General features: G+C 55.6%; 2 protein-coding genes across 2 annotated transcripts; both read right to left on the bottom strand.

The window, feature by feature from the left end:
• Nucleotides 1–12,711: 12,711 nt before the first annotated feature.
• On the bottom strand, nt 12,712–27,462 carry LOC128828320 (E3 ubiquitin-protein ligase TRIM39-like). The gene is made up of 6 exons (XM_054012877.1): nt 26,982–27,462; nt 25,575–25,670; nt 22,591–22,821; nt 17,610–17,632; nt 17,407–17,507; nt 12,712–13,691 (listed from the first exon to the last, which is right to left on the bottom strand). The coding sequence occupies exons 1-6, from the start codon at nt 27,408–27,410 to the stop codon at nt 13,147–13,149; spliced, it is 1,425 nt and encodes a 474-aa protein (XP_053868852.1). The 5' UTR covers nt 27,411–27,462; the 3' UTR covers nt 12,712–13,146.
• Nucleotides 27,463–55,674: 28,212 nt separating this feature from the next.
• Nucleotides 55,675–131,977, bottom strand: RAPGEF3 (Rap guanine nucleotide exchange factor 3). The gene is given in 29 exon segments (XM_054012953.1): nt 55,675–56,186; nt 57,577–57,648; nt 60,314–60,368; nt 61,029–61,093; nt 61,877–61,964; nt 62,613–62,663; nt 63,222–63,312; nt 63,477–63,658; nt 63,787–63,912; nt 64,390–64,487; nt 71,523–71,669; nt 76,339–76,420; nt 76,691–76,730; nt 77,331–77,413; nt 77,912–78,062; nt 78,993–79,071; nt 79,809–79,897; nt 80,350–80,455; nt 80,458–80,464; nt 80,959–81,105; nt 82,204–82,280; nt 82,946–83,006; nt 84,466–84,550; nt 85,365–85,533; nt 86,437–86,558; nt 87,296–87,402; nt 87,764–87,817; nt 131,308–131,514; nt 131,668–131,977. Coding segments are annotated over 29 exon segments (2,766 nt in total). The 5' UTR covers nt 131,674–131,977; the 3' UTR covers nt 55,675–56,067.
• Between the last annotated feature and the right edge of the window lie 9,094 nt (nt 131,978–141,071).

Here is a 141,071-nt window from a genome sequence, read left to right as displayed (position 1 = left end):
TACACACATACACACGCACACTCCCGTGCACACACTCATGTGCACATACACGTACACACATACATACACACATGTACACATACATATATATACAGATGTAAGCAGAGTCAGGATGAGCTCTACCCTGACATCTGGTGGTGAATTATGGCAAGTGTGGAAAAGAACTCCAGGGGCTGATCTTGTTTGCATAGGCACACCCACTCGCCTGGCAGGAAACAACAGCAACTCAAAGTGGTTACTTTGGCTGGTGTGGGATCCCCAGTTTCTCTGTTATTGGGGCAGGAAGAATAAAGTTTTGTTACCCTGATTCTGTGAATCAAGGCCAGTGGAACTGTGTATGACAGAAGGACTGAGTGAGTCATTCACCATTACCTAAGTAGCATGTGCTTGACAAGGGGCATGGGTTACAAAACCCAGTGACTGTAGAGAGGATGGGGACAGGTATTTGTACCTGATGGGATGGGCCCCTCTCTGAGGGGTTGAAACACCAATTGCATTACCTCCTCTCTCCACTGTTGAATATCAGAGTTAACTTTTGATTCCATTAGAAGTCTAGTTACAGACTGCTGAACTGAATTCACTTTGGGCCAGTGGTGCACTAGCACTGGGGCTCCCCTACTATGAGCTGAAATCACAAAAGAGCTGAGATCACTGAGGCGGTGTTAACTAGTGGGGGAGCCTGAAGCTATAATGCTAAGCGGCTGGTAGAGCAGCTAGCAGAGTGGAGCCTTGTGGGACGGTTGGAGTGGCGCTGAGCGACTCACAGGTCGGTGAGTGGAGCGACTGGAGGAGCAGCTAGCAGAGCAGAGCCTTGTGGGAGCGGCCCAAGGGACGGCTGGAGCAGAGCGGAGCGGCTCACAGGTCGGTGAGCGGAGCGGAGCGGCGCGGAGCGGCACGGCTCACAGGTCGGTGAGCGGAGCAGGGCGGAGCGGAGCGGCGCGGCTCACAGGTTGGTGAGCGGAGCGGAGCGGCTGCCAGAGCAGTTCGTGGGACGGCAGGAGTGGGACTGCGGGTGGAGTGGAGCAGTTCGTGGTGAAGGCTGGGTGGAACCCCACGGAGAAGCAGCTGGTTGGCCTCGGATCACATAAGGTGCCCCTTAACACCCTGCTCACACCCCCCCCCTTGTGAACTCTGGGGCTGCACTGATCAGGGACAGAGACTTTGGGGGGTTGTCGGACTTTTGGGACTTTGGTGATTCTTGGGTCGCTGGTTTCAAGAACCAACGGGAGAGGACACGGCCCAATTTGCTGGGGTGGGTCTTCGCTCATGGTTTGGTCTATGAACTCTAGTTGTGGTGTTTTTCCAATTTAATGCTGATGTCGTTTACCTCATGTTATTAAACATTTTCTGTTACTCTCAGACTCCGTGCTTGCGAGAGGGGAAGTATTGCCTCTTAGAGGCACCCAGGGGGTGGTATGTAATTGTCCCAGGTCACTGGGTGGGGGCTCGAGCCGGTTTTGCACTGTGTTATTGAAGCGGAACCCCTAGATACAGAACCCGGCCCTGGTTGCTGCCAACTTAGATGGGCAGAAGGGTTACATTTTTGGGGGCTCGTCCGGGATACCCTGGGTCAGTACCCCTCGCAAGCACCTGTTGAGTGTTCCACTGCATTGGGAAACAATTGTGTTTATATTTTGAGGAAATTACTGTTTGTATAATGGCTAATATGTCAGGTTTGTTGGGCCCCGGCCCTGCAGCCTCTAGCTCAGGGGCCGCAGCCTCAGCTAATGATTGGGCAAAAGCACTGGGGCAAATATTGGAAAAGGTTGTGTTGTCCCATGCTAGGTCAAACTCTTGTCGTGAGTTAAGGTTATTTGCTGGGGCAGAGGAGTTCGAACCCTGGTTGGAGCATACCACTGAAATGCTGCAGGAGTGGGCCGTACCTGATGCAGAAAAGCGAAGATGTCTAATAGAGAGCCTTAGTGGCCCAGCATTAGATGTGATTCGCACCCTGAAGCTCATTGACCCTGGGGTCAGTGTGAAGGACTGCCTGGAGGCCCTTGATCATACCTTTGGGAGTGTAGAGGGCCCGGAAGACAGTTACTGTAAGTTCCTTAATTCCCGACAGCAAAGGGGCGAGAAGATTTCAGCCTATATACAGAGGCTGGAGAGACTGCTTCAGAGAGCTGTCATGAGGGGAGCAGTGACTGCTGAACAGATGGATCGGACCAGACTGGTTCAAATTGTAAGAGGAGCTCAGTATCAGAACCCGATTCTACTCCATCTCCGGCTAAGAGAACGACGGGAACATCCCCCAAGTTATTCCCAGCTGATAAAGGAGGTCAGAGAAGAGGAAGAAAGGCAGGCTGCCAGCGAGTTTTGGGAAGCCCAAACATTGGAGCCAGCCGGCACAACACCACTGCAAACGGCCAGTGTACTGATGGTGAGCACCACAGAGGAACTTGCCCAACAAGTGCAGGTCCTGACAGAACGGATAGCTGAACTGCAAAGCACCATTGACCGAGCTAAGACTTCCGGGAATAAGGAGCCTCTGACTGTGGCGATGGAGAAGTCAGCAGTTAGAGCCACCATCCCATCTGGGCGAAGGGGGAAAGGACAATTCTTCTGCTACCGATGTGGTCAGGATGGACACAGTGCTGCCAAGTGCCATAATGAAGAAAACCCCTCCTTAGTGTATGGAAAGCTGAGGATCAGTTGGGAGAGATCCGGTAGTTGCCAGAGGGGACGGGGACCACCCAGGCCTGCAGGATTTGAAGATTCCCCCAGAAAAGACCGTCCAGCTGAGATCCCCGCAGGACTGATAGGGCCTCGAGCAGAGGTCATGGTGAAGATTGAAGGGGAGGAGTGTAAAGCCGTGCTTGACACTGGATCTCAAGTGACTATTATATTTCAGTCATTCTACCAGCAAATGCTTAGGCACCTGCCTATACAGCCACTGACTGGCGTTGGTCTGTGTGGCCTCAGCATGGATGAATACCCCTACCAAGGGTATGTCATAGTGCACCTGGAATTCCCAGAGGAGGTTGGTGGGGTAAGAGAAGAGGTGGACACAGCTGCATTAATATGCCCTGACCCTAAAGGGACCTCTGATGTGTCTGTGCTGATAGGGACCAACTCCAGTCTCTTCAAGGTGCTCGCGGATTACTGCAGACGACGGGCTGGGGACCAGTACCTGAATACCCTGATGATCCATACGCTTTGTGCTGAAGCCTATAGGAAGATTGAGGGTGCTAAAAAGGAGACATCTGAGCTACCGATTGGGGCACTGAAGTACATGGGCACAACCCCCTTAGTAGTGCCTGCAAGGACGGAGCAAGAAGTGTTCGTCATGAGTACTCGGCTGAAAGGCAGTAAAGGGGCATTAGCAATGGTAGAGCAGCCAGTTGAAGGAGAGCTCCCGGAAGGAGTGCTGGTCCCCAGTGGAGTCATAACCCTACCTTCTGGAGCCCAAGAAAAGGTGACTATACTGATTGCTAATGAAACAAGTCGAGATGTTGTTGTGAAGCAAGGACAAAAGATAGCAGATCTCTTCGAGCCTGAATCAATTGTAAAACCCCAGTGTGAGACTCAAGTTCCGACAATAGACCCTGCAAAGTTTGACTTTGGAGATTCACCATTGTCCGAGGAGTGGAAAGATCGCCTGAGGAGGAAACTTTGTGAAAGATCCAAAGTGTTCTCATTGCATGAGTGGGATGTGGGATGTGCAAAAGGAGTAGAGCACAACATCAGACTACATGACTCTCGACCTTTCAGGGAGAGATCTAGGAGGATTGCCCTCTCCGAGATGGAAGATGTGCGACAACATCTTCAGGAGCTGGCTGCGAATGGCATCATTACAGAGTCCCGCAGTCCATACGCCTCACCCATTGTGGTGGTCCGTAAAAAGAATGGGAAAATCCGGATGTGTATTGACTACCGCACCCTAAACCGCCGTACTGTGGTTGACCAGTACACAATGCCCCGAGTCCAAGATGCCTTAGACTGTTTACTGGGAAGCCAGTGGTTCTCTGTGTTGGATCTTCGGAGTGGATACTACCAGATCCCTCTGGGTGAAGAAGATAAGGAGAAGACAGCCTTCATCTGCCCATTAGGGTTTTATCAGTTTGAACGCATGCCCCAAGGGATTTCTGGAGCACCTGCCACATTTCAACGTCTTATGGAGAAAGTTGTGGGAGACATGAATTTACTGCAAGTGTTAGTTTATTTGGATGACCTGATTGTGTTTGGAAGAACCTTGGAGGAGCATGAAGAAAGACTTCTTAAAGTGCTTGATAGGTTAGAGGATTATGGTTTGAAGCTTTCAATTGACAAATGCCAGTTCTGCAGGACCTCAGTGAAGTATGTGGGTCACATCGTGTCCCAAGAGGGTGTGAGTACTGATCCCGATAAAATAGAAGCCCTCACTACATGGCCATGTCCAAGTAACTACAGAGAACTCAAGACCTTTCTTGGGTTTAGTGGCTACTACCGCAGATTTGTGAAGAACTATGCTACGATTGTAAAACCTCTGAATGATCTTACCAGGGGATACCAGTCCAGCAGGAACAAACCTAAGACCAAGAATAAGGGGAGGTCCCCAAAGCCTCCTGTGCAGAGACACTATGGCCCCTTTGAACCATTTGGGCCACGGTGGGATGAGAGATGTGAAAGGGCTTTTAGAGAAATCATTACATGCCTAACTCATGCTCCGGTCCTAGTCTTTGCTGACCCAAGCAAGCCATTTATCCTGCATACTGATGCCAGTTTGGAGGGTCTGGGAGCAGTACTGTACCAGGAAGTGGAAGGAAGACGTAAACCTGTAGCCTTTGCCAGCCGAGGACTGTCTGACAGTGAAACTCGCTATCCCATCCACAAGCTGGAGTTCTTGGCCTTGAAATGGGCCATCACTGAGAAATTTCGAGACTACTTGTATGGTGCTCAGTTCCAGGTGTGGACAGACAACAACCCATTGACTTATGTGTTAACAAGTGCTAAGTTGGATGCTACAGGGCAGAGATGGGTGGCCGCCTTGGCTAGCTATGAGTTCAGCATTCAGTACCGATCAGGGAGAAGCAATGTAGATGCAGATGCCTTGTCCCGGCGTCCGCAGGCACCTGAAGTGGCTATGATACCCGTGGATGGAGTGAGGGCTATTTGCAGTGTGAGTCGCCGAGAGCCAGAGGCCCATGAGAGTCTTCATGGATGTGTTGCTGAAGCTTTGGGCCTGCCCCCTGACTGCGTGCCTTCTGCTTCTGTGAACTATATTGCATTGGACCAATCTCCCTTGCCCGTGCTCAATGCGGCTGACTGGCAGGAAGCCCAGCTGCAAGATATTGACATTCGTGATACACTACTTGCCAAAAGGGAGGGGCGAAGCCCAGCTGCGGTTGTCCCTCCTAACCCGGAGGGTAAACTACTATTGAGAGAATGGACCAAACTAAAACTGATCCAGGGAGTGTTACATCGAATGACCACCGACCCTTTACAAAAGCAACGAGCACAACTAGTGCTGCCAAAAGAGTACAGAGCCCTGGCCATGAGGGCCCTGCATGATGACTTTGGACATTTAGGGATGGAGAGGACCCTGGAACTTCTTCGTAGTAGATTCTATTGGCCCCGGATGGCTGAAGATGTTCGTAGGAAATGTGAGACTTGCGCTCGATGTGTTCAAAGGAAAACTCTGCCCACGAGGGCTGCATATCTCAAGAACATCACCAGCACCAAACCTTTGGAACTGGTATGCATCGATTTCTTGTCTTTAGAAGTAGACAAGAGGAATATTGGGAACATTCTAGTAGTGACTGACCATTATACACGATATGCGCAGGCATATCCCACGCGTGATCAGAGGGCCACCACTGTTGCTCGAGTACTGTGGGAGAAATATTTCTCAGTTTATGGATTTCCAGCCCGGATACACTCGGATCAGGGGCGGGACTTTGAGAGTCATCTTCTGAAGGAGGTGCTGAGGATAGCGGGAATTAAGAAGTCTAGAACAACGCCTTATCACCCGCAAGGTGACCCTCAGCCAGAGAGGTTCAACCGAACCCTATTAGATATGTTGGGGACTTTGCGACCAGAGCAGAAAGCAACCTGGAGCCAACATGTTGCATATCTGGTGCACGCCTACAATGCCACAAAGAATGATGCTACAGGAGTCACCCCATATCTCTTAATGTTTGGACGAGAACCAAGATTACCCATAGACCTGTGCTTTGGTGTATCAGAGGATGGAGATAGCTATGAAACTCATCAGCAATATGTATCCCGACTGAGAGAAAAGCTGCGGGATGCTTATCACTTAGCTACATCTGCGGCTCGGAAGAATGCAGACCGCAACAAACATCGATATGATGCTAGGGTACGTCTGCAAGAACTCCAGCCGGGGGACAGAGTTCTGCTGCGAAATTTGGGTATTGCTGGCAAACACAAGATAGCCGACAGATGGAAGGCAATACCTTACTTGGTGATGGAAAAGCTAGGAGACCTGCCGGTCTACAAGATCAAACCTGAAGAGGGTCCAGGGCAGACAAAGACAGTGCATAGAAACCTTTTGCTCCCTGTGGGGGAATTGGTAGGCACCCCGTATGAGATGGGCCACAACAGGGCAACTGGGCAGAACGAGGGTGCTGGACCAAAGCCGCCCTCCAATGTGGACAGCCAGCCCCCTGCAGCTAACCTACCCCCATGCAGCACATCTGAGAGTGAGTCTGAGGAGGAAGACACAACCATGGTGTATCCTGGGATGGAGACAAGATCTCAGTCTCGATCGGCTGAATCAAAAGAGAGCTCCTCTTCTTCCACCCTAAACCCCATGGCAGAAGTATTTAGGCCCATTCCTGACACCCCTGAGCCACTGGTGGGACCCCCATGTGATGACACACCCAGGTTATTGGACAGTGGAGACATACAGGTGGAGGATGTCCTGGGCACCTTGGACCCTCCACTGTTAGAACTAGAAATGCAGGGGCCTATGACAGTAGCCGAGGGACCCTCAAAGGAAACCTCTCCATCCATCGTTCAAGAGGCTGTCCCGCCCACTACGGCAACAGAGATTCTCAATAGACGAGACAGGGTAATAAGACCAGTAAAACGGTTGACTTATGATGCACCTGGGGTAACTAGTGAGGAACCAATATGTTTAGCACACAGGCTTGTGGAAGCTAAAGTGGGCTATCTGAGGCCCTTTGGAGGGAACCAGTGAGTTGTTATAATAGGGAGTGTGATTTGTCGGGACGACAAATTTTCGGCTGGGGGGAGGATGTAAGCAGAGTCAGGATGAGCTCTACCCTGACATCTGGTGGTGAATTATGGCGAGTGTGGAAAAGAACTCCAGGGGCTGATCTTGTTTGCATAGGCACACCCACTCGCCTGGCAGGAAACAACAGCAACTCAAAGTGGTTACTTTGGCTGGTGTGGGATCCCCAGTTTCTCTGTTATTGGGGCAGGAAGAATAAAGTTTTGTTACCCTGATTCTGTGAATCAAGGCCAGTGGAACTGTGTATGACAGAAGGACTGAGTGAGTCATTCACCATTACCTAAGTAGCATGTGCTTGTCAAGGGGCATGGGTTACAAAACCCAGTGAATGGAGAGAGGATGGGGACAGGTATTTGTACCTGATGGGATGGGCCCCTCTCTGAGGGGTTGAAACACCAATTGCACTACCTCCTCTCTCCACTGTTGAATATCAGAGCTAACTTTTGATTCCATTAGAAGTCTAGTTACAGACTGCTAAACTGAATTCACTTTGGGCCAGTGGTGCACTAGCACTGGGGCTCCCCTACTATGAGCTGAAATCACAAAAGAGCTGAGATCACTGAGGTGGTGTTAACTAGTGGGGGAGCCTGAAGCTATAATGCTAAGCGGCTGGCAGAGCAGCTAGCAGAGTGGAGCCTTGTGGGACGGTTGGAGTGGCGCTGAGCGACTCACAGGTCGGTGAGTGGAGCGGCTGGAGGAGCAGCTAGCAGAGCAGAGCCTTGTGGGAGCGGCCCAAGGGACGGCTGGAGCGGAGCGGAGCGGCTCACAGGTCGGTGAGCGGAGTGGAGCGGCGTGGAGCGGCACGGCTCACAGGTCGGTGAGCGGAGCGGGGCGGAGCGGAGCGGCGCGGCTCACAGGTCGGTGAGCGGAGCGGAGCGGCTGCCAGAGCAGTTCGTGGGACGGCAGGAGTGGGACTGCGGGTGGAGTGGAGCAGTTCGTGGTGAAGGCTGGGTGGAACCCCACGGAGAAGCAGCCGGTTGGCCTCGGATCACGTAAGGTGCCCCTTAACACCCTGCTCACACCCCCCCCCCCTTGTGAACTCTGGGGCTGCACTGATCAGGGACAGAGACTTTGGGGGGTTGTCGGACTTTTGGGACTTTGGTGATTCTTGGGTCGCTGGTTTCAAGAACCAACGGGAGAGGACACGGCCCAATTTGCTGGGGTGGGTCTTCGCTCATGGTTTGGTCTATGAACTCTAGTTGTGGTGTTTTTCCAATTTAATGCTGATGTCGTTTACCTCATGTTATTAAACATTTTCTGTTACACTCAGACTCCGTGCTTGCGAGAGGGGAAGTATTGCCTCTTAGAGGCACCCAGGGGGTGGTATGTAATTGTCCCAGGTCACTGGGTGGGGGCTCGAGCCGGTTTTGCACTGTGTTATTGAAGCGGAACCCCTAGATACAGAACCCGGCCCTGGTTGCTGCCAACTTAGATGGGCAGAAGGGTTACACAGACGTACACATACACGCATACACGCTGTCCCTGGAGCGCCCCAGGATGCGACTGACGGGGTGCCGGGTGTGAGGTCTGGGAGGGAATTTGAGTGTGGGAGGGGGTTCCGACCTGGGGCAGGGTTTCTGGATGCGATCTCTGGCCAGGCGGCGCTCAGCCGGCTCCTGGTTAATGGCACACCGGTGCTAAGGCAGGCTCCCTGCCTGCCCTAGCTCCGCAGGGCTCCCAGAAGCGGCCAGCACGTCCCTGCAGCCCCTAGGAGGAGGCATGGCTGTATGTCTTCTAAGTCTCCTGAGTTCTGTCTTCAGTTCTCCTCTCTTCACCCCCTCTCCATATGCGCCGACTCCCTGGGTGCTCCAGGTCACGGGGAAAAATTAGTTGGTGCTCTGCACCCACCAGCAGCTCCCTGCTCCAGCTCACCTCCGCCTCCGCTCCGCCTCCTCCCCTGAGCACGCCGCCGTGTCCTGCTTCTCCCCCTCCCTCCTAGTGCTTGCACCCCAAAACAGCTGTTTCCTGCAGCAAGCCTGGGAGGGAGGGGGGAGGGGGAACACGGCACGCTTGGGGGAGGAGGTGGGGCCAGGGCAGGGATTTGGAGAGGGGTCCAATAGGGGCAGGGAGGGGCGGAGTTAGGCGGTGACTTTGGGACAGGGGTGGAGTCAGGGCAGAGCCGGAGGGGGGGGCACCCGCCGGAGGAAAAAAAAGTTGGCGCCTGTGCCACCCCCCCTACCCCCACAAGAGATTCCTGTTTTACAGGTTCAGCTAAGGACTTCCAGATCCTTAATTTAATTACCAGCCCTTTTAGATCTTAATCACCCTGCCTCTGTTTATAACCAAAATAAAGACTCCCTACCCCAGGGGCACAAGCTGGGAGCAGCACCTCTCCTCTGGAATGAGAACACACATTCCACACTCCGCTAAGAGCTCGGCCTGGGGGCCAGGACCTGTGCCGAAACTCGGGGGGGGGGTGGGGGGAGAACAGAAGCCTCTCCCCCTGCCTCTCCCCCCAAATGGCGCCCCTGCAGCTGAGGCCTAAAGTCTTGGCAAGAACTACCCCCTGGTTTGCCAGCGTCATAGATGTGTTAACTACGGATCTAATAACGACTGTTGTTAAGTTACTAACAGTGAATTGTTACTAAGGCTCGGGGATTATTTGACCACAAAACACCACGTGAGTGACGGATAACAGAACTGGAAGACGTTAAATGGTCCCTTCCGGCCTTGGAATCTACGAATCTATAACACTGGGGGAAATCCCAGCCAAGAAATGGCAGTTTATCATTTCTTAGCTTAGTAGGTCGGGATGAACACTTGAGGGCAGCCTAGTCTTTAATTAACCTGCTAACACACGTTAATTCTTCGAGGGCCCTAGCTTCACTAGTGCTCCCTGGTGCTAGGTAACGGCTGACTAACAGGAGGTTAAAACACTCACGGTTTTGCCTAGTGGAGACAAGGCCTTAGCTTCTGTGCAATGTCCTTGTAGTCATCACTCCCTTCGCCCCAGGTCACCCAGCCATCCCTCGATTCTCCCACAGGCTTCCTGCCCCAGACAGCCTCCAGAATCCCTGCTTGTCTCTGCAGTTTTTTGCTCTGCATGGTCCAGTTCCCTGCTCCTAGCCCCGTGGCAGTTTTCACTCCTGTGTATTGGCCTCACTGGGGCAGCATTTCCATTTCCGGAAGGATCTCTGTTTGGCTCAAATCACCCCTGGACGTGCCATTAGCCAGACTGATTTACTACCCCTTGCCCTCCTGCTTCCCTCTTTGCTCAGGGGGTTCTGTGCCCCCCAGATGCAGGAGCATCCCAGCCAAAATCCTGGAGTTCACTTTCCAAAACCCCGGCGTCCAGTTACTTTACTTTTGACTTCCAGCCTTTCCTGTGAACCTGCACCTGCGTCTGAAGTCATCTTAGTGGCCCCTGCCAGTTGGGGGCTGAGGGAAGGGGAGAATGGAGGGGAGGGAGCAAGGGGGTTGGTCAAGGGGAGGAGTAGGGTTAGGGAGGGTGGATACAGAAACGTTATCTCCCACTGAAAGGTGGGACATGACAGTGATTAACAATAGTTCAGGACAGGAAATGTCTCCAGGTGAGTGGCCTGGGTTGGAGTTTGGCCATGCTCCTGGGGTTAACACAGCCCACTCTTGTGAAAAGTGCACAAGAATTCAGGACCACGGCTTTACATTTCATTTGAGAAATGGCATCCCCAAAATCACAGTGCCCCCTAGTTCCATTGCTTGGTCACTGACTCAGTGGTAGCACCATTCACTGAATTGTCCATTAGGAATCACTATCACCTCTTCAAGCTGCAAAACGCCCTTGAAGGCCAGGCTGGGACAAAGCCGCAGGGAACCCCTGACCAGCAGCCTGGAGAAAACCCGAATTGTGGGAAGGAGGTTGGACCAGCGGCATTGGTCCCAGGGGCCCTTCCTGGATCATTAGTGCAGGAGAGAATTCATCACCTGAATTGCAAATGCAAAGAGATGGGGCAGACAATTCATGCTGGATAGACCCAGGAGATTCTGCAACCATCCGCCTGCTGGAGAAAGACATCAAGGTGAACTTGGCCCAGCCTGGAACTCCCTGTAGCCAATGGGATACATTTGGGCCAGGGTGAATATATGTCAAGAAGGCAAAACCGCTCCTTGAGAGGGGCATGGCAGTGAGCTAGGCCCAGCCTGAGGGCCTCAGAGGCCCCCTCGCCCCACCCTTTCTGCCTAGCTTCAGAAGAGTCTCGCGGGTTCTCTGTGTATGAAATTCCTCTCGCTGTGCCTTCATTACCGGGGCTGGAGGGGTGTTGGAATATTTAGCTGCATGCAGCACGTGGGGGTGAGCAGCTCTCAGGACACAATCAATGCTTTGCCAACTTATACAAGGCTATTGTAGTGCATTGTTTATTGGTGGGAGAAAATTACCTAGAGAGGTGAGGCTTATGGGCGAACAGGTCCCCCCTGGGTTTGAGTGCTGATGCATAGTCAGTGAGACCAGGGACAGCACACGCACAGGGCTGTGGACAGCTCTGGCCCCCAGGCTGGGCTGGGATAGGCTCAGAAGCACAAGCGGAAGGGAAGGCTTCGGTATTTCACTCGAAGGGGGGATAGGTCAGAGGCAAATTGCTGATTGGAGCTGGCTCACTCGTACTGGCAGGCCCCACCCTTTACAGACACACGACTCCATCCTCGTGTCCACGCTCCACGCGCCCTTTAAAACAAGGGCAGTCAAAGGAAATGTATCCCATGGCCGCCCCAAGGAGCTTGGCTGCTGGAGGTTACAGGACTCAGGCAGCAACGCTCTTCCTTGAACCAAGCGGCTAGGCCAGGAGCATGACATGCCAGAGACCCAAGGTCTCCACCAGCCACGCCGCCTACTAAATACGGTGCAGCTGCATTCTTTGCAAACTGGGCAAGGCCCTCAGGGCCTCTCACCCATCCCCTCCTGCTCCCTGGGCGTCCCCGCAGATGCTGCTGTCTCTGCATTCCAGTGCTGGGGAATGGCAATGCTGGGTGGAGACTCCCCTACTGGGCTGTGCAGGAAGGCCTAACAGTATGGGGGCGTTTATCGTGGGTCAGTGTTCCTGCTCTGTGGCTGAATGTCAGCTTCAGTGACCAACTTCTTGTTCTAGCAGCACCCAGAGAGCACAGGATTTGCCGTGCTAGGTCACCGCAGTGCCCAAAAGCCAGGTATCCTGTCTTCATAACCAGAGGCTTCGAGGAAGGTACCAGAGACCCTGTAGTGTGTAATTATGGAATAACCTACTCTTTGGGGGAATGTGCCCCCGTATAGTCAGTGGCAGGCTCCTGCCCCATGGAGGTGGTTTTATAGTCCTGGTGTCCATAGGTGCCAACTTCTGCTGGCGCCGGTGGGTGCTTGAGCCCCCCTCCGCCCCCAGCCCCGCCCTGACTCCACCCCTGCCCCACCCCCTCCCGCCCCGGCCCACCCTCATTCCAACCCCTTCCCCAAAGTCCTGCCCCAGCTCTGCCCCCTCCCTGCCCCTATTCTGACTCCTTCCCCAAATCCCGGCCCCGGCCCCGCCTCTTCTCCACCTCCTCCCCTGAGCGCGCCATGTTCACGCTCCTCCCTCTCCCTCCCAGAGCTTGTTACGCCGTGAAACAGCTGTTTTGCGGCAGCAAGCGCTGGGAGGTAGGCGGAGAAGTGGGGACACAGCACGCTCAGGAGAGGAGGCGGAGCGGAGGTGAGCTAGTGCGGGGGGGCGAGGAGGGGAGCTTGACTGCCGGTGGGTGCAGAGCACCCACTCATTTTTCCCCGTGGGTGCTCCAACCCCGGAGCACCCATGGAGTCGGCACCTATGCTGGTGTCTCCTGCCCTCTCTAGCTGGTGATGTTCGGATTATCCATATATAGGTCTCATCCATTTTTGAATCCCACTAGACATTTGTCCCCCTCAATATCCTGTGACAGTAAGTTCCACCAGTGAATTATGTGTTGTTAAGAACGCCTTTCATTGGTAAGTCCTGAAAGCCAAAGGCGCCAAGGCCGCAGTGACTGGCTCATGGCTGCTGTGTGCCCGGTTGGAGGGTCAGCGGTGCATCATTCAGGCCGCCTGCCCGCACCCCCGGGTAGAAGTATGGCCGCAGGGGCTCCGAGAAGGTGTCACTGAAGGTGTAGATGTGAGAGCTACCAGTCACGTTGTAGAAGGACACCTCTCCGGCCTCATAGTCCAGGAGGATGCCAATCTGCCAGGGCTTCACTTTCAGCGTGAGCTCGGTCAGGGGGGAGGTGAGCGCTGCATACTCATCCCCATTGCGCAGCCACACCGTCCAGAAGCCGGTCGCTGGTGAGGGCGTGAATATTCCCTGCCTGCTCACACGCTCCTCACAGACCCCCAGTGTCCAGCACGTCTTGTCCCCCACCTCCACCTCCCAGTAGTGCCTCCCGGTTGTGAACCGCTGCCAGCCCAGGATGCAGGTGCACGTGTCAAACCGCTCGGGGTTACTGGGGACGTCCTGCCTCTTGTCGCCCACCCTCACGCTCCGCCGATCCTGGGACAGGAGCAGGTAGGCATTGGCTGTGTTGGGGTCCAGAGTCACGTCCACTAGGGACAGAAAGAGAATCACATGGTGCATCCCATTAGTGTCTGTTGGTTAGTTATGTCCTGCCCTTTCCTAGCACCTCCCTCAGAGGTGCTGTATAGACTGGAATGAATCCAGCCCCAACCCCCGGGAGCTGGGTCAGTGTCATTCTCCCCGTATGACTGAGGCACAGAGAGGGGGAGAATTGCCCTCAGTCACACAGGGAGTAAGCAGCAAAGCCAGGAGGAGTCCTGACTTTCCATCTCCTGATCTAAGCAGTAGACAGCCCTCCCTCACAGATCCAGGAATAGAACTCAGGAGTGCTGACTCCCACCCCCCGCCCCCGCTCATACCCACTAGACCTCACTCCCCGCCCAGAGCCGGGGATAGAACCCAGGAATACAGACTCACAGCCCTCCCCCCCCACGCTCATACCCACTAGACCTCACTCCCCGCCCAGAGCCGGGGATAGAACCCAGGAGTGCAGACTCACAGCCCCCACCCCCACTCATACCCACTAGACCTCACTCCCCGCCCAGAGCCGGGGATAGAACCCAGGAGTGCAGACTCACAGCCCCCCCCCGCTCATACCCACTAGACCTCACTCCCCGCCCAGAGCCGGGGATAGAACCCAGGAGTCCTAATTTCCAAGGTTGTTTCCTAACCACTGTCCTCTTTAATATTCCTCCTAGAAAGCACACATTGGCAGGCACTCAGTTCCATGTGTGTAGAAATCACCCCCTTTCCTCCCAACAGCTGGGCTTCTTCCTTTGCGGAAGGTAAAGGATGTCATTGGATGGTTATAAACATAGCTCTCCACTATCCATGTGCGGAAAGGTCCATGCCGCTCCCTTTGGCACAACTGAAATCTTCTGGGGCCAGGAAACACAATCTGTCCCCACCCTAGTGAACAGACCTGTCCTCTGTTCTAACTCAAAGCCTTAGCTACCCTCAATGGCTGACAGAGAGAGTTAAAATGAAACCACCATGATTTGATATCTTTGATGAAACGTTACATTGGGTTGACAAAGGTAAATGACTTGGACTTCTGTAAAGCGTTTGACTTGGTAACACACGACATTTTGATTAAAAACTAGACCAATGTAAACTTAACTTGGCCCACATTAAAGGATTAAAAACTGGTCAACTGATAGATCTCAAAATGTAATTGTAAATGGGGATTCATCAAGCAGCTGTGTTTCTAGTGGGTTTCTGCAGGGATTGGTTCTTGGCCCCTGTCATAAACATACAGCTAAGGGTAGCATAAAATCCCTCCTTTACCTGTAAGGGGTTAAGAAACTCAAATAACCTGGTTGGCACCTGACCAAAAGGACCAATAAAGGACAAAAAGATACTTTCAAATCTGTGGGGGAAGCTTTTGTTTGTGCTTCTTTGTTGTCCTCTCTCTCGGACAGAGAGGGACCAGGGCAGGAAAAAAACATCTCCTAAAACCCTCCCTGAAATAAGCATCTAAGATTACAAAAATTGTAAGTAAAAGCAAGGAAATGCGTCAGATTATCTTTTGTTTTAACTTGTGAATTTTCCCTATGCTAAGAGGTAATTTTATCCCTGTTTTGTACTGGGAAGCAGAATCAGAGGGGAATCCTCTGGGTTATAAATCTTTTTATTTACCCTGTAAAGTTATCTTCCATCCTGATTTTGCAGGTGTGATTCTTTTATTATTTTTTTTTTAATAAAATTTTTCTTTTAAGAACCTAATTGATTTTCAGTGTCCTAAAAACCAGGGATTTGGTCTGTGCTCACTTTGTTAACCTAACAGTCGGTATATGATTCTGAGACAAAGCCGGAGCCAATAGCCCTGGGGATGATGGAGAAAGGAAGGGAGAGTTGAGGCTGTGCAGCTCAAGCCAACAACCCTTAATCCAATGACTGCTTCATCTTGAGCAGATACTTCTGAATAACAAATTCCCTTCCAAACTGAGGTGGCACCTCCTCTCCTCCTGCTACCCCCAGATGATACACAGGAAAGGGCCCAGGCTGTCTGGCTGCGACAGGCCCAAGGCTCGCAGCCCTTCAGCCTCTGTGCCAGGCCCGGGGCTCGCAGCCCTTCAGCGTCTGTGCCAGGCCCGGGGCTCGCAGCCCTTCAGTGTCTGCGCCAGGCCTGGGGCTCGCAGCCCTTCAGTGTCTGTGCCAGGCCTGGGGCTCGCAGCCCTTCAGTGTCTGTGCCAGGCCTGGGGCTCGCAGCCCTTCAGCATCTCCACCAGCCTGCAACTCACAGCCCTTCAGCCCAACTCAGCCCCAGCCACTGAAAAGTTGGAATTCTTTTTTAAGCAGAAAGTGGATTTGGACTCAAAAGCAGACAAGCTGTGCTCGCGGAGCAGGGCTCTTCTCTGCGCAGGTTCAGACCCCGCCTCACAGTGTCCTTACCTTTCCTGAGTTGGCGTTTATATCCCGTAGCCTTGGGCATGTTTCACTGGCCCTCATTTTCCCTAATAAGGGAGGGGTTTGCTCCTTCCTCTCTTCCCGAAGCCCTGAGGATTGTCCAGCCCTGCTGAGCTCTCGATGGCTCCCTGTGACTGCCTTGACCTCACAGCCTGTCACGTTTCCCACTTCTGGTTTGGAAGGAACATGCCTGCTAACGTACAGCTGGGCTGGGCTTGGCGAGTTGTGCAGGGTCTCAGGCAGGGCCAGTTTGTAGTTTCATAATTTTATAGACTTTAACGGGACATTGGACTATCTAGTCTGACCTCCTGTATAACACAGGCTAGACAGTCCTTCCACCCTGACACCCCTTCCACCTGGACACCCCAACACCCCGTTGAGCCCAATGACTTCAATCAGACCAAAGCACTCCAGTCCCCAGGAGACTCCATTGTTGTGGGCCACAGGCAGAGAAGAGGAGAGACCGAGGTGCTGCCAATGCCCAAGGCCCCTGCTAGGGCAGGGAATTGATTAGGTAGGATCTGCCCAGATGATCCCAGCAGGTGATCCCTGCTGCAGAGGAAGGTGAACACTCCCTCCCCACCCACACATTAGGTCCCTGCCAGTCTGATCTGATTCCTCTTCAATCCCAAATCGCCAAATTGTGACTCTGAGCATGTGAGCACAACCCGCCAGCCAGGTACCTACGCAGAGGCTTTCACACAGCACAGCTGGATTGGTTTGTGGGCAGGAGGCTGCATTGGGCAGTGAGGGGTCTGCACCTGGGACCTCAGCTACTGTACAAAGGACACTGTCACAGCTCCTGAACACCGCTGTGTGGCTCTGGTAGCGGCTAATCAGCCCTACGTGTCCTGGGCTTACGAGCTTCTCCTCTAAGAATCCCTGGCTGAGGTAGGTTGGGGAACTCAGATTGGCCCTGGATCCAAGCAAATCATGAAGATTTTGCTCTGAATTTGGGGCTTTGTTCAAGCATAAAACTGCAGGCAGATCTAGGAGATACACACAGGCCCTGCGACCAGAGCTGATGAGCTCCACGTTTGTCTAATACACACTCATGTATTGTCACCCCCACAAGCACCCATGCTCGCTCTCACACACACACATACTTATGTGCTTGGGTCTTGGTGGTTCTTCTCTGGCCCTGTATTTCCGCCCCTTTCATCAACACGCTAAATAAACCCGCACCTCAGCATTTTGTTTTGGGGACTCATGCCTTTGACCCAGAGATCCATAAGCCCCAAATCACACAGCCCCATGAGCTCCCCTGCATTCCCTTCCCATAGACTGTGCCATGCCCAGTTCCTGGTTGCCCCCTTTGTATCTGCCCTCCTTTACCTCTGTATTTCTGCAGTGTTTCCCTCACCCTGGGGACCTCATAGGAATCCTGTAGCTCCGTGTGAATGGCCTCTGGCTTCTGAAGCTTCACACTGTGGCTCCTAAGGAGAAGACGTTAGCTGTTTAGCATACAACAGCCAGCCATAGGGACCATCTATGGTGCCTCTACCAGGAACAATGGGGAACTGAAATGTGCCTCGTACCTGATCAAGGTGCTTTTCACGTCCTAAAGGGAGAGAAAACACAAAAGCAATTAAAGGTCTGCCTCTTAGTGAGGATTTTCCATGCCAACCCAGTCCAGCATCCTGCCTCCTCCAGATTCATCTCTCTCTCTCTCTCTTCCAGCCTTGGCAGCCCCAGGAAGCCCATGGCTAAGGACTTCCCTAACATACAGGGCCTGGGACTCAGATCCTCCATGGTATTTAGGTGCCTAACTCAATACCTTAAATACCTCAGAGGATTTGGGCCTGGGAACATAAAGAAAAAGCTCGACTTTCATTTTCTAAAACGTTCAGTTTCTTCTTCTCTTGCAAAGCGGCTTGGAAATGCACCTGGTAGAAAACAGCCACCAGGAGATGGATGGTGAGTGGTCGGGGTACCAGCCTTGGGCTCAGAAAATTGAGGTTCATTTTCTGGCTCAGCCATGCACGCCTTGGGTGAATCACTGAGTCTCTCTGGCCCTCAGTCTCTGTACAATGGGGATAACAGCACTGCCTAGTTCACAGGGTGTGTGAGGATAAATGCATTAAAGACTGTGAGGCTCTGACACCGTGGCAGCCAGAGAAGTGCCACAGAGGGAGAGGGCTCTTAACTGCAGCGTGAAGCACAGACTTCAGCAATGCAGCTCCTAGCCTTGTCTTGCACAGCACTGTGCCTTGCCGTGGCTTCAGCAGATCACGCCTTTCTGAAGCCAGACTTGATCAGGAGGTGGGGGGGGTCTCCAGCCAGTGCAGAAAGACTCAGGATTTCCAATGGTATCGCTGGAACACAAAGTGTTCCTCACCCTCCCAGCCAATGGCCTCAGAGTCACTCCGATGCCAAGCAAGCAAGAAGGTCCCTTGGGATTGGCAGGTGCCTGCCTTGAAGTAGCTGAAAACGGCCCATGAGACAGAGGGTGTTACTGAAAATAAAAAGTTCATAGACCCACAGAGGTCATGGCCAGGAGGGACCATTCTGACCATCTAGGCTGAGCTCCAGCATCACCCAGGTCAGAGGCTCCCCACAGTGACCCTAAAGGGCCTTGGGAGGCTGCTCCCCTTCCCTGTTACAAACCTCCTCCCAGTGAGTGGGCCGCAGGGCATTGGGAAGCAGGGCATTGGTGTGGGGGCAGGAGGACCCTAGCGGAGGGTAGGGCAGTTTGGCAGCTGCTTGCTGGAGGGCAAGTTGCCCACTCCTCCCTCAGTATCAGCCACGGTTTTCTCTTCTCTGTCTCTTTTTACTCACTCATTCTCCCCTCTCACCCACTCACTGCAGAGTCCAGTCAAGAGTGGGTGGCGGGTGTGACAAAGTGGGAATTTTTGATACTATTTTTTGGGGCTGTCAAGCAATTAAAAAAATGAATCACGATTAATCGCACTGTTAAACAGTAAGAGAATACCATTTATTTAAATATTTTTGGGTGTTTCCTACATTTTCAAATATATTGATTTCAGTTACAACACAGAATGCAAAGTATACAGCACTCACTTTATATTTATTTTTGATTACAAATATTTGCACTGTAAAAACCAAAAGAAATAGTATTTTTCAATTCACCTAATACAAGTACTGTAGTGTAATCTCTTTATCGTGAAAGTTGAACTTACAAATAAAGAACGATGTACAAAAAAATCTGCATTCAAAAATAAAACAATGTAAATCTTTAGCGCCTACAAGCCCACTCAGTTCTACTTCTTGTTCAGCCAATCTCTCAGAGAAACAAGTTTGTTTACATTTGCAGGAGATAATGCTGCCTGCTTCTTGTTTACAATGTCACCTGAAAGTGAGAACAGGCATTCGCATGGCACTGTTGTAGCCGGCGTCGCAAGATACTTACGTGCCGGGTGCGCTAAAGATTCATATGTCCCTTCGTGCTTCGACCACCATTCCAGAGGACATGCGTCCATGCTGATGACAGGTTCTGCTCGATCATGGTCCAAAGCAGCGCAGACTGATGCATGTTCATTTTCATCATCTGAGTCAGATGCCACCAGCGGAAGATTGATTTTCTTTTTTGATGGTTTGGGTTTTGTAGTTTCTGCATCGGAGTGTTGCTCTTTTAAGACTTCTGAAAGCATGCTCCACACCTCATTGCTCATAGATTTTGGAAGGCACTTCAGATTTTTAAACCCTGGGTCAAGTGCTATAGCTATCTTTAGAAATCTCACATTTGGTACTTTCTTTGCATTTTGTCAAATCTGCAGTGAAAGTGTTCTTAAAACGAATAACATGTGCTGGGTCATCATCCGAGACTGCTATAACATGAAGTATATGGCCGAATGCAGGTAAAACAGCAGGGGACATACAATTCTCCCCCCTCCCCCCGAGGAGTTCAGTCACAAATTTAATTAATGCATTATTATTTTAATGAGCATAGATTGTTTTTAATCAGCCTGGAAGCATGTCCTCTGGAATGGTGGCTGAGGCATGAAGGGGCATATGAATGTTAAGTATATCTGGCATGTAAATACCTTGCAATGCCGGCTACAAAAGTGCAATGCAAATACCTGTTCTCACTGTCAGGTGACATTGTAATTAAGAAGCGGGCAGCATTATCTCCTGTAAACTTGTTTGTCTTAGCAATTGGCTGAACATGAAGTAGGACTGAGTGGACTTGTCGTCTCTAACGTTTTACATTGTTTTGTTTTTGAGTGCCGTCATGTAACCAAAACACAATCTACATTTGTAAATTGCACTTTCACGATAGAGATTGCACTGCAGTACTTGTATGAGCTGAACTGAAAAATACTATTTCTTTTATCATTTTACAGTGCAAATATTTGTAATAAAAATGATAATATAAAAGGAGCACTGTACACTTTGTATTCTGTGTTGTAATTGAAATCAATATAGTTGAAAATGTAGAAAAACATCCACAAATATTTAATACATTTGAATTGGTAAAACTGCGATTAATCGTAATTAATTTTTTGAGTTAATCGCGTGAGTTAACTGCAATTCATCGACAGCCCTACTGTTTTTATGAAGCCTGTGTGTGCCTCAGTTTCCCCATGTGCTGATTTGTTACCTAGTGGGTGGGAAAGGACTGCTTGTTCTCAGGACAGGCTAGGAGACAGAAGTGTGGGCGCCTGGGCCTTAATCCCCATATCAGTGGAGCATCTGAGAAGACAATGGCAAATCCAGACACCAGAACATTGACACTTAGCAACCAACGACCCAGAGGGATATGGACTTCCCCAGGGTCGCCCGCTGAACAACAACCCCCCAGCATGAGATCAAAGCACTGGCAGGGTATGGGGGGATAAGAGCTGGCTGCTGGAAGGAGTCAGGGCTCCCAGCTGGAGTCGGATGAAGGAGGTCAGAGGGTGGGACAGACAGAGCTTGAACCAAGGAGTTCACTACAGCTTGGCTGGGCTCTGGGTTAACCAGAATGGACCATGCTTTACCTTCACTTCTCTAGGCTACCCTAAGGACTTCCTGTGCTGTGTTCCAGTTAATGAATAAACCTTCCCACTTTGACAATGCTGTCTGAGTGTCACTGCTAATGGTGTGAGGTGCATTAGGCCCTAATGAGCGCACAAGTCTCCATCAGGGTCTGTCTCAGTTGGACTCACTGAACGGAGCTCACGGTGTGAAGCAGGAGTGTTGCAGGCCCAGAGGTCCATTCTAAGGAAGCGGTGAAGCCACGTGGCTTGTGCTGGAGGAAGAGCAAGACCCCTAGGGAGTCTGGCATTGAAGGGGTTCCTCCTAGAGACCGTTCCAAAGCTGGGGCCATAGCACCGATCCTGCAGATCTGTGTGTGACACTGCTTCCCATAGTTTTCATAGTAATATTATGATATGATTGTGTCATAATCATAATGTATTTTATGCAAGATAGGTCATGTGAGGTATCACTGGAAAGGTTATGATGTACTGAATATGATTATCCTATTTGTATGCATGTATCGTTTTTGTATCTAAAGTTGGGAATATTGACTATATATCTGTACTACAAAAGAGTTTGCACCTGGTGAACGCCAGCCAGACAGAATGCAATCAATCTGGCTGACTAGCTGGAACAAGTCAATGGACAATTAGGGAGAACAATTGGTCTTTGAAGATGCTAATATCCCACCTTCCAGAGAAGCTTTCCTGGGCTGCTACAAACCGCCTCTGACTCATGGCTGCTTGACGCTGCAGGATCATGTATTCAAGTCACCTGGTACCGGATTCCATGATAGAATACCAGTATTTTTCCACTGAGGGGAGTGGGAATCGCACTGAAAGACAAAGGATTCTCACCATATGTAAAACCTATTTAAGGCAGGGGAGTGAGATAATCGAGGTTCATCTCCCCGCCCAAGATGATTGCTGTAAACACCTAAAACTGAACTGGAGAAGAAAGGACTGAACCCAGGCTCCAGGGTGTCTGGCCTGTGAAAGAAATACCTGGAGTTTTAAGCTGCAAGCAAGAGCAGTTTGCCTTCAAGAACCTCTACAATCTGCCCAAAACAACCTTTAGGATGAGAATTTGCTAGTTAAAACCCAGTGTCTTTAGTACATTAAGCTTAGCTTGTGTGTTTGTTTCATTTGCTAGGTAATCTGCTCTGATCTGTTTGCTATCCCTTATAATCACTTGTTTTCTCTAAAACCAGTTGGTGGAATTCATAACTGGGGCGGGGGGCAAAAAGGTGTGCATCTCTTCCTCCACAATGAGGGAGGGAGCAGATTTCAACGAGCTGACGCTGTACCGTTCTCTGTGCAGCACAAGACGACACAATTTTGGGTCTACACTCCAGTGTACACTTGAGTGCTGGGCAATTCCTTAGCAGAGCCTTCCCATGCAGAGCTGATCTCAGCATCTGGGTGAATATGGCTGTAGGGTGTGTCCCTACCTGTGTGTGTGCTGGAAGGGGGCTTGAGAGCCTGTCACAGCAGCACAGAGTAAGGGGAACCCAAGTTGGTGGGACAGGCGGTCTCAGTGGTATCCCAGTTCCATGTGACACCTGGGGAAAACCTGTCACATCGTGAGAGGGGCTCTCACCTTGAGCAGGTCAGCGGCTGACTGCTGGCACTTCTGCTCGATCTCCGTTATCAGCTGGGCCAGGCTGGAGCTCTGCTCTACCAGGAACGCCGCATTCTTCTGAAGCTTCTGCAGGGTCTCCTCCTCCTCCTCCTCCAGCCTGGACACGAGGAGCAGCTCTTCCTCTTCTAGAGCCTGACGGCGCTTGGCAAACGCGGCTACAATGACCTCTCTCTGCGCCCTCACCTTGTCCTGCAGGGGCAGAAACCACGGGGGAGGAGCCTCAGTGGGATAAGGCCAAATTTGACACAGGGCAGTTTGCTGAGGGTTATGGGATAGTAGGTAGTAGGCTGGTGGGCTGTTTACTGGGGGGATCTAGAGGAGGAGGGTTGGGCCTCACAGAATGTTTCCTGGGGATCTAGAGGTGGTGGGTTGGACACAGGCCATTTGCTGGGGGTCTAAAGGTTGTGGGTTGGGAACCATGGCCCATTTTCCGGGGATTTAAAGGAGAAGGGTTGGGCCCTGGGGGATCTTTTATGCCAGAGGTGGCCAAACTGTGGTTCACGAGCCACATGCAGCTCTTTTAGCGTTAAACTGTGGCTCACAGAGCCCCCCATATCCCCCCCCATTCTCTGCCTACCAGACTTCGGCGGGGAGCTTGGGACCTGTGCCTTGTAGCACGGTAGTGAGGTAGAGGTTTCTGCCCAGCACGGGGGGGGGGGGGGGGGAGGGGGGAGGGAAGGGGGGTGTTTCAGGGCTTCAGCAGGAATGGGGCTGAAGCCCCAAGCCCTGGCAGGCACCTCCTGTGGGGCTGAAACCCCGGGCCCCAGCTCTTGAACTTCCGAAGATTGTCGTATGTGGCTCGGAGGGCCCTAAATTTGGTCACCCGTTTCATGCTATAATATTATGCTCCTAACACATTGTAACAAACTGCCCCTTTGTCCCTGCCATTGTCCTCCCTTGCCCCTAGGGTGCCCCCCCATTCATTCTGACATCCCCACTTGTCCCTGCCATCATGCCCCAACCCTCCCCACCCCCTATTCTTGAGCTATTAGTGGGGCTGGTGGAAATTCTTTGTGCTAGAGGTTTTCCCACAGAAAATGGCTGTTTGGTCGGCTCCAGTGGGTGAGGCTACACGGGCAGGGGGCAGGAATGGTTCCTGCTTGGCACATAGTTCCTGCAGTTCCAGCTCTGGGCACACAGACTCCTCTGGGCTCATCTGCACTGGCGTGCCATCTCAGCCCCACAGCAGGGCAGGAGGGAATGCCAGCCAAAGGATAACGGAGCACACTAATTACACAGCCACGAGCTCCCCAGACTGACGAACCAGCCAGAGTCAAGGTCCACTCTGCATGGGCAGGGGCAATGCACGTCCCCCCGCCTCCGTCACACACACACACCACACACACACACACACATTAAGCAACCTGTGGACGGGACTGAAGGGCTGAGATCTACCCTCCCTTCTGTGTTTGCCAACAAGATGCCGATTGATGTCCATTGCAGGAGTGGGTATTTTTGTGTTGTGGACACTTGTCTGCTGGCAAGTGGACTGAGAACCCCCCAAACTCAGTCCACGAGTCCCTAAATAGATCATCAGCCAGCAACAACTTTCAGTCACTGCTGGATTGGACCTGGAAAGGGGTGAAAGACTCCACATCCCATCAGCAGCCCCTGAGCCATGCAGTCCCCACTGCACTCTGCCATGTGCTCTACAAAGCCCCTCCCAGCAAGGGTGGCTCTGGTTAAGCCTGTCCGGCTGGCCTGGTGCAGCAGTACTTTGGTTCCATGCCATGCCAACAGGGCCAGGAACGCCTCAGGGGCTCCCCTCTCCCCAGGAGCCCAGTCCCTTTCTCCCCCCACGCAGTCAGGGCCATGGGCTGCATTAACCCTCATGGGGCGGAGGCTGGGAGTGAGGGGCAGGGCTGTGTCACCAAAATGCTTTTTACTGTTGGCAGGGGAGGTGTGGACTCCAGGGGGCTCAGTCACCACTCTCCCCTGCTGCCTGACAGGGGTGGGGAGAGAGCCTCACCCCACAAGCCCTGTCCCTCTTCCATTGATATACAGGAGCTGGGATTGCTGCTCCTTGAGGATCTCTGTGCCTGCCTGTCACTCCCAATGGGCCCTGGCAGAGTCAAGAGGCACTGTGGGTGCCCATTTCCTCCCTGCCACCATTCCCCCACCCCTGAGCCCAGAGATGTGGGCTCATGGAGTGAGGATGGGGCATGGCAGCTGCATAGCTGGGATGGGAGCATTGCCGTCCCCAGCACCAAGCCATGGCAGGGAGTCAGGCCGAGCCATGCACCATGAAGCGGGGCCCTGCCCCCGCTCGGACGGAGCAGAGCTGGGAGCGAGCCCCGTACAAGAGCGAATCAGACTCTGCGGTTACACACCACTTCCTGGTCCCTCGGATTGTGCAATGAGCGGAGTTTGCACAACTGCCCGGGCAGGATAGTTTGAAAGTGACTCAATCAGTTTCCAGGATACTGGGGAAATAAGATTCATTTGCGAAATGTGGGGGGCTCCAGCTAAAAACAGAGCGGGGGAGGAGGGGAGACACACGGTCCAAGCAGGCCTGGCACCTTGCCACAGGGGCGCATTATGATAAACTGTTGAAACTGAGCTAAGCTGGCCTCAGGCTGGCAGCGGGGGCTGAGGAGTGTGACTAGGATGCCATGCTGCTGTATGTTCCTCTCCTGGGAACAGTGCAGCAACGGGGCCCTCCCCCGCTCTGCCAGACTTACGTCTTAGTCCCCTCTGGAGGGAATTTTCCATTGGTGCCCCACCGGGATGCTCCATCTTAGTCTCAGGGCCTGATGCTGATCTCAGTTACACTGGGAAAAATCAGGAGCCACTGGAGTTCAATTGATATAAAACCAATGTGAGGTCCTCGGTGTGAATGTCCCCCCTTAGCGAATGTGCCAGACCCCCCCGTGCTATTGCTTGGGGCCCACAGTCCCATGGCCCAGGGGAGGATGTGGTGGGATCACACTCACGACACCTGCCTTCCACTGGGCGGTTTTCTTCCCCTCTTGTGCCTGGAGCTTTGCAACCTCCCCCGTCACTTGTCTCAAAAAATCCAGCGCTTCCTGCAGTTTCATCTGTGGGGAGAAAACGGGGCTGAATCCTCCCAGTGCCCACTTAGAATGATAGAATCATAGAATATCAGGGTTGGAAGAGACCTCAGGAGGTTCTAGTCCAACCTCCTGCTCTAAGCAGGACCAATCCCCAACTAAATCATCCCAGCCAGGGCTTTGTCAAGCCGGGCCTTGGAGATTGCACCACCTCCCTAGGTAACCCATTCCACTGGGGGGGGGGGGGGGGGGGGGGGGCTCAAGGAAGGATTCCGAAATGGGGCTCCAATGGCTGCAGAGAACCGCTCACCCTGGGGTCCTCGAGCTGTGGCGCATTGGGCAAGGGCATGGGTCCCTGAAAGGATCCTTCATTCCCATAGCCACCATTGAACTCGTCAGGGGGCGAAGCAGAGAGGCCGGCACCTCAGGGCTGTCAGAGGTGACTGGGCAGGGGTCCCGCTCCCCTCTTCTCGGCAGTTGTCCATTCCAATACAAGGGCTCAGCTCCAGGGGGCAGCAGTGAGGGGGAGGCCAGATGGGACTCACCTCTAGGTAGCAGTGGTGAGGGGGAGACCAGATGAGGCCCGTCTCCAGGGAGGGGGTCATAGGTGCTGGAACTGCGGGTGCTGGTTGCGGCAGCACCCCCTGGCTTAAAGTGGTTTCCATCATATACAGGGTTTACAGTTTGGCTCAACTATACAAATTGTTCCAGCACCACTGGGGGGGGGGGCAGCAGTGAGGGGGAAGATAAACTAGGCTTGTCTCCGGTGATCAGTGGTGAGAGGGAGACCAGATGGGGCTCTCCTCCAGGGGTCAGCAGTGATAAGGAGGCCAGAGCTTGGCTTCACAAGGCAGTGGTAAGGGGGCAGACAGCCAGTGCCCAGCTCTGTGGCAGCAGAGGTGAGGGCCCCAGCTCCGGGGCCAGTAGCAGCGTAAAACCATGTCCTCCATCAGTTTGTTCACATGCTCTTGGTCTGGGGGCCCAACCTGCCCAAGCAGGTGGTGGGGTCGCAGCCTGGTAAGCTGTGTTGGGGAGAGAGCCCCTCACAGCCGCTCCTTGGATGCCCTTTCTAGCTGAGAGAGCTCTGTTCATGGGTTCTGGAGGATGGAGAACTTCTCCATGGCTACAGGTGGGACCACCCAACCAGGGCCCAGGGCATGGGTCGGCGACAGGCACCTTCCCTGTCTAAAACCCCAGGCAGGAACCACAGCCCAGCCTCCTAAGAGCCCAGAACTCAGAGGGCTGGGAATGGGGCTGGAGCACATCCCTGGGGCTTTGCCCGGCAGCCCCGACCCCTCTCATGGCTCTGTCTAGTTGGATGCTTGTCACTGCTCCTACCTTGTAGTCCTGGGCAGCCTCCTCGATGGGGATCACAGTGTGGGAGCGGTGCACCCGGGACTTATCGCACACCAGGCAAATGGCCTCCCCATCATCCTCGCAGAAGAGACGCAGCTTCTTGCCGTGCTTCTCGCACAGCTTCTCCTTGGGCTCCTTGTCTGGCTGCAGTGCCAGCTGCTCGATGCCCTCCACAATGTTCGCCAGCTGCTTGTTGGGCCTGAACGTGGTCTGCAGGAACCCTGCTCTGCACTGAGGGCAGAAGAACACCCCAGTTGTGGAGCCCTCCCACCGCTCACAATAGTCGGTGATGCACACGCAGCAGAAGTTGTGCCCGCAGTCGATGGTCACAGGGTCCCTCAGATACTCCAGGCAGATGGAGCAGGACACTTCATCTTGGAGCTTCTCCATCAGGTTATTCCCTGAGGCCATGGCTGTTGCACTCAGAATATTTCCACTTGCAGGGCTGCCAGCCTGTCAGCAACAGCAGTTACTCCTTCCTGGCTTTCTCTAGCAGGGTTGCAGCAGGAGGGGCTGGAACAGGGAGGGACGGACACTGGAGAGTGGGGGAGGGACTAGAGCTGCTGTGCACTGCGGATTTGTTTTTGATTGCAATTTCCCCCTCGGAAGCCCTCAGTGGGTTTTATTGCTGGGAATTTCCTCTCCAGGTTCGCAAAGGCATCGGAAGGGAAACAGCTGTGGCAATGCACGGAGTTTAGGCTTCGATACTTGTCCAGCCCAGTCAAGAGCAGCTCACCATCCAGACAGCCACAAACCAGATTAATGGGTTTCTGCCTCACCCCATCGCCGATGCCCAGCTCTGTTTGGAGTGCCCTGACACTCCTGCTGCTGGTGCGAGGGTAACCCAATGTTAACCTTGCACTAGGAAACTGATCCAGCTGGAACCGACCCAAGTCAGTGCTCCCCCCCCGCCACATTGGATCAGTTCAAGAACCATTGCAGTTTTGTGTTACATCTGCACTAGTTGTTGCATTATCAACACTCTCTGGATACCTATCCCACAATTACTATCCCAGCTCTCAGACGCAGTGCTTTATGGGAGATTTTGAAAGGCCACTGGTGTGTTGTGGGACAGTAGCAGAATGGCTAGTTGAACCCTTTTAGTTTGTCCCTGTTCACACTGGTACTAAAATAGTCCAGACCAAAGCTGATTACCCTGAATCTGTCCTTTAGCCCTGTTAAAAGTCTCATCTACTTCAGCCAGTTCTTAGGGTGCTTGGAGCACTCTCGGTCAGGAAACTAGTTCACTAAAAGTAGGTCATGCTGCCTTAAACAGCCTGGAAGCTGGTCTGTACTACAGCACTCACAGGGTCAAAAATCAGTTTAGCAGCGCTGTTTTTAAAACCAGTTAAACATTTCTTCAGTATACACAGACCCTTAAACTCCAGGTCCTGACATAGAATCATAGAACCATAGAGTTAGAAGGGACCACAAGGGTCATCTTGTCTAACCCCCTGCCAAGATGCAGAATTTAGGTCCATCTGGAAATGGCAGGGTTGGGTAGGCTTCATCTTAGACTACAAATAACTAAAATATTCACTCTTAAGTAGAACTGGTAAAAAAAATTGATGGGACAGTTTTCCTTTGGAATATGGTGCTTTGACAAAAGCAAACTGTTTCACGGGAACATGTCAATTTCAGCATATTTTCCAACAGAAGAGTTTTGAAACTATGCAAAATGAAAATAGGACATTTTGTTTTGTTCTGATTTTTTCATTTAATCTTGTCTTTTATAATATATTAATTTTCATATTACATTTATTATGTATATATTTAATATATTCAACATTTTATATCAGTGTGCTGACATTCTCAAATAAAAATGTGTAGATAGGGATGCGTTGGTGTTTCAAAATAAAAATATTTCAGAATTTCCATTCTGCTAGATATTTCAAGATTTCAACGTTTTGTCCCAATGCAGGACAAAAAAGTAAATTTCAAGATGTCAGAATTTCCCACAGGATGGAAATTCTGTGTTCTGACCGACTCTAATTACAAATACCCTGGTACCTAATGCTGATGCTACCAGATGAATGGCAGTGTAGTTGTCATAACCAGGCAACTACATATTTGGTTCATTTTCAATTGGTGCTGTCAACACATTATCTGAGTGTCATTTTTCCTGTTGGGAGGCAATCTCTCTTCCCTGTTAGCAAGAACCAGACTTTTTTTAAAATTTAATATAAAGGTGCATGGGTGTTGGTGTGGTGCATGGGTGTTGGTGTTTACACTAGAAAGTTGTACTGCTTGAACTTTACTAGTATAGTTAAAGCAGTACAAAGCAGACACAGATCAATATAAAGGTGCTTTTTACCACTAGTATAGCTATTCCAGTACAGGGAGGATAATAAGCTATATTGGTGTAAGGCACTTTTATAAAGAATAACTGTGTCTGCACTAGAAGTTGTGCCATGACAACTATTTCAATAAAAATAAATAAATAAACACTCGTAACCAAAACAGTTATACAAAAAACTGGGTGTAGACCAGGCCTTTAAATGTAGAAAACATCAGAATGAAGGTTGCTCGTACTGTTACCCCAAAAACGGAATTTAGGTACCCCCAGAATAACTCACCTATTGCCCCCTCCTGGGTTTACCAAGGGTTCCCTCCAAACAGCTCACCTGTTTACCAATCAGGGCCGGCTCCAGGCCCCAGCGCAGGAAGCAAGTGCTCGGGGCGGCCGATGGAAAGGGGCGGCACGTCCGGGTCTTTGGCGGCAATTCAGCGGCGGGTCCCTCAGTCCCTCTCAGAGCGAAGGACCTGCCGCCGAATTGCCGCCGAAGAATGAAGCGGCACAGTAGAGTTGCCGCCGAACTGCCGCCGATCGCGGCTTTATCTTTTTTTTTTTTTTTCCTTTCGCTTCGCCGCTTGGGACGGCAAAAAAGCTGGAGCCGGCTCTGTTACCAATCTGTTCTCATTAGGTCTGGGTCTCCAGGGTGGCCAAGGAATATCTTGGGCTGGCCAGGGGGGGTCTCTCTTTCAGAAACTCCCCAGACTTGTTACCCCCAGAGGCCATGGATCCAGCCTTCCAATTAATGATTGACACAAGCAGTGTTCTTTCCAAAACAAAGCACCTTTTATTGGTGCAAACAACCACCCCTGACACATTAACAATCTGAAACACAAATCCCGCACAAGTTAAAGAGCGCCCTAAACCATATGGCCTTACAGTTTGAAAAAATGCTACGTGATGAGCCCAGCTTCAGATCGTCAGTCTTCCACAGGTCACTGACAGCGGTTCTGAGGTGTTCTTTAGGTCTTATATATATATAAATTCCTCTTGCAGTCAACACAGCACATACATTCACCTTTATTAACCCCCCCACACATATATATACACTAACACTATACCATACTATATCTCTGACTGTAGCTAGAACTAGAACTTTCTCTGACAGTGACTCTCCTGCGTGCTCTCTCTTCGTTCGTCTCAGCTGCCCCTCTCCGAACTGCCTTCTCAACTGTCAGCTGTCAAGTGACACACAGACTTTTATACCTTTTTCAATTTGATTTTTAGACCCAGGACATCATCCTACTTGTTTACCTTCTTTTGCTAACTGTCAATTCTGTTTTTCAACTTGCAACCATTATTTACCTCATGGTGTTATGATCTGCTGAGTCATTGTTGTTTACCACCTTTCCCCCGCCAATTCTATATTTAGCGCTACGTGACCTGCAGCTTCCATCTAATGGTAGAGTGACTCTGGCTTATTCAAAATGGAAGCCAGGGATATAAAATGAAGTCTGGGGACTTCAAAATGGACTTTCTCTGGTGTCAGTACAACCTTAGTGCAGTTCCATTGTGCATATGTATTATGATACAGACTGACATGTGAGGCCTTGGGGTCAATCCCCTTCCCCTCACGGCATCAGTTTCCTCCTCCAGAAAATCTACCCTGCGGAAAGGGAACATAACGGCCCACAACCCCCTGTGGGTGTTTGGCTCTGAGAGCATAAACCAGTTGGGTCATTGCCCCATCACCAAAAACATTCTGTCCTTTCCTCACAGGGCCTCTTCCTGTGAGCTCATTGTGGTTCTTTCCTGGCCCTTAACAGATTGGACCAAGTCTCATCTCCCTGGGATCTCAGTCCATCCCCAGCACAGGCTGTCCTTATATCTCCCAGAAGGCCTGGTTCCTAGTCACATGCCGCCCCTTGTCACTCATTCCCTTTTCTTTGAGAGGTGGCTAAACCTGGCACAGGTGCAGCTGATCCCACCTCCGTAAAGGGCCACCTCACTCTGTGACAATCTGAAATTGGGACCTGTTGGTTTAACATACATTGTTTGCAATCGAAATTGCTCAGGACATAATGAAAGAGGAAATCCTTTTACTGTATTTAAATTATTCCAACTGCAAGTGAATGACAGAAAATAAGAATTTTTTCAATAGGAGCAGAAAAATGCCTAGATGCACAGATTTTAAGGCCAGAAAGATTGTATGCCTAGATGCATAGATTTTATGACCATCTAGTCTGACCTCCTGTATAACACAGGCCGTAGAAGGCCACCAAGTGGTTCCTCCATCAAGCCCACAACTTCTGATTGAGGCAGAGCACATCTTTTGGACAGACATCCACAGGCATTAGAGCCAATTTGGATCACAGAAAATCTTTCCATATGGAATTAAGGGAAATGGAGATAAAGAAAAACCTCTAGAGAGGCTGTGACTGACGTTCAAAAAAAGAAGCCAAGATAACAAGAGCAAGGGCCCAGGACTGACTATCAGGAAGACCTGCCATTTTCTAGTTCTGGCTTTGCTATGGAGTCACTGTGACCACAAATAAGTCACTTCACCGCTGTCTGCCTCAGTTTCCCCAATGATAAAATGGAGTTCAACGAGATGGGATTTATTATGTCAATTTTACAGGGTGGGAAAATGAGACAGAGATGTGGGCCCTGTCTACACTACAGACCTGTAGTGTGTTTGTAAGCAGGTGGCCCCTCCCTCACATTTGGTTCATACCCCAGCTGACATAGTTCCTTAGCATGTGTGTGTGTCCCTTGCTTCACCCCATGTGAGAGCAGGGCTAGACACCCTTTTCCGGCTGTGCAGGGGGGAACAGGTACTTGGTGCCTCGGGTCTGAACAAACTCTCAAAAACTAATTGTGTTGTTATCTGATTAAAATATAACCATATAGATCATTGTTGCAACCGCTGTTATATCTTTGCAGCAAATATTGTACAAAGGTTGTCGAGTGAGGTGTCTATGAAAAGGTTATGATTTGCTGGTTATGATTATGCTATCTGTAGGCATGTATCATTTTTGTATGTGAAGTTATAAGTATTGGCTCTATACTTGGATTTCAAATGTTTGCTCCTGGGATAACGCCCACAAGGTAACGCCCAGAAGCTCTTGGAGGGACTATTCAAATTAAGTGGCTCATCAAGAAACACTTGGTTGACAATGGATCATGGGAGACACCCATCTACACTGAGTGGACTGTCATGTAAACGTGCTGTCTGGAGTGTTGGTAATGGCTTCCTGCAATGACTGAGGGAAATTGGGCATGAGCATGTGACTTGCCCATGTGACTCCAAACTCCATCTTGTTGCTGTAATTTTCCACAGTAAGAACAACGTGATGCCCGCCACATGGCAAAAGCTATAAAAGGCCCTGGAAACACCTCCATTTGGTCTTCAATCCTGTTTCTTATCTCTGGAGGAACTTTGCTACAAACTAAAGGTCTAAACAAAGGACTGAATGACCCATCCAAGCTGTGGATGTACTCCAGAGACTTGACTTAAACCAGCAGTTTATTCCATCACTGCTACAAGCCTGAACCAAGAGCTTTGCCATTACTGTATGTAACTGATTCCTTTAACCAATTTTAACTCTCACCTTTCTTTCTTTCTTTTTATGAATAAACCTTTAGATTTTAGATACTAAAGGATTGGCAACAGCGTGATTTTTGGGTCAGATCTAAGTTATATTTTGACCTGGGTGTGTAGATGGTACTTTGGGATCAGAAGAACCCACTATTTGATCAGACTGGTTGTAAAGAACCACTCATCTCTGAATCCAGTGTTTTTGGTGGTGATATAAGAACTGGAATGCCTGAGGAAACTGCTTTTATGTTTTCTTGTTAGCCAGTGTGATGAAACAGTTTACTTTTGTGGCTGGTTTGGTATATCTTATAAAAGAATAACCACCACTTTTGGGATGTGTTTGCCCTATTTCTCAGTAGTTCATCCTGAATTTGGCATCCTCAGTTGTGACCCACTAAGGCATGATTACACTAACATTTTATTCAGTGAACTGGAAGTAAATATAAACCACTGCTGATAACATTTGTGGATGGAACAGAATCTGGCAGAGTGATAAATAATGATGAGGACAGGGCAGTGATGCAGAGTGATCTTAGATAGGATTACCATAGTTCAACAATCAAAAGAGAGGACAGGGGGAGCCCCGCCCTAGCCCCATCCCCATCCCACTTCCTCCCACTTCCCGCCCCCTGACTGTCCCCCTCAGAACCCCCAAACCTCCACCCTGCTCCTTGTCCCCTGACTGCCCCCTCCTGAGACCCCCCCACCCTAACTGCCCCCACCATGTTCTCTGTCCAGACAGCGGAGGGGCAGAGGGTTGGTCCCACACTGCACAAGATGTGGCAGAATCCAGTTTTAAATTTACCCCCTGCCCCTGCTTCACTGAAGGGGGAGGGGAGAGTTGCTCTTGACTTGTGTGGGGTACCAGGGAGTGGAAGCCCCAACCCCGCCTGAAGTCACTGGTGCAACCCCTCCCGCTCCAGCTGGGGAGCTGCACCTGGCCCTAGGGGCTGCAGGGTCCGCCTGTCACGGAGTATTGGGGGACTCAGGGCCCTGCACCTCCGGCTTCCTGCGATTCACCATGACTCTCAGCCAGCCAGTAAAGCAGAAGGTTTATTTGGATGACAGGAATACAGTCCAAGACAGGTCTTGCAGGCACAGACAACAGGGCCCCCCTCAGTTAGGTCCAGCTTGGGGTCCCAGGGCATGCCAGCCCACCCCCCTTTGGGGGGTCAGAGCCATCTCTGCCTTCCAGCCATCTCTCCAGCCTGCTTCCAGCACTCTGCTTTCAGCGACCCCTCCCACAGCCTTTGTTCAGTTTCCCGGGCCCCCGGAGTCACCTGGCCTTCAACCCCTTCCTGGGTTCTCATGTTACAAGCTCAGGTATGTTCCCTGGGGCAGACTCCCATCCCCCGATGCAGACCATCCTAGTCACACTTCCCTGTCAGCATTCACACACCCCAGCAAGAACAGGCCCAGTTCGTCACATCTCTCCCCCCTTCGAGACCGAACTGAGCGGGGTCACTTTAGCCAGTGACCCGGGGAAGTTCGAACCTACCCCCGTTCCCATGGATGCCCCCGCATCCGTCCCATTCCTTGGTGAGAATTACACCAGGCCCCTCCAGTTTCACGCCCCCCCTTAGGTCGGGGGTGCTTGATGGCACTCGCAGTTCGCATGTGGGAAGGTTTATGCGGCCTGTGCCCTTTTCCCACCCCCATACCTCTGGGGCTCCAACTGGGCTGTGGTCTTCTCCCAGCGCTCCAGTCTGGAGGTCTGTGCTTTGGGCTCTCTTGGTTCAGAGCCGCCCTTTTAACCTTGGCCACCCTCCGGAAAGGCTCCTCTATGCTGGGCAAGGGTCCTAAAGCTGTTTTCCCCTTGTCCCAGGCCTTCCTCCCCCTCTGACAGGGGTCACAGGATCCGCAGTACTGTCGGACAGTAACAAAGACCCCAGGCCAGTAAAAGCTCCGTAGCAGCCTCTGCTGGGTACGCCAGGTTCCCTGGTGCCCTGAGAGGGGAATGTCATGGGCCCGGCACAGCAGCTGGCGGCGATACTTCTGGGGTACCACCAGCTGCCTCCTGATCCCCCCTGACTCCATTTTCCCTGGGGGAGCCCATTCTCGGTACAGGAACCCCTTCTCCCACAGGAACCTTTTCCGGCCACCTCGTCCCATGGTCTGTACCGCATTGAGGTCGGCTAGGTCCCTTATCTTCCGCAAGGAGGGGTCTCTCTGTAACTCGGCCTGGAACTCAGCAGCTGGGACAGGGATGGCCACCTGCTCTTCCTTGCCCGCTGGGCCTGAAGCTGCAGCCTCCCTGAGCCGTGTCCCTGGGCGTTCCCTCCCCACCAGGTTAGGGTCCTGCGCCTCAGGCAAGGCACCCCCACCAAGGCCAGGGCGCAGTGCCCCTCGCCGGCTCTGACTGCGGGTCACAACCAGTGCCTTTTGGGGGTTGCTTGGCCAGTTCTCCAGGTCCCCCCCCATCAATACCTCAGTGGGCAAATACGGGTGTACCCCCACATCCTTGGGGTCCTCCTTGGCCCCCCACTTCAGGTGTACCCTTGCCACGGGCACTTTGACTGGTGTTCCGCCCACCCCCGTCAGGGTCAGGTAGGTGTTGGGCACCACCTGTTCTGGGGCCACCACCTCGGGCCGGGCCAGCGTCACCTCTGCGCCCGTATCCCAATATCCATTGACCTTCCTCCCATCCACCTCCAGGGGAACAAGGTACTCTCTCCGGAGGGACAGCCCCGCGCCTACCATATAAACCAAAAACCCTGAGTCTGGAGCATCCAGCCCCCTAGAGGAGCTGGCCTGGAGCTCTCCTCCCTCCTTAGCAGGTGGTACTCTGCCAGCCCCCCTTCCCTGGGAATGCTGCCTTTCGCCGGGCTGGGTCTTTACCCAGTCAACCCTCTGTGGGTTCGGTCTGCTCAGTCTGTCCCTGAGCCTAGGGCACTGGTCCCGTATGTGGCCCTTTTGGCCACAGTGGTAGCAGCCCATGTCCCATGGGTCCCCTTGAGTAGGTCGGATGGTCCTGATGCCGGATGCTCCCCTCTGATGGGTTTTTTCTGTATTTTCCCATGGGGAGGTCCCATGGTGACTCTCTCTCTGCGTTGTGGTGGGACTGTTCCTTTGGGACTCCTCCCTTTTATCTCCTGACCGGCTCTTTACAAACTCATCAGCCAGCCGGCCTGCCTGTCGCGGGGTCTCTGGCTTTCTGTCCACCAACCACAGCCTCAGGTCGGATGGGCACCGTTCATACAGTTGCTCCAGTACCAGCAGTTTAATCAGGTCCTCCTTCGTCTGGGCCCCACCAGCCCACTTGCTGGCGTATCTTTCCATGCGGGCGGCTAGTTGCAGATATGAGATCTCAGGGGTTTTATCCTGACTCCGGAACCTTTCCCGGTACATCTCAGGAGTCAGCCCAAACTCTCGTAGCAGGGCCTTTTTGAATAGTTCGTAGTCCCCTTTCTCTGCCTCTCCCAGTTGGCGGTACAATGCCACGGATTTGGGGTCCAGTAAGGGGGTAAGGACCCGGAGTCTGTCCGCGGGATCAACCCGGTGCAGCTCGCAGGCCGTCTCAAAGGCCTCCAGGAAGTCATCCATGTCCTCCCCCTCCTTGTATGGGGCCATGATGCATTTATCAAAGCTCCGTGCAGTCCTGGGTCCCCCCTCACTCACCGCAGCCGGGGGTTCGCTGCCCTTCAATCTCGCCAGTTCCAGGTCATGCTGACGCTGTCTCTTATTCTCCTCCCGTTCATGCTGTCTCTGTCTCTCTTCACGCTGATGCTGTCTCTCTTTCTCCTCCCGTTCATGCTGACGCTGTCTCTCTTCACGCTGTCTCTGTCTCTCTTCATGCTGTCTCTGTCGTTCACGATCCTCCAGCTCTCTCAGTTTTAGCTCTTTCTCCCATTCCAGCCAATTCCGCTCCACGGATGCCGAACATCGCCGGGAGGATCCTCTGCTGGCCGGCGAGCTTCGCCGGGAGGGTCCCCTGCTGGCCGGGGGGGTCACGGCACCCTCGGTATTTGCTGGGCTCCTCCCCACCCTTCCCCTAGGCATAGGAAGGAGGGGTCTCGGGAAGCCCTCAGCAGCCGGCTGACCACTCCCAGCTGGGACAGACACTGGTGCCTGCGCTGCATTTGCCAGGCTGCTTCCCTGAGACACAGGGATCAGTTCATTCGCGTGATCTTCCGCCTCCAGCTGGGCAATGAGCTGTTCTTTGGTGAGCCTCCCAATGCGCAGCCGCCTCTGCTTGCACAGCTCCACCAGGTCGCTCTTAAGCCGCTTGGCATACATCTTCCTGCTGGCCACTCACCAGCCTGTGTGCTCACAGCTCCCCACAGTTCCCAGGGGGACCCCTAGTGTGCCAGCCTTTCTCGAGGTCACCGCCTCTCTGCCAGGGTCGAGCTGCAGACTCCTCCGCCCCTGGGACCACTCGCTGCGATCCCCCCGGGGGACCCTGTTACTGCAAAAGTCCTTCTCGCTGGTCACACACTCCCAGGGGTAATAACCGTCTCTCTCCCACTCTTCAGCACGCCTGGTCCCCGTCAATCCCCCTTCGTTTTACTGCTCCCCAGTCACTTACTGCAGGAAGCGCCGTCCCCGGGGTGCAGTAGATCCCGCCGCTGCCACCAGTTGTCACGGAGTATTGGGGAACTCAGGGCCCTGCACCTCCGGCTTCCTGCGATTCACCATTACTCTCAGCCAGCCAGTAAAGCAGAAGGTTTATTTGGATGACAGGAATACAGTCCAAGACAGGTCTTGCAGGCACAGACAACAGGGCCCCCCTCAGTTAGGTCCAGCTTGGGGTCCCAGGGCATGCCAGCCCACCCCCCTTTGGGGGGTCAGAGCCATCTCTGCCTTCCAGCCATCTCTCCAACCTGCTTCCAGCACTCTGCTTTCAGCGACCCCTCCCACAGCCTTTGTTCAGTTTCCCGGGCCCCCGGAGTCACCTGGCCTTCAACCCCTTCCTGGGTTCTCATGTTACAAGCTCAGGTATGTTCCCTGGGGCAGACTCCCATCCCCCGATGCAGACCATCCTAGTCACACTCGCCTGTCAGCATTCACACACCCCAGCAAGAACAGGCCCAGTTCGTCACACCGCCACTCCCGGAATCTCCCTCCCTCCTGCCGTGGCTGCGGGAGGCTCCCTTGTCCCGCTCGCAGCCTTGGCGGGCGTGATGCAGCAGCCGGAGGGGAGGGGAAGAAACCCCCCGTTTCCCTCCCCTCGCCAGGCAGCCTCCTTTGTGAGGGCTCGAGCTGCAGCCGCGCCGGAGAGCATCCGAGGGCTGCAGGCAGCGCTGGAGCTACTGGAGCTGCCGGAGGATGAGTCGGCGATGGCCCCGCACCAGCGGGCTGAGCGGAGAGTTGTCCCGGGAGAAGTTTCCCTTCAGGCTCTGCTCTGGCCGGCAGAAAGCCGGGAGCCCGAGGGCTGGTGCGGGGCCGGCTCCGACTCATCCTCCGGCAGCCCCGTCGGCTCCAGCGCTGCCTGCAGCCCTCAGACGCTCCCCGGCGCGGCTGCAGCTCGGGCAGGGCAGTGTGTCAGGGCCTTGGCACTCGCCACCCGGGGCTGGGTTGGGGGCCCTGGATGGGTCCGGGCAGGGCCGGCTCCAGGCACCAGCTTACCAAGCAGGTGCTTGGGGCGGCCGCTCCGGAGAGGGGCGGCACGTCCAGCTGTTCGGCGGCAATTCGGCGGACGGTCCCTCACTCCTGCTCGGAGCGAAGGACCTCCCGCTGAATTGCCACCGCAGATCACGATCACGGCTTTTTTTGTTGTTGTTTGGCTGCTTGGAGCGGCCAAAACCCTGGAGCCGGCCCGGGATCCAGGCTCAAGGAGCACCCAGTTGTGAACGTGGCGCCGAGCTCAACAGAACCCCTAGCGGCTCCTCGGCGAAGAACCTCTCCGAGCCCTGCAGTCCCTGGGATGGGCGCTCAGAGACTTGCTCCGGCAGGGTTACCATACGTCCATATGCCGGCCGGCCGGGAGGGATTTTTAAATATCGAAAAACCCGGACGTTTTTTAGATATTTAAAAATTCCTCCCGGACGGCCATTTAACAACCAAAAAGCCGGACATGTCTGGGGAAATCCAGACGTATGGTAACCCTATCTTAGATCACTTGATAATAGGGTGACCAGATCACCCAGGTCAAATATCGGGACGCGGGAGCGGGGGAGGGGGGAGGTGTGTTGGGGGGGCGGCGCAAAAAAAAAGGCAACAGAGAAAAAAAAAAAAAAAAAAAACACCTCCTCCACAAGTGCTGGAGGGAGGCCTGGAGACGCAGGGGGAGCGGGGTGCCGTGAGTAAGAGTCCGGCCTGACCCTGAGCGCAGGCAGGACTCAGTCGGGCGGTAGGGAGAGGAGGGGGGCGGCCCGCAGGGCCATGCGGTGGCTGTTCTCCCCATGGCCAGCGGGACTCGGGAGCAGCCGCTGCTGCAGCTCCCACTGCCACGGGGGGAGGAAGCGGCCAATGGCCAAGCTCGGCGGCTGCGGCTCTGGTGCCCCCGAACCCCCCGAGCCTGGACCTGTTGCAGGGACCCAGCAGCGCGCACGCTGCGCCCAGCCCCTGGCCAGTCGTGTCTGGGCTACTGCCCAGCTGGTGCTATTCCATGGCGGCCCCGGAGTGGGGGCAGCAGGCCCCAGCCCCCCCGTCCCACTCAGGTCCCGCAGGGGAACGAACGGGGCTGGGCTGCCAATGCCTCCGCCCCGGGCCGCCGCGGGATTGCACCAGCTGGACAGCAGACCTTATTGTCTTTTGAATAACAGTTTAAGTCCCAGGTCATCGCTGGCAAAACAAGGGGTAAGGCATCAGGCCACCGTAGGGAAGCCTCCTGGCAGACCTTTGAGAGGTGTCGCTTGAGTGTCTGATTTGTACGCTCCACTACCCCACTGGCCTGTGGTCGCCATGGAGTGTGGAGCTTCCGGGGGATTTGCAGGGCATCCGATATCTTCTGAACGACTTGAGATGTGAAGTGTGTTCCGTTGTCAGATTCCATCCACTGGGGGAGTCCGAAGCGGGGAATGATCTCCTTGACAAATTTAAGAGCCACCGTTTTGGCAGTGTTGTTTCGTCATGGGAAGGCTTCAGGCCATCCACTGAATCGATCCACCAAGACGAGGAGGTATCTGAACCCTTGGGTTCGGGGGAACTCAGTAAAGTCTATTTGCCAAACCAGTCCCGGGCCTGGGGTAGGTTCCAGAGTGGCTGGTGGCACTGACACTCCCGGTCGAGGGTTATTCTTTTGGCAGATCAGGCATTCAGCCTGCACCTGGGAGGCCAGGGGTCTAAGTCCAGAGGTTAGAAAATATTTATTCATAAGCTGGGTAAGAGCCTCTCTGCCGGCGTGTGTGGTCTGATGTAGTTTCTGTAGCACTGGCCGTATTAGATTCTTTGGTAGGAGGATTTTTCCTTCCGTGGAGTGGAGCCATCCCTCCTTTTCCTGGAGCCCAAGTGTGTCGGCCAGGTTCCTCTCTTCGTGAGAGTACTGAGGGGCCGGGAGCTCCCCCGCTGATGGGATGAGGGCATGCATATGGGCATTCTCAGCTTCCCGTGGTTCCAGGGTAGCAGCTCGCTTGGCCTCCCTATCCGTCCTGGAATTACCCCTAGCCACATCTTGATCTTCCCTTTGATGAGCCTTGCAGTGCACCACTGCTACCGCTGTGGGGAGCTGTACCGCTTCTAAAAGCCGGAGAATTTGAAGCCCATGCTTGACCGGAGAGCCTTGGGCTGTTAGCATTCCTTTCTGCTTCCACAGACCGGCATGGGCGTGTATACTCCAAAAGCATATCTGGACTCAGTAAAAATGTTAACTCTTTTTCCTTTTGACAGTTCAAGTGCACGGGTTAAGGCTACCAATTCAGCCAGCTGGGCTGATGTCCCAGCAGGTAAACCCTCTGCTTCCACGGTTTTGTGGAGAGATACAATAGCATAGCCCGCCCTCCTTTGTCCGTTTGTAACAGTACCACTGCCATCGGTGCACCACTCACAGTCTGCATTAGGGAGTGGTTGATCTTTTAAGTCCGGGCAGCTGGAGTATTGGACATCTATGACCTCCAAACAGTCGTGTTCCTGCTCCGCTGTCTCCGGTAACAGGGTAGCTGGGTTAAGGGAGGGGCAAGTCTGTAGGGTAACTTCAGGATTTTCTACAAGCTTTGCCTGATACCGAGCTACTCGAGCCTGTGTAAGCCAGAGACCATCTTTAGTATCCAGCAGGGCTTGGACCATATGGGGAGTAAACACTTGCACAATTCCCCCCAGTGTCAGTTTCTCAGCTTCCCCAAGCACTAGGGCAGTTGCTGCGACCGCTCGCAAACATGCCAGTCACCCCTTGGCAACTTGATCCAGTTGTTTAGAGAAATATGCCACGGGACGTTTCCAGGTGCCTAATGACTGAGTAAGCACTCCCAGGGCCACCCCTTTCCTTTCATGCACATACAGTTGGAACGGCTTAGTGCAGTCCGGCAGACCCAGGGCTGGAGCTTCCATCAGTGTCCTTTTTAAAACCCTAAATGCCTTGTCGGCTTCTGAGGACCAGTGAAAGGGGTCGTGATCCGCTCCCTTAACACATTCGTACAAGGGTTTAGCCCATAGTCCAAACTCTGGGATCCATATTCTGCAGAAGCCTGCCATGCCCAGAAACGCCCTGAGCCGTTTACGATTGCTTGGAATAGGAATTTGGCAGATAGCTTCCTTCCTTTCCTTTGAAAGCTGACGCTCCCCCTGCCTTATGTGAAATCCCAAGTACTGTACTTCTGGGAGGGCGATCTGAGCCTTACTCTGTGCTACGCGATATCCTCGGAGTCCAACAAAGTTCAGGAGGCTCACAGTGGCTTTAAGGCAAGGGGTTAAACCCACAACGGCAATTAACAAGTTGTCACGGAGTATTGGGGGACTCAGGGCCCTGCACCCCCGGCTTCCTGCGATTCACCATGACTCTCAGCCAGCCAGTAAAGCAGAAGGTTTATTTGGATGACAGGAATACAGTCCAAGACAGGTCTTGCAGGCACAGACAACAGGGACCCCCTCAGTTAGGTCCATCTTGGGGTCCCCGGGCATCCCAGCCCAGCCCCCCTTGGGAGGTCAGAGCCATCTCTGCCCCCCAGCCCTCTCTCCCTGCCTGCTTCCAGCACTCTCCCTTCAGCGACCCCTCCCACAGCCTTTGTTCAGTTTCCCGGGCTAAGGAGTCGCCTCCCCTTCAACCCCTGCCTGGGTTCTCATGTTACACACTCAGGTATGCGCCCTCGGGCAGATCCCATCCTGCAATGCAGACCATCCTAGTCACACTCCCCTGTCAGCATTCACAGACCACAGTGAGAACAGGCCCAGTTCGTCACATCTCTCCCCCCTTCGAGACCGAACTGAGCAGGGTCACTTTAGCCAGTGACCCGGGGAAGTTCGAACCTACCCCCGTTCCCATGGATGCCCCCGCATCCCTCCCATTCCTTGGTGAGAATTACACCAGGCCCCTCCAGTTTCACGCCCCCCCTTAGGTCGGGGGTGCTTGATGGCACTCGCAGTTCGCATGTGGGAAGGTTTATGCGGCCTGCGCCCTTTTCCCACCCCCATACCTCTGGGGTTCCAACTGGGCTGTGGTCTTCTCCCAGCGCTCCAGTCTGGAGGTCTGTGCTTTGGGCTCTCTTGGTTCAGAGCCGCCCTTTTAACCTTGGCCACCCTCTGGAAAGGATCCTTTATGCTGGGCAAGGGTCCTAAAGCTGTTTTCCCCTTGTCCCAGGCCTTCCTCCCCCTCTGACAGGGGTCACAGGATCCGCAGTACTGTCGGACAGTAACAAAGACCCCAGGCCAGTAAAAGCTCCGTAGCAGCCTCTGCTGGGTACGCCAGGTTCCCTGGTGCCCTGCGAGGGGAATGTCATGGGCCCGGCACAGCAGCTGGCGGCGATACTTCTGGGGTACCACCAGCTGCCTCCTGATCCCCCCTGACTCCATTTTCCCTGGGGGAGCCCATTCTCGGTACAGGAACCCCTTCTCCCACAGGAACCTTTTCCGGCCACCTCGTCCCATGGTCTGTACCGCATTGAGGTCGGCCAGGTCCCTTATCTTCCGCAAGGAGGGATCTCTCTGCAACTCGGCCTGGAACTCAGCAGCTGGGACAGGGATGGCCACCTGCTCTTTCTCGCCCGCTGGGTCCGAAGCTGCAGCCTCCCTGAGCCGCGTCCCTGGGCGTTCCCTCCCCACCAGCTTAGGGTCCCGCGCCTCAGGCAAAGCACCCCCCCCAAGGCCAGGGGGCAGTGCCCCTTGCCGGCTCTGACCGCGGGTCACAACTAAGGCGGTCTGGGGGCTGCTTGGCCAGTCCTCTAGGTCCCCCCCCATCAACACCTCGGTGGGCAAATGGTGGTGCACTCCCACGTCCTTGGGGCCCTCCTTGGCCCCCCATTTCAGGTGTACCCTCGCTACGGGAACCTTGAATGGGGTCCCGCCCACCCCGGTCAGGGTCAAGAAGGTGTTGGGCACCACCCGATCTGGGGCCACCACCTCGGGCCGGGCCAGTGTCACCTCTGCGCCCGTGTCCCAGTAACCATAAACTTTCTTCCCCTCCACCTCCAGGGGAACAAGGCACTCGCTCCGCAGGGACAGCCCCGCGCCAACCCTGTAAACGGAGAACTTTGAATCCGGAGCATCTGGCCCCCCAGAGAAGCTAGCCTGGGGCTCTCCTCCCTCCTTAGCAGGTGGTACTCTGCCAGCCCCCCTTCCCTGGGAATGCTGCCTCTCGCCGGGCTGGGTCTCTACCCAGTCAACCCTCTGTGGGTTCGGCCTGCTCAGTCTGTCCCTGAGCCTGGGGCACTGGGCCCGTATGTGACCCTTTTGGCCACAGTGGTAGCAGCCCATGTCCCATGGGTCCCCTTGAGTGGGTCGGATGGTCCTGATGCCGGATGTTCCCCTCTGATGGGGTTTTTCTGTATTTTCCCACGGGGAGGTCCCATGGGGACTCTCTCTCTGCGTTGTGGTGGGATTGCTCCTTTGGGACTCCTCCCTTTTATCTCCTGACCGGCTCTTTACGAACTCATCGGCCAGCCGGCCTGCCTGTCGCGGGTTCTCTGGCTTTCTGTCCACCAACCACAGCCTCAGGTCAGATGGGCACCGCTCATACAGTTGCTCCAGTACCAGCAGTTTGACCAGGTCCTCCTTTGTCTGGGCCCCATCAGCCCACTTGCTGGCGTATCCTTCCATGCGGGCGGCTAGTTGCAGATATGAGATCTCAGGGGTTTTATCCTGATTCCGGAACCTTTCCCGGTACATCTCAGGAGTCAGCCCAAACTCCCGTAGCAGGGCCTTTTTGAATAGCTCGTAGTCCCCTTTCTCTGCCTCTTCCAGTTGGCGGTACAATGCCACGGCTTTGGGGTCCAGTAAGGGGGTAAGGACCCGGAGTCTGTCCGCGGGATCAACCTGGTGCAGCTTGCAGGCCGTCTCAAAGGCCTCCAGGAAGTCATCCATGTCCTCCCCCTCCTTGTATGGGGCCATGATGCACTTATCAAAGCTCCGTGCAGTCCTGGGTCCCCCCTCACTCACCGCAGCCGGGGGTTCGCTGCCCCTCAGTCTCGCCAGTTCCAGTTCACGCTGATGCTGTCTCTCATTCTCCTGTCTCTGTCTCTCTTTCTCCTCCCGTTCATGCTGTCTCTGTCTCTCTTCACGCTGATGCTGTCTCTCTTTCTCCTCCCGTTCATGCTGACGCTGTCTCTCTTCATGCTGTCTCTGTTGTTCACGATCCTCCAGCTCCCTCAGTTTTAGCTCTTTCTCCCATTCCAGCCAATTCCGCTCCCCGGATGCCGAACGCCGCCGGGAGGATCCTCTGCTGGCCGGCGAGCTTCGCCGGGGGGACCCCCTGCTGGCCGGGGGGGTCACGGCGCCCTCGGTATTTGCTGGGCTCCTCCCCACCCTTCCCCTAGGCATAGGAAGGAGGGGTCTCGGGAAGCCCTCAGCAGCCGGCTGACCACTCCCAGCTGGGACAGACACTGGTGCCTGCGCTGCATTTGCCAGGCTGCTTCCCTGAGACACAGGGATCAGTTCATTCGCGCGATCTTCCGCCTCCAGCTGGGCAATGAGCTGTTCTTTGGTGAGCCTCCCAATGCGCAGCCGCCTCTGCTTGCACAGCTCCACCAGGTCGCTCTTAAGCCGCTTGGCATACATCTTCCTGCTGGCCACTCACCGGCCTGTGTGCTCACTGCTCCCCACAGTTCCCAGGGGGCCCCCTAGTGTGCCAGCCCTTCTCGAGGTCACCGCCTCTCTGCCAGGGTCGAGCTGCAGACTCCTCCGCCCCTGGGACCACTCGCTGCGATCCCCCCGGGGGACCCTGTTACTGCAAAAGTCCTTCTCGCTGGTCACACACTCCCAGGGGTAATAACCGTCTCTCTCTCACTCTTCAGCACGCCTGGTCCCCGTCAATCCCCCTTCGTTTTACTGCTCCCCAGTCACTTACTGCAGGAAGCGCCGTCCACGGGGTGCAGTAGATCCCACCGCTGCCACCAGTTGTCACGGAGTATTGGGGGACTCAGGGCCCTGCACCCCCGGCTTCCTGCGATTCACCATGACTCTCAGCCAGCCAGTAAAGCAGAAGGTTTATTTGGATGACAGGAATACAGTCCAAGACAGGTCTTGCAGGCACAGACAACAGGGACCCCCTCAGTTAGGTCCATCTTGGGGTCCCCGGGCATCCCAGCCCAGCCCCCCTTGGGAGGTCAGAGCCATCTCTGCCCCCCAGCCCTCTCTCCCTGCCTGCTTCCAGCACTCTCCCTTCAGCGACCCCTCCCACAGCCTTTGTTCAGTTTCCCGGGCTAAGGAGTCGCCTCCCCTTCAACCCCTGCCTGGGTTCTCATGTTACACACTCAGGTATGCGCCCTCGGGCAGATCCCATCCTGCAATGCAGACCATCCTAGTCACACTCCCCTGTCAGCATTCACAGACCACAGTGAGAACAGGCCCAGTTCGTCACACAAGTCATCTACATATTACAGGAGGAGGACTTTGTCCTCGTTGTCCCAAGTCTCTGGCCAGGGCCTGGCCGAAAAGGGTGGGGGAATTTTTAAATCCCTGTCCAGCAAAGCTGCTTTCTAACCCTTCTCTTGTCCTCCCACTCGAAGGAGAAAATCTCCTGAGATTGGGTGTCGACCGGAATCGTGAAGAAAGCATACTTCAAATCTAGGACTGAAAAATGGGTGTACTGCCCCCCATAGAGGCCAACAGTGTATACGGATTTGGAACAAGGGGGTGCAGAGTCTTAACCCGCTCATTAACCGCCCTCAGGTCCTGGACCAGCCGGTATGTGCCATTGGGCTTTTGTACAGGCAAGATGGGAGTGTTCCAAGCTGACTGACATTCTCGAAGTACCCCGCACTTTAGGAACTGGTCTGTAGTCTCCTGCAGTCCCTCTCTGGCGTCCCTTTTGATCAGGTACTGCTTAATTCGCACCGGACCTTTTCCTGGCAAGAGCTGAACATTAACGGGGGTTTGATGGGTTGCTTTTCCTGGGACCCCGGACGCCCATACCAGAGGATATACCCGCTCCTCCCACTGGCTCCATTCTGGGGCTTGCATGGCTGAGGGCTCAGTTGCAAGGGTCATTATCCACACATTCTCGGGGGGTAAGGTGAGGGTTATTTCATCTTGGGTGAAAGTATTAGATCCCCATTTAACAGCTGGGGACTGAGCCATTCAGAGGGGGAGCAACTTGCCCAAAGTCGCACAGGTCAGTAGGAAACCCAGCAATGGAACCCAGGAGTCCTGACTTCCAATCCCCTGGTCCAGTCACTACAGCAGAACACACTCCCTCTCAAAGGCATGGGGACTGGACATGAGGGCCTGGTTGTAATTGCCAGCTCTGGGAGGGAGTGTGCAGCAGTGGTTAGTGCTGGGTCCCATTCATGGCACTAACACTTTGTGTGACTCTGGTAGCTTCCCCTCCCCAGACCCATTTCCCACCAGTAGGGTCCCAGTCCCTACAGCCCAGGGGGCAGAGAGGCTTCATGAATGTGTCTAAAGTTCTAGGCTGTCAGGGGAGGTGTTGTCACCCCTGCACCAGGGCAGTGTTCTGAACCCCCTGCTGCTGGCTGAGTTTCTCTGTCCCTTGGCAATAAGACAGACTCTAGTTTTCACAGCCAGTCGATCGCCCAGTGTTAGAGCCCCGCGTGGGACTATTTTTTTAATCCTCCTCCTACCCGCTCCTGCATTGTTTCTTGCATTTTTATAGATCCAACCACAAAAACCTTAGATCCCGCAAATCCCACAAGAGGGACAGATTCCCCCCAAACGCTTTAAAAAAAAGGGTCAGTTAATATAGTATGTATATAAATGGAATCCAGACACAATTTTTCCTTGGTAAACGGATGAGAGCGTTAGTGTTTTCCCGCAGATTACCACACACTGTTTTTTGCCCACCCAATCCCGCCCACAACAAAGTACATTTTACCTAGTCCCACTATTATGTCAGCAGGTCCTGAAGGACCCACGGGATCCCAGTCCCACTGCAGGGCTCTGCCCATTGTCAACACCCTGTCTGCTGGCTGGGCAGGATAACGCCCCAGGGCACCACCCCCTCCAGCCTGCCTTGGGCTTGGAAAGTGAGGAGGAGGGCGAGGGACAGTTGACGAAAATGAACATCCGCCATCCATTGCTCCATCATCTAGATGAGCAGGGGAGTGGCATTTAGGGTTTCCTCTGTGGCTTCCCCTTTCTGTCTGCAGGGCTCTGGGCTGCTGGCACAGAACTGCCATCTTTCCTGGGGACCTTTACACCTGTCTGTGACATACCAGGCTACAATCTGGACTAATGAGCAGTGGGATCACCTTTGCCCTGCAACCTTGGGTGCCTTACAATGCCTATCTGAAGGAGTTCCCACCTGAACTGCTCCCAGCCTCCCAGCATGCAGGTCACTCCCAGAGTGTCTGTGTGTAACTGCAGCCTGCCAGCCAAACTGGGTTACCTGGCTCTCACCAGCCTCAGTTATACTGCAGGGTGACCCAACACACCCCCAGGATCAGATATTTGGCCCCAGAAGTGTGTGACCTGTACTGCCCAGCCCTCTCCTGGACAATACAAGTTTATATAGAGTCTTATTTCTTGACTAGAAACAATATGCACATAACTTGCCGCCACAAATGGAGTTTCCCAAACACTGCAATTCAAACACATGGGATGAGATAAAACCAGTTTATTAACTACAAAGAGATTTTAAGTGAATACAGGTAATGAGACATAAAAGTCAGAAACGGTTACAAGAAAAACAAAGATAAAATGATACTTGTGCTTCACTTAATAATCTGTTAAATTCAAAGCAAAGTTTTCTCACGACATGCTTTTAGCAGCTTTACTGACCAAACTCAGGACCCCTTCTCCCAGAATCCAGTACCTACTTCCTTTGTTGCTATGAATGTGATGGATAGAAAGGGTTGTTGTCAGGTGTTTGTCCCTCCTTTTTATAGTTTCAGTCTCCTTCCTGAAAAACATTTCCAGTTGAATACCAGGAGAAAAAAATCTATGGGGAAGGATGTTCCCTGCTGCTTTTTCCTCACCTGTTTGAGATTCCTTTGTTTCCCTTCCTACTTGACTTTATCTACTGTTTAAATGCAAATTAAGCAGAACACATAGTCCTTTGTTTAGGACAGATCTGTTTGCCAATCTCTATTTGGAACATGTGTTCATAACACCATGCAGTGAAATCTTATAACTTCCCATACAATGTTGCCACTCATATTTTATCAGGAAGCTACTGATCAGCAAGATACCTCACACGGCATACTTTGCACAAAGCTTATTACAGTAGTGTGCAGGGTGTGACTACAGAGGTACAACCTGTCATACTGTCCTACAATGCGTTTGGCCCACAGTCTCAATTAAACTGCTGTGTTCAGGGCCTTAGAATTCCTGTAACTGGAAAAGCCCTGCAGAGGGAAGGGCAATACCCTGTTTAAAACTTGTCACTAATGATGCTGTCTCTGGCTAGTCTTCTCCATACAAACGTCCAGTCCCTCTCTGACTTTCACCAAGCTTTTGGCCTCAGCGATGTCTGGGGCAGGGAGTTCCACGGTCCCATTATTGCACGTTGGAACAGCATTTCCTCTTCTCGGTTTTGAATTCCCCACCTTTTAGTGTAATCAAACAGCCCCTTGTTGTGCTGAGGGACAGAGAGGACAGAAACCCCAGTTCTGTGAGGCAGGAGGAGCAGAAGCTCCACTCTCCCAGCTGTAGACCAGTCATGACTTTACAGACGTTTATCCTGTCCCCTCTTAGTGGCCTCCTTTCTCAGGTAACGACTTCGATTCCAGCTCGCTGCAGGGGAGAGCTGGAGTGCACGTGCCCTTTCACGGGGCACGTCTCGCTCCCTCACTGCTCTCGCCACGTGCTGCCTGGCGCGCTTCATCCAGAGACCTCTAAGAGCGGCACTGAGCTTGGTGAAGATTACAACCCCCTTCCTAGTTAGGTGAAAACTGAGGCATGGGGGGCAGTGACAGGTCCAAGGTGACAGTGTCAGAGGGAGGGGGGCCATTATCCGTGGCAAGGGCTGCTGGGGGGCTGGACCCAGCACCATCCACCATGCTGGTTGGGGGGATGTAGAAAGGTGCAGCTGGTCCCAGGGTTTAAGGGAGATCCTGCTCCCTAGTGGCCCAGCTGCCAGCTCTGAGGCTGCACCTGGGGGCTCTCCCACTCTGCTGTGGTCTAAAACCTCTGTCTTTCCCTTGGCAGACGGTACCATGGAGCCCACCTTCCAATCCTCTCTCCTCCTTGCTATCCTCGTTGGGATCCGGTTGCCGCTGCTGTATGTTCTCCACAGGTACTGGATGAACCCGGCCGAGACAGGCCCTCATGCCCACAGTGCCTGGCGACCAGGAGTTCAGAACTTATAGGACTAGAAGCTGTGCCCCTAGCTGTGCTCAATGGGGCCTGAGGCTTGCTCTGAAGCCTCTGTAAAGGGACACTTGCTGCCAGGGCTGGCTTAGGGAAAATGGTGCCTTGAGCAAACTTGTGTTTTGGTGCCGCTGGCCCCCATGGACTCCCCAGGCTCCCCACCCCCTAACTCCTGCACTGTGCCCCCTTCGCCCCTAACTCCTACACCCCACTCCTGTGCCCACATGGGGAAATTGACCTGTATGCATGGAGCAGCTGGCATTGCTGCTCGCTCCTCCCTCGAACACTGCTCCCTCATGCCCACCCGAGGGGGCTGTGAGAGGGGGAGCAAGGATTGACGTCAGGGCTCCGCACATCCAGGTCACTTTCCCCACCTGGGCTGCGTAAGGGGTGGGCAGGGCAGGAGAGCAGCAGCTGCTGATGCTCACCTCACAGCACAGCCCAGGTGGGGAAAGTGACCTGGAGAGATGGAGCGCTTGGTGCTGCTCCTTCCTCCCACCCTCATAGCTCCCTGGGGTGGGTGGGTGTGGAGGAACATGGTGGGGGGCAAGCAGTGTCTGTGCAACACCATTCCCTCCCCCCCGTGTTCCTCCACCAGGGCATCTGGGCACTCCCCCACACACGGTGCTCCCCTGCCAGCTAGGAGCAGCTTCTCACTCTACACTGGCAGCATGCACCTCTGCACTGCCACACGGGACCCCCTTGACCATGGCACCCCTGGGCAGTTGTCTGGGTAGCCCACCCCTGCTTGCTGCTCTTGTATGTGGACGGGACTGCGCCAAAGCCCTGCTCCAGGACTCCCTGAACATTGGGGATGTCTATGGGGGTGGCATGTTTCCAGCTTCTGCCTGGCCTAGCAGAACATGCAACACCTCACTGATCCCAGGTTGTAGGTGCTGGCCTGGCCTCTCCTGCTGCTTGACCCCAACGGGAGGGAAAAGAGGGGACGGATGTTGAAGGAAGCGGCTGAGTTTGCTTGTATCCTGAAAGTGGCCGCGGGGGAGGAACTGGTGCCCGGCCTGAGCCTGTGAACGTGGCATGAGTGTGTGGGGGGGGGGGGCTTCTCCTGGCCTAAGAATGGGCAAAGCTATTCCTGTGGTACCCTAAGTGCAACTTCTTAAAAAGGTGCCTTTGTATTTACCCCTCAGGCTGAAAATGCCCCCGTGCAGGGAGCCTGCTGGGTGGCCTCTCTGCACTCCTTCCTGCCTATAAAGATACTGATCGGGACTGAACGTGTGATGACCCCCAGTCCCTATGGGCTGCCAGCAGGGTTAGCACCTGAGATCTTCCGTGCCAAAGCACAGGCTGCTTCCCTTGAACTAGAAGGGGAACTCTGTTTGGTGGTAGCAGTAGTAGGCTGTTATCCCCTGTGGATCAGCCACTAGAGGGTGACATCGGACACACGTCACATCTTGTGAAAACTTTGTCAGGCAGGCTTGTCACTGTGAAGAGCAATGAGGGAAGGGCCCTGAGGGGACATGATAACAGTTTTCAAGTACGTAAAAGGTTGCTACAAGGAAGAGGGAGAAGAATTGTTCTTCTTAACCGCTGAGGATAGGACAAGAAGCAATGGGCTTAAATTGCAGCAAGGGAGGTTTAGGTTGGACATTAGGAAAAATTTCCTGTCAGAGTGGTTAAGCACTGGAATAAATTGCCTAGGGAGGCTGTAGAATCTCCATAGTTGGAGATTTTTAAGAGGAGGTTAGACAAACAACAGGGATGGTCTAGATAATGCTCAGTCCTGCCATGAGTGCAGGGGTCTGGACTAGATGATCTCTCGAGGTCCCTTCCAGGCCTGTGATTCTATGAGGTGTGGTGCAGGATGTCTCTAGTCAAGGCCCTGCCCCTCCCTAACAAGACTCTGAGACATCTGTTCTGTAGAGGGGCCTTCCCACTCTCAAAGGGAGGGGCAGGGTTGTAGCCTTCTCTGACCCATTTGTGAATGACTCTCGGGGTGCACTAGGTCTCTGCATTGGTATGTCCAGCAGCCCTGCTCTTTGGAGAAACCTGCTCTGGACTCCCAGGAGTGAGGGAGCCGCTCCCTGCCCTGAGCCGTAAGGCTGAGCCTGCCAGAGCCGAGCAGGGGGATGGGCCCCCCAAGCCGGCTCCTGGGTTGTCTGCTGGCTGCTCGGAGACAGCGCATGGGCATGTGTCCCTGGCGTTTCATCCCAATGGGGTGGAATCACGTGCTGTCCATGCCGCATGTGGCTCCTTGGGACTCCGCCCTCTGGGCAAGAGCACGCAAGGCAATCTGGGGCCCTAGGTGTACCTTGGCCCTGTCCCCACACAGTGGCCCCACCCCCATGCAGGAGTGATGGTAATGGGCCCCCCTCCCCGCAGCAGCCTCCCAGAATTCACCACCAGCTGGCAGGGGTGTCTTTCGAGGGGAGGGGGAAGGGGTCCCCAAGCCTCAGTCTGACCCTTCCGGGGCTACATTTCTGCTGGGCCTTGGATAGGCACCACGGCTCACTAGCAGGCGCCGTGGTGTGTTGTCAGCCCCCGGTGATGGCCCCTCTAGCCCCCAGCTGCCTGGAGAGTTTTGCTGCACGTCGCCATAGGGACCCAGCCCTACACCTTCAAACAGGGCTTCTGCCCCAGTGGCTGGGTGCTTGGTGCCTCTGAAAACTGGCCAGCTTTTCTCTAGGTGCCTACGTATGGCTTCTGGAGGCACCTGTGCTCCATGTTTGAAGAATGGCCAGGCCCAGCATTGGGCCAGCTGCCCAGGAGGGAGCACCGTCTGGGGGTGCCCTGGCTAAGGAACTCCTCGGTGGGCTCCTCTGTCACTGAATCCTGGATGTGCCCAGCCAGGTACATGGCATTCACGGCATCCCCCGTGCTCTACATGGTGCATACTCCCAGCGCAATCACAGCAGAGCTGCTGGAGGAGTTATTACAACACTAGAGGGTCTAGCTCCCATTCTCACCATGTGTCTGACACATCCAGGATGTCTGGAGATGGTGCCTGCCGGGCTGGGAGGCTCCAGCTGCAGGCAGCTCCTGTTTCCAGTGGCTGTGTTAACAGGGTGGGTCCAGGGATTACTTCGCTGCTGCTAAACTGGAGTCTGTCTCTGTACCAGACAGAAGTGCTTCAGGAGCCACCAGGGAAAGTCCCTTCAGTTCGAGGCACTGACCAGAGACCAGACCACGTCTGTGCACAGCCTCAGCCTTGCCCTCTCCGGCCCAGCCAGCATGCGACAGAACCCACCAGCCTACGGCTTCAGTCAGATACCTTGCGAGCTGTCCCACCAGTCTGCGCTGGCGAGCTGGCTCTCCCCCGAGCAGGGAGCTGGGGCACTGAGTCAAGGACTGAGCGCAGGGCCTGAGCCAATGGCGGGGCAGTGAGAGGAGTGGGACGAGAGCGCCACGCTGCGCTGCGAGGGCAGCTCTGCACTGGGCAGTGCCCTGGGGCCAGTGATGGAACCTGACCGCGCTCAGTTCCTTCCGCATGGCAAGCTCTGCTCCTCCTGGAGGAGCAGTGTGGACGTGGATGGTTGCCTGGTTCCTGCGGACTCGCCCGTTTTGGGATCTCCCATCCTGCCAAGCCACTCAAGGGGCCCTGTGCTGGCCATGCAGCCAAGGCGCTGTACTGGGCTGGGGGTTGGGAGCATGCTGCCGTCCTGGAGCTCATCCCCCATGACCCACATCTTGAGACCACCTTCTAGGCAGCTCCCAGTGGCAGAGCTGCCCAGTCCCCGTGCACAGGGTGGGTCGGTCCCTGTGCTGGGTGCTTGCCCTGGGCTGAGCGCAGACACCAGCTATCCCAGTGCCCAGTCCCCGATGCCTCTCTCTGATGCGGCCAGCCTGCTCTGGTTTATCTCCCTGAGAAGTGAGTCCATCCGTGGGGGATCCTGGCCGGAAGAGGAGCAGGAGACCATGTGCCATGAGCCACCTAGGACAGATTCTGGGCTTGAGGGAATCACACTGCCCCTGGGGGAGAGTCCCAAGTGCGCTGGCTCCCCAAAGGTGACTGTGCCCACCCCCAGCATCTCCCAGGAGATCCCAGAGGCTTAGATGGAGCAGGCTGTGAGTGTGCTCGGGGACAGCTGGCAAGGCCAGCGCTGCCTGAGGATGGTCTGGGGAGACAGGGTGCAGCTGGGGCCAACGAGCCGGTCTCCTGTGCCGCGGCAGCGCTGGGGCTGCCCCTAGGACACCGTGCAAACATGAGGAGCAGAAGTTGGAAGAGAGGCCACTCATTGGGATCAGTTAAGGGAGGTTCACACCTCTGCCTGGAGGAGACTGAGCTCAGGTGTCACTTGCTCTGGGGGGGGGGAAGGGGGCTGGTTCTCAGAGTCTGTACTGGGGGGGAGGGGGGCTGGCTTTCACCAGGCTGGAGGGTGGCAGTGTCCATGAAACACGTCATGGTCACAGCTCACCCAGCCTGGTGCCCTTCCCACACTCTCCCCTGCAGCCCAGTGCTGTCTCCGTAGCTGTTTGTGGGGTCCCTGAAGCTTGGGGCAGTGGCTGGCTCGCACAGGCCCACCAGGTGGTGCAGCCTGGCTGGTTTTTAATAAATATTTTTAAATGGCCAGCCCCTTGCGTCCCCCTCAAACTGTCGCCGGGGGACTGGGGGTCAGGTGCCACCAGCACTGCCTTTAGCGTGTTCCCAGGGCAGAGTGACTCCTCAGCTGCTCCCAGCCTGCTGCTGCCCTGAGCCCAGCTCTGTTCACCAGTCAGAACCTCACGGCGGCAGCTGCCCCAGTCTTGCTCTATTGCTGAGCTCAGGTCCTGCTTGCTGCAGGATGCCTGGGCCTTAACCCCACCCTGCTCCCATCACCAGCAGAGCTGAAGGACAAACCTCCCCTCGGGCAATGCCAAAGTCCCAGCCAACTGGCCTGGAACCAGGGGAGGACTAGGTCATGCAGAGACAGGCTCTCCCCAAACCTTCAGGCTGATGAGTTAGGCAGCCCAGGGCCTTGCTGCCAGCTGGGAGCCTTGACCTCACCCAGCCAGCGAGGACCATGTTATCGGTAGGCAGCCTGCTGTCTATGTACCAGGAGCTGCAGAGCAACAGAGCTGAGGCAGGAGTTATAAGCCAAGGACCGTTCCCCCTACAGCAGGTGCACGGGACACCTCCTGGTGTCTCTGCCCCAGAGCGTGCTTGGCTGCAGAGTCCAGCTACCCAGCAGGATGCGTTGGGAGGGAGTGGTGTGAGCACATGCCCAGTGACCCCTGGGGGAGAGGGAGGCATTCAACTTGTGTCATGGTGATGCTGGTTCCATGGCTGGTACCGCTGGGTTTCTTTCCCCTCCTGCTCTCTGGGGCATTGGCTGCTCTGTCCAGACCCCCCAGAGCCTTGGGCTGAGCCGCCTGTCAAGTACTAACTTAAGGAGGTGACTGAACATTTGGCTGAGGCCTTGACCCCCAGGCAGCTCACATGGGTGCCCTTGGCCAGCCCCCTCAGCACTGGGCCCCCAGAACCTCCCCTGTGCCCCACTGCTGGGCTGGAGCACCATGCCTGGGGCCCGCCCTGGCCAGCAGTGAGCCCCAAAATCCTGCCTCTTCTCTCTGCAGCAGCTGGGGAGGGGGATTTTTATTCCCCGCTCTTGGAACTCGAATGAAGTTTCAATCCATCTTGGCAGCGGAGCACCAGCCACCCCGTGTGGAGCAGTCAGCACAGGCGCTCCGGCTCCTGCTTCCAATGGGACCTCTTCTGAAGCCACCACTTGCTAGTCACTAGTGGGCAGGGCCTGGTAACCATGGTGCCAGCACACACCATTTACCCCCACGTCTACACTAGCATTTAGAGCTCCAGCATGGGCTAAGCTAGGCCAGGGAAGCCTGGGCCTGGAGGTATTCTACCTCCTCCAGTTTAGCCGGGGCTGGAGCGCCCGCGGCCTTGTCTGCAGGAGGGCTCTGGTACTCTGGCTGGCACAATTTAACCTGCCCCAGCTTCGCCCAGACTGGTCCAGCAGCCCAGGGGCTGTTCCCTTCCACAATGATGCTGGGGGCGTGGGAGGCTCTTGAGAAGAGAAGCCGCATTCCCTCCTCCCCCCTTGCTGGAAGCTCCATGCTGGAGATGCTGCTGCAGGACCAGGAAGGAAAACATCCCTGTGTACAAAAAATACTTCTATTGACAGCGGTGGGTAAAGCCAGAGTGTCCAGCCCTTCTTCCCCCGGCCTTGCCCCTCCCTGTCTCTCTTCAGAGCAGACGCCATCATTGGGGCTGGCCCGTTACTGCTCCAGGCTCTAGCCAGCTGGCTCCAAGTCTGACAGGAATGGTGCAGCCCGAGTGGTCCCCGATCCTGGCTGGGCAGGTAGTCTGGCAGATGGGCTGCGGCGGGGTCCCTCTGCAGTGGGGACAGTCGGAATGCATGGCCAGCCCTCTCCCAGGAGGTGGAGGGCATTCACAACTGCCCCGGTGCAGCCAGGCAGGGGCAATGGGCTGAGGAGTGCTCCCCTTGGAGGTTCTAGTCTGGCCCCTCCTGCTCCGCCCCTGGTCCCAAGCATCAGGACTCGAGGTCCCGGGAAAGCCGTGACAGCTCCTTCTGGTTGTCGATCACTTTCAGGTGCTGGAGGTAGGCCCGGGTGGAGGCAGGACTCCGCCCGCACAGGGACTGCTCAGAGCCTGCAAGGAAACAGCCCCAGATCAGAGTGGGGGATGGGACACTTGGCTAAAGCCCACCGCTCAGCACAGGCAGCTGTTCCCTCACTGCCCCACACCTTGACACTAGCCCTAGGGCTGCAGCGTTAGCCCAGTGCAGGGTACGGGCAGCGCAGTTCATGCCTGGCTCTGTTGGGCTGTGCAAAGAGGGAATTCAAAGCCAGGTCTGCAGGCGCATTCCAACAAGTGACCAGTGGGAAAGGCAGGGGCGGTGCAGCCTCTGTACCCTCTAGGCAGGAACGCGCACAGGACTGGGAGCCGGGAGATCCTGTGTTTGATTCTCACCTGACAGACTGGTGCCAGGACAGTCCCAAGGTCCCAGGGCGAGTCAGTGGCAGAAGCAGGCCCTGACTACCTGGCCCAGCGTCCGAACCCAGCAAGGAGAGGAACGAGTACAAGAGGGGACTGAGAGGCCTCGGGCACTACGTGCACAGGGGCTGGGCCCTCAGAACAGGACGGGAGGCAGCCTCGGGCTATGCCCCCCGAGCTGCCCTGGAGGCATCTGGCTCATGCCCACCAGGCAGGACTGGCATCCTCCTTTACTCCAACCCTTTCACCCTGGGATCTGCGAGTGAGCCGGTGTGGAGTGGGGCTGCTCCTGGGCGAGCAGAGAGGGGTCATTCCCTGAGCAGGAGGGCAGGTGCCCTGTGAGCCGGTGCTGAAGGGTGAGCTGCCAGCTGCGATTGGGGGCACTGCTCTCCCCCTGCCCAAGGGAGCGCCGAGCATGAGTGCGATGTGCCACGACTCAGCACAAGGGTGCCGTGCCACGGCACAGTGGCAGACACAGCTCCCGCTGGCACAGGGAAGCCGGCCTTTGACTGATGCTGCAGGAAAATCCCAGGGTCATTAGTGCAGGGACAATGGGTGGGGGTGGGGGACTAACGTGAATGGAGAATGGGGGGAGGGGCCCTGGCTGGAGGAGACATGGGTGGGCTGGAGAGAACGCAACCAGCCCAGCTCAGGGGCTGGCCAGGTTCCCCAGCTATGGCCAGAGGCAGGAGCACCCCGGAATCTCCCCCCAACTGCTGTGGGTGGGCTGCGGGAGGGCCTCTGCTTACGCTCACTCCCTGGGCCTGACGTGCTCTCGCTAGCACAGGTGTGAGGTGGGAGCCCCACTGGGGGACAGCCAGGGGGCACGGCCTGCCCACACGAGGCCCCTGGCTTGGCTGGTGCTGGCAGAGATGCCATGGTGGGTACAGCTGGACCGGGTAGTGGAGGTGTATGACAGGCCATGAATGGGGAAGGGGCTGCACTGGCCTCGCATCTCCCCCCCCCCCCCCCCCAGCCTCGTGCTCCTACTCGTCCCTCCCAGCAGGCTGCCCTTGCGAGGGGTAAGGAAGGTGGGGCTCCGTACAGGTGGAGATCCGCAGGGCCTGGGGGTCCTCCAGCAGCTGGGGGGCACGACTCCGTAGTGGGGACATGGGAGCTAGGAGGAGAGAACAGACCAGGACGTTAGGCACTCACAGCACATGCTTCCTGCCCCCATGGGCCCCCTGCCCCCCTGCACCACCCCTCCCCCAACCTCTGCCCCCTGCCCGCATGGGCCCCCTGCTCCCCTACACACCCCCTCCCCCACATGCTCCTCCCCCAACCTCTGCCCTCCTGCCCCCATGAGCCCCCTGCTCCCCTACACACACCCTCCCCCACATGCCCTTCCCCCAACCTCTGCCCTCCTGTCCGCATAGGCCCCTGCTCCCCTACACACTCCTCTCCCCCAACCTCTGCCCTTCTTTTCCGAGGGGCCCTCTGTTGCCCTGCACACCCCTCCCCCAACCTCTGCCCTCCTGCCCCAATGCATTTCCTACATGTCTGTGACCCAACTGGCAGAGGGCACAGTGCTGCAGAGGGTTACAGAGCTCCCCGGTCTGATCTCTGCCTAGGGTGTCATGGGAGGCCCTACTGAAATAGGGTTACCATATTTCAGCAAGCAATAAAGAGGACGGGAGGAGCCCCGCCCTAGCCCCGCCCCTGCCCCTCCCACTTCCCGCCCCCCCAGAACCCCCAACCCTCCCCCCGTTCCTTGTCCCCTGACTGCCCCCTCCTGGGACCCCTGCCCCTAACTGCCCCCCAGGACTCCACTCCCTATCTAAGCCTCCCTGCCTCTTGTCCCCTGACTGCCCCAACCCTTATCCACACCCCCACCCCCAGACAGACCCCTGGGACTCCCACGCCCCATCCAACCACTCCCCACCCCCTGACAGCCCCCCCCCGAACTCCCAACCCATCTAAACCCCTCTGCTCCCTGTCCCCTGACTGCTCCGATCCATCTCCCCACCCCTGCCACCTGACAGCCCCCCCCAGAACTCCCAAACACTCCCCCCCTGCTCCTTGTCCCCTGACTGCCCCCTCCTGGGACCCCTGCTCCTAACTGCCCCCCAGGACTCCACTCCCTATCTAAGCCTCCCTGCCTCTTGTCCCCTGACTGCCCCAACCCTTATCCACACCCCCACCCCCAGACAGACCCCTGGGACTCCCACGCCCCATCCAACCACTCCCCACCCCCTCCCCAGAACTCCCATCCCATCTAAACCCCTCTGCTCCCTGTCCCCTGACTGCTCCGATCCATCTCCCCACCCCTGCCACCTGACACCCCCCCCTGTTCCTTGTCCCCTAACTGCCCCCTCCTAAGACCCCCCCCAACTGCCCCCCAGGACCCTACCCCCTACCTGTACCCTGACTGCCCAAAACTTTCTCCACTCCCCCCAAAAAGCCCCCCCCCCGTTTCTTGACTGCCCCCTCCAGAACCTTCCTGCCCCCGGTCCTCCTTACCCTGCTGCTCAGAACAGGGTGTTGGGCTCTGTGCAGCCGAGCCGGACACGTGGCTGAGCTCCCCAGCACAACAAAACCCGGTCCCTGGCCCTGCACAACAAAACCCGGTCTGGCCCTGCACAGTGCTGCTGGACTGGGCTGCAAGGGAGCTGCCGGCTCAGAATGCAGGGCGGCTCCGGCTCCTCTACAGCTGCTCCTGAGTCCAGCCCGGGACTTCCCTGCAGCCCTCCCAGCCGCTCGCTCTGCTAATCCCGGACATTGTGAGTGCTTTACAAATTCCCCCAGGACGCTATTTTTAGCACACAAAAGGAGGACATGTCCGGGTAAATCCGGACGAATGGTAACCCTATACTGAAAGCCTGTGTCACATTGACCATTGCAATCAGCGCAGAATGTATGTACAGGTCCTGTCCTAGGAGCTATGCGTCTGTACGGCATATTATGCTCTTCAGGTCTGTGAGCCGGGGCTGGGCACCAGCAGATGGTACGTTTCTGCCAGGCAGGAGATGCCCGTCTGGCTGTATGTAAAGTGAGTACTGTACACTTCACAATGGACACCTACTTACAGTCCAAGCAAAATGCTAATCAAAGTCTCCAGGGGAGATTCTAGCCCAGAAACACAAGCAGCAGGGAGGGGGGTACCCTGTTTACAAGTGAAGAAAATGGATGGTTGGAACAATATCTGGGGGTGCCCAGGGGCAAGCTACCAGCACGCATGTCCTATGAATGGAGGATCCCTGTTAAACTTTGGGTGAGCTAACCTTCAGGAGGCAGGAGAATGCCGTTTTAGTTATTTTATATGTAATCCTTTGTTTCCATTAAGTTCACAGCCTTCTCTGATCTTCGTTAAATGAACTCTGATTTGTTTGTACTACAAGCAATCTCAGTGCTGTGAGCTGAGTCGAGCGACGCCCCCGGGGTGAAATGGGTGAGCTGGGGGGCAGTTCTGGGAGTGTCCCATGGGCCCCAGGTAGGCCCGGGGACACTCGGAGGGCCGAGGGGTTGGAGCATGTCTGTCACTAACCTGCAGGGGGGCAGCAGGGCCTGTGTGGACGGAGGGGATCGTGCTTGTGCTGCCCGTGGCTGGTGGAACCAGGGAGCTGAGCCCGGCAGGCACCAGACATGGCTTCCAACATTAGGGCAGGTGGTGGCAAGGTACCTAACAGCTCTGGGGACTCCCCTCCTTTTCCCCCCAACACCCTCTGCCCTCCTACTCCAATGCCCCCCATCTTCCCTGCCATGGCCCGTGTGATGCTGGGTGGAGGGTGACCTTCCCCAGGGCTGGGTGCTGGCCCTGCCCACAGGCCCTGGCGCGCACTCACCGTACGTGTGGCTCTGACAGTGGTGGATGATACGTACGGCCTTGGCCATCATTCGCTGCAGGCAAGGCACAGGGTTACTCATGGGCCAGGGCGCATGGCCCGGCGCACACATGGTCAGGTAAAGCTCTTCCCCCTCCCACTCCTTTGGAAGCCAAGTGCCTGTGAGGGGCGTGGGGCACAGTTGCCCCGTCCAGCACATGCCCTCTACCAAGGGCCTGTCCCTCAGCCAGGCAACCCCAGCAAAGGGCCATGGGGAACAGGGGCAAAATGTGCAGAGCAACCACAATCCCATGGGCCCAGGGATGGGGCACCATGGCGGGGCATCGCCTCTGCTAGGCTGGGGCAGCCCTGCAGGACAGGCAGGTGGGGCCAGCCACACCCTGCTGGGGAGCTGCCGTGGGGCGGAGGAGCCCATGGGCTGGGAGTGGGTGAAGGAGGTGGCCCCTGCCAGCCCCTGCGCACAGACACTCTCAGCCCTGTTATCAGCCGAAGCCCCTCCTCCAGACAGGCCTGTCAGAGCACGAGGCCAGGAGCCAGAACACCTGGGTTCTCACTGCACCTCAGCTTCCTCCCTGGAAAAACGGGGCGCATGAGCTGCCTGCTGAGGGACCCCCAAACGCATTAGTGTCTGTGCAGCGCTTCACTTCGCCAGGCCCCGCAGCCGCCGGGGGGAGCGGGGCCGGCCTGGAGGGGTGACAGGTTCTGCCTGGCTCACCATCTTCTCAAAGTTGATGAGGTTCTCTGCCAGCGTGCGGTTGCCCTCGTGGATGAAGGTCATGTCTACAAGGGGAAGTCCCAAAGTCAGTGCCCAGCCCCCGCGACGCAGCCTCCTTCCACAGGCACCAGCTAACGCCTCAGACCATCAACAGAGATGGGGGTTCTCTGCGGCGGGGAGGCTGCTGGGATTGAACCTGTGCTTGGCCCATCCCACCAATGCTCCTCCGTCCGGCAAGGCAGGGCAGGGCTCCCGCAGGGCCTCCCCCACCGCCCACACCCCAGGGATGGTAATGGAGGTGTGGACTCAGAGCACCCCCAAGGAGCAGCCAAATCCAGTGTCCGCTGGAGGCTTGGCCCCATGGCCAACGAGATCACGAGCTTGTGGGGCTGGAGCCAACTGCATACGATTGAATTCCTCAGTCCCCCCACCCTGTGGCATGGAGCCCCAGTCCCCCTGACCTGTGAGATGGAGCCCTGGTCCCCCAGCCCCACAGGATGGAGCCCCGGTCCCCCTGACCTGTGAGATGGAGCCCTGGTCCCCCAGCCCCACAGGATGGAGCCCCGGTCCCGCGGGACGGGCTCTGTGTCACTGTGAGGCAGTGCAAAGCTGTCCCCTTCAGTAGCCATATTGCCCTGAGGAGTCTCTTGAGCTTCTCCAGGGCATGTGCCTGGACCCAGCAGCGCCCCACTGGGCTGCTAGTGCCCAGAGGAACTGGCCTCCCTGGGAAGAAGGGGACCTGGCGCTGGGGTGGGGTCCCTGCAAACCCACGGTGCGAGGGGGTCACTTCTGGAAACAGAGTTACTGCCCAGCCCCCGCAGGCTGAAATTCCCGAGCTGTTCCTGTACCTTTGAGAAGGAGGGGCACGAAGGGGATGATGGGCGGGGTCAGTTTGGCGATGGCCAGTCTGTAGACTCTGTGATTCCAGGACGGGTCCTGGAAGGAGAAAAGCATTTCAGAGCAGGACCCATTTCCGGGCCTCAGAGCGGTGCCTTCGCGAGGCCATGGCTGCAGGCTAGGCCCCCAGCAGGCCAGAGCTCAGCTCCCCCAGGCCAGTGCAGCCCCTCGCAGCCTGAGGGAGCGCCCCCACTGGAGGGTCACCTCACCACCGCTGGGGTGGAGCACAGCAGCTAGTTAGCTGTAGCTCTGGGCTGGAAGGGCAGGGAACCGCTGCAGCCAGTTGATGCTGCAGGGGACCTAGGGAGGCAGAAAGTCCTCACCCAGATGACGCTGGGGCCAGCACCCTGGCTCACACCCAGAGTACCTGGGATCACCCGTGACCAGGGGGCTTAGCACAGCTCCTCCTGCAGTGCTCCGACACCATGGAGCAAGGGCCTGAGATGGAGCCCTCTAGCACTGCACAGGGGCTGCATGCAGCACAGAAGGGGGGGTTCCCCTTCCTGCATCGCCTGCACCACTTCCTGCCCCCAAAGGACCCCTCCCCCCCAGGCACTGCCCCAGCCCAGCATGGCTTAGCTCCCACAGCTAGGTGGGCTGGGCTATGGGAACCTGCCTTGGGGGTCTCCGCCATCTACAAGAAACATGTGGGGAGGTGAAGGTGCTGGCAAAGGGAGCCAAACTTACCAGCATACGCTCCAGCGCTGAGTGCAGCTTCCTGGTTTTGTGCGGCAGCCTCTGTGGGTGAGACGGAGCAGGTGAGAGCTTCCCCCGAACCCCAGGTGGATCCTCCAGCCCCCTGCACCGGGACCCTCTCCTGCTCCTCACACAGAGCGCATTCTCAGCGCCTCTGCCGCGCTGGGGGCTGCATGGAGGCTGATCCCCCGACAGCCAGGCCCTGGGCACCCAGAACTGCCTGCATTCCCGTGGGAGTTCTGGGTGTGAAGAAGGCAGGCCCCAGCCCAGAAACTAGACACAAGGATTGTTTCAGCCAGTACAGAGCTGCAGCCACCTCTGGGGTGGAACACAGGGTATAGGGAAGGGAGTAAAGAAGGCGCCTGTATCTCAATGGGAGGGAGTTGCGCGGGGTGAGCAGCAATTGGATTTTGGCCAGGACCCTCACATTAACTGAGCCCGGGGCTCTGGTTCGGGCCCATCGCCCAGCAGGAGGTGACCTCTGCCTAGGCTGTTAGGAGCTGAGGGTCCCAGGGCCTGGGGGAAGTTTCCCAGGGCCTGGGGGAAGTTTCCCAGGCTGGATCTGACCTGGAGCATCAGGGTCTGTGCCTTGGTCTGTACCTCCCAGGTCTTGGCGAGGCGACTCACAGCCGTGTTGCTCAGACCAAACATCACCGCGAAGAAGGAATTCAGGTTCTTCTGCTCCTTGAGGCTGAAATGGAAGATACAGTAACTCGGGGGCTGAGGGCCAGCCCTCGGCCTGGATGACACAGCTAGCACAGCAAGGCCCAGCGCCAGGCTGAGTCCATGGAGAGGGCTGGCTTGGGTGCAGCGGGGACTCCTGGAGGACGAGTTCCCTGCCCACAAGTCACTCACTGTGCCGCCAGCTTAATGAACTTCCTGAGCAGCTGGGCGCGCCTGCCCGGCTCCGCACAGAGGCAGAGCTCGGTGGCGATCCAGTACTGCAGCTCGTTGAAGCGCCGCATGACGCGCTCCAGGTTCGCCGTGGTCGCGCTGGGAAACGTCTGCTGCCCAAAGATGTAGTAGATCAGCTCCACCTTCAAGACACAAGGGCCAGAGCTCAGGGCTGGGACTGGACCCGCATCTCCTGAGAGCCAGCCCAGCGCCTGGCCCACACCCTCTCTGCTCTGACCCCAGGCTTATTGCTCCAGACGCTGCCCATTACCTGGTGGACGCTGCTGAAGAGGTTCCAGTCATAATCCGTCAGCTGACTGGCCAAGTCCTTGGAGCTGATGAGGTCCAGGGTCTCTGAGGAGCCAACGGTGGGCCCCAGCTGCTCGGGATGAGGGGTCTGGATAGAGGAGGAGCGAGAATGTCACACGCCCCCGTCTCCTTAGCCCTGTGTGCTCTGCACGGCCTGCGGGTGAGCCAGGCAGCCCTGGGCCAGAGCCCTGCCCAGCTCAGCGGGGAGCTGGTAGATCTTAGGTGGCTGTGAACGCCCAGGCAGCCAGGCAGACCAGCCACAGAGGCCAGACCCCAAGCCATCTACACCACAGGTCAAGGTGCGGCTCCTGCCGCTGGGAGCAGACTGTGGCAGTCGGCCCTGCTGCCCAGGGCCTGTGTGCTGCAGTGCTGGACCTGGGCTCTCCACGCCCCGACACAACCAGTTCCCAGCTCTGAGTGTCTCTGATAATGGGCAGCAGCCCTCGGGTGGTGTGTGTGCTGGACCAGGGCTCGTGGGATGGAGTCTCCAGCCCTTGGCAAAGAGAGGGGCACAAGGCTTGCCTGGCCCCAGCCTAGAACCCTGCTCCCCCCGCCCAGCCCTCACCAGGGTGTGCAGCTCCTGGACATTCACAACAAAGAGTCTCTCGTTCAGGCCCAGGGATGTGTACACACCGATGGTGTCCATCTGCAGCCCCGCTTTATCTGTCAGAGAGAGAGAGCCTGTTGGAGAGCTACTCCCACAGTGGCCACCAGGCGGCGGTGTTTGCACGCACACCAGCCAGCAGGGACGGGCATGTTCCCGGAGGGAGCACAGCCAGCCTCGCTGCCCTGGGGCACAGGGGAGACATGGGGCAATCCAAGCGTGAGCAAGGGCTGCTAGCCCGGGACTTGGCGGAGCTCAAGGCTGGTCCCCAAGTGAATTCACAGGCCTGTGAGGAGGGCATGCCAACCCCCCACACCCGTAGAGCCGGCGGAGGGCCGCAGCAGGCTGTGCCATACGACAGTGCCCCAGGGACCGCACTGGCTGCAGCCTGGGGCACCCCACTCCCTCCAGCTCGAGAGGGGACCGGCTCAGGGTGTAGGATTGGGAGCTCTCGGCAGGACATGGATCAGCCATGCCCCCTGAGGCGCAGTGTGGGGCCTGGGCCAGGCTGCCACTAGAACACCGTCGCCCCCTCTGGGTCAGTATGGGCAGGGCGAGCCCCGAGGAAATCCTCGCAGCCTGGGGGGTAGCGGAGAGGGGCAGCTGCAGCATGGGGAGAGGGGCCAGGTGTCGCTGCTGCAGAAAAGGGGTTGGGCAGGTGAACAGGCCTCCAGATGCTTGGCAGACCCAGACACTGCCTAAAGTGAATGCATCCCACTCTCCCAGCCCCATTACTGCCCCCTCTTCACTCTACCTGCTTCAGGGACACCCTGGCGGGGCAAGGACATGCTGCCCTAGAGCAGCTGGCAGGGGGGGAGGCAACGGGAGGTGGGAGGACACACTGCCCCAGTGCAGCTGGTGGGGAGGAAGGGGGAGGAGGACATGCTGCCCCAGTGCAGCGGGTGGGGGAGGTTGGGGGAAGGACGTGCTTCCCCAGTGCAGCTGGAGGGGGGAGGGGAGGGGAGGACATGCTGCCCCAGTGCAGCTGGAAGTGGGACGTGAGGGGAGGACATGCTGCCCCAGTGCAGCTGGATGGGGGAGGGGAGGGGAGGACATGCTGCCCCAGTGCAGCTGGATGGGGGAGGGGAGGATGTGCTGCCCCAGTACAGCTGGAAGTGGGAGGGGAGGGGAGGGGAGGACATGCTGCCCCAGTGCAGCTGGAAGGGGGAGGGGAGGACATGCTGCCCCAGTGCAGCTGGCCAGGGAGGTGAGGGGAGGATGTGTTGACCCAGTGCAGCTGGAGGGGAAGTGGGGGGAGGACATGCTGCCCAAGTCAGTGGCATAGCCAGGTTGAGGGAACAGGGGGAGCAATAATAAAAAAAAAAGTGCCCACCCGCTGCAGGGCTTTTACTCACCCGGCGGTGCTCCGGGTGTCTTCGGGGCACTGAAGGACCCGCCGCCGAAATGCCGCCGAAGACCCGCGGAGCGACTGAAGGTCCCGCCGCCGAAGTGCCACTGAAGACCCAGAGTGCCGCTGGGTGAGTAAAATGAAAGCGCCGCAGCGGGTGGCGCCTTTTATTTTAATCGCTCCCCCGGGTGAGTAAAAAGGCGCCAAGAAATTGACAAGGTGCCACTTGTGCTCATTGGGGAAGCGCCGCTGCCCCGCTCCCCCCCTAGCTACGCTACTGGCCCCAGTACAGCTGGATGGGGGAGGACGTGCTGCCCCAGTGCAGCTGACGGGGAGAGGAGGGGGAGGACGTGCTGCCCCAGTGCAGTTGGTGCTAGGAGACGGGTGGAGGATGTATTGCCTGAATGCAGCTGGTGCGGGGGAGGGGGAAGGACATGCCGCCCCAGTGCAGCTGGAGGGGGGAGATAGGGGGAAGACGTGCAGCTGGCGGAGGAAGGGGGACAATGTGCTGCCCGAGTGCAGCTGGAGGGGAGGGGAGAGGACATGATGCCTGAATCATTCCCCTCTATTCGGCATTGGTGAGGCCTCATCTGGAGTACTGTGTCCAGTTTTGGGCCACACACTACAAGAAGGAGGTGGAAAAACTGGAAAGAGTCCAGCGGAGGGCAACAAAAATAACTAGGGGGCTGGAGCACATGATTTATGAGGCGAGGCTGAGGGAACTGGGATTGTTTAATCTGCAGAAGAGAAGAATGAGGGAGGATTTGATAGCTGCTTTCAACTACCTGAAAGGGGGTTCCAAAGAGGATCTAGACTGTTCTCAGTGGTACCTGATGACAGAACAAGGAGTAATGGTCTCAAGTTGCAGTGGGGGAGGTCTAGGTTGGATATTAGGAAAATCTTTTTCACTAGGAGGGTGGTGAAGCACTGGAATGGGTTACCTAGGGAAGTGGTAGAATCTGTGACGAACTGGGCCTGTTCTCACGGTGGTCTGTGAATGCTGACAGGGGAGTGTTCTGGGATAGTCTGCATTGCAGGATGGGATGTGCCCGAGGGCGCCCGAGGGCGCATACCTGAGTGTGTAACATGAGAACCCAGGAAGGGGTTGAAGGCGAGGCGACTCCTTAGCCCAGGAAACTGGACAAAGGCTGTGGGAGGGGTCGCTGAAAGCAGAGTGCTGGAAGCAGGCAGGGAGAGAGGGCTGGGGGGCATAGATGGCTCTGACCTCCCAAAGGGGGCTGGGCTTGAATGCCCGGGGACCCCAAGATGGACCTAACTGAGGGGGTCCCTGTTGTCTGTGCCTGCAAGACCTGTCTTGGACTGTATTCCTGTCATCCAAATAAACCTTCTGCTTTACTGGCTGGCTGAGAGTCATGGTGAATCGCAGGAAGCCGGGGGTGCAGGGCCCTGAGTCCCCCAATACTCCGTGACAACTGGTGGCAGCGGTGGGATCTACTGCACCCCGTGGACGGCGCTTCCTGCAGTAAGTGACTGGGGAGCAGTAAAACGAAGGGGGATTGACGGGGACCAGGCGTGCTGAAGAGTGAGAGAGAGACGGTTATTACCCCTGGGAGTGTGTGACCAGCGAGAAGGACTTTTGCAGTAACAGGGTCCCCCGGGGGGATCGCAGCGAGTGGTCCCAGGGGCGGAGGAGTCTGCAGCTCGACCCTGGCAGAGAGGCGGTGACCTCGAGAAGGGCTGGCACACTAGGGGGGCCCCCTGGGAACTGTGGGGAGCTGTGAGCACACAGGCCGGTGAGTGGCCAGCAGGAAAATGTATGCCAAGCGGCTTAAGAGCGACCTGGTGGAGCTGTGCAAGCAGAGGCGGCTGCGCATTGGGAGGCTCACCAAAGAACAGCTCATTGCCCAGCTGGAGGCGGAAGATCGCGCGAATGAACTGATCCCTGTGTCTCAGGAAAGCAGCCTGGCAAATGCAGCGCAGGCACCAGTGTCTGTCCCAGCTGGGAGTGGTCAGCCGGCTGCTGAGGGCTTCCCGAGACCCCTCCTTCCTATGCCTAGGGGAAGGGTGGGGAGGAGCCCAGCAAATACCAAAGGCGCCGTGAACCCCCTGGCCAGCAGAGGATCCTCCCGGCGACGTTCGGCATCCGGGGAGCGGAATTGGCTGGAATGGGAGAAAGAGCTAAAACTGAGAGAGCTGGAGGATCGTGAACAACAGAGACAGCATGAAGAGAGACAGCGTCAGCATGAACGGGAGGAGAAAGAGAGACAGCATCAGCGTGAACGGGAGGAGAAAGAGAGACAGCATCAGCGTGAAGAGAGACAGCGTCAGCATGAACGGGAGGAGAAAGAGAGACAGCATCAACGTGAACGGGAGGAGAATGAGAGACAGCGTCAGCATGAAGAGAGACAGAGACAGGAGAATGAGAGACAGCGTCAGCATGACCTGGAACTGGCGAGATTGAAGGGCAGCGAACCCCCGGCTGCGGTGAGTGAGGGTGGACCCAGGACTGCACGGAGCTTTGATAAGTGCATCATGGCCCCATACAAGGAGGGGGAGGACATGGATGACTTCCTGGAGGCCTTTGAGACGGCCTGCGAGCTGCACCGTGTGGACCCCGCGGACAGACTCCGGGTCCTTACCCCCTTACTGGACCCCAAATCCGTGGCATTGTACCGCCAACTGGGAGAGGCAGAGAAAGGGGACTACGAACTATTCAAAAGGGCCCTGCTACAAGAGTTTGGGCTGACTCCTGAGATGTACCGGGAAAGGTTCCGGAGTCAAGATAAAACCCCTGAGATCTCATATCTGCAACTAGCCGTCCGCATGGAAAGATACGCCAGCAAGTGGGCTGGTGGGGCCCAGACGAAGGAGGACCTGATTAAACTGCTGGTACTGGAGCAACTGTATGAGCGGTGCCCATCCGACCTGAGGCTGTGGTTGGTGGACAGAAAGCCAGAGAACCCGCGACAGGCAGGCCGGCTGGCCAATGAGTTCGTAAAGAGCCGGTCAGGAGATAAAAGGGAGGAGTCCCAAAGGAGCAATCCCACCACAACGCAGAGAGAGAGTCACCATGGGACCTCCCCGTGGGAAAATACAGAAAAACCCCATCAGAGGGGAACATCCGGCATCAGGACCATCCGACCCACTCAAGGGGACCCACGGGACATGGGCTGCTACCACTGTGGCCAAAAGGGCCACATACGGGCCCAGTGCCCCAGGCTCAGGGACAGACTGAGCAGGCCGAACCCACAGAGGGTTGACTGGGTAGAGACCCAGCCCGGCGAGAGGCAGCATTCCCAGGGAAGGGGGGCTGGCAGAGTACCACCTGCTAAGGAGGGAGGAGAGCCCCAGGCTAGCTTCTCTGGGGGGCCAGATGCTCCGGATTCAAAGTTCTCCGTTTACAGGGTTGGCGCGGGGCTGTCCCTGCGGAGCGAGTGCCTTGTTCCCCTGGAGGTGGAGGGGAAGAAAGTTTATGGTTACTGGGACACGGGCGCAGAGGTGACACTGGCCCGGCCCGAGGTGGTGGCCCCAGATCGGGTGGTGCCCAACACCTTCCTGACCCTGACCGGGGTGGGCGGGACCCCATTCAAGGTTCCCGTAGCGAGGGTACACCTGAAATGGGGGGCCAAGGAGGGCCCCAAGGACGTGGGAGTGCACCACCATTTGCCCACCGAGGTGTTGATGGGGGGGGACCTAGAGGACTGGCCAAGCAGCCCCCAGACCGCCTTAGTTGTGACCCGCGGTCAGAGCCGGCAAGGGGCACTGCCCCCTGGCCTTGGGGGGGGTGCTTTGCCTGAGGCGCGGGACCCTAAGCTGGTGGGGAGGGAACGCCCAGGGACGCGGCTCAGGAAGGCTGCAGCTTCGGACCCAGCGGACGAGAAAGAGCAGGTGGCCATCCCTGTCCCAGCTGCTGAGTTCCAGGCCGAGTTACAGAGAGATCCCTCCTTGCGGAAGATAAGGAACCTAGCCGACCTCAATGCGGTACAGACCATGGGACGAGGTGGCCGGAAAAGGTTCCTGTGGGAGAAGGGGTTCCTGTACCGAGAATGGGCTCCCCCAGGGAAAATGGAGTCAGGGGGGATCAGGAGGCAGCTGGTGGTACCCCAAAAGTATCGCCGCCAGCTGCTGTGCCGGGCCCATGACATTCCCCTCGCAGGGCACCAGGGAACCTGGCGTACCCAGCAGAGGCTGCTACGGAGCTTTTACTGGCCTGGGGTCTTTGTTACTGTCCGACAGTACTGCGGATCCTGTGACCCCTGTCAGAGGGGGAGGAAGGCCTGGGACAAGGGGAAAACAGCTTTAGGACCCTTGCCCAGCATAGAGGAGCCTTTTCGGAGGGTGGCCAAGGTAAAAAGGGCGGCTCTAAACCAAGAGAGCCCAAAGCACAGACCTCCAGACTGGAGCGCTGGGAGAAGATCACAGCCCAGTTGGAACCCCAGAGGTATGGGGGTGGGAAAAGGGCGCAGGCCGCATAAACCTTCCCACATGCGAACTGCGAGTGCCATCAAGCACCCCCGACCTAAGGGGGGGCGTGAAACTGGAGGGGCCTGGTGTAATTCTCACCAAGGAAAGGGAGGGATGCGGGGGCATCCATGGGAACGGGGGTAGGTTCGAACTTCCCCGGGTCACTGGCTAAAGTGACCCTGCTCAGTTCGGTCTCGAAGGGGGGAGAGATGTGACGAACTGGGCCTGTTCTCACGGTGGTCTGTGAATGCTGACAGGGGAGTGTTCTGGGATAGTCTGCATTGCAGGATGGGATGTGCCCGAGGGCGCATACCTGAGTGTGTAACATGAGAACCCAGGAAGGGGTTGAAGGCGAGGCGACTCCTTAGCCCAGGAAACTGGACAAAGGCTGTGGGAGGGGTCGCTGAAAGCAGAGTGCTGGAAGCAGGCAGGGAGAGAGGGCTGGGGGGCATAGATGGCTCTGACCTCCCAAAGGGGGCTGGGCTTGAATGCCCGGGGACCCCAAGATGGACCTAACTGAGGGGGTCCCTGTTGTCTGTGCCTGCAAGACCTGTCTTGGACTGTATTCCTGTCATCCAAATAAACCTTCTGCTTTACTGGCTGGCTGAGAGTCATGGTGAATCGCAGGAAGCCGGGGGTGCAGGGCCCTGAGTCCCCCAATACTCCGTGACAGGGAGGTCTAGGTTGGATATTAGGAAAATCTTTTTCACTAGGAGGGTGGTGAAGCACTGGAATGGGTTACCTAGGGAAGTGGTAGAATCTCCTTCCTTAGAGGGTTTTAAGATCAGACTTGACAAAGCCCTGGCTGGGATGATTTAGTTGGGGATTGGTCCTTCTTTGAGCAGGGGGCTGGACTAGATGACCTCCTGAGGTCCCTTCCAACCCTGAGATTCTATGATTCTATGATGTGCTGCCCCAGTGCAGTTGGTGGGAGGAGGCGGGGGGAGGACGTGCTGCCCCAATGCAGCTGGCAGGGGGACGTGGGGAGAGGATGTGCTGCCCGAATGCAGCTGGTGGGGGAGAGGTGAAGGGAGGACGTGCTGCCCCACTGCAGCTGGTGGGGGAGGGGGACGATGTGCTACCCCAGTGCAGCTGATGGGGGAGGTGAGACGGGGACATGCTGCCCCAGTGCAGCTGACAGGGGGAGGGGGGAGAACGTGCTGCCCCAGTGCAGCTGGCAGGGGAGGTCAGGGGAGGACGTGCTGCCCCAGTGCAGCTGGCAGGGGAGGTCGGGGGAGGACGTGCTGCCCCAGTGCAGCTGGTGGAGGGAGGGGGGAGAACGCACTTCCCAGCTCCCGCCAGCACCACGCCACTCACTCACCCCCTGCTGAGTTGACCTTGACCAGCATGCGCTCGCCGTGCCCGCCCTCTTGGCGGGTGAGGGACTGGAGCACGTCACGCACGGAGGCGTTCACTGGCAGCACCACGGTGAGGCAGGAGTGGTCAGCTCTGTAGACTTCGTAGGGCACTGGGGAAGGCAGGGGACACGTTAGTGAGACCCCCCTGGCCAGGACCCAGCCAGCCGAGGGCAGAGGTGACCTAGGATCCCCGGGCAGGGAGCCCCATTTGGGGGCAGGTTTGAGCTGTGAACTCCGTGGGAGGCAGACTGGGGCCCCAGGGCACAAGCCCTGACTGCAAGTCCCTATGGGCTCTGAGCAGGGCCCTGCCTCTCGGGTATGGGGACCACCATGTCGGGGAGTCTGCACCCCACACGCCTCCCAGGGTGACTGTGTCTAAGGGGAGGTGTGACACTCTTTACCCCAAAGCAACACCCTGGCACCCCCATATCTACCATGGTGATATAATTATGATGCGTTTTGTAAAAAGTCTGCCTTGCGAGGTACTATTTTAAAAGTCTTGATCGGTTAAGCATTACTCTCCTGTTGGATTGTATGTGGTATCATTGTATGCGAAGTTATGATGTTTTGCTATGTGTGTGTTACTGAAATATGTAGTGAGTTTGGGAACACCCACAAGCAGCCTTTCAGGTACAACAATGGAGAAGCCAGACAGTGTTGATGGCTCAGCAAGGGGAATCCACTAGGGTTGCCTGGCGTCCGGTTTTCGGGTGTGTGTGTCACTTGCGGGGAATTCTCTTCCCTCCCCCCCCATTCCAGAGAACAGGAAAAACTTTTGTCCTCCCCGAGCCACGTGTCCAGGATTCGTGGCAGACAGAGCAGCCTCTGAGGCCTGGGAAATGCCAGGGCACCGCTGGTGCAGCTGCTATTTAAGGGGCCACCTGACATCAGCACCTCCTGGAGCCCCCACAAACCGCCCCAGCGAGAGCCACCCAGAGCCTGCACCCTGACCCCCCCTTCCACGCCCCAGCCCCCTGCCCCAGCTCAGAGCCCCCTCACACACCCAAACTCCCTCCCAGAGCCTGCACCCCGCATCCCCTCCCGCACCTGAACTCCTTCCCAGAGTCCGCACCTCCCTCCCACACTCCGAACCGCTTGGCCCCAACCTGGAGCATCTTCCTGCACCCTGAACCCCTCATCCCCGGCCCCATCCCAGAGCCTGTACCCCCACCCAGAACGCCCAGACCCCACATCCCAACCTTCTGCCCCAGGCTGGTGAAAGTAGGTGAGGGTGGGGGAGACCGAGCGACGGAGATGGGGGGGCGGGGCCGGGGGAAAGGGGACACTAGGGAAGGGTGTTCAGTTTTCTGAAATTAGAAAGTTGGCAACCCTAGAATCCACATTACCATTATCAGTATACAATGAAGCCTTCTCAAAGGGGGCAGGTAAACAATGGACACTTTTTGACTCACATCATAGCAAAAGATCTTTCCAGCAAGCTGGAGGAACCTATAAATGGGGGAAGTGACGTCACATCACTTGTCCTCACTCCCCCCACAACTCAACACCTGGAAACAGGTCTGAAGAAAAAGACTGAACTGAGGAGATAGTTCCAGGCTGAAGGGATTTCTTGCCCGTGTATGGAAGACCTGTGACCTGCTTGTATTGTCTGTCAGGGTGAAACACTGCTTGATTCAACTCCTGTCTAGTTAATAGAACTCAGATTGCAAATTTGTTTTATTTCTTAGGTAACTAGCTTTGGTCTGTACGCTTACTACTTATAATCACTTAAAATCCATCTGTAGTTAATAAATTGTTTTATATTTTTTACCTAAAACAGTGTGTTGTTTGAAGTGTAAAGGGAAATCTGTTCAGGACCAAGGACTGGTGCACATCCTCTCCACATTGAGGGAGGGACAGACTGGGTAATACACTTACGCTGGTCGGGCTTCTGAGCAGGCAAGACGGTACAGTTCTGGGGTTCTAGGCTGGGGAGCTGGGGGGAATTTGCCAGAGCCTCTCTATTGTTGGTTCATGGGTGGCCTATGAAAGCATTCATGTAACTGCAGCTGGGTGTGTCCCTGCCTGTGAATGTTTGTGTGAGTGCAGGACCTGGAGGGGTTTGCAGCTTGTCACATAATCACAGTGTGAGACGGAGCCCAGGTTGGCAAGACAGAGGGCTCAGCAGTACCCTAGTTCTGGTTTCACCCTTGAGAATGCATCACAGAAGCGCTACACCCCACATACCTACAAGGTGACTGTGTCTAAGGGGAGGGGCTACACCTCACACACCTACAGGGGAGATGTTGCCTCTGCGGATGCCTAAGAAATCACAGGAGTTTGCCTGTAGCTCTAGGACCCTAGGTGTGTGTGTGCATCTGTGACAGGGCAGAAGCAGTGTGTGTGTGTGTGTGTGTGTGTATGCGTGCGTGCGTGGGGCGGGCAGAAGCAGTCTACATGTGTGTGTGTGTGAGGGGGTGAAAGCACTGTGTGTGTGTGTGTGTGTGTGTGAGAGCATGAGAGAGGGAAGGAGTGAAAGCAGTGTGTGTGGGTGTGTGCATGTGTGTGAAGGGCGGAAGCAGTCTGTGTGTGGTGTGTGTGTGTGTGTGTGAGGCAGCGGAAGCAATATTGTGTGACAGAGTCTTGTGTGGTGAGGGGGCGGAAGCAGTCTGCGTGTGAGAGAGAGAGATGGGGGTAGAAGCTGTGTGTGTGTGTGTGAAGGAGAAGAAGCAGTCTCTGGGGTGTGTGTGTGTGTGTGTGTGTGTGTGTGTGCGTGTGTGTGTGTGAAGGGTGGAAGCAGTCAGTGTGTGTGAGGTGGCGGAAGCAATGTGTGGTGTGTGTGAGAGAGAGAGAGGGTGCAGAAGCAGTCTTGTGTGTGTGGTATGTGTGTGAGGGGGCAGAAACAGTGTGTGTCTGTGTGTCTGTGTGTCTGTGTGTGCGCGAGAGAGAGAAGGAGTCTGTGTGTGATGTGTGTGTGTGAGGGGTGAAAGCAGTGTGTGTGGGGGGGGGAAGATGCAGTCTTGTGTGTGAGGGGGCAGAAGCAGTGTGTGTTGTGTGTGTGAGAAGCGGTGGAAGCAATGTGTGTGTGTGTGTGTGAGAAAGAGAGGGGGGGCAGAAGCAGTCTGTGTGCATGGGTTGTGTGTGAGGGGGCAGAAGCAGTCTTGTGTATGGTGTGGTGAGGAGGCGGAAGAAGTCTGTGTGTGTTTTGTGTGTGTGTGAGAGGGGGCAGAAGCAGTCTCTGTGTGTTGTGTGTGTGAGAGAGAGAGGGTGCAGAAGCAGGTTGTGTGTGTGGGTGTGAGGGGGCGGAATCAGTGTGTGTGTGTGTGTGTGTGTGTGTGTGTGTGTGTGTGTGAGAGAGAGAGAGAGTGTGAAGGGTGGAAGCAATGTGTGTGTGTGTGTGTGTGTGTGAAGCAATGGAAGCAGCCTTTGTGTGTGTGTGTGTGTGTGTGAGTGTGTGTGTGAAGCGGTGGAAGCAGTCTGCGCGCATGAGTCTGGTGTGTATGTGTGGGGGTGAGGGGGCGGAAGCAGTCTGTGCGTGTATGTGTGGGGGTGAGGGGGCGGAAGCAGTCTGTGTGTGTATGTGTGTGTGTGTGTGTGTGTGTGTGTGCGTGTGAAGCGGTGGAGGCAGTCTGTGTGTGTATGTATCTGTGTGGGTGGGTGAGGGGGAGGGGGAGGAAGCAGTCTGCGAGCGTATGAGTCTGTGTGTGGGGGGGGGTAAGGGGGCGGAAGCAGTCTGTGTGTGTATGTGTGTGTGTGTGTGTGTGTGGGTGAGGGGGCAGAAGTAATCTGTGTGTGTATGTGTGTGGGTGAGGGGGCAGAAGCAGTCTGTGTGTGTATGTGTGTGTGTGTGTGTGTGTGTGTGGGTGAGGGGGCAGAAGTAGTCTGTGTGTGTGTGCGTGTGAAGCGGTGGAAGCAGTCTGTGTGTGTATGTATGTGGGTGGGTGGGTGGGTGAGGGGGCGGAAGCAGTCTGTGTGTGTGGGGGGGGGTGAGGGGGCGGAAGCAGTCTGCGCGCGTGTGAGTCTAGTGTGTATGTGTGTGGGTGAGGGGGCGGAAGCAGTCTGTGTGTGTGTGTGTGTGTGTGTGTGTGAAGCGGTGGAAGCAGTCTGTGTGTGTGTGTGTGTGTGTGTGTGTGTGTGTGTGTGTGTGAAGCGGTGGAAGCAGTCTGTGTGTGTGTGTGTGTGTGGGTGGGTGGGTGAGGGGGCGGAAGCAGTCTGCGCGCGTGTGAGTCTGTGTGTGTGTGTGTGTGTGTGTGGCTGGGTGAGGGGGCGGAAGCAGTCTGTGTGTGTGTGTGTGTGTGTGAAGCGGTGGAAGCAGTCTGTGTGTGTGTGTGTGTGTGTGTGTGTGTGTGTGTGTGTGTGTGTGTGAAGCGGTGGAAGCAGTCTGTGTGTGTGTGTGTGTGTGTGTGTGTGGGTGAGGGGGCGGAAGCAGTCTGCGCGCGTGTGAGTCTGTGTGTGTGTGTGTGTGTGTGTGGGTGGGTGGGTGGGTGAGGGGGCGGAAGCAGTCTGTGTGTGTGTGTGTGTGTGTGTGTGTGTGTGTGTGTGTGTGAAGCGGTGGAAGCAGTCTGTGTGTGTGTGTGTGTGTGTGTGGGTGGGTGAGGGGGCGGAAGCAGTCTGCGCGCATGTGAGTCTGTGTGTGTGTGGGGGGGTGAGGGGGCGGAAGCAGTCTGTGCGTGTGTGCGTGTGAAGCGGTGGAAGCAGTCTGTGTGTGTATGTATGTGGGTGGGTGGGTGGGTGAGGGGGCGGAAGCAGTCTGTGTGTGGGGGGGTGGAAGCAGTCTGTGGGGGGGGGTGAGGGGGCGGAAGCAGTCTGTGTGTGTGACGGGCGGACGCAGAGCTGTACCTTTGTCCTGGGCTCCGATGGCACAGCTGTTATTCAGTGTGGCATCCTCCAGGCTGGCGATCCAGTTCACCGTGCTCCGAACCTGGGATGGGGGAATGAAGAAGCTGGGATGGAACTAGGGGGCTGAAGGGCACACACTGCCATCTGCCATGCTCACAGCCCAAGGGCACAGCACTTCCACGGAGACCCACAGGGCAGCTCAGGTGAGCCAAGCCCTCAAAGTCCCACACAATCGCCCTCAGCCTGTGTCAGGGCCACTCCCCTTCGGGGCGTTTCCTTGGCTCCCTGCCCACCCATCATGCCCCTCGGAAGGCGCAGCAGGTGCCCCGCGGTGGTGCTGGGCTGTCAGTACCTTGGACTGTGGAGATGCGCTTCCGCCACCGTTCTCCAGTCTGCAAAGAGGAGAAACACACACGGGTGAGAGCCCTAGAGCCGGCCCCTCCCGGGTGTGAATCAGCTCCCTGCAGTCACAGCACCCGGGGAGGCACCACGTCGCCCAGAGCAGAGCCGGCGGCCGCGAGTTCACTTGGGGAGTTCAGCTCGGGGCTCCTCCACCAGAGCACTGAGCCCCAGAGCTTCCTGTGTGTTTAAACCCCTCCTTCTCAGTGGGGAGCCCAGACACTTGGATGGGGAGAGGGTCCGAATGATACTGACTAGTTCCCTCCTCCACAGAGCATGTCCTCGCAGCATGTCCAAGAGCCCTTAGCCTCCCAAGTCCATTCCCTGAGGCACAGAGAGGCCTGGCCCAGCCACGCGAGTTAGCAGCAGGGCTGGGGTAGAAGGCAGACCTCTTGACTCTCTAACCCCACACACCTGCGCATCCATCCTGGGACTAGGACCCAGGAGTCCGGCGCTCCAGTCACTGCCGCACGGGTTACACCGCAGCCTCTCCAGGACTCAGGCCCGCGTGAGGCACAGGCATGGCTCCGTCTAGGCACGGACGGGGCCTCAGGGGTTCGGATGTAAGGAGGTGGGGCGGGGTGGGGACTCACGTTCTGTTCCTTCGACGATCCTGTGTCTGGTCCCGGAGCAGGTTGCACAGGTGAGGATCCCGGCTCACGAAGTCCGAGAGGTTCTGCAGGACAAAGGCTCTGGCTGGTCAGTACCAAGGCAGCACCGTGATTCTAGAGCATGTGCTGGGACACCTGAGGTCACCCTACGCAGGGGCCTGGAAATCTCTCCCGGGGGGGTGGGCTCCATGGGAAGCAATGCCCCCACATGACACCCCTGGCAATGCCAGTATGACCTGTGGCAGATTGAGTGTCTGGGTCCCTGGGGCTATAATGATGGACTCCTGCTATGCAGGGGGCAGTAGCCGGGGGCAGTTTGTCTTTCCTAGGGTAGCGCTCCTGGTGCTGGATTATGGAATCACGTCCTTATGGGCTGCATCCCCACTGGCAAGGGGCGTGCAAGGAACGGTGGCCAGGGGTGGCAGGGGACAGAGCTCAGCGGCTCTGAGGCCAGGACCAGCCTCGTTATTCCCTTGGATGTCAGCCCCCTTGAGCCTGCTGCTCGCCACACTCCCCTACCCATGTGCTGCTTAGCGCCTCCCCTGCCCTCTTCCCCGCAGTACCTGCAGCAGGGTTATGGCACAGTGCTCGGCCTGCAGGAGAGGCCCGTAGAGCAGCACCCACTGGCTGACCAGCCTCACGATCTTCTGCCGCTTGCTGAGGGAGTAGACAGCCTTCTCCTGCTCCGTGCCCTCAGAGGGCTCCGCATGGAAAGTGGGGGCCAGTCAAGGAAGCCTCTAGGTCAGTGTGTGCTGGGAGCAGTAATGGGGTCAGGCAGCAAGTCTGCAGGGCATGCCCAGGGGCAGTCGACCCCACTGCAGAGAGGGGCGAGCCTTGCAGTGTGCACCCGGAGAACAGCAGAACCAATCAGCCCCACAGCACCGGCATGTGGGGAGCGTGCACAGCAGGAGGCGATCGGACCCACGGCATGGGCAGTGAGGGGGACCAGGACGCCCACATTGCTGGCTTTAACAGCACTGCCCTTTTGCTGACAGTCACCCCATTCCACATCCCAGACCCCGCCACGTGCAAGCAGCTCTGTCTAGTCCGAAGCTCAGCGGCTGGGAGGCCTTTGCTCTCTGCATACAGCCCCTGTGCAGACTGGCCCCAGGCAGCAGGTGCTTTGAGCCAGAGGGACGCGGACTATGGCCACACTAGAGAGCTCAGAGCCGCTGTAAGCGGCTCTATGCAGATGGGAGAGATTTCTCCCGTCGACTTCATTACTCCACCCCGAGTGGCGGCAGCGACGCCCCACCGACGCAGCCTGTCCACACCAGCGCCTAGGTCGGTGTAACTTACGTCGCTCAAGGGGGTGGTTTATTCACAGCCCTTGGCAGTGCAGACATAGCCTTAGACTGAGACCAGCAAAATGAGCCAGGATCTGGGTCTCCCTGAGTGAGTGTGGAGGGGGTGGCACCCCCAGGCCAGTGGGCCCTGAGAATGGGCCTGTCTCTTCAGACAACGGAGCCCAAGCACAGAACACACAGGCTACAGAGCTACAGACCCCCCCCAGTGGTTCTCTGGCGGGCTCCTCACAGATTCTCTCTGTTTCTCTGTCTTTTGTGGTCAGAAGGAAACCCCCATGACCCACCCCCTCCCCGGCTGCCCCACGAGGGGTGGGTCCTTGCAGCCCTAAAAGGATATTGGTGCAGCAGGGCTCTGCAGAACTGGGTGGTTGGCATGAACACATTGTAGGTCAGCAGGAAATCCCCAACCAAGGTATCTGAAAAACACCAGCCCAGCACGCGTTAAAGGGTCCTCACCCCAGGCAGGACCCACTGGTTCTGGGCCCAGCAGCGATCCCCAGGCAGGGGGCTCTGAGCCCAGCAGACTCCCACCATCCCCTCAACCATCCCAGTCCCCTGCCCCCAAACCACCTCAGCCCCCTGTACTCCCAGTCCCCCAACCATCCCAGCTCCCTCAAACCATCCCAGCCCCCAGGTCCTACAAGCCCACAACCATCCCAGCCCCCTGAGCTCCCACCATCCCCCCAACCATCCCACCCCCCTGCATTGTCTTCAGAGCTGGATGGCTAGAGAGCATCTCCGGCTGCCCAGCTCTGAAGGCAGCGCCATCGCCAGCAGAAGCACAGAAGTGAGGGTGCCTGGTATGGTATCGCCACCTTACTTCTGTGCTGCTGTTGATGGTGGGCTCCCTGGAGAAACCATGGACCCATCCTTACTTCTGCGCTATCTTCAGAGCTGTGTGCCTAGCCAGCAGCTGCCCAGATCTGAAGGCAGCGCAGAAGTAAGGATGGGTCGGGATCCCCCGTTTGAGAAATGGTACGTGTGTATCCATGCACCTGTCCGTGCACGCATGTATCTCTGCGCACAGGCATGTCTGTGCCTGTGTATCTGGGAACGCGTGTATCTGTGTGTGTCCGTGCACCCGTATCCGTGGGAGCGTGAATCCGGGGGCGCATGTCTGGGCATGTGGCGAGCCCAGCCAACCCGCACATACCCAGGGGGTCTGAGAACGTCGCGTCCAGCCTCATGGCTTCCAACAAATGCTCCAGAATCTTGTCAGGGGTCCCAGCCATCACCGAGTACCTGGAGGACAGAGCACACCCAGGCATGTCAGACTCTCACAGGGGCATAAGCCTCATCCCCTAGACACGTGGCCGAGCCACAGCCCACACAGGCTCAGCAGAGCCACCAGGTGGCCAACTACAGAGATGTCGCTACCTGCCCCACACACGCTCCCAATCTGGCAGCTGGGGCCCACAGCTCAGACGTGTCCCAGCATCCTTTGCAACAAGCACCACCGCTCCTTTGAAATGTTGCAGTGGATTCTGGGAGGCCAAGGGAAGCAGAAGCAACAGCTCCCCACCCTGCTGCCTCAGACAGGGGGACCCCGTCAGAGAGAGGCGATGGGATGAGGGTGGGAGCTGCATGGGGCAGCCTGGGAACAACCCAATCTGTCTCAGTGCCGCCTGGGCCCTGGGGTGCTGCTGGTCCCAGGCCTGGCAAGGTTTTGGCCGCAGGGGTAGAAGCCGCTGTACCTACTGCTCCCCGCAGACGGTGACTGGTTGCTGGAGCCGCTCCCCTGCAGGTTCTTCTCCAGCACTAGCACCACCTTCCCGTGCTCCTTCAGGCGCATGGTATTGCCTCAACATCCTAGAGAATCCAACGTCAGTGCTGCTCCCGAACTGTCCCAGTGAGATGGGTCAGCAGGGGTGGGGTGGGGCAGTGCAAGAACTGGGGCAGGGGTAGGGCAGAGTACGGCCAGAGGCGGGGCAGGGGGCACTGCAAGGACTGGGGCAGGGCAAGGGGCAGGACAATGACTGGAGCCAAAAGAGGGCACTTCAAGGACTGGGGCGGGGGTAGGGCTGGGGGCAAAGCAAGGACTGGGACAAGGCAAGGGGCAGGACATGTGTCAGCCACACACCCCCCAACACACCCTCCTGCTGCACAGTGTCCACAGCCCTATCCCCAGCCTGGTGTGCCATGGACACAGGGCCATGCAGCTCTGTGATGTGAGATGATCCACAGACCAAAGAGGCAACAGTGCCGGTGCCCACAGCCTGCTTGGCAGGGGCAGCAGGGAGGGGAACACAGGAGAACTGCCCTCTGGGGATGGCTGGGCCCCGTGGCTCAGGGTCTGGGCCCACCTTGAGGATGCGGTTGAAGTCTCGCTTGTCCACGCGCAGGAAGTGGCAGTTGTCCGCCCGCAGGATGATGGTGGCGGCTCGGGGGGCATCGTTCACCAGCGCCAGCTGTCCAAAGTCATCCCCCTCGTGCAAGGTGGTCACCAGGCCCTGGGGGCGGCAGCTGGGTGAGAAACCAGAGACCCCCACACCATCACCCGCCGGCTGGGGAGCAGGGGATCCGGGAGGCACTGGGATGTAGGGGGAGTACCATGCTGGCCCAGGGGACACAGGCCCTTCAGCTCCCACCTCCACTGGTTGCTCTCAAGGGGCGGAGCCGAGAGGTCCCGGTTCCGTCCCAGCAGTGGGGCCCAGGTAAAGTGACCAGATATCCCGATATTAGGGGCTTTGTCTTACATAGGCAACTGTACTCTCCCTAGGGTTACCATATTTTGTGCCTCCTAATGGAGGACACTCCCGGGGCCCCGGCCCCGCCCCCAGCCCCGCCCACACCCCCGCCCCAACTCCGCCCCCTCCCAAAGTCTCCGCCCCCTCCCCTGCTTAAAGCCTGAAGCAGGTAAGGGGGGGGGAGGCGCGGCACAGGCTGGCCCCCGGCGGCTCCAGCCTGGGTCGGCTCGGGCCCTGGCCGACCACCCCCGGCGCACCCCCCGGCTCCCAGCCCCGCGGGCCGGCTCCCGGCTCCCAGCCCCGCGGGCCCGGCCCGGCTCCCAGCCCCGCAGGCCCGGCCCGGCTCCCAGCCCCGCGGCTCGGCTCCCAGCCCCGCGGGCCCGGTTCGGCTCCCGGCTCCCCGACCCGGGCCCGGCTCCCCGACCCCGCGGGCCCGGACCGGCCCGGCACTACGACCCTGGCCCGGCCTGGCCCCCGGCCCGGCTCCCGGCCGGGCACCATGCCCCCGGCCCCGCACAAAGAGGCCCCGGCCGAGCCTCCCGATTTTCCCGGACATGCCCGGCTTTGGGGGATTTCCCCCCGGACGGGGATTTGAGCCCCCAAAAGCCGGACATGTCCGGGAAAATCCGGACGTATGGTAACCCTAACTCTCCCCCATCCCGATTTTTCATGCTCACTATCTGGTCACCCTAGGCCCAGTGGGCCTGCGGGGGGAAGAGCTTGGAGGTCCTGGTTCTGTCCCAGCAGTGGGGCCCAGTGGGCCTGCAGGGGGAGGAGCCTGGAGGTCCTGGTTCCGTCCCAGCAGTAAGGCCCAGTGGGATTGTAGGGGCAGGGCAGCATGGAGGGCAGGGAAGCACATACCTTGCCATGGGTGACCACGTTCACTGAGCCCTTCCAGATGATGTACCACGAGGTGCCTTTGTCTCCTTGGCTGAACACTGCAAAGAAGCCGTGGTTTGTCCAGGGAGCCCAAGCGACTGCAGATGGGGCAGCCCTTGTCAGGGGTCTAGACCGCACATCCCAGCCTCGCAGAGGCTATGCGTTCCAGGGGAGCTGCCCTGCCCAGCCCAGCCCTGCCCTGGGGAGCACGGGACGAGCACTCTCAGGGCTGGTGCTTTGGCCGGCTCCGTCCCCTAAGCCGTGAGGACCTGTGGGGCAGCACAGCGGGGTTGGGATGTGCCAAGTGCTGAATGTCACCGTTTCCAGCCATTCCCACGCTGACCGCCCAGGAACTCAGAGAGCACAGGGCTCAGGTCCTGCACCCCAGCAAACAGCCCCGGGGCTCCTCCCTTCCCTTCCTGCAGGGTCTGGTGGGCACAAGGGTCCCTGGGATCGGAGCCCTGCAGTGGGTGCCAGGGGGGTCACTGCCCTCTCTGGTGCTGGTCAGTCTGCTGTGCGGTGCCAGGCAATGGCACACCATGGGGCAGTGCCTGGTGCTGCATCTCCAAGGTGTAACTTCCTGGTCAGAGGATGCCAGGCCCCAGGCTGGGTAGAGTGGTGCCCCAGGAACCAGATTGGCAGAGCACAGGACACCCCCCTCTGGGCCCAGGCTGGGAGGAGCACGCTCACAGAGTCACTGGCTGGGGCAGGCTGTGATACTCACACACGGTGCCCGCTTTGGGGTGTGACTCAAACAGTAGCACAGAGGCCAGCTCCCGCTTCACCTGCAGTGAGAGACACCCCTTAGCGCTGCCCCGGCACAGGGCGAGGGTCGTGGGATGGGGGGGGGGGCGGCATGGCATGAGGCCTGGGCTGAACGATATGAGCATATTGGGGCAGGGGGTCAGTGGGAGGGAGGGTGCGCTGCTGAGCCGGGCTTGCCTGGCAGAACCTGGCAGGAGCAACAGCGGGGGCCCAGTGGGGCTCAGTGAGATGCCTGGGGAGTTGGGTAGGGGAACTCCATGGGGCCAAGGGGGCAGAGAGTGCCGGGGAGTCGGGATGGACAATCTAGGATACACAGAGGGCAAGAGGTGCTCGGCAGAGGGTGCCCCAGGGCTGGAAGGAGGCTGGAGCTGGGGTAGAGGCAGCCAGGGTAGAGGTGGAGCAGGACTGTAGGTGGGGTGGAAGGCAGCAGGGGTGGTAGAGCAGGGGTTGACCTTAGGGTGACCAAATGTCCCGATTTTATAGGGACAGTCCCGATTTTTGAGTCTTTTTCTTATATAGCCTCTTATTACCCCCCACCCCCTGTCCCGATTTTTCACATTTGCTATCTGGTCACCCTAGTTGACTGTGGGGAGGGGAGTGGGGGCTGGTGGGGGAAAGAGAATGGGGGCTGGCAGGCGGAGGGGAGCAGGGACTGACGGGGGGAAGGAGGGCAGAGCGGGGGTTGACCATGGGGAGGGGAGTGGGGGCTGGTGGGGAGAGGGGCTGGTGGGGGGGGGAGCAGGGGTTGGCCGAGGTGAGGGGAGTGGGGGCTGGCAGGCGGAGGGAAGCAGGGCTGGTGGGGAGAGGGGCTGGTGAGGGGGGGAGCAGGGCTGGTGGTGGGGAGAGGGGGAGCAGGGCTGGTGGGGGCGGGGAGCAGGGCGTGGCCGAGGTGAGGGGAGCAGGGCTGGTGGGGGGGGGAGCAGGGCTGGTGGTGGGGAGAGGGGGAGCAGGGCTGGTGAGGGGGGGAGCAGGGCTGGTGGTGGGGAGAGGGGGAGCAGGGCTGGTGGGGGCAGGGAGCAGGGCGTGGCCGAGGTGAGGGGAGCAGGGCTGGTGGGGGGGGGAGCAGGGCTGGTGGTGGGGAGAGGGGGAGCAGGGCTGGTGGGGGGGGGCTGGTGGGCGGGGGGAGCAGGGACTGACGGGGGAAGGGCAGAGCAGAGCAGGGGTTGGCCGAGGAGAGGGGAGTAGGGGCTGGTGGGGACAGGGGAATGGGGGCTGGCAGGCGGAGGGGAGCGGGGATGGTGAGGAGGGGAGCAGGGCGTGGCCGAGGTGAGGGGAGTAGGGGCTGGTGGGGGGGGAGGGGGAGCAGGGCTGGTGGGGGCAGGGAGCAGGGACTGATGGGGGGGAGCAGGGCGTGGCCGAGGGGAGGGGAGTAGGGGCTGGGGGGGGAGGGGGAGCAGGGCTGGTGAAGGGGGGGGAGCAGGGCTGGTGGGGGAGGGGGGGAGCAGGGCGTGGCCGAGGGGAGGGAGAACCAGCACTCACTGAGTGGGAAAGATGAGCCACAGCTTTGATGTGCAGCAGCTCCTCAAAAATGAGCTCCAGCTCATCGTCCGTGCGCTGGGCAGGGCTGGGGAGAGAGCGGAGTTACCCTGGCCCGGCCCGGCCCTGCGGGGGGCACCGATCCCCAGGCCAGGCCTGGCCCCACACAGACGGCAGTTCCCTGAGCTGGGCAACCCGCCCCCCCCCAAACCAGGCCTGGCCTCATGCGGGGCAGCTCCCCCAGCCCTGGCATGACCTCACATGAGGGCCGCCCCCCGAGCTGGGCCTGGTCCCATGCAGAGGGCAGCCCCTGGCCAGGCAGGGTGGGTCTCACAGCTCCCTCCTGAGGTGCTGTCGGGGGGGGGGGGTCTGTGTGTCCAGGGTCTGGAGCTGAGGGCACTGACCACGCACACGTACTCCGGCCTGGCAGGACAATCCCAGGATCCAGGCAGACCACAGAGCCCTTGTTGTAATGCGGGGAGATGGCCCACTCAACGCCCTCTACACCCCACCTGGGGTCTCAGGCCCACTGAGCCCAGCTGCTCTTGGTGGGCAGCCCAGCCGTGGGGAGGACATGCCACAGGGGCAGGACTCTTGGTGGGCAGCCCAGCCGTGGGGAGGGCGGGTCTCTCGGTGGGCAGCCCAGCCGTGGGGAGGGCGGGTCTCTCGGTGGGCAGCCCAGCCGTGGGGAGGGCGGGTCTCTCGGTGGGCAGCCCAGCCGTGGGGAGGGCGGGTCTCTCGGTGGGCAGCTCGGCCGTGGGGAGGGCGGGTCTCTCGGTGGGCAGCCCAGCCGTGGGGGAGGGCGGGTCTCCTGGTGGGCAGCTCAGCTGTGGGGGAGGGCGGGTCTCTCGGTGGGCAGCCCAGCTCTCCCCCAGCCATGGGGGCACATGTGGCACACTCACGGCTTGCGCAGGGCCATGGTGAGCAGCGCATCAGGGCCCAGCTGGGCCAGAAAGACCAATGCCTCCAGTAGCTCCTCAGTGTCCCAGGTGCCAGGCTCCAGAGTCAGCTCCCCCTCGGCAAAGCGGTAAAACTGGGCATCCTTGTCCTGGAAATGCCACTCCTGCTTCACTGGGGAAAGAGCCACATGGCAGCATCAGCCTGTGTGCGACACCGTGCGTGGCACGAGCCGGGACCAGCTCACGAGCTGCTGTGAGCCCGTGAGAGAGCAGGGCCAGCGTGAGATGGGGTAGGAACAGACACCAGGGTCACAGTGGGCACTGTCAGCGTGTGCCGTGGGGGAGGGAGGAGGGTGCGCACAGGCAATGCCCCCTGCGCTCTCCTTGTCATGGGCAGTCACTTGACAGGAGCCTGAATTGGGCCCTGGCCCCACAGCACGGAGCCCAGTCATGGAGCTAGAGCTTGGCGAGGGTCTGACACATCCATGCAGCCCCTGGCCCATCCCATGGGCTCCTCACACTCCTGGCAACCCCACCCCAGCGGGTCCTGGCCCAGCAACTCCACGTGGTTTCCAGCCCCACTCCTGCCAGACCCCATGTGACCTCAGCCTGCCCCACCAGGCTCCTGGCAGTCCCTGGCACATCTCACCCTCAATACCTGGCCAAACCCACAGCCCTTGGCCTACCCTTCACCTCCAGGTACACCCCTCCCTATTGCATCCTGGCCCACCACACCCAGACAAACTCCACATGGTTCCCAGTCCTACCCCGTGCCTGCAGGCCCCATGCATTCCCCAGCCTACCTCACCACATGGCCCCCAGCCTGCCCCACCAGACCCAACACAGCCCCTGGCCTATCCTGCCCTGCTGGGTCCTGGCCCACCACAACCTGACAAACTCCACATGGCTCCCAGCCCTACCCTGTTCCCTTGGGCCCCACACAGGCCTGGCACGCCCAGTCCCCAGCCCAGTCCACCCTGCCACACTCCATATGCTCTCCAGCCTGCTCCTCCCAGCTTGGCACTGCAGAGGTGGCTGGAGTCCTGGAAGCACCCAGACCCTTTGTGATTCTCACCATGAGTCAGGACTCCTCCATCCACCAGCACTTGGCAAACCCCAATGGCCTGGCCCCGCGTTTGGATGGACAGCCCTGCACTGAGCAGCCAGTCTACCAGCTCCTTCCCGGAGCAACAATGCCTGCAGGGGAAAAAGGGCGATGGATGGGTGAGACGAGACTAGTGACCTGGGGAATCCAGGGCTGGCATAGCGAGGCAGGAGAAAAGGTGCAAGAAAGGTTTGTGTGGACTATCAGGCTGTGGGTTGGGATTGAGGGGCACTAGCAGAGCTTGGGGGCAGGGAGAATGCTGGAGTGGAATAGCAGGGGGGCTGTGAGTGGGGATTGAGGGGCACCACCAGAGCTGCAGACAGCGGGACTCAGGGCAGGGATTGCAGGGGCTGAGGGTCAGACCGAGCGGCTCCGGCAGAACTGCAAAGGGGGGAACCCAGGGCAGGTACTGCACATCCATGCAGTATTGAGGGGCACCAGCAGAGCTGAGAAGGGCGGGGGGAACCCAGGGTGGGGATTGAGAGGCTCCGGCAGAGCTGTGAAGGGGAGGACCCAGGGCAGGTACTGCAGGGGCTGTGGTTCGAAGGGCAGGGAAGTGGGTCAGAGGGCAGGGCTGTGTGGAGGAGGACACTTTCCCTGCTTTGTGACTGACATTTAGTAACATTAAATTCTCTTGGGTAGGAAGCACCAGGCCTGCAGGGGTCCATGATTGTCTCTCCCTTTCTGGCTTTGGGGATGGGGCCGTGACGTCCCACCCGTCTGTCCAGGCCTGGCTCCAGGAGGGTCCATACCCAGGCACACAGGAGCTGCCCTGCGAGGCTCCCTCATTGGTAGGTACTGCCATGGCCACAGAGCGGGGCCGTCCCACCTGTGGTGCCTGAGGTGGTACTTGTGATCGCGGATGAGGCCAGGACAGGAGCTCACGAGATGGCTGTACAGGAGTCTCCCCGCTCTCCAAACCTTCTCTGCATGTGCCTGGGGGACAAACAAGCATCAGTAGTCAAGAAGCTGGGCATTCGATTGGGCACTTCCTCCATCAGCCTTTGGCACGGCTCGCTCCATGTTGGCTCTCCCACGCTAAGCAGGGTCACTCCTGCTCACCATTTGGACGGGAAACCAGCAAGATAAAACTACTCCCCAGCTCCCTCTCCTCTTCCTGCCCACTGAGCTACCCAGCCAGTGTCCAGGGATGCCATGGGATGCCCTGCAGGTTGGAGGGGCATTCCCAGACCAACAGGCAGCAAGGGCCTTTTGAGTTGCTTTCTTTGCCCAGGGCAGCAAACTGCCCCCCGGTGATGGGGGGTTGGCTTCCCAAAGCAGGGACTACCCCACTCACCTGCGTAAGGCTCTGCCCGCAGTCTGGGGCTGATTCGCTGTCAGGGAGCGGCGTCTGGAAAGCAACAGGACAGAGACGTTAGTGTTAGACATTAGTGCCACTCTGTCAGCGGCAAACAGGGGCCCCTCCACACCCATGCCCTCTGTTTGAGGCATGCAGTGGCACGGGGATCCCTGTTGCTAAAGAGGCCACTGTGAAGGGCAGGGATCACGTGGTGACAGCAGAGCTCTCCCAGTCCTACCCGGCGGGGGAGAGGGGCCTTTCCGGGATGACTCCTGGATTACCTGGGGAGAGGCAGACGCTAAGCAAGGTTGCCCCCTAGCAGTTGTTCACTGTTTAACAGCTGCCATTTCCCACCTCAACAGCAGTTGCATGTGTGGTGGGTGCAGTGGGCAGTTTCTTCAGTGTAAAATTCTGACTGGCGAGGAATGGACTGGAACGAGAGCGAAGCGTGGGCAGCCGGATATGGGGCCCTTTAGAACCAGCCCGTCGTTACTGGTTAGTCGGCCAACCATCATTGCGTCTTTACTTAATGCGCTGCTACTGGTAACAGTTTTTGTGGGGGTTTCCCCCACTTAAATACAAGTAATTGGTGGTAACAAGCCCGTCTTCATCACCCTGCCCAGCCAGCCCCTACTTCCTGGGGTAGGGTTATGCCGGGGCTGGAGCACTGGTGCACAGGATAGTTAGGTGAGGAAAATCAGGACTAGAACTCATGACCTCCTGACCCCAAACACATAGGAGCTGGCCCTGCGCATGATCACAGCTGGGACAGAGCCTCGCTCAGCGTGGGAGTCTGTCTGTAGTCCAAGCCAGGTCCCGGCTCTGCTCTCAGCTCAGGGAGCTGCTTGGGGACCTGTGAGCAGGGCTTAGCCAGACCCTGTATGTGAGGCCTGGCCGCAGCGGGGCTGGAACAACGTGTATCGTGGGGGGGCTGAGAGCCAGTGAACCAAACTGCAAACCCTGTATAGGATGGAAACCACTTCAAGCCAGGGGGTGCTGCTGCAACCAGCACCCGCAGTTCCAGCACCTATGGGCCTGGCAAGATAAAGAAAGTTCCTCTGGCCATGGTTACGGTTGGGTGGGTTTGGCACTGCTGCTGGCCAGTCTAGGAGCTCAAGGGACCTCTGGGTCCAAGCCTAGCTTTCAGCTGGCTTACAAATGTCCCAGCTGTGCAGGGATCTGGCCAGGTTTATCGCCCTCCCGTACATCTCTAGGAAGAAAAAGAAACAGCAGGAAGATCAGTGCTCAGAGCTCAGAACAACAGTTGGGGCAGTACATTGCCCCCTGGCAGCCAGGGTGCTGCAAACTGGCACCAAGTCACGGCTTCGATCAGATAGGGCAGAACCAATCTCTCTTGTGGGCCAGTCCCCCTAGTGTTGGCAGCCTCCAAACCTGTAAACCGGGGTCGCAATACACAGTACAGCCGAGGCCAAGGAATCCCAGCTGAGCCTGGCCTACCCGTCGCGAGCACTGCGGATCAGAGAGCTTCCTCCCATGGCTAAGAATGGAAAGGGCAGGCAATTCTCTGGAGACGAGGCCTTGAGGGAACCCTCAGCATCTCTGTTTTCCAACCCCCTGGCCCTGCCCTGGCTCGTTCAGCTCTGGAAGGATCCCAGCCGCATAAAAAGCGCCAGCCCTCTGATCCTGAACAAGAGGCACGCGTACCTCGATCCAAGTCCTGCTTTGCTCTCCGCTGCCCTGCTGTTCCTCTCCCTGACCCGTTCTCCTCCGGTCCCCCACCTCCCACATATATTTATATTTGCTGGGGTTCAAACTTGAGTGGTGCCTCACCAACATTCGTGGCCTTTCACACACGCTTTCCATGCGCATTTGAGCATGCAGGCTTCTCTCACGCTAATACGCGCTGAATGCTGATGTCTCATAGACAGAAGGGACCATCATGATCGTCTAATCTGACCTCCTGCACATCGCAGACCTCAGAACCTCACCCATTCACTCCTGGAATAGACCCCTAAACTCTGGCTGAGTTACCAAAGTCCTCAAATCACAATTTAAAGACAAAGTTAGAGAATCCACCATTTACTCTTGTTTAAACCTGCAAGTGACCTGTGACCCATGCTGCAGAGGAAGGGGGGGGGGGAAACAGGGTCTCTGCCAATCTCATTCACAGAAAGTACATGGCAAATTGCACACTTGATTTTAAAATTTGCAATTTGTAGAAGGTCGGCAAGTTACACGAGACATCCAATCAGACAGCAGAAACGACAGCATGTGACTTGTGTCCCTAGCCAATGGAGCGCCCATTTTCAATTATCAGGGGGTAGCCGTGTTAGTCTGTATCTACAAAAACAACAAGGAGTCTGGTGGCACCTTAAAGACTAACAGATTTATTTGGGCATAAGGTTTCGTGAGTAAAAACCTCACTTCTTCGGATGCATAGAGTGAAAGTGGATGCATAGAGTGAAACTTTCACTCTATGCATCCGAAGAAGTGAGGTTTTTACTCACGAAAGCTTATGCCCAAATAAATCTGTTAGTCTTTAAGGTGCCACCAGACTCCTTGTCATTTTCAATTGTCTATTTGGTTATGGTATTCCCAGTATCTGCCCTATGTCACGTGGTATAGTTTCTGTTCCCTGACTGGCTGATTATGTAACTACAGTAACCAAGACATTGGGTGTTGCAGACTGTGTATTTGTGCAATGTTTATCTGCAGACCTGGAAATCGCTGAATAACGTTGAAGGATGAAATCTGTCAGCCCTGGCCCCTCTGCCTTGCCTACAGCCCCTGGCCTTGGGTTCAACTGTTCAGCTTTCCCACAGCAGATCCTTTCCTCACAAATTCTTGTTCAGTGAAAAAAAACAATTTTCCACTGAAAAACGTTTCGATGGCAAATGTCCAAGCAGCCCTGCCTGGAGTCGCATTTGGTTGGGGTGGGGCCAATGGAATTTAGCATCTGGAGACCAGGAGAGGAGTCAGAACCCATGGTCAACCAGCTCCCTGCCGACTCCCAAGGCTCGACTCACCTCCACTAGCCACGGCATGAGACTCATTGTCCGGCCCCATCTCCTGTGCAGGGCTGCATCGTCACCGTGCAGGCGCGCCTGAGCGCCATCAGAGCCGCAGAGGGAGGGAAACCCCCAGCTATACAATAACTTTCCCACAGAGGCAATTCTCCTAATCCCAGGCATTCAGTGGGCTCTGCACCCGCCCCAACTCTCTGCCCTGCAGCGTCCCTGCCCGCCGGTCCTCAGCGAATTCCCTGGCTCTTTAATTGTCTCGGCCCAAGAGTCAGGAGACATGTGCTGAGTTATGGTCTATTTGTCACTGGAATGGACTAGAAAGTGTTGTTCCCCGTTGGTCAAAGCAAGCCAGCCGGAGACAGAGCAGGACTGGGTTGTAGGGAACAACCCTGCACGAGCAGGGGCACTCTTCTCTGGTATATTGGTCTTGTGGTGGTGCCCAGGGGGCCCAATGAAATCTATGCTCTGCTGTGCTAGGCGCTGTACAGACCCCGAGAGACATTGCCCCGTCATCATCCTGTGGTTCGGAGCACTGCTTGGGCTGGAAAGTGTCAGCATTTGAAGGGTTAATGCTTCACTGAAGTGCTGTGGACGTGCCGCCCTCCAGGCCTGTGTTTGCTCACAAGCGTTTGCTGAGGGACTTAGGACATCAATCAGATAAACAGTACCAGGGGAGCTGGACCCTACAGGAACCAACGGGGCAAGCCGGACTGGGCCCCTTGGGGGGCGTAGGATGACCCAGAGGGGCAGCGCCCAGCCAGACCGAGTCAGAAGGGCAGCGCCCAGCCAGACCCAGGATGGCTCAGAGGGGCAGCGCCCAGCCAGACCCAGGATGGCTCAGAGGGGCAGTGGCCAGCCAGACCCAGGATGGTCCAGAGGGGCTGCGCCCAGCCAGACCCAGGATGGCTCAGAGGGGCAGTGGCCAGCCAGACCCAGGATGGCTCAGAGGGGCTGTGCCCAGCCAGACCCAGGATGGCTCAGAGGGGCAGCGCCCAGCCAGACCCAGGATGGCTCAGAGGGGCAGTGGCCAGCCAGACCCAGGATGGCTCAGAGGGGCAGTGGCCAGCCAGACCCAGGATGGCTCAGAGGGGCTGCACCCAGCCAGACCCAGGATGGCTCAGAGGGGCAGTGGCCAGCCAGACCCAGGATGGCTCAGAGGGGCAGTGGCCAGCCAGACCCAGGATGGCTCAGAGGGGCAGCGCCCAGCCAGACCCAGGATGGCTCAGAGGGGCTGTGCCCAGCCAGACCCAGGATGGCCCAGAGGGGCTGTGGCCAGCCAGACCCAGGATGGCCCAGAGGGGCTGTGCCCAGCCAGACCCAGGATGGCTCAGAGGGGCAGTGGCCAGCCAGACCCAGGATGGCTCAGAGGGGCAGTGGCCAGCCAGACCCAGGATGGCCCAGAGGGGCTGCGCCCAGCCAGACCCAGGATGGCTCAGAGGGGCAGTGGCCAGCCAGACCCAGGATGGCTCAGAGGGGCTGCACCCAGCCAGACCCAGGATGGCTCAGAGGGGCAGTGGCCAGCCAGACCCAGGATGGCTCAGAGGGGCTGCACCCAGCCAGACCCAGGATGGCCCAGAGGGGCAGTGGCCAGCCAGACCCAGGAGGGCCCAGAGGGGCTGCGCCCAGCCAGACCCAGGATGGCCCAGAGGGGCTGTGGCCAGCCAGACCCAGGATGGCCCAGAGCGGTAGCGCCCAGTCACACCTAGGCATAGAAGCCCCAAGCTGCTCAAGGATAGTGTTCTCCGTCTGTTTCCATGTGACTACATGGAGAGGAGGGTCCCTTGCTGGACAGTTTGTCCCCGCTCGAGGGGATGGGTAGGAAGCAATTGGCTCAGCATTCCTCTGCTGTGGGCAGGTCTCACAAATCCCCCCAGCCTTGCACAAGGTCACTCGCCAGGGCGCCCGTTTCCTCCAGCCACCGGTGTGTTTACACAGCAAACATCACAAGTGCACTGGCTGCCGGGGCAGCAAGGAGCGCTGAGGGCACGGCGTGCTCAGCTCCCGGCAATGGCGACCCAATGCAGGGTGTTGCAGTCTGAGCTGGCCTCCTAGCGCCTACAGGGAGACAGGCCAGACGGGTACTGGGGATGAAGTGGGACCCAGATCTGCAGAGCCAACCCTGCAGTGAATGTTATCAAAGAGCAAATCTAGCTGTGCTGACATGGTGCTGGGTGGGTGCCAGTGCCCCGGGCAGAAGGCCAAGGTGCCACAGGGGCTTGGATGCTCCTCTGCACCCTGGAGCAAGCACATCACACCCTGTGTGGACTTGGAGAGGGCCCGTGGCAGCCTCCCCCTCCAGAATAGCAGGGCCGAAGAAGGGACGACAGCACCCGGACCCCAGTCCTGCAAGGCAGACACCACAGTGATGGGCACAACAGCGCAGTAGTCTCTCCCCAGGCCTCCCCTCAGCCCTGGTCCTGTCCAGCCATTCTGAGCAGCACGGGTGAAGGTCCCCAGTTCGTGGAGTAAAGTCCAGAGTTTCACCCTATTGCAGACAAGGCCCAGATCCCAGCATGCTGCTCTGACCCAGGGAGGTCTCAGGGCCACAAGGGCATCTCTAGACCCTGGCCTAGCAGGGAGGAACAAACACGTCCCTCTGAGGGCTGCGTCTGTCAGTGCCAGCTGGGGATGGCAGGGCTCGAACCTATGGGACTAGCTCACTCCTTAGTGGCAGGAGACTCTCTGGGACAAATTCTATTTGTGCCAACGTACACCAGCAAAGACTTTGTCCCTTGTACTCTTAGCCCTAGAGTGACTGCGGCTCCTCCCTGGCAGAGCCTGCATTAACAGCACATGGTGCCGGCAGCTAGGGTGACCAGACATCCCGATTTTATCGGGACTGTCCCGATATTTCCTTGTTTGTCCAGCGTCCCGACCGACATGCGGTCGGGACACTGGACAAACAAGGAAATGCCCCGGAGCCTGGAGCCCGGAAGTGCTCGCACCCCCCCCCCCCCCGCCCCGACTCCGCCCCCTCCTCCCCCGATTGGCTCCTTCCCCGAATCCCCGCCTCTTCCCCGGGCTCACCATTCCTCCCCCCTCCGCAAGCGCTGGAGGGAGGCCCGGGAGACTCAGGGGGAGCGCGGGGCCGGGGTAGTAACAGTCCGGCCTGGCCCCGAGCAGGCAGGACTCAGTCGGGCGGTAGGGAGAGGAGGGGGGCGGCCTGTGGGGCCAGGCGGCGGCTGTTCTCCCCCCTGGGCAGCGGGACTCGGGAGCAGCCGCTGCTGCAGCTCCCACTGCCGCGGGGGAGGAAGTCCTGCCTGCTCGGGGCCAGGCCGGGCTCTCACTCACCCCGGCCCCGCGCTCCCCCTGCGTCTCCGGGGCCTCCCTCCAGCGCTTGCGGAGGAAGGTTTTGTTTTTTTTTTTTTTGGCCCCGCCCCCTGCCACGGCCCCCCCCCACGTCACACCCCCCCCCACGTCCCGATATTTGTCTTTGGTGATCTGGTCACCCTACCGGCAGCAACTGGGCAAAGCGAAGGCAACTGGATTAGCCAACCCCACTGCAGGGCGAGTCTGTGGGAGCAAGTATGCCTGGCCCCTGCACTGGGATTCCAGAGCCCAGGTGACAACGGTCAGGGCCTGACTCTCGCCTGTTGGAGACCACGTAGTGTCTTCTCCAGCCGGGCAGAACAGGTGCAAACCACGGTAGGGCCTGAGCTGACACCTCCCTGCACAGGAAAAAGACGCACAAGTGCTGCAGGGCAGGGGAATGGACACAGTTCTTTGCAGCCACAGATCTCTGCAAACACTAACTCAGCATCCTCCGATTAATGCCACGGGGTTAGTGCCTGGGGCTGCCTGCTCAGATCCCTACATGGTTAGTACACATTTACTATAAGGTTCAACCCAAACCTGGGACTTCCAGCAGATCCATCCTTACAGCACAGCAAATTCTGGGAGTCCCCCGCTCCCCCAGCTAGTCCACTCTGAGCTGTCTGGTCCAGCTGTGACCCCACTGCCCAGTGTTATGGCTGTACGGTGTCTATGACTTCCTTCACTCTCAGGAGCATCAGTTGTGGTGTACATGCCAGCTCCTTCTCTCTGCTTACCACAGGGCCTGTCTGTCCAAGGGACCTATCCAACCCCCACTGTTGTGATATCTGAGCACCTCGCAAGCTTTTACGCATTTGGAGGCCAAGTTTAGGCTGCAAGGTAAGAGACCAAAATCCAGGACCTTCATGATAGCATTCCACGCGCAGGGCTAGGAACACAGGTAGAACTGCAGGGTCTCAATGCATGGATGAGATGATGGCATTCAGAGGAGGGATTTAGGTTTAGTAGGAACCTTTTGGGAGTGGAGGAGCCTATCAGGGCCGGCGCAACCCATTAGGTGACCTAGGCGGTCGCCTAGGGCGCTATAATTTGGGGGGCGGCGACCGCGGCGGTATTTCAGCGGCGGGACCTTCCGCTGCCTCTGTGGGGGGCAGCATTTTGGGGCGGGAACTTCCACCGCCTAGGGCGGCAGAAAAGTTGGCGGCACTCCTGGAGCCTATACAGAACCAGATTGCTGGCATGGAAAATTAAGAAGGTCATAGAGGAGTTTTTAAACTAAGGGCTGGGGAAAAGCTGACAGGTGGGCAGGAGCATGTCCTCAGGGGAGGATTTATTAAAGGGGATACACTATATCCTAGTAAAGAAGAGAGGAGAGATATAGTACAGGTAGAAACTGAAGAGAAACAGTCAAACGAGTCCCATCCGATTACATCACATGAGGGCAGACAATTAAATATAGACACATTTTATAAGTACAAATGCTGGAAGTCTAAATATAGTAGAACCTCAGAGTTACGAACACCTCGGAAATGGAGTTTGTCCGTAACTCTGAAATGTTCATAACTCTGAACAAAACATTATGGTTGTTCTTTCCAAAGTTTACAAATGAACACTGACTTAATACGGCTTTGAAACTTTACTATGCAGAAGAAAAATGCTGCTTTTAACCATCTTAATTTAAATGAAACAAGCATAGAAACCGTTTCCTTACCTTGTCAAAACTTTTTTTTAAAACCTTCCCTTTATTTTTAGTAGTTTACGTTTAACACAGTACTGTATTTCAATTTTAAGTAATTTTTCTCGCTTCTTTTTAGTGTTTGTTAGCCATGAAAAGAAAACACAAAAGCCCATCGATTTAAATGTCCATTCAAATAGAACTAAAAAAAAATTTTAAAATGCTACAGCAAAATGTACCGGTACTAGTCTTTATAATGACAACAACAAAAAACCCTATCCAAACTTAACTTTCCTGCATAAGTACTACAGGATAAACTATGTAGACTTGAAACAATTGTTAATGGTACTCTGCTCGAGGTTGCTAACACGCTTTTTTGCTGCCAAGGTATGTAGCTCTTGAAGCATTATTAGGTTCATTGCTGCGGTGTCAGGCTGTTGTTCAAGCCATTGCAGACAAGTAGCGAAACACTCTTCTGCTTGCATGTATGGGAACTTCTTGGCGTTCTCCCCCTCCTTCTTGTCACTGTCTGGTTGTGCTGTTTCTTGTACCAATTCAATTATCTCATGGTCGCTGAGAATAGGGTGTTTGTTCTCATGGTAATCTGCGTTTAGCCATTCTTCCTGTTCTTCCAGGGTGATATCCAAAAGCTGTCACTCTTTAGAAAAATTTAATTGATTTATTTCCATCTCATCCTTGTTTTCCAAATTCTCTCTCAGTGTTGTCAATACACTGCCAACCTGTATTCCATGAGCGTGTCAAAGACTCCGAGCCAATCTCACTCCAGGACTCAGCACACATGTAGACAGCATTTGTCAGCTGTTTACAAAAATCGGTAAGATTCAAATTGCATTGATCCCAGTCATACTCACTGCAAAAGGTTTTGCCTGTATCAACATTTCATGTTTTCCAGAATGCCTCAGTTCATTGGCTGAATGAGGCATATGACATTTGGTGGTAAAAATAAATACCAAATGCTTGCATCTTCCGTCAATAGATTTTCAATGGCAGGGTGAGACGGAGCATTACCCATCAGTAGTACAGTTTGGACAGGTACAGATTTTGACATAAGGTATTTTTGATATAAGGTTGCATTCATCTGATGAAGTGGGTATTCACCCACAAAAGCTTATGCTCCAATACGTCTGTTAGTCTATAAGGTGCCACCGGACTCTGTCGCTTTTGACATAAGGTAGTCTTCCACAAGTGGAACAAAGTGTTTAAAAAACCAGTCAGAGAAAATACCTTTTTCCATCTGTCACAGGGTCTGCACAGGTTACTGCCCTCTAGTCCCTGTGCTCTGTGCTTGGGGTGGTCCAAGAAAGGGGTACCAATGCCTCCTTCAGGTGGTTTGCCCATGTCTATTTATTTACAGTGCTTAATACAAAGTCCTGATTCACACAACACCAATCCCCACTCTGACCCTTCCCTGGGCCTACTGGCCCCTGAGGTTTTCTGCTGCCGGTAGAGACAGAGCTGCAGTCCCTCTGTCTTCCCCCTGGCTCACCTTTCCCGCTCCAGTGAGCCTTTCCCTGGGCTTATATCTCCTCCCAGCCCCCAGCACAGCCGGCTCCACTCAACTTACTGATTCCTCTGAGCCTGCCCTCCTTAGAGCCTACAGATGAGCTCCTTGCTGAGTGCCCGGGCCCCTGCACTGGGCCATTCTACTGGGAAGCCGGAGAGGAGCTACCCCTTTGGCAGGGCATCTAAGGGGTTTAGACCCCAGCCCTGCCACACCATCCAAGCAGTGCACTCACTCTTCTCTTCTGCAAACTAAATAACCCCCGTTCCCTCAGCCTCTCCTCGTAAGTCATGTGCCCCAGCCCCCTAATCATTTTCGTTGTCCTCCGCTGGACTCTCTCCAATTTGTCCAATTCCCTTCTGTAGTGGGGGGGATCAAAACTGGACGCAATACTCCAGGTGTGGCCTCACCAGTGCCGAATAGAGGGGAATAATCACTTCCCTCGATCTGCTGGCAATGCTCCTACTAATACAGAGCACACCGCTGACTCATATCCAGGTTCTCGTCCACTGTAATCCCCAGGTCCTTTTCTGCAGAAGTGCTGCTTAGCTTAGCCAGCCAGGTTTCACACTGTTGAGAATGAATGCCAATGGGAGATGGAAATCCCCGCTTGCGTTAGCAGTAGCCATCAGCCCGACCACATCTTTACTGGATTTGAAATTTTTCGCCTGTTTTTCTAAACTGTCTGCCAGAGTCTTGTTTGGAAGCAGGCGCCAATACAGGCCTGTCTCATTGCAGTTAAACACGTGGTCCCGGGTAAGTTCGTGCTGTTCAATAAATGATTTGAAAGTGGTTTTAAATTCACCAGTGGCATTCGAGTCAGCTGTCAGGGACTCTCCTTGCATCCCGTATTCCATGCCGATTTCTGAACCAACAGAGTCACCTCATGCTTGCTTTAAAATGGTCCTCACCTTTGTCTGGATCCATTTCTCGGTAGAGTAACCCTGCCTTTTCTGTAACCATAACACTGCTTATAGAATTGCCTTCTGATCTCTCTTGTGCAAGCCACAGATGCATGGCCTTATCAAAATCATCAGCAGTAGCTTCGTGTACAATACACTTGCTTCTTACGGCTCCGTTGTCTTTGGCTTCTTCTGCAAATGGTTGTATTTTTCCTGGCTTTTCCAAATCTCAGTGACGGTTGATTTCCCAATATCGTATTCTCCTGCTATGTTGCTGAGGCTAACACCATTGTTGAATTATTTTAATATTTCTAGCTTTGTGTCCATTGAAAGTGTGAGACGTTTGTGCTTCCTACTGCTTGCCAGGATAGGTCTCTGTCCTCCACTCTTTTTTGGAATGAGGAAATATGGCGAGTAGAATCCCCTCCCCTGGTATTGCAGCGGGATGCCCTTTACCACACCCTTGAGGAGCAGTGAGTTGGCTTCCTGCTGAAGAATCAACTGGTGAGAGGGATCCTCCAAAGTGGGTCCCTCCCCCAGGCATTTGCTCTCACCATCAGCATTAAGAAAACGGTTGTATTAGGACTGAGGGTTCCACAAGATCCTCTAATCACCTTAAATGCAAACCAGATAGAAGTAGTCCAAAAGTTCAGTTATTTAAATTCTACAGGGACCACCAACCTCCCCCTGGATGAAGGACTAAATGTTCACATTGGAAAGCTGCCGCTACCTTTAGCAGACTAACTAAATGAGCATGGAACAACTCAAAGCTTACCACAAAGAACAAGATGCTAGTGTGCCAAGCTTGCATCCTCGGCACTCTCATGTATAGTGGGGAAACATGGACAACTTATGCTCACCAGGAGAAAAGGTTAAACAGTTTCCACCTAGGCTGTTTACGCCACATACTCCATACCAAATGGCAAGATAAAGTCACCAATGCAAAGGTTCTTCAAAGAGCAAATTGACCAAGTGTGACAGCCCTGCTCAAGCAAAGACGACTGTGCTGGTTGGGCCATCTGAGTAGGTTGGAAGACGGACGCATACCCAAAGACATGCTATATGGAAAGCTATCAGAGGGAACAAGAACAACAGGATGTCCCAAGCTTTGCTCTAATCACACATGCAAGCAAGATATGATCAATTTGGAATTGATCCTGACCAATGGGAAATCTTGACAAGTGAGCATAACAAGTGGTGCCTTTGTCTCCACCAGGGTATCAAAATCCCTGGCAGAAGCTGGCTCCTACAACTTGAAGAGAAAAGAGCCCTTAGGAAGCAAGCAGCTCCCAACCAAGAGACAGACATTTGTAATAACTGCCAAAGATCGTGCAAATCTCAGATTGGACTATTCAGTCACATCATGAGACATTCCCGCTGTCTCTCGTAGTCGAAAGGAAGCCAACAAAATCTGTTGGGGGGGGACATGGAAAATTACTATAGGGTCACAAGTATCAGAGGGGTAGCTGTGTTAGTCTGTAGCCACAAAAACAACGAGGAGTTCAGTGGCACCTTAAAGACTAACTGACAGTCTGTTCGTTTTTATAGGATCATAGGAGCAACAAGAGGGAAATGTGCTGGAAGGCCAAAGCACAATTGGAGTTGCAGCTAGCAAGGGATGTGAAGGGTAACAAGAAGAGTTTCTACAGGTATGTTAGCAACAAGATGAAGGTCAGGGAAAGTGTGGGACCCTTACTGAATGGGAGAGGCAACCAAGTGACAGATGACGTGAAAAAAGCTGAAGTACTCAATGCTTTTTTTGCCTTGGTCTTCACAGACAAGGTCAGCTCCCAGACTGTTGCACTGGGAAGCACAGTATGAGGAGGAGGTGAGCAGCCCTCAGTGGTGAAAGAACAGGATAAGGGCTATTTATAAAAACTGGACATGCACAAGTCCATGGGGCCGGATCTAATGCATCCAAGGGTGCTGAGGGAGTTGGCTGATGTGATTGCAGAGCCATTAGACATTATCTTTGAAAACTTGTGGTGATCGGGGGAGGTCCCGGACAATTGGAAAAAGGCTAATGTAGTGCCCATCTTTAAAAAAGGGAAGAAGGAGAATCCGGGGAACTACAGACCGGTCAGCCTCACCTCAGTCCCTGGAAAAATCATGGAAAAGGTCCTCAAGGAATCCATTTTGAAGCACTTGGAAGAGAGGAAGGTGATCAGGAATAGTCAACATGGATTCACCAAGGGCATGCCATGCCTGACCAACCTGATTGCCTTCTATGATGCGATAACTGGCTCTGTGGATATGGGGAAAGGGGTGGATGTGATATATCTTGACTTTAGCAAAGCTTTTGATACAGTCTCCCACAGTATTCTTGCCCGCAAGTTCAAGAAGTATGGGCTGGATGAATGGACTATAAGGTGGATAGAAAGCTGGCTAGATCATCAGGCTCAACGGGTAGTGATCAACAGCTCGATGTCTAGTTGGCAGCCGGTATCAAGCAGAGTGACCCAAGGGTCGGTCCTGGGGCTGGTTTTGTTCAACATCTTTATTAATGATCTGGATGATAGGATGGATTGCACCCTCAGCAAGTTCACGGATGACACTAACCTGGGAGGAGAGGTAGATATGCTGGAGGGTAGGGATAAGGTCCAGAGTGACCTAGACAAATTGGAGAATTGGGATAAATGAAATCTGATGAGGTTCAACAAGGACAAGTGCAGTGTCCTGCACTTAGAATGGAAGAATTCCATGCACTGTTACAGGCTGGGGACCGACCGGCTAAACAGCAGTTCTAAAGAAAAGGACCTGGGGGTTACAGTGGACGAGAAGCTCGATATGAGGCAACAGTGTTTCCTTGTTGCCCAGAAGGCTAACGGCATATTGGGCTGCATTAGTAGGAGCATTGCCAGCAGATCGAGGGAAGTGATTATTCCCCTCTATTTGGCACTGGTGAGGCCACATCTGGAGTATTGCGTTCAGTTTTGGGCCCCCCACTACAGAAAGGATATGGACAAATTGGAGCAAGTCCAGCGGACGGCAATGATTAGGGGGCTGGGGCACATGACTTATGAGGAGAGGCTGAGGGAACTGAGGTTATTTAGTCTGCAGAAGAGAAGAGTGAGGGGGGATGTGATAGCTGCTTTCAACTACCTGAAGGGGGGTTCCAAAGTGAATGGAGCTCGGCTGTTCTCAGTGGTGGCAGATGACAGAACAAGGAGTAATGGTCTCAAGTTGCAGTGGGGGAGGTCTAGGTTGGATATTAGGAAAAACTATTTCACTAGTAGGATAGTGAAGCACTGGAATGGGTTACCTAGGAAGGTGGTGGAATCTCCATCCTTAGAGGTTTTTAAGGCCTGGCTTGACAAAGCCCGGGCTGGGATGATTCAGTTGGTGTTGGTCCTGCTTTGAGCAGGGGATTGGACTAGATGACCTCCTGAGGTCCCTTCCAACCCTAATGTTCTATGATTCTATGAAATGGGGGAGGAGGGTTACTAAACATCTCAGCTGTCTATACACAAATGTAAAAAGTATGGGGAATAAACAGGAAGAATTGGAAGTTTAGTACATAAGCTAAATTATGCCTGAATTGGCATCACAGAGACGTGGTGGGATAAATCTCATGACTGGAATATTGATACAGAGGGGTATAGCTTGTTCAGGAAGGACAGGCAGGGCAAAAAGGAAGGAGGTGTTGCACTATACATCAAGAGTACATACATTTGCTCTGAAGTCCAGAAGGAGATGAGAGGCAGACCACTTGCAAGTCTCAGTGTAGAGATAAAAAGGGGGAAAATAGGGGTCTGTCATGGTAGGGTCTACTATGGACCACCAATCAGGAAGAGGAAGTGGGCGAGACATTTCTAGGACAAATAACAGAAATATCCAAAACACAAGACCTGGTAGGTAATGGGGGACTTCAACGATGACAGACATCTGGGAAAAATAATGTGGCAAAACACACAATTTCCAGGAAGCTCTTGGAATGTACTGGGGACAACTTTTTGTTTCAGAAAATGGAGGAAGTAATTCTCACCAACGGGGAGGAATTGGTTGTGAACGTGAAGGTGGAAGCCTACCTGAAAGATTTCATGATTGTAAGGAAAGGAAGGAGTCAGAGCAGCAGAATAAGGACGATGGACTTCAAAAAAGCAGATTGTAACAAACTTAGAGAACTGGTAGGTGAGGTCCCACGGGATAAAGGAGTTCAGGAGATCTGGCAATGTCTCAAGGAGACAATATTAAACACACAACAGCCAACTATTCCAATGCAAAGGAAAGATTGGAAAAATAGTAAGAAGCCAATATGGCTCCATCCAAGAGCAACAAAAGCCTGCCTCCCGCTCTGCTCCCCTCACTGCGCTGCCCTGCCATCACTCCACCCCTCCCCCTGAGGACCCTCCCATACTCCACCTCTTCCCCCCAAGACCGTACCCCCATGCTGCCTCTTTCCTCCGCGACTCTGTCCCCCACTCCCTCCTCTCTGCTTCCTCCTCTGCATCGCTCACCCTTAAGGCAGGTAAAAAGCAATTGGCCATTGCCCCTAGCCCCCCCTTTTCCTGGCTACATCATGGCTCTTTAAACACCAGAAAAGGAATCCTACAAAAAGTGCAAACATAGTTGAATTGCTAAGGAGGGGTACAAAAGAATAGCACAGGGACCAAATCTGAATGCCTAAGGTGCAAAATGTGTTACATCTAGCAAGGGACATAAAATGCAATACGAAGAGGTTATTGAAATACATTAGGAGCAGGAGAAAAATGAAGGAAAGCTCTCTGCTTAATGGGGAAGGAGAGCTAATAACAGATGATATCAAGAAGGCTGAGGGTTTAATGTCTATTGTGTTTCACTAAAAGGATTAATGGTGACCAGATACTAACAACACAATATTAAGAATAAGGGGGAAGGAACACAAGCCAAAATAGGGAAAGAACAGGTTAAAGAATATTTAGAAAAGTTAGATGCATTCAAGTCGTCCTAGGGTAATTAAGGAACTAGCTAAAAAAACAATCGGAACAGTTAGCAATTATCTTTGAGAACTCATGGAGGATGGGTGAGATACCAGAGGACTGGGGAAGGGCAAACATAGTACCTGTCTTTAAAAAGGGGAACATGGAGGATGCAGGGAATTACAGACCAATCAACCTAACTTGGATACCTGGAAAGATATTGGAACAAAATATTAAACAATCAGTTTATAAGCCCCTAGAGCACAATAGGTTATAAAGGAATAGCCAGACCGGATTAGTCAAAAACAAATCATGCCAAACCAACCTAATTTCCTTCTTTGATCGGATTACTGACCTAGTGGATAGAGGGGAGGCAGTACATATGATATATCTTGATTTTACTACAGCTTTTAACACAGTCCCACATAAGCACACTAAGGAAATGTGGTCTGGATGAAATTACCATAAGGTGGGTACACAACTCTTTGGTTATACTCCAAGAATAGCTCTCAATGGTTTGCTGTCAAACTGCGAGGGCGTATCTAGTGGGGTCCTGCAGGGGTCAGTCCTGGGTCCAGTACTAGTCAATATTTTCATTAATGACTTGGACAATGGAGTGGAGAGTATGCCTATAAAATTTGCAGATGACACCAAGTTGGGAGAGGTTGCAAGCACTTTGGAGGACAAGATTAAAATTCAAAGTGACCTTGACAAATTGGAGAATTGGACTGAAATCAAAAAGATGACATTCAATATAGACATGTGCAAAATACTACACTTAGGAAGGAAAAATCAAATGCACAGCTACAAAATGGGGCATAACTGGCTGGGTGGTAGTACTGTTGAAATGGATCTGGGGGTTATAGTGGACCATAAATTGAATGAGAGTCAACGATGTGATGCACTTGCGAAAAAGGCTAATGTCACTCTGGGGTGTATTAACAGGAGTGCTGCATGTAAGACACAGAATATAATTGTCCTGCTCTACTCGACACTGGTGAGGCCTCACCTGGAGAACTGTGTCCAGTTCTGGGTGTCTGTGATAGATCCACAAGACCAGTGCTATAGCCCCAGCTTTGGAACAATCTCTAGGAGGAACCCATCAATGTGCCAGACTGCCTAGGGCAGTGGTCCCCAACCTCTTTCGTCTGGCGGGTGCCAGACGACGAGCCACGGAGGACCGTGGCGGCGGACAAGCATCCGCCAAAAGGCTGCCGACAAGCGGCAACGTCAATAGGCGTCGGCGCCGAAATGCCACCGGCAAGCACCGTCATCGCCGCAATGCCGCCAAATCGGCATTTGCCAAATCGGCGGCATTTCGGCGCCAATGCCTCTGGATGACGCTGCTTGTTGGCGGCATTTTGGCGGATGCTCGTCTGCCAGCCAGTATGCAGGCGCACTTAGACGCCCCGGCAGGCACCATGGCACCCGCGGGCACCGCGTTGGGGACCCCTGGCCTAGGGGCTCTCACTCAGGGCAAGCCATGCAGTTTCACTGCCTCCTTAGGCTGGACCTCTGTGCTCTCAGCACCCCTGCTTCACACCGTGAGCTCTGTTCAGCAAGTTCACCTGAGACAGACCCCTGGGGGAGACGTGTACAATCAGGGAGCAGTGCACCTCCTCCATCAGCATTTGCAGTGACACTCAGCCAGCGTTGTAAAGCAGAAGAGTTTATTAGTCAACTGGAGCACAGCCTAGGAATCCTTGGTTAGCATAGAGAAAATGGATGGATACACCATAGTCCATCTTGGTCAGCACAGAGCCCAAAGCCCTGTCCCTTTGACCTCTTTTTGTCCCACATGAGGTGTGCCCAGATGCGCTCAGCAGCCAACCCTTAGCCACTCCCTGGTACCTCCCCAGTCCTTAGCCCTCCAGCTGGGCTAACACTGCTTGGCTTGCTGCAGAAAGGTGAGCCACCCTGGTGGTTGGTTGCTAGGTATCAAAGTCCCAGTGACTGGATTTGCCACTGTCTTCTCCAAAGCTCTATTGATATGGGGCCTCAGGTCCAGACAGCTAGAAGCCATTCACATCAGAGTCTCTGACCGGCTGCAGAGAGCAAACAACCCTTTCTACCCCCTAGGATAACCCTGCAGCAGAGGAAACTAAGGCACACATAGGCTTCATAAAAATATTACAGTAATCATTCCCACTTCATCACTGTAGAAAAGAGAAGGAGAAATTGGAGAGAGTCCAAAGTAGAGCAACAAAAATGATCCAAGGTTTAGAAAACCTGACCTCTGAGGAAAGGTTAAATACCTGGGGCTTTTTAGTCTTGAGAAAAGAAGACTGAGGGGGGACCTGAGAACAGTCATCAAATCTGTTAAGGGCTGTTATGAAGAGGACAATGATCAGTTGTCAAGACAAGAAGGAACAAGCTCAGATGGCAAGGAGCGAGATTTAGGTTAGACGGTAGGACTGTAAGGGGAGTTAAGCTCTGAACTAGGCTCCCAAGGGAGGTTGTGGAATCCCCATCACTGGAGGTTTTTAAGGACAAGTTGGACAAACACCTGTTCGGGATGGTCTAGGTTTACTTGGTCCTGCCTCAGCACAGGGGCTGGACTTGACGACCTCTCAAGATCCCTTCCAGCCCCACATTTCTAGGACTTTGTTGATTCTGTGGGTGCTGGACCCTGGGGAGGGGCTGCAGTTTGCAGGGGCACTGATTTGTGAGGTGCTTAGTATAAGGTGCTGCATGGGCATTGCTCCTAGTGACAGGTATGGAGGGCTAATCACACACCAGCAGGGAGCCAGGGGCCCCAAGAAGGCTGTTGGGAGTCAGGCACTCCCCTGGCAGGGGAGCAGTCAGAGAACTCCAGTGCAGACAGACGAGGCCCCACTAGCTTTGGGGAGGGTCAGAAAATGGCATCGGGGGTGATCTGAGCAGCAAGGAAGTTCAGCACGGACGCTGACTGGGCAAAGGGTACTGAAGCAACAGCAAAAGCTAGGTGCCTGCATCCCAGCGTAGGGGCCGTCCCTGCCTGCGACTGTCCAGGGGGCAGGACCCATCCTGGGGATGGGGGGAGTCAGACTGTAGTGAGAGGGGGAGAGGCCCTTTTGACCATTTGTTGTGAGCTCTGCAGGTGACCAGCTCACAGCTGTGCCAGAGCCCTGTGGGAACGGTCAGTGGCTCGGACACAGCTGAGTGGCCTGGGAGTGACCGCAGAACACCCACCTGCACAGAGCCGCCGGCCTGCTGCAACCTACAGAGCACCCTCTGCTGAGGAATTAGCCTCACAACGCCTGTCACACACTGGCTGCCCCTACAACAGGACACCAGTGGCAGCGTGACAACACACACTGGCCTAGGGGCTGGGACGGAGGGCAGGCTGGCCAGCTGGGATGAATGGATGGAGACATCTGTCTAGGGTGGATGGAGCATGGCTGGGCGCTGCACCCACTCCCCTGACTACGGACATTTCCCTCAGCATCCCAGTGGGCCGCACCTGAGCTCAGGCTCACAGCCAGGATCTGATGAAATCTGAGACCTGATCAACATTCAGACACTCCAGGAAAGTGGATTCATTCGTTGATCCACAGAGTCAGGACTGGCCTGAGGCGTCTCACCATTTTTGACACCCAGGGCGGAGAAGAGTTTTTGGAGCCCTCCACACCCAGACCAACAGCCAGCCAGGTGCAGAGCAATGTGGCACCCCCAGAAGGTGGCATCGAGGGCAACTGCACCACTTGCCTGCCCCTATGGCCAGTCCTGCAGAGAGTGTAAGGTGAGACAGGACCATTAGATCATCTAGACCAAGGGCCTGTGGTGCACAGGCCAGAGAGGGTCACCCGGTTCCCCCTGCACTGAGCCCCATGATTTGTGTTTGCTCAAAGCCCCTTCCAGAAAGTTCTCTGGTCTGGATGGGATGAAAGCAAGAGATGAAGACTCCAGCCCTGCCCTGGGGAGTTTGTTCCTATGGCTATCCACCCTCCCCTGTTAAACAGGTGGGCCTACTTTCTCCTCTGAATTTGTCTGGCTTCAACTTCCAGCCACTGGTTCTTGTTCTGCCGTTATCTGCTAAATTCAAGTACCCACTATTTCTCCCCCAGAAGGTACATAGATGGCAATCAAGTCACCGCTCAGTCCTCCTTGTGATAAGCTCAACAGATTGAGCTCTGCCAGTCTCTCATTGTCACCCCTGGTCTCCAGCCCCTGAATCGTTTCCGTGGCTCTTCTCTGCATCCTCGCCAATTTTTCAACATCCGTTTTAAAATGACGAGTCTGGCTGCAAGCCCAGCATAGGCTGTCACACTGAGCTCTTTGCTGCAGGTCACTGTAGGGCCAGATTCCCCTCTGGGCCTAGGGACTCTGTCCCTGCCCCAGCTCCCCCTAGGGCCTCCCAGGAGTACGGCCCCTGCCTGGCTCTGCTCTCAGAAGTGTTGTCTGCCGAGGAGTGAGGGCCTGTGACTCACTAGCCCATGGGTACCATCGGCCAGGGCATGGGTCACAAAGCTGGCTTCATGAGCCAGCTCAGAGACGCATGGACGGTCACTCTAACCTCCCTTTCTGCCAGGAGATTACAAGCCCGGTTACCCTGCCTCGTGTGCAGACGTCTGGCTAAGCAGGGTACACAGCAGTTCCAGCCTCACGGCCTGGCTGACAGCAACACCCGTCTGGCACCCAAACATCCACATCTCCCAATCAGCAGGGCAATGCACGTTCACAGAGCACTCCTCTGCCTCTCACCCCGTTGTTATTGGGGCACCAGAATGCCCAGGACAGAATCTGACATGCAGGGGACATTGATGGGCTCCTTAGTGGTTTCTTTCTGTAAACAGGGCCTGAAAAGTTCTCCCCTGGCAGCTACTGAGGGACTGGGGGAAAAGACTTCAAGAGCAGGCCCTGTTTACACAGACACACCTACTCTACTGAGGTGTTCAGCGGGACAAGGTGGGTGAGGTAATATCTTTTATTGGACCAACTTCTGTTGGTGAGAGAGATCAGCTGTCGAGCTACACAGAGCTCTTCAGAGCTGCTTGGCAAAGTGATCAACGTTGGCTGGTGTTGGGTTACAATTCACGGTAGTGTGTTTGTAGCGTGGCGGTCACTCCACTCCGGCCCTGAAAGGGTTAAAAGCCAGCCCTTGGCGATGGCTGGGGTGGAGAACCTATCAGAAAAGGCTGTGAGGCAGCCAATCAGGGCCAGGCTTGGCCCTATAAAAGGGCTGCAGGGCCAGAAGGCAGTCAGTCTTTCTCCAGCTTTGGAGAGAGATAGACCTGGCTGCTTGAAGGAGAAAAGGGTACTTTGGGCAGTGCAGTGCTGGAGAAGGGCAGGAGGAGCTGTTGGAGCTCCATCCTGGAAAATCCCCCGGCTGAGGCCTTGCTGTCAGGGCTGGAGATGGTACTAGGGCTGTGGGGAGGCAGCCGGGAAGGAGGCGGCAACAGGTCCAATCCCCTGGCTGATGATGAGTGACCACTTCAGACTGCAGTTTTCCCCTGAGGGAAAGGGCTAGATGAAGACTGGCAGTGGGTCACTGAGGTGAGGTAGGATTAGGGGCTCGGGGTTCCCTGGGGAGTGCGGGGGTACTGCTGTGGGGCAGTACCCAGGAGAAGGGGCATCGTGGGCCGGGAGGGACGTGGAGCCTGAAGTACAGTGGTGGAGACCAGGAAGCAGGTACAGGTAGAGCAGTGGCGCTCAAACTTTTTTACTGGTGACCCCTTTCACATAGCAAGCCTCTGAGTGTGACCCCCCCCCTTATACATTAAAAACACTTTTTTTATATATTTAACACCATTATAAATGCTGGAGGCAAAGCGGGGTTTGGGGTGGAGGCTGACAGCTCGCACCCCCCCCCCCCCATGTAATAACCTCGTGACCCCCTGAGGGGTCCTGACCCCTAGTTTGAGAACCCCTGAGGTAGAGAGACACTGGCCAGCAGGAGGTGCCCTGAGGCTGGAATGAGCTAATTCCCGGACTGACCAGAAAGAGGTGTCAGGGCAGCAAGTGCACGACTTGCTACAGGGTTGAATGCAGAGGAATGAAACGTTGTTCTCCTGATTGTATGAGTGAAGGGCAACAGGCCTCTTCTTAGCTTGTCCCGACTGAGGGGTTCCCCCTAAACTGAAGCTAACTTGCTAAGCAGAGCGTAGGGGTACCAGAGGCCAATAAAGATAAGAGTGGGAGGGGACCTGGGCCTGATAGTATGTTAGACTCTTTCAGCAGCTTCCATTTGAGCATCCCCTCTCTAGTGTCTGAAGATGGAACTGCTTGGACTCAAGGGCGAGCCCTTGTTTCTGTTCCGTGATTACCAGTGCTGTGATCGCTGAGGAGCCGGACTAAGCCTTAGACCTGGGATGGGGACACTGCTGCAGTGCACTGCTGCGGTTGCCCTGGTCCGTCTTATGGACAGGACAGCTGGTTCCCCACTATCCAGTGAAATCACTAAGAGCTAGCCTAAATGGGGAACCTCAAACTGCAGCATTGCAGAAGTGGTAGTGAGCGTCAAGCAGAGGTAGCAGTGAGCGGCCAGTGGCGGCAGTGGGATAGTTGCAGAGTCAGCAGCACCAGTGGAGGTCAAGGTTATGTGCTTTTGAATGTGGCTGTGGTGATTTGCCAAATTAACGCTGGGTTCCCTTTCCCTTTTTAATAGAAGATTTCTTTTGTTATACACAGACTAGCAAGTGGGGAAGTATTGCCTCTTAGGCCTTGTCTACACTACCCGGTTTTATCGGCAAAGCAGGGGAGGTGTAAGCACTACAAAGCTCCTTTTGGCAGCAAAACTCTGCTGATTTGCCAACAAAATAAAACCACCTCGACAAGAGGCCTAGAACTTATTGCGGCCAAGTTAGAGTGACAACGCGTCAGTGTAGACGCTGCCATTCGTTATGTGTACGTAACTGGCCTCCCCCAATTCCCACCGTGACAGTTCTGCTCACCGCTGAAAGCTTTGACATTCCTCCGTGTGGAGAGCTCACAGAGCTGCTGAAGATGCCGCTCCTGGCAGCTGAGGCGGCTGTGGGAGAACTTGGAGGGAATCAAAGAAACGAGAATGTGGAACCCTGTTCTTCCCAGAACTAGGAACACAGCAGCAGGCTGGTACAATGGGTCACTGCTGCGGGGCAGAGGGGAGACTGCTGTGCTGTGCAGAGCTGGGGGCTGATGTAGGGGGGAGGTCTCGTCTCCCCCCCGCCCCCATTGGTTGCTCAGGCTGCTGTCTGAATTGAGAGACCACATACTGACACACTCTCCCTCAACACATACACTTCCCCAACACACACCCCGTTTGTCTCTCTCACACACACATAGGGTGACCAGCCAGCAAATGTGAAAAATCGGGATGGGTGTGGGGGGGTAATAGGAGCCTATATAAGAGAGACTCCAAAATCAGGACTGTCCCTATAAAATCGGGACATCTGGTCACTCTACGCACACATAGACGGCGAGTTATATGGGCCCGTGGGGCCCGTGCTCCACCAATGGTGGAGCCAGGCCCATGTGCCAGACTAATGTTTGGGCTTATATTTTCAGATCTGTCCCAGGGTGACCACCCCAGGCCCTGCGCTTTGTTGGGAGGCAGGGTCCAGGGCAGCCTAGGGGGACAGTGGGGGGCCTGGTGCTGGCAGCAGTGAGTGACCCAGCCCCCCATTCCACCCTTTTCCCCCAAGTCCTCGTCCTGTCTCTTTCCAGCTTCCGCCCCCTACCTGGAGTGAGGCCGGGAGCCGGCGGGTGGCATGGAGTGGGGCGGCCTGGGGCTGGGTTGCTCACTGCTGCCAGCGGCAGGCCCCCTGCAATCTCCCAGGCCACCCTGAACCCTGCATCCCCCTGAAGTGCGGGGGCCCCCAAAGCACGGGTCCCGAGGCAGTTGCCCTGGTCCGTCTTATGGACAGGACAGCTCTGCGGACCTGTACAAAGCACCACCAAAAAAATTATAAACCTGCCACCCATGCGCGCGCACACACTCTCCCTCTCTTTCACCCTCTCTCCCCAACATATGTTTCAGTTGAAAAGCGGCTGGCACCAATCTAGTAGGATGCCCATGGAACAACAGGATTGAGAAACCTACATAAGAACAGCCATACTGGGTCAAACCAAAGGTCCATCTAGCCCAGCATCCTGTCTTCTGACAGTGGCCAGTGCCAGGTGGCCCAGACGGAATGACCAGAACAGGTAATCATCCCCCTGTCGCCCATTCACAGCTTCTGGCAAACAGAGCCTAGGGACACCATCCGTGCCCATCCTGACTAATAGCCATTAATGGACCTGTCCTCCATGAACTTATGTAGTTCTTTTTTGAATCCTGTTATGGACTTGACCTTCACAATATCTTCTGGCAAGGAGTTCCACAGGCTGACTGTGCACTGTGTGGAAAAAAAATACTTCCTTTTGTTTGTTTTCAACCTGCTGCCTATTCATTCCATGTGGTGACCCCTAGTTCTTGTGTTTATGAGATGGAGGAAACAACACTTCCTTATTTCCTTTCTCCACACCAGTCATGATTTTATAGATCTCTATCGTATCCCCCCTTACTCGTCCCTTTTCCAAGCTGAAGAGACCCAGTCTTATTAATCGCTCCGCATACGGAAGCTGTTCCATACCCCTCATCATTTTTGTTGCCCTTTTCTGAACCTTTTCCAATTCCAATATATCTTTTTTGAGATGGGGCAACCACATCTTCACGCAGTATTCAAGATGTGGGCATATCATAGATTTATATAGAGGCAATATGATATTTTCTGTCTTATTATCGATCCCTTTCTTGATGATTCCCAACATTCTGTTCGCTTTTTTGACGGCCGCTGCACATGGAGTGGATGTTTTCAGAGAACTAGCCACCATGACGCCAAGATCTTTCTTGAGTGGTAACAGCTAATGTAGACCCATCATTATGTATAGTTGGGATGTTTTCCAATGTGCGTTACTTTGCATTTATCAACATTGAATTTCATCTGACATTTTGTTGCCCAGTCACCCACGTTTGTAGCGCTTTGCAATCTGGTCGGGATTTCACTATCTTGAGTATAGAATCATAGAATATTAGGGTTGGAAGAGACCTCAGGAGGTCATCTAGTCCAATCCCCTGCTCAAAGCAGTTTTGTATCATCTGCAAATTTTGCCACCTCACTGTTTACCCCTTTTTCCAGATCATTTATGAATGTTGAATAGCACTGGTCCCAGTACAGCCCCCTGGTGGACACCACTATTTACTTCTCTCCATTCTGAAAACTGACCATTTATTCCTACCCTTTGTTTCCTACCTTTTAACCAGTTACCAATCCATGAGAGACCCTTCCCTCTTATCGCAGGACAGCTTACTTTGCTTAAGAGCCTTTGGTGAGGGACCTTGACAAAGGCTTTCTGAAAATCTAAGTACATTATATCCACTGGATTCCCCCCATCCACATGCACATTGACCCTCAAAGAATTCTAGTAGATTGGTGAGCCATGATTTCCTTTTACAAAAAGCATGTTGATTCTTCCCCAACAAATTATGTTCAGCTATGTGTCCGACAATTTTGTTCCCTACTAAACAAAACAAACAGGGGGGAGGGATAGCTCAGTGGTTTGAGCATTGGCCTACTAAACCCAGGGTTGTGAATTCAATCCTTGAGGAGGCCACTTAGGGATCTGGGGCAAAATCAGTACTAGGTCCTGCTAGTGAAGGCAGGGGGCTGGACTCGATGACCTTTCAAGGTTCCTTCCAGTTCTAGGAGATGAGATATCTCCATTAATTTAAAGTTTCAACCAGTTTGCCCGGTATTGAAGTCAGGCTTACCGGCCTGTAATTGCCAGGATCACCGCTGGAGCCCTTTTTAAAAATTGGCGTCACATTACTTATCCTCCAGACATTTGGTACAGAAGCTGATTTAAATGATAGGTTACAAACTTCAATTAGTAGTTGGGCAATTTCACATTTGATTTCCTTCAGAACTCTTTGGTGAATACCATCTGGTCCTGGTGACTTATTCCTGTTTAGTTTATCAATTTGTTCCAAAACCTCCTCTAATGACACCTCAATCTGGGACAGTTCCTCAAATTTGTCACCTAAAAAGAATGGCTCTGGTTTGGGAATTTCCCGCACACCCTCAGCCATGAAGACGAATGCAAAGAATTCATTTAGTTTCTCCGCAATGGCCTTATCGTCCTTGAGTGCTCCTTTAGGATCTCGATCGTCCAGTGGCCCCACTGGTTGTTTAGCAGGATTCCTGCTTCTGATGTACTTAAAATATATATATTATTACTTTCTGAGTCTTTGGCTAGCTGTTCTTCAAATTCTTTTTTGGCCTTCCTAATAATATTTTTACACTTCACTTGCCAGTGTTTATGCTCCTTTCTATTTTCCTCACTAAGATTTAAATTCCACTTTTTAAAGGATGCATGTTTGTCTCACTGCATCATGTGATGCCGTACCTGCCCCATGAGGCATTGTAAACCATTCCCAAAGCACCCTGACGCCAGTTGCACAGCGAGATAGCTATCCATAGTGCACCGATCTCTATATCAATGCAAGTGCTGCTAGTGTGGATGCACTCTGCCGCCACAAGGAGCATAGTGTGGAGATGCAAGAGCAGTTTACTTAAAGCAGCATAACTTTTGTCGACAAAACTCTGTAGTGTAGATCTAGCCTTAGAGATGCCCACAAGTGGGGTTTAATTTCCCCAGATTTCTGGGTGGAGGCTCAAACTGGTTCTGTTCTGTATTGTTAGGAGGAACCCCTAGATATTGAACCTGGCCCTTGTAGTTGCCAACTCCACCTGAAGGAAGGGTTACATTCCAAGCTGACAAATAATTAAAGACCTTCCGCAATGTGCGCAGTGCAAAGTAACGCAAAGCTGCAGTACTGAAGTAACTGCATTTCTGCACAGATGCGCAGAGTCTGAGGTTGGAAAGGACTGTAGTGACCAGCCCCTGTGAGCTGTCGTTCCCTCCCTCCCCCGCCCACTTCAGAGAATCTAACTCAGCCATAGGCGCCGACATCGTGGGTGCTCTGGGGCTGGAGCACCCACGGGGAAAAATTAGTGGGTGCTCTGCACTCACGGGCAGCCAAGCTCTCCTCACCCCCTGCTCTGGCCCCACCTCCTCCCCTAAGCACACCACGTCCCCGCTCCTCCGCCTACCTCCAGTGCTTCCCGCTGCCTAACAGCTGTTTGGTGGCGCTTCGGACTTTCCGGGAGGGAGGGGGAGGAGCGGGGATGCCGCATGCTCAGGGGGGTGGGGGTGGATAAGAGGCAGGGCAGGGACTTGGGGGAAGGGGGCGGAATGGGGGCGGGGCGAGGGCGGTGCAGAGGCGAGAAGAGGCAGGCAAGGGGTGGGGCCAGGAGGGGTCGAACACCCACCGGGCAAAGGGGAAGTCGGCGCCTATGAACCCAGGGGTCCCTGCTCCCAGCCCAGCACTTCTGGCTGAAGTAACATGGACTGAGCAGGTGACATTTTCCAGCCTGGCGAGCTTGGGATAGCTCAATGCTAGGAGCCCCCCCATATATCTACATTGCACCTGGGAGCGAGCTTCCCAGCCCAGGTGGACAGCCACACGCTAGCTCTGCGTGAGCTACTGCACTAGAAACGGCAGTGTGGACATTGCGGCACGGGTTAGCCGTCTGAGCCCAGCCTGCCTGACTCCTGGGTCCGAACGCAGGTGGCTAACCCGAGCCAGCGCCTACGCCACAACATCCACACTGCTGTTTTCAGTGCGGTAGCTCAGGTCTGTTACCCAGGCTCAGGGCTCACGCGCAGCTGCAGTGGAGACAGACCCTCCGTGTTTGAAGAAACCAGGCATAACCCAGCCCTGGCTACATGATGCATCCAAACGACCCTCAGGTTATAACAGGCCCAAAGGCCAGCAAAGCGCACCCCTGCCTCCCACATAACCAGCATGAGGAGCAAACTGGAAAGAGCAGAGAAAGGAGAGTCACTCCCAAGTTCCCATGGCAACCCTGCAACCACTTCAGACGCTGGCTTCAATCTTTGCACAATCGGCTCTTGGTCTCTGCTGGGTCACATCACCCACTGAACCAGTGACACGGATTTATCTGCTTTTCACTCACCAGGGGGGCGGGGGAAGCGATTCCTGCACTATAACCAACCTGAGCCGTTGCTTCAGCTTGCCTGAGTCTCATCTCATAAAGGCAAACAGCCGGCATGATCCCCAGCTGGTGTAAGACCCTCTAGCTCCACTGTCCTGACTAGACTTTACTTATTATTATTGGGGGGGAGGGATAGCTCAGTGGTTTGAGCATTGGCCTGCTAAACCCAGGGTTGTGAGTTCAATCCTTGAGGGGGCCATTTAGGGAACTGGAGTAAAAATCTGTCTGGGGATTGGTCCTGCTCTGAGCAGGGGGTTGGACTAGATGACCTCCTGAGGTCCCTTCCAACTCTGATATTCTATGATTCTATTTACGTCAGCGGAGGAGGGTCTGGCCCAATGGAAAACCAGCATAAGAAAGAACCGACTTAGTCAGTTCATGGACTCAGCAGCATAGACCTGGCACATCACCAGGGCACTATAGCTGAAGGACTCTGAATGCCTGCTCTGGCCAGTGGATTTCTGCACAAACCGAATAGGACTCGGAGGTTCCTCACACTTCCAGTCTAAATGGACAGCCTGGGATTCTGCTAACGCTCAAGGAGCGTTCCGCCTTTTCTGGGTGGTAACGTCCAAGAGGAGAGTGAAACTGGCCTGGCACCCTGAATGTTGAGATCGAGCAGCATTTCAGCCACCCGGGCTGGACCTCAGGCCATGGAGTGAAATATTCACGGCCCTCATTATGTCTCAGCTACCAGATTCTGACATGGGCAGCAAGCCATGCATATCATCAATAATTCTGCCCCTGGGTGCTTTTCATTCTGGCCTGTCACAGTCCTTGTGCTGCTCACACATCCCAGCCAATCAGTTCCATGGAGCTTTGCGGGCATTCTACTGATTCCCAGGTGGCCGGTAGTTTTAACTTGTGACTCAAAGACGGAGCTCCTCCACTTGCCTTCATGGCAGCTTGACACTAGTCCCAGGTGGGGTTTCTCCTTCTCTTTGTCATGTCTCCAGAGTCCCAGCTGGCCTGAATTTCTCCTGCTTGCTGCAGCCATTCGCAGCTGTGCAAAGTGAGTGTGAAATGCAGGTGCTGGTGAAAGTGAGAGGATAGCTGTGTTCCGGGGGTGTTTTACACCTGCTGTACACAGATGTAAGTGACAGGGAAGGGGATAATTAGATCCACAGGTGTACAAATCATGGAGCTCACCACTCCTGCTCTCCCCAGTCCTGGGACCACTGGGAACCAGACCAGTTCCAATGCATAACGGAGAGAAGCCCTTAGGCTGATTGGGGCCAAAACCTGAACCAGGAACCAGCAGAGTGTAGTGACCCCCTGGCCATGCTCCCTCCATTGGCAGCATGGAGGCTGGCAGTGAAGGGATCTCTATGCTGGCACTATGTCATTGAAAGATCCCCTTAGCACTGAGTGATTCTGAATCTCTTGGATACAGATTCACTCAACCTCGCCAGCCAGAATCCGTGCTGCCATTGCACCACAGTGCAGGATCTGGCCCGGTGGGCCTGCAGCCTGTAAAGTGGTGTTGGGAAGAGTGACTCAGCTCCAAGGAACTCAGCTCTGTCTCTCGTATCTTTCCATCTGGCTGCAAATGATGCTACAGGACATTTACTCTCATCATTGTAAAAAGAACAGGAGTACTTGTGGCACCTTAGAGACTAACAAATTAAGTACTCCTGTTCTTTTTACGGATACAGACTAACACGGCTGCTACTCTGAAACCTCTCATCACTGTGAAGTTCTCAAATACCCCACTTTTGTGGGGCTGAAGGGTGCACTTCAGAAGCAGTAGTGAACGTGATAATGTGATCTCCTAGTTCTCTGATTTACCAGATCTCGGCAAGCCCTTGGCAATGCTGCCATGAGGCAGATGTTTTCACTGCCCCGTCCCTAAGCAGAGCTTGCAGCCAGCCACACATGGTCATCTCCACAAGGCATCGGAGTTCCCGAGAGCTCCTGGGAGAAGGAGGAAATGATGTGAGTGCAAAGCCAGTTATCCTGTGGGGCCTTGAGTCGTTCCCAAGTTGCATGGATGATTTGAAAGATACAATCTTCCTCAAAGAGGAAATGACAAGAGGACTGGTGGCCAAGAGATCTCCTCATGTGACGACACCATGTCCCTCTTCAGCTCCGACTGGTACAAATACTCTCTCCCTCATCCTCCTGGTTTCCAAGAGTGCTGACCACGGCAGTGGGGTCAGAAGATATGTCAGCTGGTGAAGGAAGCACTGAGTGAGTTCAATTGCTGGAAAGCATTTTCCCATCCTTTGGCTCATGTCCAGAGATGTCCCTTTTCAGTGAGGTACCCCAAAGCGCTGGCACTGTACAGAATGGGCAGTAGTGGGGACAGGATGCCACAGATCCGTGAACACCCCCCCCCTCCCCCGCTTGCTAGTGAAAGTGTTCCCCATTTAGCTCTATCTGTGCAACCTTTATGCCTGGTGATGGCACAGCCCACTTCTTTCCGGACAAGTTCACGTTTCCTGGAGGTGTGGTTTGAGACTCACTGTCGGATATATGTCAGTTACAGAAAGTGGGAGAGTCCCTCTTGAGCGGCAGCACCAGCTGGTCACCGAGCAAGAGACACCATCTAGAACTGCACCCAATCCTATCTCAGGAAGCTGCAGGGACCCTGCAGATTCCCCAAGACACTAACGAACATAATAATAATAATTAATAGAACTGGAAGGGACCTTGAAAGGTCATCGAGTCCAGCCCCCTACCTTCACTAGCAGGACCAAGTACTGATTTTGCCCCAGATCCCCAAGTGGCCCCCTCAAGGATTGAACTCACAACCCTGGGTTTAGCAGGCCAATGCTCAAACCACTGAGCTACCCCTCCCCACTTCCTTGCCTGGTAGTAAATACTGCCTGTGCTCGGTAAGCCAGCTCCAGGGACACCTCTTTGTTTGGCATCAGTGTTTTATTTGACTTTTAAATAACTATTTTATCATGTTTTCCTGGCCACTACAGATGAAGTGCAGCAGTTTCATAGGTGAGCTACAGTGATGACATGTGTGAGGGGATTGTTGGCCCCTTACTAAAACTTAGTGGGGGGTTTTGGTTGGTCATCTATTTAGAAAAGCTGGACATGCACAAGTCCATGGGTCTGGACCTAATGCAGCTGAGGGAGTTGGCGGATGTGATTGCAGAGCCATTGGCCATTATCTTTGAAAACTCATGATAATTGGGGGAAGTCCCGGACAATTGAAAAAAGGCAAATATAGTGCCCATCTTTAAAAAAGGGAAGGAGGAGAATCTAGGGAACTACAGGCCAGTCAGCCTCACCTCAGTCCCTGGAAAAATCATGGAGCAGGTCCTCAACGAATCCATTTGAAGCACTTGGAGGAGAGGAAGGTGATCAGGAACAGTCAACATGGATTCACCAAGGGCAAGTCATGCCTGACCAACCTGATTGCCTTCTATGACGAGATAACTGGCTCTGTGCATATGGGGAAAGCGATGGACGTGATATATCTTGACTTTAGCAAAGCTTTTGATACTGTCTCCCACAGTATTCTTGCCAGCAAGTTAAAGAAGTATGGGGCTGTTGGGGGGAGGGGGGGTTGATAGTCTTCAACTACCTGAAGGGGGTTCCAAAGAGGATGGAGCTCGGCTGTTCTCAGTGGTGGCAGATGACAGAGCAAGGAGTAATAGTCTCAAGTTGCAGTGGGGGAGGTCTAGGTTCGATATTAGGAAAAACTATTTCACTAGGAGGGTGGTGAAGCACTGGAATGGGTTACCTAGGGAGTTGGTGGAATCTCCTTCCTTAGAGGTTTTTAAAGCCCGGCTTGACAAAGTCCTGGCTGGGATGATTTAGTTGGTGTTGATCCTGCTATGAGCAGGGGGTTGGACTAGATGACCGCCTGAGGTCCCTTCCAACCCTAATCTTCTATAATCTTCTGGTACCAAAAGAAAGGGGAAGGGTCAATGGGAAGCCAAAACCCTGAGACTGACAGTCCCCAGGGGCAATGGGGAGAGATCAATGGTCCAGGTCAGCCTGATTGACAGGGCGGACAGGCTAACGAGGCAGTCAGGAGACAGTCCTCTGTGAGAACTGGAATTCTCTGGACCAGAGCGGGGCTGAGCTAAGGAGAGAGCAGAAGCCTGAGCTGAGCTGGGGAGCAGAGCTGCGCCGGCCAGGGGAGCAACCCAGGAAGCTGAGCTGGAGGCAGAGTAGAGCTGGGGCTGGAGCCGTCCGGAGCTGGGTGCAGTGAGCAGCTGGGGAGAGTGAGGGGGACCCTGGGCAGCGGGCCCAGTGCAGGGAGACGCCCCCAGCCAAAAGGCCTTGCAGGCCAGGCTGGGGTGGGAGGGGGTGGAAAGGAATCATAACCCCAAGGGGGGGGCACGCTGGGAAGAAGGTCCTGCCACCTAGAGCCTGAAGGCATGTGGCCACCGCCAGAGTGAGTGACCAACCTGCGGCACCCCTGCAGTGCAGCCAGACCTGGGCAGGAGGCGTGGGACATATGAGGGACAGACTGTGAACTTCTCTTTCATTCCAGAGATGGCTGGTTGTGATGTCCCCGTGTAGGGTTGCCAACCCTTCTGGTTTCACTGGGAGTCTCCTGGAATCAAGCCCTGATTCTGAAGATTTTAGGTGCTAGAAGTCTGGTGGCGCAGTAGGGCTAAGGCAGGCTCCCTGCCTGCCCTGGCCCCGCACTGCTCCCGGAAGCAGCCGACACGTCCCTGTGGCCCCTCAAAGTTATTATTTTTACATAATCTCATGACTGTAAAGCCAATCTCATGATTTTGGTGAGCCTGACTCATGATTTTGAACATTTGGGGTTGACAATACTTTGAAAGTGACTTTAAAGTGTCAGTTTCACTCCTGTTTAAAGTGAATGTCTAGTCGATTATTTGTTTGGGGTAGCACCCCTAGAGCCCCAGGCAGGTGCAATATAAACTCACGGGGCCTTGCCCTAGTAGGATGTTTCCAAAAGTTAAATGATCTATTCCAAGCTTTGTAAACTGCAAAAAAGTGATAGGAAGTCATCTAGATTTTTCTACAATTATTTCAACTATTGTATTCAAGAGGTAGTAACAAGGTAAAAATATACATTACAATTTGAAACCTAACCGGTGTCCCTTAAGTGACTTGACACAAGGTGTCAGAACATGTTAGGATTAGAACTGGGTGGGTCTAATATTTATTTAATTTTCTTTCCTTATATAGGAATTAGATACAATGCTTCTCTCGGCTTATTTCTAAATTATTATCTGCAGAAACAACTGGAGTTTTCAGGTGCCTACATAACCGTGATTCCAGGGGCTAAAGTTGCCCCTCCCCTCCAAATCTGAAATGGTGCCTCTACGGCTGCACTGAAATAACATGCAGAACAAACCAAACTGGGGGTGGGGGGGATTCCACTGCAGGGGCAGGCTCTGCACCCACAGCCCCGCCAAGCGCATTCTCTGACCGTCCCCACTAACTGCAAATCACTGCACCCAGCCTCAGTGGCAGCTTCATCCCTCGCTACTTGCCGAAGCACCTGCAACTGCACGTCCTGATCCCGCAGGCCCATGTGTGGCACGACAGCATTGGTCCTGCTGACTCAGCCCGAGCAACATCGTGTGCCAGTAACTTTACGAGCAGAGCAGGCGTGGCCCGGAACATCCCGATGACTCAAATTGTTATCTGTGATCACCCGACGTGCCTCCCGTCTGCCACAGGCATTGCAGGTGGTGGCTGCAATACAGGCCTAGCTTCTATGCAGTTTGCGCCATGCTGGAGTCCCCCAGCCATGCCCAAGCTCCAGAAAACATATGGTGGGTGGGGGGACTACTGAGGGGAACTCCGGCTCTCTCCATCCCCCTTGGGCAAGGCCATCTTCACACTTGTGACTTTCTCCCACAGCCAGAGGCACCGACTCCAACTCACACAAAAAATAGGGGGTGCTCCGCCCCCACCAGCCAGAGCTGTTGGGCAGGGCCACCCATCAGCTATTTGGTGGGAGGCACTTGCGGAAGGGCGGAGAGCTGCAATCAGTGGGCAGGCGCCTTCAGGGGAGGGAGCAGAACAGGTGTGGAAAGAGGTGATGCGAGGGCGGGGCCTTGGGGGAGGAGGTGGAGTGGGGATGGAGCACCCACTGGGAAAAACAAAACAAAACAGCAGCCCTCCCATGCCAGAGCTGTCCAGGCCTGCAGGGGCAGTAAACAGTGCCCTGGAAAGGGAGAAGTGACGTACTCCTGCAGGTGACCATACATCTAGTTTTGGCCAGGACAGTCCCTATTTTAGGCCCTGTCACGGCCATCCCGACTTTTTTGACAAAACTGGGCATTTGTCCCATTTGTTCTTGCCAACTGATCATCCCTAGTGGGATGGGGAGGAACATATGGGGGGAGGCCGCTGGAGGCTAAGGTTGGGTTGGCCAATCCACCCAGTGTGCAGAAGGAAGAGGGGGGCCTCAAACAGCCCCGCAGGTAGCGGGCGGGCTCAGACTGGCCCTACATGTGGGCAGGCAGCAGGGAGGCTCGGACCACTGGTCCCATGCGGCCAGCCTCACATCTGCCTGGGGGAGTGGGAGCCTCAGGCCAGCCCAGGGTTGTCCCGTTTTCCCTTTGGGAAAATATGGTCACCCTAAGCCAGGGGTGGCCAACCTGAGCCTGAGAAGGAGCGAGAATTTACCAATGTGCATTGCCAAAGAGCCACAGGAATACGTCAGCAGCCCCCCATTAGCTCCTCCCAGCGCCTCCCACCCACCGGCAGCCCCACCGATCAGTGCCTCCCCGATTAGCTGTTTCATGGCGTGCAGGAGGCTCTGGGGGAGGAGGGAGGAGCGAGGGCACGGCAGGCTCAGGAGAGGGGGCGGGAAGGGGTGGGAAGGGGCAGGGCCTGTGGCAGAGCCGGGGGTTGAGCAGTGAGCACCCCCCGGCACATTGGAAAGTTGGCGCCTGTAGCTCCAGCCCCAGAGTCGGCGCCTATACAAGGAGCCGCGTATTAGCTTCTGAAGAGTTGCACGTGGCTCCGGAGGCACAGGTTGGCCACCCCTGCCCTAAGCAGATGGGAGCTGGGAGCGCTTGGAACTGTGCTGGCCCTACGCAGGGCTGAGCTGTGGGGCACGGTCTGGCCCCAAGGGGGAGCAGTTAGTCACACCATGCGAAGAAGGCAGTGCTCATCCATGTGCACGTTTTGGTTTCGGGTTCACTTCAAGAACTCCTCTGAACCCGGCTCAGAGGCGAGGCCATTGTGTAGCTCCCCAGGGGCCCTGATGCACTCATTCACCAGTGTCTCCAGTCACTAATGCAGAGGTCGCCAAACTGTGAGCGCCACCCAGCCCTGCCCAGCCCCCGGCTCTGCTCCGGCTCCACCCTGCCCCCAGCCACGGCTCCCAGCCCCATGCCTGACCCCGTCCCCAGTCTCGGCGCGATTCTGGCCCCCATCACAGCCTGCCTGTGGCTCTGCTCCTGCCCCCAGCCTTGGCCCCTGGATGTGACTCCAGCCCCAGGCCCATCCCCAGCTGCAGCCCCCTTTCCCCATCCATGCCCCCCCTCCCCCAGAGCCACAGCCCCGTTCCTGGTCCTGGCTGCACGGGGCTGCAGACGGGGGAAGGGGAGGCACGACCCTCAAAAGTTTGGGGACCGCTGCACTAGCTTATCCTTGCTGAACATCAGTGTGTCCTGTAAAAATACCACCTTTCATCTACCGCCAGCTGGGGCCACGTGTGCTGAGTAAACCAGGGCCTGAAGCAGAGCTGAAGGGACCTGTCAGACCTGTTTTCTGTGTGTTGCATTAGACAAGACCGGAGTGAGCTTCTAACATTAACCCAGAGAGAGTAAGAGGGATCCCCAGCCCGGGGAGGGGGTGGGGGTGAGGGTTTCCCACTGGCTGTGCACTGGCCTCCTCATTAACTCCTTGGTGCTCACCCCCTTGTCTCTCATGCTAATGACAGAGGCAGTTCCGGCAGCCGAGCCGCACACAGCACAGGCACGGGAGCTGTGGGCAGGCACTGGGCGAGGCAGAACCTGGATCTCACTTCAAAATCGTATTATAAGTTCAAACTTCACTTAGAAACCTCATTTAGGGCAGTGGTTCTCAACCTATTTACCTCTGGGCCGCATATGTGGCCCACAACGTGTTATGTGGCCCGCATCCAATACTATCTCTATGGCCCTGAGGATGTCATATGGGCCGCAGCTCTGTGCTGATTGGGCCGCAAGTGGCCTGTGGGCTGCAGGTTGAGAACCACTCATTTAGCGGAAGGAGAAAACAGCTTCATGGCCCTTTCCCATCTCCAGGGTCTGCGATGAACTCCAGGGTGGGTGAGCAGCTCCTGGTCCATCTAGTCCTTTGCCAGGACAGTGCTGGAGGGACTAAGAGGCCCCGTCCCCTATCTGGTCCCTTTCACCCATGGCCACGCCACCACATCCCCCCCAATTCCATTGTCGAGGGAAGAATCGCTCTGACCTTCTCCAGACCCAGCCTCCATAGAGAGCAACACACACCAACCCTCACCCGACCTGTTAGACCCGGGTGCTCAACCCCGGGGCGGGGACCTGCAATTGGGTCGCCAGAATGTTTCAAGGAGTCGCGTGACAACTCCGGTGGCTCCTGTCCCACGTAGCTGGAGGGGCTCACCTCCCTGCTCCAGACACTGCAACCTCTGGGCTCCCAGCGCCACTCAGGTTTGGCCCAGCCGTCATGATGACGGGAGCCCGGGTAGGCCAAATGTGGGTGAGTGGCACTGCCACCCCATGAGCTAGGTCACAACTCCACTCACACACGTTGGGTCCAGTCAGGGGGGCGAGGCCAAACCTGAGCGGTGCTGCAGCCCCAGAGATCACAATGCCTGGAGCCAAGCCCAGCTAGCCCCACACCACAGGAGCTGCAGGAACCACCACTGTGGGGTGAGTGCCAGGCAGGGCCCAACCCCCCAAGGGCGGTAGGATCTCACGGAAACCATCCCAGGGCCTCCACCCCCCGGGTCGCGACAGACCAACACTGACAAATGGGTCCTGAGCCCCAGAAGGTTGAGAACCACTGTGTTAGACTGTCGTAGGGGTGCCTAAAGGACAGGGGAGAGGGAGAGACAGAGAGTAAGCAGCAGGCAGATGTGGGGCAGGGGGTTTACAGGCCCCTCCAATTAATGATGTCAAGAGGCCAGTATAATTACCCAAAGACCCTTTCCTTTCCTCTGGCCCATGGCTGGGGCCCACAAATGCTGCATCAATGAATGCAGCAAAAACTGAGCCCACCCCTCCAGTGAGCCATGTGGAACCTGCAAATAGGAGCAAATGGCCCCTTGCTGCTTCTGCTCAGTGAGGGAGGGGGAGAAGGTTCGTGGAGAGTGAAAAACTGAGCTTTTAAAAAATTTTTTACAAGGTCTGGGGTACCCTAGCTCTACCCCTCACCTCCCACCCGGCCTGGGCGAGGCACATGGGAATATGGCCCCAAACACCCCCATGGTCAGCAGCTCCCCAAACCCTCCAGCTCTCCCAAGCCTCTGAAGGGCCCTCTGGGTACCAAGACTGTCACTCCCTGTACAAACATTCCTGAGACTCGTGACTGGTTTATGGAGCAGGAAGCACACCTGTAATTATGAAGCAAATGTTTACAAATAAGAAGCAGGCCTGTGGCCTGGCAGGAGTTACCCAGGTGGCAGCTGGAGTGATAAGGAGCAACAGCTAAGCTCTTGGGGTCAGCGCTCCACAAACACAGAGCAATGCCCTGCCTGGCGCTAGGGCTGTTCACCAGAAGGCCACTAGTGCTCCAGAAACAGTCCCTCCTGTGAGGCTGGAAAGCCTTATCCTCATGTTAGAGATGGGGAAACTGAGGCACGGAGAGGACAAGTGTCTTCCCCAAAGTCACGTAGCCATGGAACCCAGGAGTCCCGGCTGCCAGACCTTGATCTAATCACTCCCTCCTTTCCAAACCAGCTGAAAACATTTTAAAGAGAAGAGCGACTAACACACTTTCCAACATGGGTTTTCACATAACTCAGCACTAGTACCAGAGAAACTTTTCAAGATTCACAAATGTGTTCACCAGACCAGCGCCCGGCAGCCACCTGGAATCCAGTGGGGAACAAGGAAAGGAACTGGGCGCTTTAATTCACAGAAGTGTTTGGGACCCAGGATTTTCTCATTATTCAACCAGCTCTAGAACTGTCCCCCATTCATTCTAGTAACATTCCCAGTGCGTGGTTTCCCTGGACACTCAAAGGGACCTTTGTGTCTAAAGCAGGTTTGTGCCGCACTCCTTTTGCTGCCACAGCACTTCCCAAACACTCCTACGCAGTGCCTGGGTGCTCCAATGCCACCCGCCCAGTCGGCCCTGCCCCGCCACCGCCCTCCCAGCCCTGCCACCGCCCGCCCAGCCGGCCCTGCCCCGCCACCGCCCTCCCAGCCCTGCCACCACCCGCTCAGCCGGCCCTGCCCCGCCACCGCCCTCCCAGCCCTGCCCAGCCCTGCTCCGCTCAGCCGGCCCTGCCCCGCCACCGCCCTCCCAGCCCTGCCCCGCCCCCGCCCGCCCAGCCCTGCTCCGCTCAGCCAGCCCTGCCCCGCCACCGCCCTCCCAGCCCTGCCCCCGCCCGCCCAGCCGGCCCTGCCCCGCCACCGCCCTCCCAGCCCTGCCCCGCCCCCGCCTGCCCAGCCCTGCCCCGCTCAGCCGGCCCTGCCCCGCCACCGCCCTCCCAGCCCTGCCCTGCCCCGCCCCCGCCCAGCCGGCCCTGCCCCGCCACCGCCCAGCCGGCCCTGCCCCGCCACCGCCCGCCCAGCCCCGCCACCGCCCGCCCAGCCGGCCCTGCCCCGCCACCGCCCGCCCAGCCCTGCCCCGCTCAGCCGGCCCTGCCCCGCCACCGCCCGCCCAGCCCTGCCCCACTCAGCAGGCCCTGCCCCGCCACCGCCCGCCCAGCCAGCCCTGCCCCACTCAGCCGGCCCTGCTCCACCACCGCCCGCCCAGCCCCGCCACTGCCTGCGCCCCAGCTTTCTCTGCAAGGACTGCTGCTCTGCTCGTCTCGCTCCCTGACTTGCTGATCATCCCCACCTGGCCCCTGCCCAATTTGTCCCAGCAGCTCAGCTGCTGTCTCCAGGCAGCTTCCTAAGGAGTCGCCCTTTTCCATCTTCCTGCTGCCTGGCTGCAAGGGCCTCGAGATCCTGTCTGTCTCCAGAAATCCGGCAGCTCTGGGCACCTGGCCAAGCCCTGGGACCGCGGCGCTGCTCTCGCGCTGGCCTTTGTTTGGGATCCCAGGGACAACAACAAAGCTATTTCAGTCCTTAAGGCTCTTGTGAAGGCCCTCGCCCTTCCGCAGCCTCAAACAGGATGGCAAGAAACCAGCCTCAGGCCCACCCATGCAGGATGCCTTCCTCTGCAGCCCTGGGCCGTGGGGTCCTCCCCAGAACCTTCAACAAGGGCTCCGCACCCCTCCGGGAGCTGTAGATGATCCCGGAGTTCAGGGACTCCAGGCCATGGCAAAATACACGTGGGGGCAAGGGGAATCTCAGACCCCCAGAGCCTGACAGGATGCTCTGAAATGACTTCCCCTCCCCACCCCCCACAGTGACATGCACTGCAGCCCTGGCACAGAAAAGCACATAGGCTGATGTTTGACTGCAAACGCTCAACGCTGCGAAAGCTGGCTGAGAGAGAGGGCAAGACTGTGGGGTTTACCCGGAGCCGCAAGGGCAGCTCCAAAGGGATGGGTCTCCCAGAGCAACAGAGAACACAGGGGAAGCTTGCCTGCTCCCACGCCAGGTCCAGCCAGGTCCTTAGGCAGCATGGCTGCCTTCTCCCCCTGCCACCCCCGCATTTGCAGCCGTGTGTGCCCTGGGGTGCTGTAGGCTTTAGCCCTTGTGCGGGGTGGGGAAAGGCCAGGCACAGATTTGTCCTAAATTAAGGGCAGAGCCGCCCCTTCGCTTGGGCTGGGCAACTTGCTGGAGGTTTAAGGAAACAAGACTCTGGCACCATCCCATTGGGGTGACATCCCTGCAGCCCTGCAGGTGCCGGTGTAGCAGAGCCCAGACCCAAGGGGTTGAGATCAGTGTCAGGCCAAGGACCTTACAGTGATTCCCCACTGACACTGGAAACTCCCAGGTCATATCCATTTCACCAGATTCAACCCAGTTTGAATTTTATTTTCCATTTCTTTGCGAGTGCAATTTTGGGGGGAAACAAGATGCATTTTTAATTTGACATTTTTTGTTTTGTTTTTTCCTTATTTTCTTTTAGGAACACAGGACGGCACCATCAAGTCCGGTCCCTTGCTATCACAGGCAACCCCGCCGGATCAGCCCCTCCGCAAACTTATCAAGCACCATCTTCCCCTCCGCCCCCCCGGCATTTTCAGGGGTGGATGGGGAATGATTTTAAGAACATAAAAATAGCCTTACTGAGGCAGATCCATGGTCCATCTTGCCCAGTATCCTGTGTTCCCACAGTGGCCGGTGCCAGATGCTTCAGAAGGAATGAACAGAACAGGGCAATTATCAAGGGATCAATCCCCTGTTGTCCACTCCCAATTTCTAGCAGTCAGAGATTTAGGGACACCCAGAGCATGGGGTTGCGCCCTGACTATCTGGGCTAATAGCCAGTGATGGACCTATCCCCCATGAACTTATCTCATTCTTTTTAAACCCACTTATACTTCCTTCACAACCTCCCCTGGCAATGAGTTCCCCAGATTCAGTGTGTGTTGTGTGAAGAAGGACTTCCTATTGTTTGTTTTAAACCTGTTGCCTATTAATTTCATTGGGTGACCCCTAGTTTTCATGTTATGTGAAGGGGTAAATAACACTTCCTTATTGACTTTCTCCATACCAGTCATTATCTTATAGACCTCTATCATATCCCCCCCCCCCCCCGCCCCTTAGTCGTCTCTTTTCCAAAGTGAACAGTCCCCGTCTTTTTACTGTCTCCTCAGATGGAAACTGTTCCATATTCCTAATGTTTGTTGTGCTTCTCTGTACCCTTTCCATGTTAATATACCTTTTTTGAGATGGGCCAACCAGAACTACACACAGTATTCAAGGTGTGGGTGTACCATGAATTTACACAGAGGCAATATGATATTTACTGTCTTATTACCTATCCCTTTCCTAATGGTTCCTAACATTCTGTTCGCTTTTTTGATTGCCACTGCACCTTGAGTGGATGTTGTCAGAGAACAACCACAATGTCTCCAAGATCTCTTTCTTGAGGGGTAACAGCTAATTTAGACACATCATTTTGTATGTATTTTCTAAAAGATCTGGGGGGTGAGGAAGAAAAGGAAACAAGAAACAAAAATATTTTAAATCACTTTTTAAAAAAAAAAAATCACAAAAATGGACAATTTTCCATTTAAAAGAATTCTATTTGAAAAAATAGCCATTTTTCACTGAAAAACTTGTTGTTGGAAAAATGTCTCCAGCTCTTACTGAGACACCACTGGAAGAGGAACCTTAAGCAAAGAAAGCCAGACATGGATTCACTTGAGAGACGGGCCAGTTAACAGTGCGTGTGTTCTGAGCATCCCCGATATCTACAGCCGTCCAGGCCACCATAAATGCCATCCCTAAAGCCTCATGGTCACCGTGCTCAGGATAGCACCTGACACGCCAGGTGGCTACACACTGCCCCAGCTGACTCACTGTCAGAGATGTGGGATCCAGTTCTCGTGTACACCAGGAATGCCACGTGCACAGGGGTTCCCCCTGCCAGAGTACAGCCCTGGTCCCAGCGCCTGGCATGGAGGGACCTGCCAGGAATGAGGAGGGTGGTGAAGGGGTGAACTGTACTATAGCTATTCTCTGCTCCCCGGGGCACAAAGAGGATAATAGGAGACACAGCATAAATTAGAGCAGTTTTAATTTAAGGGGGAAGAAGCAGAAACTCAAGGGAAATCCTGCCCATGAAACACCTTGTGTGGCAGAGAGTGGGGGTTATTTGCTGGTGTGGAGGGGTTTCCTGTTCACATGCTCAGGGCTTCAATCTAATCGAAGACATGGTCAAGTAGATTGTTTAAACACTCCGTACAGCCGCTGTGCACCGAAGCACAATAGCACAGGTCTGATTTCATGCCTCAGTGAGAGCTGAACCTGGAGAACAAGCTGGGGCAATCGCTTGGGAAATGGTTTCGCTAACAGCTGAGGCCATGTCTGCTGAGGTGTCCCTTGCCCTGCCCCAAATCACCCTACAGGAAAGAAGCAGCAGGGAGGGAGTACCAGGCTGCCCTCCCAGCCCAGCCCAGGGCCTAGGCCGTTTGGGGACTCGCTCATGGAGATCGGACTGTCTTTGGAGATGCCAGTGCAGTTCTGTGCTGAAAAGTGACACCTTAGGACTCCCTGCTTAGGTGTACAAGGGAAGGCTGTTTTCTCTGACTGCCAACCCTGCAGCCCCATCCTGGGACCAGAGAGTCACGCCAGGGATCTTGCTTGGCTGCGCCATCACCAGGAAATAAGGTTCTGCAGGCCAAGTTCTGCCCTCAGAGACCCCCGTGCATCCTGCCCCCATACTGCTGGCTTGGCACATCGCAGACCTGGTAATGGTGTTGGACAGACTCCCCCACACACCTCCCCCGGAGTCAGCATAGCAAGCACAAGAATCCCCCTGAATCCGATAGACACAAAGAGCAGCTTCGGCGGGAACACTTTGCTGAGAAGGGGCCGTTTACATGGGAAAGCACCGAACCTGGCTGAGGGATCCCGTGCATGGTTGACCTTTCACACATGAACATCACCGTGCGGGCTCCCTCCCTGAGGTTTTATTCCCTTTGCTCCCAGCACACGTTGCCTCCTGATTGCTTCCCATCAGCCTCGTGCCACCCCCAGCCCACACTATCTGCCCTCAGGCCCCAGTCCTGAGACCCCATGTCACGGAGTCCCCAGGCGATGCTCTGGAACTGCTCCCCACAAAGCCAGTCAGGACTTTGGGGAGCCTCCTCTCCCTCGGAGCAGACCTTCTTCAGGGCAAGAAGCTCACACGGCTTCACCTCCTGGGTCTCTCCTGGAAGCATTCAGCATATGCCCCTCCATGCGCTTCCCACAATGAGTCCGCCCTAGCGGGGTCCTGGGGAAGCCAAAGAGTTCTGCACCCCCCACTTCGCAGTCCGACGTGACTCACGGCCAGCCAGGAAAACAGAGGTTTATTAGATGACAGGAACATGGTCTAAAACAGAGCTTGTAGGTACAGCGGCGAACGGGACACCCACGTCTGCCCTCACTCCTAGTCCCCAAGTAGCTTCAACTCTGAAAACCCCCTCCGGCCCCTCCTTCTCCCAGCTTTGTCTGTTTCCTGGACCAGGAGGTCACCTGATCTCTTTGTTCACCTTTAGCTATTACCTGGGGGTGGGAGGGGGCTGGCCATTTGCTGCCAGTGAGACAGAGTGTCAGTGATTTATGCGCACTGGCCTTTCCCCACCACCTAGCGACTTAAGAAATACATAGGGGAAACTGAGGCACCCACACAGTATTCAGAGGAAACATTGAGAACAGTCCCACTTCGTCACACCCCAACACACTATGAAGGATGCAGCAGAAGTACAGTGGAAACTGCCTCAAATTACTGTTGACTCCAGATTTGGAGGCCCCCTCCGTGCGCTGAGTCTGCGGGTCTCAGTTGGTTGTCACTAATAACAACTGATCCTAACCAGCCCCCTTGCTGGCTGTCTCAGCAGAGGGGCCAAGCCCTGACTGGGCCATGGAGACTAACTCCCTTCTTCCCTCTGGATTGGGGCCAGTTCCCCCTTGCCTGGCCCTGGTGAAGTCAGGTGCAGTCATGCAAAGCGAGTGCCATGTGGATGTAAAATACCACCCAATTAGAATGCGCGCGGGCAGTCTGCAGGACAACACGGAATCGCACCCCAGGGAAGGATTCATGGGTGGAGACAGTCTACTCAACGGTGTCTGTTCTGGGGAGGGAGTGGGTGAAGGGTGGGTGCAGAGGTGGCATTCCTGCACCTTTCCCATTTAACCCTGCCCCATTACGTGCTGGATTGAATTAGGCGAGACTAGGAATCCTAGAAGTATATCACAGACAAACACATCTCAGAGAATCCTGGCTGCTTAAGCCCCAGAAACCACAATTGTCCATAGAATCCTGGGGAACTGCTTTCCACTGTCTGGCACCAAGCACTTGCCAGTGTCCAGGTCAATTTGCTCTGCTAGTCAGTTACGGAGTGAGTGATTGCTACAGCAGTGGCCCAAGGGATGAAACAGAGTCTTGCTCCAACCTGACTAACCTTCATTCTTCAGTGCCAGCTCCCTGCACCCGGAGCCTGTCACAAGGAACCATCCCCTCCCTGCCCTTCCCCACTAGCAGAGCCGTGCTAGCACCTTGGCACGCCCGCCTGCAGCTCTCACAAACACTAGGCAAGGCAACACGAAGCAGCTTCAGTAGTTACCCATCGGATGCCCTGTATCCTGGGCAGGCTGCCTGCCTCGCCCTCCAGCTGGATCTGGTAGCTGTAGCTCCGGAACAAGTGCATCTTCTTCAAGAGCAGGTAGAGCAGATGCTCTTCAGCAGTGGGGTCTCCAAGCCCACCTGGAGGCGTTGGCAAGTCCTCGAGGAGAGGTCCGACATGCCACCTGCCCTGCCTGCCCCGGGCCACCTGTGTGCAGAGAGAAACCCTTGGCGTTCAGCCTGGGTCCGGGGGAGGCTCTGGCCAACCCCCCCCCTAGGCTTTCCGCTCCCTCCACCTCCCCAGCATGAATCGCAGCCAGCAGCGAACTCGCTCCGTGTCCCGGCTCGGTGCGTCACCCACCTGCATGTCCCGCGGCAGAGCCTGGCGCGGGGTCCGGCTCCCAGGTGTCCCGCCGGCTGCCCCAGCCCATAGGGCGGTGCCAGGAACAGCGCACGGAGAGCCCCACCGCTCCCGCCTTTGGGGTCGGGGTGCTTAGGACCCCGGGGGTGCCCTGGGCAAAGCCATGGCTCCCGGGCACCGGTGGGGAGCCGGGATCCTGCTCCCTGAGCCCTGCCTCCGGCTGGAGACACGCTCCGTGCCGGGCTGCTGCGCCTCCCCTCCGCGGGGAACTGGGAGCGAGCGCAGGAGACGCTCCAGCGTCTGGCACAGGACCTGAAAAGCCTCCAGCCCGGGCGGCGAGCGCCACGCCCCCGGAGCGGCGCGCACCAAGCCCGTGTAAACCCTCCCGCGCGGCGCAGGGACCGGGCTCCGGGGACAGGCTGAGCGGGCTGGGGGCGGGAGCCTCGGTCTTAGCCCCATCTACGGGCCGGGGATTCCCCTTCCGCGCCAGGGGTCGGGAGTGGGGCTGCCCCCTGGCTCGCCCAGTGGGACGGCCGCGCCCCTCTGTAGGGTGACCAGACAGCAAGTGTGAAAAATCGGTTCAGTGGGTGGGGGGTAATAGGAACCTATATAAGAAAAAGACCCAAAAAACGGGACTGTCCCTATAAAATCGGGACATCTGGTCACCCTACCCCTCTGCCTCCTGGGCTCTAGGGGTGGGAGCCTCGCCCGAAACTTTGCGCAGGTGAAATTCCGGCCCGAACTTAAAAGCAGCCGGAGCTGCACGTGCCCTGCAGGAGACGCAAAGCCCCCCGAGCTAGTGACCAGAGCCGCTCCCGTTGTTCCCTCTACATTTTGTTGACCAGGAAACCTTTGAAAAAGCCTTTTCAGCCAAAGCAAACCTTCATCCGGGTCACACTGTTCCTGTGTTTTGCTGAATCAACAAACCCCTGAACTTTATACAAACACTTTTCAAAACCCAGAAAGTTTGTTTCCATTTTTCCATTAATTTTGTTCTGGAAATTGAAAAACAAAATGTCCCGCGTGCCATGAAACAAAACTGGCCGCTGGGCTAGTGACTGAGGGCTCCCCGGGCTGACAGGGGCAATTCGCTCTTGTACTCCAGCCAGTGCTGGGTATTAAACGCATGGACTCACCGGAGTGCTCGCATGGCCTGCTGGCTGGCTGCCCTTTATCCAGGTGGGACTGTACCAATGACAACAAATGGGAGTGCGGAACTAACCATTCACATGATAAAATAGCCAAGCCACGTTAAGACCCAGATTCTCAGCTGTGGGAGCAAAGGCTCCATTTGTGTCTCTCTGATCCTGGAGGGAGCCAGTTCTGAGAGAGAGATTCTTAGATCGTGTCCCCTTGCTCCTGGTAACAACCCCAGTGTGCCCTTTAAGCCCAAGGCTAGGAGCGTAGCAGCCCGCAGCCCTGCCTCCTTGCCACGCAGGAACCCCATCTATGGTGCTGAGCCGGCCCCCATCATTGCGGTATCTAGAACCCTGCGCTGAGATGCTACTCTCTGGTTCTTGGTCTCTTGACAACCAGATGCAGATGCTTGGTCTCCCTGACCCGAAATGACAGATGCTGGCTTTGGCCTCCTGCCAAGTGAGTGCAATGCATGTGCCAAGGACCTACTTCTGATCTCACTCACACCCATTTTACATCAGAATCACTCAGTGACATCAGTGCTGCCATTCCCACCGGACACCAGTGGGCGTGGGAGGAGGCTGGGCCCTGAGAGTGCAGCAGATCAAATCATTGAGCTGAGGGAAGGGCCAGCATGTGGGCCAATGGGCTGGCGCTGAAGCCTCGTTGATCTCTGGATGTGTGATGAGGCTGGACTTTTGGACTGTCTCTACTCCTCCCCTGGGCAGACCCTAGCTCATACAGCCCCAAGCACATGGTCTGGGTGAGAGCTGCCCTATTTCACCCCTTCCTGTTGTTCCTGCTGTGCCCTTCTGTTTTCCTGCCATGTGATTTATGGTCATTTTGCACATCTCTGGCACATTACTCTGCGTTGCTGCTGACAGCCCTTTCCCCAGTTCACACCAGACGTTGGGCTCAGGAGAGTTGGGTTCAATTCCCAGCTCTGCCACAGACTCCCTGGGTGCCCTGGACCAGTCCCGGCATGGCTTTGTGAAATGGGGGCTCTGACCTTCCTGCTTGCACTCTCGGTCTTGTCTAGTGAGCGTGTGCTCTTTGGGACAGGGACTGCCTCTCACTGTCTGTGCTGCACCCGATGCCAGGGGGTCCCCGTCTTGGCTGAAGACTCTAAGTAATACTCCGATACAAAGTAACAACCACCCACTATCACTGCTGTCAATTACGCCTCTGCATAACCTTGTCCTGAGATGCTGCACCTTCTTAAACCAGGCCTGGAGTCTGCCCTTGAGTGCTGTCCGTGTGTCTGGAACATCTGAGTCAAAAGTCCAAGGCTTCTGTGTAATTTTCTTCACTGTGCAGCCCTTTAAGGAGCAAATCCATGCAGATGCCTGGCACCCTTCAGGTCCTGAAGGCTTCTTAGATCTCAGAGCACTTCATATCCGAGCACATCCATCACTCACCCACCACTCCCTTGCAGCAACATCTGGGCAGAATGTGGCCGCTACTCTGGGTGGGCCATGACAGAGCCAAGGGGTGCTTGAGACTGCAGTGAAGCTGGAATCTGAACACCGACACGGGCGCCTGCTGGAGGCAGCTGGCAATTTGTAGTTAAGTGTGAACCTTGTTGGCATTTAGGCTCTGAGGTGAAGGGGAGCAGATCACATAGCTCGTGATGCTGTAATTTCAGTGTCCCTGGTTGAAGTCCCATGAGGGACACAGGGGATGCGGCCGGGTTACACTGAAGCCCCTGCAGCAAAAGGGGGAGAGTGGAGGACAGTGTAGGAATTGGCACAAAAGTCACAATTTCTTGGTGCTGCAGTTGTACCTTGGCTCGTGGACCCTGGGATGCACACGCACATGTGCACACACACACACACACACGCATGCACTGGGTACCCCTCCCAGAGATCCAGTTGATCCCCCAGCAGTGTGTGTGAGTGGTGGCAGTCCCCCTCCCATCCGTGGACTGTAACTCACGTTTCCCCCCAATGTTATTAAATGGCATTAAACACCGTTATTAACCACACAAAATGTTCCTCTTTCCCTGAACTCTCTGGCCCCTGAAACTCGCCAACTCTGAAAACCTCCTCCCCACAACCTCTCTTCCCACCCCAGGCCAAGAGCAGCGGGAGCACTGGTTTAGCCCTTATCAGGAGGCACAAGCGATGGTGAAGGTGGGAAATTCCCTGAGTATGGATTCACATCTTAGCAACAGGGGTGAGGGCAGGATTTGGGGAGGGCCTTGGGCGGAGACAGGAATGGGGGAGGGGAGTCCAAGGTGGCACCAACTTTGCAAGCCTGGATGATGGGAAGGATGTTCTGGTGGACAAGGTGCTGGACTGGGCAAGTCACTGAATCTCTCTGAGCCTCAGTGTCCAGTTGCGTCATGGGCATGATACTTCCCTGCGTCACAGGGTCTGGAAAGCACAAATCCCTTAGTGCCTGTGCGGCATGTGAATTCTGCAGCAATGTGGCCAGAGAGGCACCGTGACAGGGAGTTGCTGCAGGGCTAGTCCCTGCACTCAAAGGACCTGATTCACCTTTGACCTACTCTGGTGTAAATCTGGAGTGACATCAAGAATCCTAATTCTCCCAGTGTAAATCGAGAATAACTTCATTCATAATAGCCCACCTTAATTGATTAGTCCCGTTATAGTGTGTACGGCAACACCCATTTTTTCATGTTCTCTGCGTCTATATATCTTCCTACTGTATTTTCCACTGCATGCATCCGATGAAGTGGGTTTTAGCCCACGAAAGCTTATGCCCAAATAAATTTGTTAGTCTCTAAGGTGCCACAAGTACTCCTGTTCTTTTTAGTCAAACTACTGTTACCCCTGTAAAACTGGAAAGGAGACTCAGACCTCGTAACATTCACATTAAATAGAAAATGACACGACCGCGGTCCTGACAGCACAAAAACCAATGCAACAGTGAGCAGAGCAAGGTTTACATAGGGCCTACATGAAAACAGTGCTGTAAGTGCTATGCGTGCCCCTGCTGGCTCTGAAGCTGCACGGAGGGTTATTCTCAGCACTGCACACTCCAGCTGTCTCTGGAGGTTCATCGCTTTTGTGACACCTGTCACAAAGGCTGGGCACTGTCACGGAGTGTGGGGGAGTCAGGGCCCTGCACCCCCGGCTTCCTGCGATTCACCATGACTCTCAGCCAGCCAGTAAAGCAGAAGGTTTATTTAGACGACAGGAACACAGTCCAAGACAGGCCCCACAGCCCCCTTGGGAGGTCAGAGCCCCGTCTGCCTCCCAGCCATATCACCTCTCCCTTCAGCGACCCCTCCCACAGCCTTTCTTCAGTTTCCCGGGCAAAGGTGTAACCTGGCCTCTAACCCCTTCCTGGGTTCTTATGTTACATGCTCAGGTATTTTCCCACGGTCAGTCTCCCATCCCCCCATGCAGACCATCCTAGCCACACTCCCCTGTCAGCATTCAAAGACCACAGTAAGAACAGGCCCAGTTCGTCACAGGCACAAATAGGTGTTTTTCTCTCTCTTCCCTGGGCACAGAGAGGGAATTCTTCGTAGGGGGGCGGGGTGTTTTGCAGGTTTTAAGAACATCAACACTGGGGGCATCTGGTTTGTGGCTGTGCCAGTTGAGCGCCCCCCAGGAATCCAGCTCCATGGGGAGGCAGGCATGGAGAGGGGGACTGTTTGCCAAGTGGGGAAACCAAACCAGGGGGAGAAATGTCACTTCCAGCTTTCACAAGGGTCTGACAAAGAGGCAAAGAGGATAAAGTCACCCAAACCAGCTCCCAGGCGCAGCCCAGGGCTCAGCTGAGCCATTCCACCAGTAGGGGGCTGGGGCCCTGCCAGCATGGGGGTTGGAAGAGGGTCCGGACTTGGGGTGAGCAGGACACACCGACACTGACACTAGAGAGAGCTGCAGCATTCAGAGCCCAGCCCCACAGTCCTGCTGTGAACAGAGCCTACATCCCTGACCTAGCTGGGGTGAGGCTACGCCCTCCACCTGCAAGCAGACAGCTCAGCCACCTCAAACTGCAGCACCGTGGGGGCCTTGGAAAAGGACTGCTGCTGAGACAGAGCCTTCTGGGGCAGGACTGCACTGGAGGGAGCCCTTCTAGGGACCGAAGGGGAGTTGGCTGCTGCACCAGCAGGCCTGGGATACAGCAGGACACCATGCTTTACCCCTGCAGGTCATCATCATCGGCAGGTGGCTCTGAAGCACGTGCTCTCTGCCTCACTGACTCAGCACAGTATGGGATGGGCCCTGGCATTGCCACCCTTGAGAGCCCTTCAGATGCCAGGTGCAGAAAGCAAGACTCTAAATCCAGCCTGTTTAATATGGGCCTCCCTGCCCCAGCAATTTGGCAAACCTTTGCCCTCTCTGCTTCGGCCCAGTCCCAGTAAGGATGGGCCCAAGTCCCCCTACCTGGCACCTGCTGTGTTATTGACACCAGTGGCGTGCAAGCCATAGGCGAATCCAGTGTGCGCATGGACAGGTGTGAGGGAAGAGTTCTGATTGGGTTGTGTTTTACACCCACTGTAAACTGGTGTAAATTACACAGGAGGTGCAGGGCTGGGAAGGGCCAACATTGCCTCACAGCTCTTTTGTGCCACGAAGGTTGGTGACTTGGCTGCATAGACCAGGCCTCAGGGAATACCTCCAGCCTTCCAAGCTGGGGCCTCTATGCCAAGCAAAGAACTGGCTACGTCCACAGCTGCCCCAGGTGCAGGGTATGTTCTGTGGGAGGGCCTGGACCAGGGGTGTGGCCAGGATATTCTTGCAGGCTGGTGACTCTGTGCCCTGAAATGGCCTGCATAGGGTGACCAGATGTCCCCATTTTATAGGGACAGTCCTGATATTTGGGGCTTTGTCTTATATAGGTGCCTATTACCCCCCACCCCCGTCCTGATTTTTCACACTTCTGGTCACCCTAGGCCTGCACCAGGAGTCCCGTTGGTTCCCTAGGAGCCCATGAGTAAAGGAAGCACAAACCTCCTTCCCTTCTCCCTGTGCTGGCACTAGCGTCTTTCCCGGATGGATTCAACCGAGTGTAAATCACTGTCATGCCAGTGGGGCTGTGAGTGCCCCAGCAGGAGACCTCTCCACTAGGCATCAAGTAAACACATTTCCTAGCGGAGTCTTGGCTGTGTTCACCGCTCGCCTTCTCTCTATTTAAATCGCCGCAGAATCCTTCGCCACCCCAGCACCGCCAGCATAACCCTGCAGCAGCTGGGCGGGGTTCGTAATGCTGACTCAGCCATTAGTACAGAAATACACTAAAGCACTCATTAACTGATTATTGTTTATTCAGTTCCTATTATCTGTGGTGTCAGGTGTGCCACAGCCCCAAACATTGCACTAGCTGCACCGTCCGGCCCCAGCCAGCCCCTCCTGCCCCTAATGCAGCCCTCACCCATTGTATAATAAACTTTTAATGCTGTTCTTTTCCCAGCTCTGCTTCAACCTCAAAGGCACAGGCGTGCTGAGGGAAGGTTCTGCAGCACCCAACAGCACCCGTATTTGTTGCAACATGAAAGACATGGCGAGGGGGCCTCCTCCCCTGGTGCGTTCGCCATGTCAGAAAGCCCTGCCTCCAGCCTGCACCATGGGCGGGCCTTAGAAAATAGCCATTCAGCACTGTCTCCAGAGGAACCCCCTCACCGAGTGAGCGCCCCCAGGGGTGCAGAGGGAACTCTGCTCACCTATGCCGGTGCCTCGCTGTTCACTTGCGCAACGTTAGCAGGGCCTATCATTCGCCTGCTCTGAAGGAGGATGCTGCAGAGATATTGCTGGGGATGACCCCTCTGGAAAACTCCCCATCCCTGAAAGTAAATACTCTTGGCTGTATAATGCATGCGGATGTGCCAAGTTCACACATAAAGGGCTCGCCCACCTTAGCCAGGCAGCTGGCTACTGTTGATATGTGCCCAAGATCACTGAAATGCACAGATACACACCCATGCATTTGACAGCAATTGCAAACACATACTGAAGGAGGAAAAGGTAGAAAGAAGCTAATCTATTGTGAGGTAATTCAGAAAAGCACTTGCCCTTGGGGGATCTATCCTGAAGGCTGAGGTCAAATACAACATGCTAAGGAAGCCCTGACACTGGGGCTTGGCTGCACTGGGGATTGGAGGCGTCCCATCCCCTTGGACAGCTCTCTCTCCCCACGCTTGAGAGCAGGACTGGCCGCGGATGCTTTTACCTTGACATCATCTGGATCTGCTCTGTGCAGGGATACAAAATACCTGACCCCTCTGCCATTGCCTGCACCAGTGGGGAATCACGGCTCCTGAATTCCTTAATGTCATTCAGCCAAAGAGAAGAACCTAATTTACCAACCCCCACTATGCCCCACCTCATGCATTCCTGGGCGTTTCTCTGAGAACAGAGCAGGCCTGAGCCCTACTTAGCTTGTAAACATTTCCAAGGTCACGGCCTGGGCTGGTGCAGCTGTGCTGGTGAAGAGGGAGCCCATGAAACACGCACAAAACAGCATGGCCATGTCCTCTTGGGAGCTGGGCTCTTCCAAATGTCTGGGCAGCCAGGACAGAATTCTCCTCAGATCCACAGTCAGGGCCAGATTTGCCAGAGCTCAGAGTGCTGAGAGCGAGTGCACTGGGCGCTGGGCTCTTCGGAAAACTTGCCCCTAAACGGCCCAGATGGAGCTGCTGGGGGCTGCCTACTTCTGATCTCCGTGGACCTGAACTGGTTTGAAAATCCAGCCCTTGGCCTCCCTAGCAGTTCAGTGCCAGGTGTGAGGTGGCACGAGATGCAGCATTAGCATGATCATAACATCTGCAAGCCTACCTCAGGTGCTGGGCGGGGCAGCCTGTGATGGTGTCAGGGCACAGACACTGCACTGAGACCACGGCAGCTCACCATATGCTCAGGTTGTCGCCAATTCAGGTTTTATACACTCAGTTCTAAAAAGGCTTAGAGCACGAACAGCTGCACAAGCTGGTAACTTCTAGGCACCCCATTAAGGAGAGTTCCTGCTCTGCCATAAAACGCCTGTATAATGGCTCTGCTTTATCTAAATCTTTATCACCGTATTTAACTTGCTCGTTTTATCTGCACCTGACTAATAATTAATCTCCTGAAACAGCCGGGCCTGGCCCCAGACTAATCTGCCTTTTGTCTGAAGTACATATTGGAATTTCTCTCCCTCTTCTGGGACCTGCTGCCTGGGAACTCTCCATCCTGCAGGGCAGTGAACTGAGAGAAATGAATTGGTGCTGGACTCCCCCAACCCCCCGCCCCCAGAAAATGAAACACTTTACTGCTCTGTGGAATTGTTCCAATGCGTCTGGATTGCCGAAGTGTGACGCTCTGGCAATGGTTCTGGGACAAAATGGTTTTCATTGAAAAATGGCCACGTTTTTAAAAAAGAAACTTTTCCATGTGGGATTGTTGATATTTGACATGAAATATGTCATGCTTCTGAGATTCTCCCCACAGTATTACTGCAATTATTATCCAAATGCTTTCTGAACTCTACACAACTCAAAAAGTGCCTGGAAAATGTTGACTAAACAGAAAATGGGTCTGATTTGAACCTTTGGTAACAACTTCCAAATTTCCAATTTAAAATTTTTTTTTTTTTTTTTTTTGGTGAAAATAGGTTTCCATTTTCTGACCCGTTCTGGACTTAGCTATTTCTCTGTCCCTTCTTCACCCGCCACCAGCCCATGCCATCTCACCCCCCACCAGCCTTGCCTTTGCTCCCAGTAATTTGTGCAGCACACCACGAGTTCCAGGGTCTGCCCCGGCAGAGTCATTCTCAGCACAAATGAATAGTTTCAGGGCTCCTCCAAATTGTGCCCAATTGCATCGGTCCCCAAGGGCCATTCTGGCAACAGTGCCAGTCAGCCCTGGCACTCCTGCCACACCTCTCTCCCTGGCTACACCTCCCCACTCAGGAGCAGAGCTCCTAGCCCCCAGCAGTACCAGAGCTTGTGCTGTCCGAGCACTGCACAGGGCAGCCTCAGGGCTGAGGTAAGAAGAGTGTATTACCACAAGACATGAGAAGCCTTACACAGGGCTGTTTCCAGTGGCTATATCCCTGCTGGTTGCTGGTCTTTATTTCGTGCAAGCGTTAGTGGGGAAACGTTGCAGGCTGGATTCTCAGCTGGTGTGAATCCACACCCCTGCATTCATTGAGCATAAATGAGAGAGAGCTGGAGGCAGCTCACATTGGGGTGGGGGGCTCATCAGTTTAGGAGCTCACTGCCCCCAGCTTCACGTGAGCCCTGATGTATTACTTTCCAGGCATTCCTCCAAGCTCATCTTTTCCTTGGGTGAAGCTGTTGAAGAGCGTGTGGA

The sequence above is a fragment of the Malaclemys terrapin genome, chromosome 23 (genome assembly GCF_027887155.1).
Source record: "Malaclemys terrapin pileata isolate rMalTer1 chromosome 23, rMalTer1.hap1, whole genome shotgun sequence".
NCBI classification, from domain to species: domain Eukaryota; kingdom Metazoa; phylum Chordata; order Testudines; family Emydidae; genus Malaclemys; species Malaclemys terrapin.
Note: the sequence above shows the minus strand (reverse complement) of the source record. Positions and strands in the feature narration are given on the sequence as shown.

Excerpts from the sequence above, each read along its gene's own strand:
- LOC128828320 (XM_054012877.1), bottom strand. The coding sequence starts at position 27,410 with ATGGCCTCAGGGAATAACCTGATGGAGAAGCTCCAAGATGAAGTGTCC. Across the intron at positions 25,671-26,981 it reads AGGCTGCCCAGGACTACAAG|ATGAAACTGCAGGAAGCGCT; the intron begins GTAGGAGCAGTG and ends TTCTCCCCACAG. Across the intron at positions 17,508-17,609 it reads GTGAAAAGCACCTTGATCAG|GAGCCACAGTGTGAAGCTTC; the intron begins GTACGAGGCACA and ends TCTTCTCCTTAG.